The 106078-nt window shown below is 46.0% G+C and overlaps 2 protein-coding genes across 4 annotated transcripts; both read left to right on the plus strand.

The window, feature by feature from the left end:
• The first annotated feature begins 10713 nt into the window (after nt 1-10713).
• On the plus strand, nt 10714-84151 carry gbe1b (glucan (1,4-alpha-), branching enzyme 1b). Its single transcript, XM_023826143.2, has 16 exons — nt 10714-10934; nt 22210-22379; nt 32365-32480; nt 36082-36207; nt 36383-36518; nt 38673-38763; nt 39490-39699; nt 50697-50812; nt 51241-51368; nt 51928-52026; nt 59179-59289; nt 59871-60042; nt 68071-68255; nt 69898-70028; nt 76914-77031; nt 83336-84151. The coding sequence occupies exons 1-16, from the start codon at nt 10837-10839 to the stop codon at nt 83396-83398; spliced, it is 2070 nt and encodes a 689-aa protein (XP_023681911.1). The 5' UTR covers nt 10714-10836; the 3' UTR covers nt 83399-84151.
• Nucleotides 84152-89704: 5553 nt separating this feature from the next.
• On the plus strand, nt 89705-101106 carry LOC111851320 (high affinity cationic amino acid transporter 1-like). Of its 3 annotated transcripts, none has more exons than XM_023826124.2 (12): nt 89705-89809; nt 91812-92222; nt 93675-93833; nt 94622-94790; nt 95124-95257; nt 96158-96380; nt 96679-96818; nt 97068-97170; nt 97883-98088; nt 98242-98393; nt 98823-98931; nt 99260-101106. In XM_023826124.2, the coding sequence occupies exons 2-12, from the start codon at nt 91853-91855 to the stop codon at nt 99388-99390; spliced, it is 1896 nt and encodes a 631-aa protein (XP_023681892.1). In that variant the 5' UTR covers nt 89705-89809; nt 91812-91852; the 3' UTR covers nt 99391-101106. The 3 variants fall into 3 exon arrangements, with proteins under 3 accessions (XP_023681892.1, XP_023681893.1, XP_023681894.1); XM_023826125.2 differs by having other exon boundaries at nt 89789-89890; XM_023826126.2 differs by lacking the exon at nt 89705-89809 and adding an exon at nt 90097-90196.
• The last annotated feature ends 4972 nt before the right edge of the window (nt 101107-106078 follow it).

Consider the following 106078-nt stretch of genomic DNA (forward strand, 5'->3'; position numbering starts at 1 on the left):
GAGGTAGTTACTCGGGATAGACCGTGCATACCTTTCACACCTATGGATAACCAGGCAACAGTAATCCACCTTTTTATGGACCATGAATGGAAATGGAAAGGAAACCTCATGGAGATACGAGGGGAACATGCAAGTTTCATGCACATAGAGCCAGGATGGAGACTCAAACCTTAGACAACAGTGATAACCACCATGACACCTGCCTTCCCTGGAGAATCATTTACATTTTATTTGTTTAACGAACACTTTTATCCAAAATGTCACGTTTTTTTGTGAAAGCATGGTCAGAGTCCTTAGAGCAATTAAGGTGGAGGACCTAGGTGAGACCACTCTGCAGACCCTAGGATTTCAGGCATCCTTCTGATCTGAGGCGCAGCTTAACCCAGTGTGCCCCACACTGACATGAATTACAATCAGTCTTAAATAAAAATGCATGCCATGTCATCCAACAGGACACGAGGCAGGGGACAGTCACACTCTCATAGGACACAGTAATGAAATGCAGATGGACACACACACAATGAACCACTCAGAAACATCAGTCCACCTACTGTAAGTGTGGGATTTGAACCTCCAACCCTGGAAGTGTAAGGCAACAGTGCTACTCATGAAAGACATACTATATTAATTAAAAATGTGACCTTTTATGGAATGCATTACAAATACACTTACAAATATATTGTCCCATGCACTGACATTAACTACAAGTGCTCCAATTTCATAAATAATTGCTAACACATATAGATAAAAGGTTGTCTTAACTGTAATTTACAAAATAGTACATTGACATTTTCGGTATCTGGGCAGATTACTTTACAACAATGGTCCATGTTTAAAATTAATGATATTTTAGGCTAACAAGCTATAGAGGTGGAGTATTATCCAGGCTACATTGTTGTTTTGGCACTAGGCCACACATTCATTGACCCAACCATGACCAAAAATCAATTTCCAGAACTCAAGTTGCTGCTAATTAGCATGTTGACATCTGCTTCAGAAACTGAGAGAGAAAGTGCGGGAAAGGGATGTCATTCCTAAATATATTCACACTGTTTATTATTCTGCCTTATTATAGGACAAACTGCAAGCTCACAGCAAGTTCTCAACAGACAGGCTTTACTGAGTTTATACAGACAGGAGAGAGACTTTCTACAAACAGTCTCATATCATGCTAGGGGCTAAGATGGCTGCACAGGCTTACAGTTTTAGGACCGAATACAAGTCCCGATTCTCAGACATTATGAAGTTGTGAGCCACATTCCTTGAGCTCGGAGTTCACAGTTTGATGAACATAGCAGATAAGAATTAATTTTCAGCACCTAGAGAAAGGGTGGGCAAACTTATCCAGAAAGGACCATTGGGAATGCAGGTTTATTCCTCAACTGCCTAATTAGGTTACTGATTAGAGGACTGATTGGCTGAAGAGTCCTCACACCTGGGTTTGAACCACTGACCTAAAGGTTGTCCCAAAATCCTGCATATACAAGGGCCCTTTGAGGATAAGACTGCCCACCCCTGACCTACAACATATGCAGAAAAAAGCTGTTACTATTTGTTCAACTTTTTAACAGCATTATTGCATTAATTTTGTGGCATTTTCCTGACAATTAGAATGCAATATGTTAAAATAAACCACAGGTGGAGCGTGGACCATCGGGTGGGGTAAATCCACAGCCCTAGGTATTCATTCACTGCACCTTCGTCTTATTAGCAAGCTTAGAAAAAAGATCAATTATATCTCAGTCCCAGTAGGCCAGAACAAGGCTTACAGTAAACAACATCTAATACATGTAGCAAAAGGGGGAAAAAAACTGATACTAAGAGAAAGCAGGTAGGTTTACATAAAGGCATGTTGCTAGGATAAGGCTCTTGTTTCATTAACCTTGATGGCAAATGTTGGCTGATAAGGTCATTCCCAGCTTTGCTTCAATATTTCTCTTCTAACATTTCCATTGGCAAAAAGATCAAGATTCTTCCTGGCTTTTTATTAGGAGCTATTTTGGAAACTTTACATTTATGGGAGATTTTTTTTCTTTACCAGACCAATCCGCACGGCTAAGCTTGATGCGGTGAGGAATCTGTTTTCTTTTTGCTAAATAAGTAGTGATTATTACCTGTACTGATGGCTGAAACTTTTTTGCAACTTGTAATATGTAAATGAGCAGGTCTAGGTATAGACTCAGGTATAGGTTTGACTCACGAAAAAGTAATATTTGACACCAGCGCTATAAGCCTCCAAACTCCTTACTGACCTACTTGCTTATGTCACACCAAGAATTCCTATTTCACTCCGGGATTTTGGAACCGTGGATGGAAAGTCTGAGTCTTAGAGCCCGTAATCGAGCATTTTATAATGCATCAAGAGCACTAAAATGACAGCAGGGGGCGCTATATTTTAATGATTTAATCCTGTCAGCAGTATTTAAATATTCATTATTTACTTATATGACACACCTGCCAAATTTGACAAGTTTCACTTTATAATAAAATGCAAATAATGCAGCTTCTGATGAATACATTTATGACAATAATTGGAAAAAAGGGAATTTTATCCAGCATTCCCCGTAGAGAGTATTTGTCAGCTGAGAGAATCCGATTTGGAACAATGCAGGAGATAACAGTAAAAATGCGACATGCTTCCCCGGGCAGTCATGCAGGCTGGATGCAGGGAAAGGAAAAAATTGGGTCATGAATGAAGAACAAAAACTTGACGCCTTCGTCAATCATCCAGGCGGCTCGTGTGTGCTGGTGCAGACATTCCCCGCGTGACTCTCTCATCAAAGGTGAAGGCTGTCCATCAACTCTGTGCTCGACTTGGGACGAGACCCCAAGAATAAAATCAGGCATGATTGTTGATTTATCCACCCTTTGCCACATACCTCTACCTCATCTATGTCTCTATAATTCTCTGATGCTCTGTCATCAATCAGTCAGGACTTAAAAACTAAAGAGATATTTAAATAGAATAACATCCACATAGGGGCAGATTCATGCAAAAGCTTGAATCTTAGGGCCTCAGCAAACATCAGCTTCCCACCCCGCCTCAGGGAAAAAAAGAGTGGTGAGTTAAATCAGCAGCACCTGAGTGTCCATGCTAATGTCAGCCTAGGGCTTCCAGATAAGTTAATCCACCTCTGGGCCTACAAGGTCACCTCCTTCATGTGTCTTTGGGGGGCATTTATTCTCCTTATGGTGGCCAAATATTCTACATGATGACCATATACTGCTCATAATGACTCTTATTGGTGACCACATACTCTTCATGATGACCACATACTCCCGATGGTGACCACATACTATTTATGATGACCACATACTGTTTATAATGACCACATACTCCTCATGATGACCAGATACTCTTCATGATGACCACAAACTCCCCATGATAACCACATACTCCTCATATTGATGCATGACCATTACACTGAACGCGAATCGTGGAAATCTCACAGCTGACATTGTGCGCCAAAACCAATCACAACTGTCGTCGTATTGATATTTATGGCACGTAGCTGTAAAGGTACATATTCAGCAGGTCGCCGTTTCAAATAACGGCAGGGGGAGGGGGGTGCATGGTTGCCCCCTTAAGAAAGATTAATTCACGAAACCTTAATTGCATCACTTAATACCCAGGTGTACCAGGAGGATGTTGAAAGGTGTAACTTAAAACACAGAAGCATGCTGAGCATGTAAATGATATCATAATTGAATTATATGGTGTCACTTGGAGGGGGGCGGGAGCGTCCAGCCGGTATCGGTGAGACGTCCTCTGGGAGTGTCGTCTGAGCTCCACAGAATGTGAGCAAATATGATTCTCTTACGTCAACTGGGCTGCTTCAGCGCGATGACTCAGCCACTTCAGGGGAAGCGGCCTGCGTGCACTTTAAATATTCATATGCATCCCTTTATATTTTATACGGCATTTAGCAAACGGCGGCCTCTAATGGGGCTCACTCTGCTGCGTGAGTCCTGGTACGCTTTGTAAATTACCAGCACCGACGGGCCTGCGCGTCACGCTTACTGCTGCACTGTTAATGAGGCTGTGAGTTAATCCAGTTTTATAGGCACATTTACCTTTTTACCAAGAGACAGAGGCGTCAGAAAAGGCACGGATACCCTGGCAGACAGGGACCCTTGAATATGTAAAACTCTAAAATAATATGATGTAGGGGGCTGGGGGGGGGGGTCCTAAGGTGACATTTTGTCAGGAGGCTCAAAATGTCCAGTTACTCACCGCCAAGAGGCATGCAGAGCAAGGCAGGAGAAGAACAACACTGTACGAGTTCAGAGAAGAATGAAAATTCACTGTTTGATTGTAATTTCCTCTAGGTCTGCAGGGAGGGAGGTCTGTTCTTTCTAAGATGGCAATTGTGAAGCTCCAGTGCAAACTCCTACAGCAAATCATTTTAATTCCAGGCTAATAATAAATGAGAATGGATGGCAATATCAATGGTTAGGGTTAAAATCGTAGAACACAACTCCAGTGCTCCTGAGTCTTAATAGTATTGAAAGAGGCTTAATTCTGGGTTTGATGCAGATGGGCTGTCAGTCTGGGGACGAAGCGGCAGGAGCTCTAGTAAACATAATCAGCATCCAGTCAACAGCTTCTGAGCTTCTGCTAGAATCGACTGTCTCAGATCAAATCGATTAGCTCAGGTCAGGGTAAATCAGGAATTCAAAATTAAAAAGCATGTTTGGTGCAAGCAATTAATATGGAGTTAATATGATTGTAAATTAACTTTTAAAATCCCTCGGTTCTCGGATTGATGTCCAAATGGTGTACTGCATATATGTTTAATAGATGATTTTCACAGATCATTTTCTTGCCAAGTCTACGTGTGTTATGTTTTCATCTTGGCAGAAAGAAAGATCGGAAGCGAAGGCTGACCTCTGCGCTGCTGCAATATGGCTCAGCACTGAGGATGATTAATCTCCTTTGGAACAGAATATGAAAGCCTTGTTTTATGTGCCATATGGAACAAGAAAAAAGAAAGTACCTACAGAAAAGTAAGGGGGAAGTGATCATCTGTCCATCTGCTGGTTACATCTCTCTACAGGAACAGGAAGAACGGCAGACAGCAGGAAGTTGGGGGGGATTATCTGTTCCCCAGCAAGCTGAACATAATGGTCACTGGAGCTGCACTGTCAATAGCTGCCTGCTGTAACCCAATGGGTGTTAGAAAAGCTGAATCAGTTAAGCCAGTCAGAGATGGACAGATCATAGTAATCTCATGGGTTTCACATCATTAGCATTTACCCCACTGTATAAATTTAAGTATTATAGAAATATAACTGTCTGTAAATTTAACTAGTTAGGGGGAGTGAGTGGTTCAGTGGGCAAAGTCTCTGAGCCTATGATCAGAAGATTGCCACTTCGAGCCTCGACCTCAACAGAACAGTCACATGTCCATGGGCCCTGGGGTAAGGGCCTTTACCTCCAGCTCCAGGGACACCGCACTGTGACACCTCCCAACCCCCCCCCACCACCTAAGCTTTAGAGAGCAAGATGAGGTTGGCAAAGAGAAGCATTCCAATGCACTTCTGCAAATGGAAAATAAAGCATGTTTTTTGTCATTAAAAATAATGTCCAATTTGTTAGCTATAAAAGATGATTTGGATGACGGTACAAATGATAATGATGTGAGAATCACTGTGATTGGAAGGACACACATTTCCGTGTGACACCAGGAGGGGGCAGACCGGACATTCATTGGGGTGGGGGGTTTCTTTTCAGGGTTTATGGGGACTGGGCAGGGGCTGGGGGTCAAAGCCGTGACTTACACTCAGTGCCTCTAAGATGCACAGAGATTATCGAGAAAAAAAACAATATTTACATTTTTCATTTATTTGATGGATGCTTCTCAAAAGTGATCCTTCCCTGGTAACTTCAGTTACCCAGGACTTTATTTAACCAGCCGACGAACGATAAAACACAAATATAACCTTGGTCAAATATATTCATCCCACTGCAGAAATTACTGCAAGTCCTGATATTTCTGAGGTTTTGGAAACTTGGATAATGAATTCCCGATCTGAGTCACAGAATGTAAACACGTCACCGGGTGCGACCTTCTCGCCGTCTTTCCTGGGCATGAGCACATTGACGGGCACAGACATGCACCCTCACACCATGTCCTGGAGCATCGCTCACTTGCAGGAGATGCATAAATACTCATACAAATTCTCAGGCACCAGAAATGAATTCAAAATCAATTTTGATATCAGCAGATGCAGGGCATAATGGGTAATCAATCCATCCCCTCGGAACATGACCCTCTCCAACCGTGATCTGCACGCAAGGCAGAGAGTAACACATAAAGTTACAATCCTCACTACTAACATTAAAGGAAGGAAAGCTGGGAGGGAAGGAGAGTGTGAAGGATAAAAGTTAACACCTCAGACAATCCTGCTGGGGTGTGAAACTCTTTCACTGATGGCTATAATTAAAAAAAAAAATCTCCAGTATCAAAATGTAAATCAGATAAATAGGAATGGTTCTGATCAAATTTTGTGCAATTCCTGCTTTGCATGCAAGATTCTTCTTGGCGTTGTTACTGCAAACGACAAAATCGAAATGTCAGGAAAGTAGAAAACTTTTTATACATGACCATTCAAAAAAAGTGCCAGCTTGCAATCTCACCCCTATCTACTGTTGCTAAGCACCTTTTTAAAATGTCTGTCTTCCATAACTACCCATCGAGGGTGACTCTTACAATGGACTGGCATCCCATCCAGGGCATCCCCTGCCTTGTGCTCTTTACTCTCTGTGTGGGCTTCTTCTTAAAAATATAACTCAGAAATGTGTACATTTTCCTGTCCATATTAGTCTTACTATGATAGATACAGTATAGCATCAGATTTTTTTCATTGCACAGGTTTAGATTGCAACTAAACAGATAGAATTCATTTTATTTGTACAAGGATGGAAGAATGACCCAAATCTATAGCAAAAAAATACTCTATAAACTACAGAAGCATTGCTGTCAAAAGTCGTCTGCAGTCGAGACAGGTGACCTACATTGTTTTGTTGCTGTGCTGGCAGTGGTCCAACGTCATGTTTACCCAGATTGTAGATGCGTCTGGCAAATGCTGCCAGATCCTTTGCCGGCCAATTAGGCAATACTAGTGACAGGCAATCGCTTTAGTCTCCCAGGACCTGTACCTACAGCGCTATCCCCGGGGTGTTCTGGAAGGGAAGAGGCTGAGGCCGGATTGGTCACATGATCCGGGATCTCACAGTGGAGACGGAGGGTAACTGGCAATATGTTCCGGAACTGTGTGGAATTAGAGAATAACCCCTGTAGCTGACATCAGAGACTAGGGCCTTCTGGAGTAGATGCTTCATCAGGACATTGCTCCCAAGAGAGATACTGTCTGCTAACAAACATCATGCAAAGGCTCAGAAAAACAATAATTCCCTTAGAAATTTACTCTTAAGATACACAGACCAATAGATAGCACGGTTGTTCGCACTGTTGCCTCATGCATCTAGGACCAGGGTTCAAATCTCTGCCATAGCTGAGTGTGTGGAACTTGCATATTCTCCGTGTCATTGAGGTGTTTCCTCCAGATACTCTGGTTTCTCCACTTGGCACTGAAGCCCCTATGACACTGATTAGGACAAGCGGGTAAACAACATGGATGTTATATGGATCATACCTATTGACATGCTTTGGTGTGTAATCTTTTATCTTATTGGAATATAACACAGGTTAATCACAGTTGAGAAAGAGTGAAGAATGGGGGCTCCATAGGGTCAGTGGAGCTTCATTAGCAAAGCCACCTGATCTACCCAGTGAAAGATTCATCTCGTGAGATCAAAGCTGCTGTCAGCTTTTCCACATTGATAAAAACAACTTAAAGAAAATCCAAACGATTGCATCTGTCAGATGGATATGGATTTAAGCATGGAGTATGGTCATCAGTGGAGGAGCATGATGGAGGTGAGTATGGTCATCAGTGGAGGAGCATGATGGAGGTCCTGTCTTCTGCTATGCTGTGTTCCTTTTGTGGAGCCCGGATAATACTGTTTGTTTACTGCTCTCCTGGGAACAGAAGTCCCTTTTGCTCTCGGTTTATCGGCCGCATGTCTCAGGCAGGGCAGCGGGGCCACACCTGCTTCAACTCTCACATTTGCATCTCACAAGAGAATGTTGACCTGGATCAGTGTGAATGTGTGCGATGTCCTTCTGGAATGGTCTCGCGTTGTGGGTTTCCTCTCTTTGGGAGTGCCTAAAGGGCCATAATCGTTGTTCTCCATTGTTCACCTTCTCAATATCCATCACAGTTAAAATTTACATCGTGTAATTGCCGACACCGGCTCACTTCCCTGACTGTTGAGGTGATTCAGTGCTGCCCATCGAACAGGCCGTTATGAACAAATCAATAGGAGGCAGTGATCTGTTTTCACTCCCATTTTCCTGCATTTCCAGTCTCTCTCTCTTTCTCTCGCTCACTCTGACCACGGCCAACCCATCCAAATCCCAGGGAACCCTGGGTAACGGAAGCGTTTCACATCCCACCCTTAAAGGGACATGACAGCTTTGACAAGGTGTCAGCCTCCATACATACAGTAAGGAGTCCTCCAGGGGAGGCGGGATTAAAATGTGCGCTGATACTGCTGTCTCAGCAAAGCTCACACCTTCCCTGTAGTCGTGCCTTCGCACTCGGCAGTGACACACACCTGTGCACGGTACCTTTCTTGCTTAGCAAACCTGTTATCCATGTCCTTCAATTTCTATACTACTAAACCGGATATTGTCTGCTCTGTGATAACCCAGGGCAGCATCTTTTCAGTAGTCCATTTTCATGCAAACGCTACTCTTTATGTATGCATAAATTACTGTTTTTCTGTGCATTTTCATACTATATCTTACCACGTGTTGTATGCTGATAGAGTGGGGGAAAAAAAGCAGGGATAAAGCGGAAGACCAATTACATGGCCACATTAACAGCACATCTGGGGGCGGGACAGGTTCTTACAAAGCTGACGGACTCAAAAGCTCATGTTTCCCAATTCGTCAGAGCGCCACTGAGCTCTTCCCACCGACTCAGATCTGCTGTATAATCGCAGCTGTCCGCAAAGCCCATTGAAGTAAGTAAGAAATTCTAATCCTAAACACAGAGGGGGGAGATTTCCGAAACATTTTGCAGGGGCTTTAATACTCAAGTAAGTGCCACGAAGCACAAAAAATAGTCTGAGTATAACAAAGGGGCAAAACTGTATTTTTGCCTATTGGCTTAATTATTATCAAGGGCTTCGTTCATTATTCCTTGACCTAGAAAAATGTGTCACTTCCCATTAAATTACTGAGGATCTCAGCGTAAACACGGGACAATTACTACTCGGTGCCGGAACACAAATTCCACAGTGAATGGAGCCATGCCAGAGAGGCTCTGAATAATAGATGTGATACTTGGGTTTCTGTTGCAATAACAGATTTGCCTTAATAAACATGTTTCTTCCTAGGAAACCTGCTGCGAAACGTCACATGACATGACCTCTGTGTCAGGACACACAGCCTCCATGCTGCTAAAATGAGGCATTTTCTGCATAGAAAAGTATAGTTTTCGGAGCATTCGGTAAACTCTGTTTTAAACAGGTTGGCTGAAATTCACCCAGATCCCTTAAGCAAACAAATAAAAATAGATGAAATACGGCCTTGCTGATTGAGCTTACTATTAAAAAAAGAGGGAAGTGCCAAATGGTTCTGCCTGGTGATTCTACAGGACAGATGGAAAGATCTGGGGCAATTCACAACATTTAAAGAAACAATCTGCTGTCTACATTGTAGCATATTGACCTGTAGCTGACAGTAAGCAGAACTCAGAGGGATATTGTTAGGCCCTGCCCCAAAGAGCACCCCTAACGCAGAAGCTTCACAGCTCCGGTAGCGAATATATGTGGCACTCCCAGCAACTCCTCTATTTTCAGCAGCTCTTGTGAGCTATAAGAAGGGGTTACCATCAGAGACTCCAAACCAAAGACATTGACCAAGCGTCACATCACAAATGTTAATCCAAAACAAGACATCCACAGTTTAAAACTTCTTGCTACTGAAATTAACTTTGAGTCAGGCCAGCTAGAAAAGGAATATGTTGGATTTTCGGCAATGCCATTATTGTAATAATATGCTATTTTATCTGATATATCGGGAAACTAATTTAATTTGCAGAAATATTATAGTACTTTTATTATTAAAAATGTACGTACGGTCTAGGCAATAATGACCGAGTCTTTTAAGTACACAATGTATATATAAAAGGTTGTAGTTGTTTACATAAAATATGTACATGAGTACAGAACATCAATTCACGTGTAACGGAAAAAACATGATTACGTAAATATTTCCTGGCTTAAAAAATAATGGCAAAAACACCGTTAATTAATAATAAACACAGCAGAAGCGGTTAAAAACTGCTGTACAGCAAACTAGCGAGCTTAACCCCCATATAACTCCATCCGGATTTTTACATTTCATTCTGATGTTTTAGAAGGCAGCGGGAAAAATATTACATTCATATGCAGTGATATCAGAGGGCAATGATAATGCATCCGCCTTATTGCGCAAAGGTGACCCTCCCAGTCTGCAGCACATGATTTCTCTCATCTCGATTTCTTCCCCTTTCTTCTGTGCTTCCGCTTCCGTTGCTCGGAAGAACACGCGCCGCTCGTTTTGAAAACTCGGCTGATTTAAGCAGCCGAGCCTAGCCGATCGCAGCCGATCAGGGCGAGCCGCCGCTTGATTGGCTGACATACGCCAGGTATACCGGTGGTAAAGCTACGTCCCACTCAGTTTGGCCAACGGTGCTCGATTGCTTTGGGCTCCTCCGAACATGGCTGGCTCCTCGGATAATGTTACAATCCCCAAATTTAGCAAGCTCCTCCAAATGGACCCGTACCTTAAGCCGTACGAAAGCGATTTCCAGAGGAGGTAATGTTTAGTATTTAACAAAATAGACAATATGACATGCGCGGCTCGCGCCGTGAAAGTCAGAACCCCTGTGTTTTCTATGTATCCCTATGTTTGTGTGTGTGTGTATAGATTCAGTAATATTCAAATTCATACGGTGCTAGCGTTGATATTGCTGAAGGTGACAGCGGTACGGTCTGGCTGTTGTTCAGGGTCATTCTAACGTTCGCACAGGCTTGTCAAATGTGTGACATTATACACCTTTCATTGTTACGATTCTTTTATTATGAGCAAGGAAGCTGATATGATGCAAGTTGGCAGGATGCGAACATTCATTTCTGGTCTGCTGAATGAGCCAGCTAGTTATACTGTCTTAACCAGGGCTGATCATTCCTGCTCCTGGTGACCTACCGCCCTGCAGAGCTCAGCTGCAGCTATTGAAGGACCTGATTATCTGCATCAGGTGTGTTAAGCTTTGCAGGGTGGTGGATCTCCAGGAGCAGGAATGAGCAGCCCTGATCTCAACTTTCCTGTTACCCTCAAAAGAGCAGAAACATTGTTCAAAGTATAATTTACAAATCTAAGGACCCTAACACTGGATGTGTTTGTATATGTTTATCCTACTTTATACTATGCAATGCATGAGATTTTAAATATACCGATGTGAGCAGGGTTTAGTTGAGGATAAGTCTCAATGGATGCTTCAGTTATGAATCACATTGAGAACAGTACATTAGACTTGCAGGCTCTCTTCATTAGATTCAAATGCATAATATGTAACAAAATATGGGAAAATAAACGTGTTCCAGATAGTAAATATGCACCCACTTTGAGTTTTTTAATCACCAGTTTCAAATAGAAGCTAAAGTCGATGCGTCCTTTTATTTACCTAAATGCCATGTTTCATTTGCTCGGAAGCTAAGGAAAGTTTCCCGAAAATATAATAATTTATAAATGAATAAATGGTACCCAATTTTCATGCGGCTTTTTCGTGGGACAGTGCTAATGAACCCAGTCATGTTTACCGAAGGCTCCAGTCCGCAAATATATTTCATCATTTGTTGTTTTATTTTTATTAAAAAGCTCCAGCAGTATATTAAGTTGCAAAGGAAAGCATATCCGCCGCTTCCTTAATTACGGCGGCTCCTGTCTGCACGTGAAATATTTGCTGCTATTAACCAAATGCTGGGTTGCTAACTTTTATCGGCTGGCTGGCGTGAGATTTTCAATTCGAGACTAATCTGCGCACCTTGTAAATACTCCGTAGGGTTTGGAAACCACCATACCGCTTTTGATGTAGCTATAGTTTTGGCTTTATAATGGAACAATGTTATTTGCCCTAAGATTTCTTGCGAGAGTCTGAAAACGTGAGTGTCACGGTAGATGGATGAGAGTCGGTATCGAAAAATGAACGTTAAATGGATGTGGTGCACATCTGGATCAATCTGAAAACACACCTTGTTTTAGCAGTGGAGAAGGGGGTGTTTAACTGTTGTGCAAGACCCCTTCTTGTCTGCAGCATAAGACACGTTGCTGTCTTTTTTATTATTAAGAGGGTGCATTCGGGACATAGGAACCATAAAATGTTTTTTTTTCTCGTAAGAAGCGATTTACTTGACTGTAAATGGCTACCTTTGGTGTGAATAACTGGCTTCAGTTTCAGTAATGGCGCACATGCAGTAAGATCCTTAAGTCAGTCAGAATTATTCATTTTTATGAGTCATTCCTTTATCTTGTGCACAGAAACATTTTGCCAAGTGTTTTTCCAGAAAATTTAAAAACCTTCTGTTGTGTATTTTTCAGATTATAGGTAGTGAGTGGAATAAATGGACCCTCCGCTTACTCTGCCAAACTATTAAAAGGCAGTTATCGTCCACACCGGGAGCTGGTATCATACACTAGGGCGTGTATGTAGATTTGGTTTTTATATTGTCTAACAGTAAAAGCAGAAATGTGTGTTTGTTTCACATTTTTGTCTGGAATGGTTTATTGTTGGGTATTGCTTCTGTTCCACGATGTATATTGTCCCAGAAATAATTGTGATAAATTATATTATTGTCATTTTAAGAATTTTTATGCCACTCATATGATGATATTCGATTAGAGTAGACCCTCTCAAAGAGCAATGAGGTGTTAATTCTCAAGAATATTCAGACTGAAATTGGAATGTCAAAAATATCCTAAATAAAACTAGAGATGGGCGATCCACATTTTTTCAGTTCCGATTCCGATATACAACTGCCGATACCAATACAGATTCCGATACAAGAGCTTTTTTTACTTTGTTATACTTTATATATTATATATAAGCTAGTAAATACAGATGGAAAAATGTATGACAAAAAATATTTAATTAGGCTACTACAAACATACATAATTAACGTACTGTTCCACCTCGTTTGTTTTAAGCGTTTTTGAGGCATTTGCAGTTCAATATGAATATCTTCAAAGCAAGTATACACAAGTGGCTAATGTTTAAAATTTTAACACTTTTTCTCCCATTGTCGTCAGCGCAGTTAAACTTTTGTTGCGATGGCAGCCCCTCTTGTATCACAAGCTGCAGCGACTTCGCAAAACAGTCCAATTAAGTTAGCGACTCCCAAATAATCCATTGCTTTGTTTTGTCTCGCAGTTGCCTGCGCTTTGTTAAAGGGGATTGTCCATTAAACGCTATTCATACCTCAAAACTTTATTTTACATAGATTGCAAATCGCTGTGCTACTGGTTTCTGTTAAAAGCGTATAATACTCCCAGATCGTCACGTCTTATCGTCACGCTCCTCGTACTGCGAAGGGTATGCGCATGACGTCACAGCAGGCGGAAGTCACTGTACTCACACCCACTGAGTAGCAAAAAAAGACTGGGGGCAACGATAGCGTTCGATTTGAATGCTGCAAAAACACATGTAAAATGGTAAAGAGCTGTCGTGCGATTGATTGCCCAAAACTAAATAAGTAAGTATAGGATGTGGATCGGTCACGCATGGCCGATACCCGATCCGTCAAATAGGTCTGGATTGGCGCCAATACCGATCCGAATATTGGTATCGGTGCATCTCTAAATAAAACCACACAACCAGCCCAGTTTTGCGGAGGTTCGGCACAGAGACACTAACAAATCTGTCATTCATTGGCTATTGGCTGTTTCTATGGTTCAAGTTCATTAAGTCTAACATGATGCCGGTTGTTGACACTGGAAGTATGAACACTGTAGACCACGGACGGTACGGCACTGCGCGGCATGCACTGTGACCTGAAGCATGAATCAGCCCTTTGCCACAGTGTAACTGTTTGAAATGTTGGTGGCAAAATTATTGAGGTTACATCCATATTTCGTGTGATAAGTCGGTAGCGTAATTAGCGTGTCAGGTCTAAGCACCATTGCGCGCCCCCCGTTGCTTTATCGCTGTTTACGTGAATCGGTCCCTTCCTGGGGATAGGGATTCCAAGCCAGTGGAGGGAAGATGGAGGTGGGTTGTTCCTGCAATGCAGAAAGGTCAGCCATGCACCTCCTGCGCCCCCACCAACCACTGAGTCTGAACCCTTGGTCAGAGTCTTGTCTGCCTGATGGTAAAGGAGGCAGAATTATTCTCCTCCTGACAGAGTCGCTGTTACAGACGTGCCCCCCACCCCCCCTGCTTGCTCAAACGGGCCCCCGCTGCCTCTTGCAGGGTCATGGCTGTTTCTGAGGTGGGAGGTGACCCTACTGGCTGGAGGTCTGCCTAGACTCAAATGCTGAAGCCAGCACCGAGCCACATGGCTCAGATCACAAATCGGGCAAGGGGGGGGGGGGGGGTGGCAGTTACACCCACTGTTGGTTTAACTTCTTGCATAGAAATGCAAGTTCAGCACTGAGACGGTGTGACCGCTAACGCTAAATGGGGCCACTGGAGAGAGACATGAGTATTGCGATAGGCGGTGAGTGGCAGAGAGGTCAAAGACCCACACGTGACCAGAAGTCGCTGGAAATGACATTTTGCCCATTAATTGGCAGAATAGTAATTTGGGATTCTGTGCAAACTTGTGACTGGCAGTGTGTCGGCACAGGGACACAAAGACAAGGCTTCTGTTCTTCCTTCCCAGCAGCGAGGCCTGATCTTCGAAGCCTGTCAACTTGTTCCTTTAGCGATAAGTGGTCTATTAGCCCGTCTGGACTGCCGTCACCGGAGGCGATAACATGTACTGGGACGACTGTCGAGTGGCCGCTCGGGGCCTTACTGCCCGCCCCACCCCCCTAAAAGCCTGAGCCGTGCAGTGCTGATTTTCCTTTAGCTCTGGCTGTTTGCACTGGCCTTACGTGGGACCGTGGGTGGTGACCGCCGTCGTGAAAACGTGGCACTGGTATCGATCCCCCTCAGCGAGGGGACCTTTTAGACTTTGCAGTGCGATTGTAAGTTCAGATACCTATGATTTTGACTGAAAGGCCTTGAGCAGGTTTAAATGACTGGGGATGAACACAGAAGTCTGCCCTAGTGAGGTGGGGGGGGGGGGGGGGGGGGGTTATGGGAATGTAGGAGAACATAAAATACCTGCTCCATATGTTCTGTTTTTTTTTGCTGTGCCATCTAGGCTTAGATGAGTAATGTTCAATATATATATGTATATGTGTGTGTATGTAGTATATTTATGTGTGTGTGTGTGTGTGTGTGTGTGTGTGTGTGTGTGTGCACATATACATGTACAAATATATGATCATTTTAATAAATAAAGAGGGTCCTGTACTCTGTGTGTGCAGATATTGCACGTTCTGTCTGTGTTGCATGCCTTTTGCCTGGCCTCTCCAGGCAGGTAGGCAACTAGATGAATTGGTATCTCTAAATTGCCCATAGAATGTTTTGTGTGTGTGTGTGTGTCCTGTGATGGACTGGCATCCCGTCCAGGGTGTGTCCCTGTATGATGCACTCTAGGTTAGACTGCAGGCTTTGCTGCGCCCCTATCCAGGATAAATCGTTGGAAGATGGATGGATGGATGTAAAATATGCTGAAGGCTACCATTCACTGTCTTTTTGTGATATGACCTGATTGATCTTGTGGGCCTGAAAGTTGTCAGAAAGTGTACTTTTTTCAGAGTTTCCAAAATGTTGTGAGAAGGCAGTATGGGAAATCGATGTATATGGAAAAAAAAAACTGCTGGATGGATTGAAATTGTTTACTCGTATAATTACATTCCAATAGCTGTGGTTCTTCCGTTCTGGTGTAGAGTGGAATAACTGTCATTATGCAGGTATAGACAGTATATAATACATAAATGAATATAATTACCAGCCTGAAAGACAGGTTTGTACTTTGAGTAAATTCACATCGGTTTCTCATTGGCATCAAACTGTGTGTAATTATGTGCATTAAAAGCAATTAAAACGTGACTTTTGCCAGCATTATTGCTTTCTCTTTGCTTTAGACCAGGGTTGGGGAACCTGATCCTTGGAGGGCCAATTCGGGTTTTTGGGATGACCTCTCAATCAGCCAATAATAAAACATTGATTCTCCGGTCTCACTGTTATTGGCTGATTGAGAGGTCTTTCCAAAAACCCGCACCCACACCGGCTCTCCGTGGATCAGGTTCCCCACCCCTGCTTGAGACGTTGCCGTTAGCCCTCCTTTTCACAGGCTTGAGGGCCAGCTGCCGCATGCAAGACAGGGCATGTCGGCACTGCAGCTTGCAGTCCGGGATTCCCTTAAAGTAAAACATCATTTGTCCCGGATGGGGGGGATGAACCATGAATATGTTTAATAAGCATTTGCATAAGCTTGGCCGTTTATGTGCAGCACCAGGCCAGTAGGGGGTGTGAGAGTCCCGAGAGGGTGGCCCACTATTTTAGCCTTGAGCAAGGTACCTGACCTGAATTACTCCACCTGTATATCTGTATAATTCACCTATAAGCAGCTGGACACTAAACGCACTGAACTGCACGTAATGCTGGGTAATGGCTGTTTGCATACAGATCAAGGCCCCGTTGGGAGCATTCGCTTTGTCAGCATGAGCCGCAGGCTGGTTGTCCTGGCCTTATGGGTGATGAGAAAGACGCCCTTTCGCCTGAATTTTGCTGTGCAAACGGTCTCTCTGATGGCACGCGGCATAACGTGACGTCGTTTCCACGGAGGCCCGAGTGTAACGTGAGGTCGTCTGTGAAACGACACGGAGGGCGATGAAAGAGGTCTTTCCGGCCTGCCCTATGATGTGGGCGGTCGATGGAAACGGCCATCTGTTTTCCCTTTTCCCCTCTGGGCCCATCCCGGTATCGGAACTACGATAGTCGTAGCTGAGCAAAGATGAAGATGGATGGTCGGAGCCGTATGGACCAGACAGGATGACGCAAACGGAAGGAAACCGGCTGAAGGGACAAGCACATGACGATAAACGGAATCACAAGGAAGCAAAAATGGTTACCGCATCTAGCCCCGGATCTCCAGAGCTGCCCGGGAGCGATCCGAGGAGAATGGAGCCCCTGGGCCTTGAAGAAGCACCGAAAGACGAGTGGCACCTCAAGAGAAATTTCTCCGTCGTCTAATGCGTCCCCCCACAAGAACCGAGTCCGTTCTTGGGAAGCGGCCGGAGACGGGCGTGTTAAAAGCGGCGCTTGCCGGTTTTGAAGATGGCGACGCACACGCCGGTTCCCTCCTACGCTCGCCGGAGCGGAGACGCTCACCGGGCTTCAGGCGAAGCTGGCGGCGAACAAGCGGGGAGCCCAGAATCGCCGCAGGATGCTGAGCATCTCACATCGCCACGTGTGGCCCTCGGGGGGGGGGGCAGACGGAGCGGCCCGTGGGAGAGCCACGTCTTTCATTCATTTACACTAGATTCTGTTTTACATTGTTCAGCTCAATCTGGGATACTTTCACATAGTTCTGTTTCCAAAACTAGCTCTGGAATGTTGTGCTAGCATTTTAAAGATTTTATTTTGCATTATATTTATAAATTTGTTGGTTAAATCGATAGATAACAGCCATCCAAATAAAGCTTAAAACCTCATTTACTTGCCTGCACAGTTCTTTTGATAAAATTATTATTATTTTTTTTTTTTGAGACGTGGACTGATTCTGAGGAACAGCCAATCAGCGGTCTTGTTTCTCGGCATTGCCGCGTAACTGTTAAGGTGTGACATAGCGGGGTATTCATGTAGGAGAGCGTGCAGATGTGCCGTAACAGAAAAGTCGCCGGGGTTTGTTAGGCGACCGTGTGGTAGTGAATGGAACGCACTCGGCATTCTGTTAGTTCCATCTAGTGGCAGAAGGCTTATAAGACATTGGCACTCGAATATGCCTTATACCTGTATATTTATTTATTTATGCTTTGGATCGACACTGAAAGCCAGCCAAGGATCCTCGGACTAAGAGACTAATGGAATAAATGTTTAAAAATGCCCGCGACCAGTGACGCATCTTTGAAAAGCAGGTCCTTATAAATGCCAGAGGCACTTACTAGATGCGGACTGCTGACCGCTCTTGCAGTCTGTCTGTTTGCTCTGCTGTTTCTGAGGATGCATTTTGACCAGTTTAAGGCCAAATTCATTTAAGTCTTGGTCACGTAAACACTGGGAAAACGTACGAATGTCCAAATATGCTTTAGGGAATCTGTGCTAGCTGAATTATTTGAATTAAATATGTGCTGTATTATCAGCATATTTCTAATATGGTACGTTTTCACATGGTGGTAAATGTCTGGCCTAATAAATGATTTGAGCGTGGTTTTGTAAGTATAGATTGGTGTCCCAGCAGAGCACGACCAAAGAGAACGTGGCACGGTTGTCGTCTTCTTGCCATACAGGAAAGGTTGGTCTCTGGTCCGTTAGAGGATGCCGTTGTGTAGCAATAGCCCTGCTCATTGCCAAACTACCTCTGCAGTCGGCAGAGATGAGTTGAGCATTTTCCTGGCGTGCTGTCGGAGGCTTGAGCTGTCATCGTTTGTGTTTCCTTGCGAACGCCTCTTCGCTTGCGTGTCCTCTCCCTTAGCAGCGAGCAGGGAGCGTGAGAGCGGCAACGCCTGAAGTTCTGCTGGAGCGACTTATGGAAGCGGACCTACCTTGGCTGCGTGGCAGCTTGTGCTTCCCACTCGCTGTTAAACTCCATTTGTCTCATGCCAGAGCCTACATTCGCTTCACGGACATAATGCCACACATATTGTATTAAATTATCCATCCTTCCCTCTTCCAAGCACTTATCCTTATTCAGGGTTGTGGGCCACATTAGATTCAGAATAAACAGCAGCTTTGACTGTTGACCCTGGCTAAGATAAGCATATAGTAGATGGATGGCTGAACAAACAAGCATATGTTGCTGATGTGCACACAGTGCATGACCTGAACTGAAGCACTGCAAATTATCTCGATACTTAAAATGAAAAATTACGTCAAATGCACTTTTGGCCATTGCTGTGTTTGTTTGAATGACAAAACGAAAGAGAATCTATATTTTCATATTGTGATCAGATGTTATGCTTCAGATCCACTGAAGATTGAAATTGTTATTGCCATTTCTTTTCCAACCATTTCATATCTCTTGTAAAATAGTCTATTAAACATCTCTTTTTAGTTGATAAACCTCATTTGAGATTGCCTCAAGGATAAGAGGGGTTTTTTTAATTTTTTTTTTTTGTTGTCCCTGAGAAAATGTGGTGAGGTCAGGTGGGTGGCTGGATGGGTAGAGATTGGTGGCAAGGCTGAAGGAAATCATGGTTGCTACATCTGGCAAAAGAGCATACTTTTATTACCCTGTTCCTGAATTGCTTGAGTAAAATACCCAGTTATAGAAATTGTCTCACTGGATAAGTAGATAACTCTTAACCACGACCCCCCTGTATGTAGCTCTATGCTGGGAGAATGGCATAAAGGTATTAAAACTGACCCACCATGATTGTTTTTTTTTATGTTTAAGGTTAAGGTCTTTCAGTTAAACATTACTTTTGAAACCATGCAAAGACATCAAAGGCAAAGTACAGTTTGTTTGGACTTTAAATCGTGAACTGTAGCGCTTGTGAGACAGCCTAAAAGCTTGATCTTTACTTTGTTGAGATGAGTAATGTGCTGTTTTTTTTTGTTTTTTTTTTTAAAAACCTTCAGTAGTAGGCCATGTGTATACGTTGCTCGGGACAAAAATGTACGTCCCTTAGCAGAGCCCAGACACTGATTACTGTGCAGGAAAAGCTAAAAGCCTTTCAGCCTCGCTGCAGTAATGAGGGTAATGGCGTGTTATCAAACGGACAGGCATTTGCCACTCAATAGTTTGCGGACTGCAGCGCTGTTTTGCGCCGGGTGCTGCAGGTACCCATCGTTTTGATTGGAAAAACCATCTTTGCTTAAAGGTTGGATTTTGCTAATTAAGATGCATTGGGTGGTGGGGTGGGGGTGCTGATCTAGGTTTAGCGTGGGTGAGGCAACTGTTCCTGGGTGCCAAACCCAGTTTTTAGCTCTAACTCAATGCTTCGCTGGCGGCCAAACATTTTGCTGCAATGAACAAAACTTGTTATGACTGCAGTTATTTTCCTGCTGTCCCTGCTATACGGTCAGTAGTATCTACACCGCTGTAAGATTTTGTTTCTGTTGAGTGCTTTCAGCTTCACTGGTGCTGTGGTGTACTGCGGGAGTTTTCCAAAGCCGCCCCCCCACCCCAATCACTCACAGCATCCTTTTATCTTGTCACGCCTCGGCTCTCGCGCCTCCGCCGCGGTTTCTGATAGGTGCACTTCTGACTTTGTAATTCCCGCGTGCGGCTTGCCGCTGGAGCGCCTGGTGGAGTCTGCGGTGCAGTAATCCGCTGTCACTTGTAAGTGAAAATATGAATCGTTAGCAATAAAGGCAAAATAAAATGAACTTGCTTAATAATGTTAATCATTTATTCAGTGTGTTGTATTGGGTTGCACCCGGGTTAACTTGCCAAACTCGGGTAGACAATAAATGGGAGGGATTAGTTATGCACGTATTAATGCATCCCCTACAAAAGGAGACTTGGTTCTGGACCTGAGCCATGCGTGATATTGTTCTGAAGATGGCATATAATTTTATAGTTACAGTACCAATATTGCGATGTTCTGCAAAGCAACCAATGGCTGTTTGAGGCAAGGTGCTGCTCTTAAATGTCACTTATTTACTGAGGAAGGAAAATATGAGACTGGATATGGTATTAACTTAAGAGCAGAAGTGTGCCCACCTGTCATATTACTTTCCTAATATTATTCCTCTTCTTAATGGCCGTCTCCTAGCAACCTGTGTAAGGTCACGACCTGCGGAATGTTGCCAACCTCTTTAAGATGACGCTGACATCACCTGATCAGTTGCTCCTATTGGCCAGGCTTAACTGATTAAACGTTATTAAAAGTACTTATGTTTTGAGTGTATCTGGCCCTTCTGTGGGGTTCTGCTAATTTAGGGGAGTGCAGTTGTGCTTTCTGGCCCTATTTAGTTCTTGCAGTTGGCGTTTTCATTACCGCCTCTGACAGTGTTTCCCCCCATGTGCTGGAAATATAGAGATAAGTGCCCGGCGATGATTAGAAGGAACTGAGGCCCGGTTCTGTGAGGAGAATGGCTTTCAGCGGAGTATCTCGCAGGCCAGATGTAAACGTGTAACAGGTTCATTAGATATATGGGGGTCCAGGGGAAAACGTGTTATTGTTTGCCTTTGAACTAAACACGAATGCATTTGCATAAGTTCCAGCGAGATAGCGGCATTAGACGGGGTTCTGAAGCTTTTTCGAGAATCAGCCGGGAGTTCACAAAGGACGGGTGGGGGCTGGGGGCTGGGGGGTGGGGGCTGGGGGGTGCTACTCACCTCGTCTGTAGGGTCACTGGTACTAAAAGATTCGTCAGACGCCTTGATCTGGCTCTGGTCTGAGTTCGGTGAGTTGAATGATTTAACTAGGCACCTTGGGGGTGGGGGGGGTTCTCATTCTGATATGCTGTTTTACCCCCCCACCCAGCACTAGAGCAGGGGACAGAATTGTATACAGGGGGGTTTTCTGCTGAGCGGGTTGTGCAATGCACTTTGACATCGTCGGAGACACTGTCATCGAGGAGAAATCAGCAGAATGAAGCAGACTGGCCTGCAGGTGGCGCTCTGGCTAGGACTGGCGCCGAGCTATTGACCTAAAATATGCTGGTTTCTTCTATATATACTGTTAAATCAGTTAGTCATCATAACGAAAAAAATTCAACAAGTTGTTTTATGTTGTTCTATTAATTTCTCATATCATCCCAGTTTTTTCCTATATAAATAAATAACTCATTTTTAATGTGAGTATATAGTGCCAAACGCAGTATTTGTAATCGTCGATAGTGAAGCTGCTGTCCTGTGTGCTGTGTTTGAAGGTATGAGCTGTTCCAGAAGCAGCTCCACCTGCTGGAGGAGGCAGAGGGCGGCTTCGATCGCTTCACGCTCAGCTACCAGAGCATGGGTGTGACCCGGCAGCCCGACAACGGGCTCCTGTTCCGGGAATGGGCCCCAGGGACGGAGGCCCTCTTCCTGACCGGAGATTTTAGTAAGTAACCCCTCGACTGTCCCACGTGGCTGATCTCCAGCCCCTTTGTGTGTGTGTGTGTGTGTGTGTGTGTGTGTGTGTGTGTGTGTGTGTGTGTGTGTTTTACCAAGGAAACTGCCTGTAGCCTTTATAATTTATTCCTTACTTGACAGAATCAAATATATAATCGTTTATAGATTGTGCTCTCCAGTGGTTTGTGAATTTGTATGTCAGTCATTTCAGATGGAGATATTTCATCTTTAATAGAGCCCTGCAAAAAAAGTTTTGTCAAATCTTTTATTCTTCCAAGGTTCTGGTACTTGTACTTCCTTCAGTAGTTTGACGTTTATCTATTCATATCTATACATGGAACTGTTTTGAAGCATCAGTTTACTGTTTTGTACCCATGGAATAAGATGTTAACGGTGTGGCAAGGTTTTCTGCCGAATGTCTGTAGCTTATTTAAAAACGGGCACCCAGTGAACCTGGCAAGGCGCTAGGCAACATTCTGATACTTTAGATGCCCCCAGGAGCGTCATGAGAGCCGGGAAAGGACTTATGGACCATCAGATGGCTGGGGAGAGAGGAATATTGGCTACCTGTGTGTGTGTCAGTGTGCGTGTGTGTGTGTGTGTAGGTTTGTCTGTCTGGGTGTGTGTAGGTGTGTCTGTCTGGGTGTGTGTGTGTGTATGCCCGTTAACCTCTGTGTATTCAGGTGAGATGCAGCCTTTTTCACTGTTTATTCATCCTGTGGATTTTTGGAGAGGGTTGGTTAAAGAATGAAGATGAAAGCTGAGTTGTGGACATTTTAGTCCCCAAAAGTCACCCGTGCAAACCCACTGTCACGCACACACCTGTGGATGCATGCACACACGCGCACACATACACAGACCTGCTGCCCACCCTCAGATCATCACTGGCCCCCAGGAGCTTCCCATGACCCCCCCCCCTCACAGAATGCTGCTTGCTTTCTTTGGGATTTATTTATGATGCCGAGCTGCTTTAAAGCCGGCCGTGAGATCAGAGGCCCACGCTGGGTAGCGGCGGCTCGTTCCTGCAGTGACGCCTCGCCTGGGCGTCACTGGGCTCCCGAAAACGCCAGCCCTGCAATTACTGCCGGCTTTCCGTCTGAAATCCCCTTTGTATCCATCTCTCACGGCGAGAAGCGGCAGAGAGCCAGTGTCCTTCCTGCCCTCCCACCCTCTGCTTACTGCAGGATAAAATAATGAATAAACAGGGATTAATATGTGTGACCAGTTCGGGGACCAGAAGCACAACTATTTATAGTCATTTATTTAGTTATACTGTAACATAGGGTTTGGTCTGTGTATTTTTTGGTCTGCCAAGCAATAAGTCTGCAAATTATCAAAACTAATCAATTAAATACTTTTATTTATACTTAAACATACACTAATAGTATACTGTATATTACAAAGGTTTGCTGTTTTTGCAGCCCGAAAATGTCGCAATAAGTCATACTTTTTAAAAATATCCATGAAATAGTAAAGTAATATTAAAACATATACATTCTAAACCTTAAGCATCAAAAGAGGCCCCAGAGGGATGCCTGTACCCACCCCCGCCCTGAAATTAGCTTGGGGGTGGGGGTGGGGGCGTAGGGGATCAGCTATTGCAGCGTGCTGCAAAACAGAAGTAAAGTGTGAATGCAGTAAAATGCAGTATGGTGACAGAGATTTTATCAGCTTTTTATTCTGCGCGTAATCTCTTCAGCCAGGGGGTGGAGCGCTCATCAATACCTTCTGCCGTGATGCTCATTTGGGTCTGATTCATATTTCGTTTGATATGCTAAACAAACCTTAAATTGGGCTTATTTTCACTGGATTAATGCTATTCTGCGATCTGTAGTAATTCGGCCTCTCGGGCTGACTGGTGCTCTCCGCATTTTTGCTGCTTCTAAACCAACTTGTAAAAGTTTTAATAGCGGCTGGGTGGGTTTTTAAGAACCTCGTAAATCGCAGCCTCGCCGTGCAGCAGGAGCCGCCACAGAAAGCCGTACGATGGAGTACCAGGCGAGAGTCTGGCCTTTATAAACCCTTGAATCTGAAAAGACCTGATTTACACCACACGTTTTTACTGCTTTCTATATGGGAAGAGAGTAGTGCTAGATGTGACTGATACTATGTTTAGGCAAACCGGAATTTATGTCAAATATTTCATTTATTGGTCTTTTTCAAAGTATTTGTGTCACCTACTAGCTTTTTTTTTTTTTTCCCCACAAGTGAATTTTATTAGCTATGGTTCAGTTTAATTTCTTCAGTTGTTTCATTGCTCGCAGTTTTTTTTCCCTGCTTGACTGTCAATTTGTGTGGCATTTTAGAATAAGTATTTTGGGCCTCTTGGACCCTCTTCCATATGGCAAGTATATAGCATTATGCTAGCAGCCGTATTAATGTGCGGTAACAGCCCAGAAAAGCGAATGTAAGCTAGAGAATCGGTGTGCAGTGAGGCTGTAGAAGCAGGCTTACTAGCCAGTGCGAGAGAACAGCGGGCGAACTGCATATGCAGTGATGCATTGCTTTGGCAGTGTCAGCCAGGGTGTCCAAAATCCTGCTAATAAGATGCCAAATTAAATGTCAAGGAGGGTCTCGAGTCAATGTACAGCAGCGATTGCAGAATCTGGGTAGCAGATGTGGGATCTATGGTGTCTGCCTCAAGTCAACCCCCCCCCCCCCCCCCCACACACACACACACCCACCCCCGAGTGGGATAGGTATGGTTCAATTTTCAGCACATAGACAGTGATGAGGTTTAATTCCAGCTTTGTTTCTTAAATCAAATCCACCTTTCTTCCTTCCATTACACATTGATGTGTACATTTCAAAACTGAATTTGTATGTGTAGAAGGAGCTAAATGATGATGTATGTTTTGCATTTAGTCATAAAATGGGAATTTTCACCACTTTTCTCAGTGTTTATGGTGCATCTAAGAGTGCTTCTTCATTTAGTCTGACAAGCAGGTGTGCCATGTCACTGAGCAGACTAAAGCATGTTTATTAGGGACAGTGCTGTGTCTAGGTCTGCATTGGGTACCCTGGATGGGACACCCCCCCCTCTGTTTCCTTATATCCCTTTGTCAAACATAGACTGGCAGATATGGAGAAATCCTGTACAAACCCTTCTGAAGGCTGAGCAAATTATAAAGGTAGCTGAGAGACTGCCTGAGAACAACCAGCATTGGCTTGTAGAATGTACGCGTATGTCCATCTTCCAATCACCTACCAGCTGCAGGCTGAGAACAACCTGCTGCCTGTCCCAGTAAGCAGGGGACACCCGTGCCATGATGACGGCTGATCACAGGGCACACAGTCACACATTAAGGGCCTTTTAGAGATACTGGAACGGCCGGAGGAAACCTGTCTGCAGGTGGAGGAGAGGAACAGACAGAGGAAAGTCCAGACCCGTCATTCCCAGGTCCACAAATATAGAATCATTAATGTTAAGTATAGTGTCAGGCTTATTACCTAGTCGGAGGAGTCATGGACGTTCTTATCCATTTTGATGAGTGAGTGTAACACTAATTATTACTAATTAACTGGCTCTCATCAATATTTATTCACCCAGACCTGTGTCAGATTATAACTTTGACACTTTGCTGCTCCCAGAAGTAAATCGGAATAATACTACATCAAGAATGCAATGAAAGTGCTTTTTCAAAACCTCCTGATATCCTTTCTTGAAAAACTGTGGTTTAATCGTGTCTGGAGTGAGACTTCTGACATGGGATAGTGAGCTCCCAACAGCCTGTTTGCGGACCCAAGGGGGCGAGGTGGGACTTGCATTTTAAAGAGCCTGTTGATGGAGATGGGTGCCTTTTGGGCCTGGGCAGTATAAATGATATATACATTTATCGTCGCATGCAATGTAAGCAATAATAAAATGAGAAACTTTGAACTGTCAGCAACGAGCTCCGCTTGATGGAACACATCACAGAAGCGAATGCAATTCCAGCCAGTCATTTGGTGTTGATTGAGTTAGCGAAGCATGCCACATGCTACTGTTTTGGTAACACACCTGAGTCATTTAAGATATTACCATTTCCTCGGTGGAAACGTCAAGTGTCTGTGAAGAAGGCAACAGCTTAGCATCTGGAGCATCTTTTTAAATAGGAAATACTGTATATAAACAAGGCAGAAAGGTGGTGGAGGTATGGCGCTATGGCAATGTAAAGTTGGACGTGTGACGGACTGGTGCTGTGCATTTTAAACTTGCGCCAAACAAAACCGGAAATACTAAGGAAATTATTTCTCCACCAGTAGCATTGCCGTCCAGTAGAACATACAGAATGCAAACGCTGACAGTCAGAGACGCCAGCAATGTCGAACCCGTCCCCTGGAACGAGCAGCGGTGCTGTCAGAAAACGTTCTGTCAGCGATCTCTAGTGTTACATTCAATGACAAAGATGGTTATTTTTGATTTATTTATTGAAATTAGATTTCAGTTTGCAGTCCATTCAATTTGTGATCATTTGTCATGGAATGGAGCTGTTTAAAGGGAGTCCTAATGAAATTTTAAGCAAAAATGTTGCCCTGATTTCGGTAATAGAGTATACCATGGTATTTTCATCTGGCAAATTTTTATTGCACTGAACTGTTGATCCCAAGCATTTAAACTCCTCTACCTTCGCCAGCTCTATTCCCTGCATCCCTACCCCTCCACTGTCCTAGTCATCGCCTCTCTTCTTAATCTAGCTTTCACTGCTCTTTCCCATAACTTCATGCTGTGGCAGATCAACTTCGCCCCTCTGTAGTTACTACAGCGCTGCACATCACCCATATCCTTAAAAATCCATACCTGCACACTTCTTCTCCACTCCTCAGGCATTCTCTCACTTTCCAAGATTGCCAAGATCGTGTTAAACAGTCTAGGCAAGGTGGCAAACGCCTCCATGCTTCCACAGGTCTGGCCCAACAGCCTTTCCATTCTTCATCCTCATCATCGCCGTCCTTACTTCCTCCTTGCTAACCCTCTGCACTTCCTGATTCACCATCTCCACCTCATCCAACCTTCTCTCTCTCATTCTCTTTATTCATCAACCCCTCAAAGTTCTCCTTCCATCTGCTCAGCACACTCTCCTCACTTGTGAGTATGTTTCGGTCATTATCCTTTATCACCCTAACCTGCTGCACATCTTTCCCAGCTCAGTCCCTCTGCCAAGCCAGTTGGTACAGGTCCTTTTCTCCTTCGTTAGTGTCCAACCTCTCATACATCTATACCTTATCTTTAGCCTTCGGTACCTATCTCTTCACCCTACGCCTCATCTCCTTGTACTCCTGTCTACTTCATCTCTTTGACTATCTCTCTTCTTCTTCGCCAACCCCTTCTTCTGTGTACTTTCCTGCGCTTCCTCATTCCACCACCAGGTTTTCTTGTCCTCTTTCCTCCAGCCAGAAGTCACACCAAGCACCTTTCTAGCTGTCTCCCTCACCAGCTGTCTGGTAACTCTTCACCGCCCCCCAGGTCCCGTCTTAACCCCTCCCTGATCTCAGTCCTCCATCTTCAATCTCCACCATTTGACCCTTGGCTCGGCCCTCACTCTCCTCCTCTTCTTGATCTCCAAATTCATCCTACAGACCACCGGCCTGTGTCGCCTAGCTATGCCCTCTCCTGGAACTACTTTGCAGTCTCCGAATCTCCGTCAGACTAACCCTTCTGCACAGGATATAATCCACCTGTGTGTCTCATCCCCCACTCTTTTATGTCACCCTGTGCTCCTTCCTCTTCTTAAAGTATGTGTTCACAACAGCCACTTCCATCCTGCCATTTGACCTTCCTCTCCTTGACACCATACCTACCCTCCTCATCATCACTGTTCCATTCACCAGCATGCCCATTGAAGTCTGATCCAGTGAAAGAGTGAGGGAGAGTGATTAATTGTCAACACACCACAGCACACAGTGCACAACACTGAGATGTGTCTTCTGCATATGTGCCATAGCAGTTGGTAGCTATTATTTATCAGCCAGGGAGCACTGCATGGGGACAATACCTCACTTTGGGTACCTCAGTGGTACCTTCTGATGACAAGCACACTTCCCTAAGCACGAGGTCAATCACCATTCTCTCTCCCTGGGGTAGACTCTCAACCACTTCATCCAACTCACTCCAGAATCCTTCTTTCTCATCTATCTCACATCCAACTTGTGGGGCATGTGCATGAGCATCATTCATCATCATGCCTTCATTTTCCAGCTTTATACTCATCACTCTCTGACACACTTTTCCACCTCCAAAACACTCTCGACATACTCTTCCTTCAGGATAATCCCTCCCTCATGTCTCCTCCCATCCACACCATGATAAAAGACAATCTGAAACCACCTCCCATACACCTGGCCTTGCCTTACTCCCCTTCTTTCTGGTCTCATTCACACTTTCCTTCTCCCCATCATATCAGTCAGCTCTCTCCCTTTACCAGTCATACTGCCAACACCTCGCTTCCATCTCCTACCCTTCCTCCTCTCCTCACACCGGATGCCCATCCTGACACAGCCCTCCCCATATATTCAGCTCGGTACTGGCATGAAGAACTACGTTGGCTTGGCCATCCCCAGTGGCTGGGTTATTGTATTGTGATAATTATCAGTGTCGGCTGATATGAAAAAATGTATCACGATACAATATGTTGCCATGTGGCCCAGCCTTAGTGCCTAGGGAGCCAATTAAGAGAGAGGAGGGGTGTGACAGTGAGCATTTAGGCTGATTGGGTGCCGGATGTATCATCTTTAGCGCTGTGACAGCATAAGCTGGTAAACCTGCTAGCAGAGACATGAAGTAGTCAAGTCCTAAAATGACAAGTGTCTGGACAGGAAGCTAAGGTGCATACTGAAAAAAGGCCGGATTTTCCTGATGATATGTGGGAGAATCTACAGTATCAGGAGACTGCTGTTCTGTGGTCAGCAGATTAAGCAGTAGGGCTGTCACTATTGTCTTTGTTTTAGCAGTGATTGTGTGATTCCTGTATCTCAAAGTAAATTAAGTTAAATATTTTCAGCCCAACTGATGACAAAGACAGGCAAGGCTACCCAGAAGGCCAAAAAGCATTGCTTATAGCAGAGATGGGCAATACCGCTGATTTTATCGATCCGATTCAGTTCAATAGTAAGGTATTTGGTATTGGCCCAGCCCTGAAAGTAAAATCATTCCTCTTGCCCTCATCACTAGTGTCCTCCCTTTTCTCCCCCCTTATGGGCAGCCCTCCCTGCTAGTAGGTCATGTCCTGCTCCCTATAACGGCGTTTCCCAAGCCGGTCCTCAGGGACCCCCAGACAGTCTACCTCGCAGTATTAGGTGAGTCTGTGGATGCAGTCTTTTAAGATGTACTTGCATTGCAGTCATGCTGTTGTGATATTTAAATCTGACACTTTGTCATTCACTTTTAATGTGATTTGCTGGCACAAAGCTGAGGCTTTTCACTCTTTACTGGGACCCTTGTCCGCTATGCTCCGTCCTCCATCTGCCATATTGCAAGGTAATCAAGAAGAAATATTCAAATTAGTTCTAAAATTGAGTAATTGAGTAATCATGACAGCTGTAATAAGCAGAGTCGTGTTTTCTTGATTGCTGTGTATCAGAATGCTGTGTTCCTGGCTTTACAACGCCTACATTAATGCACACAGAGGCATCCCATTGATATGGACTTGCCTGCCCCTGTTGGAAGTTTGTCATTATTTATTAAAAGATCAAATACTGCATAAGAGACATCCACCAACCTGCCTTATCTGCTTGACCGGTACTGGATTACGGGAAGCCTGTCCCAGCAAGCACAGGCCTCAGGGCTGGGAACACTGGGATGGGATGGCAGCCTATCACAGGGCATGAGATATAAAGTATACAGATTGACCATTTAAAGATTTAATGCAAAGTTACAGTTCTTTGAAATCAAGACACTTCACATGAGACAAAACTGAAACCAATAGCTTTTTATGGGGTGTCTGGTGCATATGCCCCCTTTTCCAGTACATATTGTCAAAATGCTTTAAAAATACATAAATATGTCAAACACTGAGCTGTGTAAGTTTGGGTGCTGAGGTGGAAGCAAATGGGTCCTGCCAGCCATATAAATAATTACTGTTATTTCATTCTTTTCACCTGTAATGCAAGCAGTAATTGCATTCAAAATTATAGTCTTTTCAGACTTATGCCTGCTGTTCCTTACAGTTATTGTTACTGATTTTGTAATCTTTTCTGGCATAAGCTGCCACATAAAGTTAAAGCACTGATCTGAAATAAGGTCTCTGAAGTGAGATGCGTAAGGTTTTAGGGTCTTATGGGCTGTATTTCCCAGGGAGTCGGGCATTTTGCCGTGGCTGGGAGCATGTGACAGGTTTATCATTGAGGTCCCCCATTGTTTGGCTGTGCAGTACCCGTCGAGGAGGACGCGAGCCTCAGAGTGTTTTAATGAGCGTTGGCATGGATCATTGTGTCGGCGGGGCTGATCCGGTTGCCATCGCACACGGGGATAATGTGCCCAGCCCCCAGCCCCCAGCCGCCAGGCTTCACCGGCCCTCGGGGAGTGCAGCAGTGACCTCACTGTGATGGATTCCTCAGAACTTTGGTGAAAGGTGCTGGGCTGCTTTCATCTGGATGTTGGTCGAGACATGGAGTACGTGCAAGGAAGGGACAGAAAGGCAGCAACGCGGATGGATTGGGTGAATTGGTGTCAATAAATTGCCTTTTGGTTGTTTATGTTTATGTCCTACGAGAGACTGACACTCTGTGTTAGGTGTCTCCTGCCTTCTGCTCTGTGCTTCCTGGAATAGGCTCCAGATTCCTTGTGGGCCTGGGCAATACAAGGCATTTTGAGGATGGATGGATGGGTGAAATGACTGATAATCAGAGAGTACTTCATTGGAATTCTTGTTAATAATAAGGGGGTTTGGTCATTATATCAATGTATGTGCTGTGAAAATTGCAGTCAGCCTGCATGGTTATTCAGATCATGCTCTGGTCTGGATGCCTGATCTAGAGGCCCTGGTGCTGCCCTAAAAACAGTTACTGAATTACCCAGGCTAGTTATCAAGCTGTATGAGCATAAAGATGTGATTTACAACCCTGTTTCCAAAGAAGTTGGGATGCTGTGTAAAATGTAAATAAAAACATAATGCAATGATTTGCAAATCATATAACCCCTTATTTAATCGAAAATAGTAGAAAGACAACATACCAAGTGCTGAAACATTTAATTTTTTTATGACAAATATTCTCAATTTGAATTTGATGCCAGCAGCACCGCTGACAATAGTTGGGAGAGGGATGAGAAAAGATTGGATAAGTTGTGTAATGCTAAAACAAAACACCTGGGTTATTAGTTTAATTGACAACAGGTCAGTAAGATGATTGGGTATAAAAAGAGCCTCCCAGAGAGGCAGAGTCTCTGTGCAGTGAAGATGACGAGAGGTTCATCATTCTGTGAAAGACTGGGAAAGCGTGGCAAAATAGTGCAACAATTTTAAGAATAATGTTCCTCAATGTAATATTCTGGGGATTTCATCATCCATGGTACTTAATGTCATTAAAAGATTCAGAGAACCTGGAAAAAAGCATGAGGGACAAGGCTTAAAACCAATATCGGATAGCCGAGATCTTCTGGTCCTCAGGCGATTCCATAGTGGAAATCATTGCATTGGCTCCGGAACACTTCCACAATCCATTGTCTGTGAACAGATTTGTTGCTGCATCCACAAATCAGGATGAAACTCCTCTACCATGCAGCGAAGAAACCATATGGAAACATGATCGAGAAACGCCGCCGACTTATCTGGGCCTGAGCTCATTGACGATGGACTGAGGCAAAACGGAAAACTGTCCTGTGGTCTGACAAATAAAAATTTCAACATGTACAGAGGCATGTTGAGCGCTAACTTTATTAAAGATGAACTTGCATGCCGTTCTGTTATGAGTTGCTGTTGCATTAAACAGTAAGAAGGCCTATCTTTCTTGGTGAATTCTCCCAGTAAGCAAGCCTCTTGTGCCTCTTTCCCTGCCAGATGGCTGGGACAACTTCTCTCACCCCTACACCAAGAAGGAGTTTGGCAAATGGGAGTTGTATCTGCCCCCCAAGCAGGACAAGACCCCAGCAGTTCCTCACCTGTCTAAGCTGAAGGTCAGTCATCTTTTTTCCCTTAACTCCCGTGCGTAGAAGTTGGTGTGACTGTGGACAGTCAAGATACTAGCAGAGTTCTCCTGTTTATGCTGTCCAGCATCCTGTCAGCAGTTCATGGTTTTTCCCTCCTCAGTCCGCTCTCCGTAGCTCCTTGCCTCGGCTGACCCTAAGCACACCACAAGCCTTGCCGCCTCGGAGATCCTCTGACCCAGTCGGCTCACCCTAATGATTTGGCCCCTTATGCATTAAACATGTCGACTATGAGCACCGAGTGTCAGCTTACCGTTTTAATATATCCCAGACGTCGACACGCTCCATTTTCACAAGATAGTCAGCATTATTCACGTCACGCGGGGATAGTTATAGTGTCTTTTTGCTCGTTGGTGTATACGTAAATGGTTAAATTGATCCAGTCGTTCTTAATTGGCCAGAGGGGACTCACTGCCTCCCCACGAGTTGAAAGTTCAGCTGGATCAGGGGTCTTTAGCATAAACACGGACGCCCTGTTTACCGAGGACAGCAGTTTAACTGTAATCCCTGTACATCCTCACCGGGCCGACCAGGGCACTGACAAAGGCAAAGAGGCTGTCTGAGCTCCATTCCAGCAGCATGTTTATCGTTTGATGGGAATTGTGATGCTATATTTTGGGAAGCGCATGAGAAAGCGGCAGTGAGGATTTCACCTCTGTGACCCTCGCGTGCAGGAATCCAGAAATCGTGCAAATCATCCCGAAAATGATCATTAGAGAGCAGCCCTCATACCACTCATCTCTGCGGTCATCCTGACCCACCCCCCCCTAGGGGGGGCCATCCCTCTTTGCAAAATCCTAAATTAGAAGATAAAAGATTTAAAAGATACAGACTAACTTGGAAATGTATTGGAGAGCAAGGACCTGTTCTATACATTTCTCTGTCATTAATTAATCCTCTTATCGTTTCATTAACTGTTCTTCTTGATCTTTGGGAAGCCTCCATCCCCATGTTGGATCTATCGTTCATATATTGGCCCCGCCTCTTTAAAAAAGAATGTTTTCTGTGCTTTCATTGGGCTCCCTGCCTGCGTTTGTCCTTCCATTGTCCTGCCCCACTCTGTAGTCCCATAAAAGCATGTGATGGTCCCTGCCACGTTTTGCCAGTAGAGGGAGCCGTCGAGCGAAGGCTGAGGCAGGCGGCGGATGGCGTATTGTGGGCAGGTGCTGGCAGGCAGCCAACACCTCCGCTACGGCACAATGTGGCAAGCCATGCCCTGCTGCTCTCCGGCCTGTGGTGTTTCCCAGGCTGCCCTGACTATGTGCCACGTTGGGGAGGGGTGAGTGTGGCTGTTAAAAGCCCCCCCAGTCACTCGTCTGCCCGCAGGGTGTGACCCAGCTGGCCTCTTCCTCAGCTACCTGGCAGTATCTGCTGGTCTGTGAGCACAGGTGCCACTTTTTCTCCCATTAGGGCACCAGTCTAAGACGTATAACAGAAAACCTTTTAAACGTATTTGATGATAATTATCTTTCCACAAGCACTATAGACTTCCTTTGAGTTGGGTGCCGCACTCCGTTAACAGAGTGGCTGTCTGACAGTGGATATTGTCAGCATCCATCATCTAACTTTTATAGCCTCAAATAGCTTTAATGCACCCCCCCCCCCCTCCACAAAAAAAAGATCTAGGTCTTTTAAAATAATTTTTATTACTTGATAAACTTCAGTTTATTTTCTTTTTCTTTTTTTTTGAGGGGGGGGGGGTCTTAATAGGCGGTATCTGAGGGAGTGAAGTAGTGGTTAAAATAAGATGGAATGAAGACTGCATTTCAGAACCAATTGGGACTCAATTAACAATCGGCATAATCAGCGCAACCCGTCGTAGCACCATGCAGAACATCTAGGTACGCGGGCCGAGATTCGGACCAGCTGGAACGTCATTAGGCCTGAAATGACCTTTCCCATCTCTGAAAAACGCTCTCTGGGAGAGCAGAAGAACGAGCCGTGATGGAAGTAAAATCCAATTACGCTTTTGACGGCGAGCTGACATTGAAAAAGTCCCGCCTGAGCGCGGGCCGCGTGTTAAAAGCCCGCCGGTCCACCTCTGCGGCAAATTAGATTTGCAGGGATGTGTACGGCTGCTCCGTGAGCCCTTCAGGGGCACACTCTGCGCTCGCCACGTGGGGACGCCTCGCTAGGCTACAATCCGTTTTTAAGCCAAATGTGTCCCATGAACTCTCCTGACCCACCCTTGTTTAAGATGGATGCAAACCAGTTTGTGGGAGGAGACTGACAGATTACTGCATCATCTATAGGAAGGATAGATATTGCATCAGATTGAATAATTAAGTTGTCTTTCCCTTTGATTTGTGTATAATAAATTGTTGATCAATGTTGTGATGACCTCACAACTCCAGGGTTGTGGCTTAATTCCCGCTCCTGGCTCTGTGAGTGTGTGTGTGTGAGGGTTACGTCCATGTTTTATTGTGGGGACCAAATCTTCCCCACAATGTAATAAAAACATTTTATTTTGATGTTGTGTGGACCAGCTTTTCAGTCCCCTCAAGAGGATACTACATTTTATAAGAATCTGTGACTGGAAACAAAAAATTGATTTGTATTTTATTTGGTTACTTATAGGTAAGGTTAGGGCTGAGTGGGGTTAAGGTTGTTATAGTTAGGATTAGGGTTTTTCCCAAAGAAATGATTGGACGGTCCCCACAACGTTACAAATACAAAAGTGTGTGTCCCTGTGTGTGAGTGTGTGTCTTGCTTGTTCTTCCCTTGTTGGCACGGGCTTTCTGCTGGCCCCTCCTTCATCCTCCCACAGGCCAAAAAATGATCTGTGACAGTGAGTGACAGTGTGTGACAGTGTGTGACAGTGTGCTATGGGATGGACCAGTTTGCCATCCAGAGCATCCCCTGCCTCATGCCCTGAGCTTCCTGACATAATTTCCAAGCGCTTTGTGACCCTCTGCTGGGCCACCAGTTATGGGTGATGGATGATAGATGTGTAAAGTGTTAAGTGGTTAATATTAAACCCCCCAGGCTTAGTCATTGGGATTCCAAGAGAGGACAGGAAGATGATCGTGTTGCAGCTCTGGGTGCTTCCCGTTGCGTGATGGGATTCCTTCGATCTTTGACGGAAGTAGAGTGGTGATAATTAGGGTCTAACTTTGTGTCTAATGCTGCCCATCTGTTACTTGAGCGAGAGCCTCCTTGACAGCCTGGCCCCTTAACATGTCAGTGCTGTTACCACTCGCTGTCTGTATCTTTAATGCAGGGATAGCTGCCTGGGTGCTCCTGGATTTGAGTCCTGTGACTAGAAAGTGAAACGGCAATAATGGGCTCCTTTACATGATCCATCTCCGACCTCTAAACAAACGCATCCGCAAATTGATTTCCGCCACGGAGCGGAGCTGACATTTGTAGGTGCCGAAAGCCGCCCGACCCTTTTGATCCCTCTGCAGAGGGGATTAAGCTGGGCTCAGTCCGGAGGTTGGGTAATTCCTGCAGCAGCTCCTGCGTCCGTGCCTTCTGTATCTTCTGGGTGTGCACAGATGGACGCCCTGTCGCTGTAGTGCTTTTCTCAACGATACGGTGGAAAGTCCAGCTGCTTGTTTTGCTTGCCCAGGTGGTGGTGCACTCCAAAGACCACCAACGACTGTATCGCATTTCGCCCTGGGCCAAATATGTGACGCAGATGGACACAGCTGTCATCTACGACTGGGTGCACTGGGACCCCCCGCACCCTTATCAGGTGAGTACATGGAGATGTTTCTCTCTAAGGATACGCTTGAAAAAAGGCTAAAAGGAGCCTGCCTTTCTGAATTTCTGAAGACGAGGATTTATTTGTGTGCCCCGTCGGATGGCTCCGTCCTGCGATATTGCTGAGAATAATTCCGTTGTACGAATTCGTGGTCCCCTTCCCTCAGGCCACCCACCCTCGCCCCAAGAAGCCAAGGAGCTTGAGGATATACGAGTCCCACGTTGGGATCGCCTCCCCCGAGGGGAAAGTGGCGTCTTACACCAACTTCACAGCCAATGTGCTGCCTCGAATCAAAGATCTCGGTGAGTGATGAAATCAAACGAAACCGCCTTTAATCTTGGCGCCATGTGACGTAAAGGGTTATCTCAACTGAATCAAAATCAGGAATCTGAAACTTCTCTATAAATTCAAGCAACAATTAGCTTGCATCGCTGTCTCTTATTGCCGGATACAGATTCTGGACTCCTTGCATGTTTACTAAACAGTTACTCTAAAAATTCCAGAGTGGTATCCTCTCCTTGGCATCCCCCTACCTTTTGCTTCTTGGTATATTCTTCACTGCAATCTTGTACTCGATAATGGACGGATGATCGCTCCATAACTCCTGACCCAAGATAAGCTGATGGAAGGATGGATGGATGATAGATCCGTATTGTTCATTCCTGTGCTCTGAAAAACATAGTAAACCAATATGCTATCTGGTCACAGGGACAGAGAGCGAGTATCGTGGGATGCTTTATTGCCTGTCAGTTTTTAATCAGCGTTCCAGCTACCCTGGAGTCCTCAGCACCCAGGGCTGCGGAGTCGTGTAAATCAAGCAACTCACTTCGTCAGCACTTCCGTGACCCTTCTGGGACTCGTTTCCCAGCGTTGGGACACGCTTTGTTTGTAGAGCGGCGATGAAACCAGGCTAAGGACAAATCTGGGGAAATTGGGAGGGGTGGGGGGGGGTGGCGCTCAGAGAGTGGTGGTATTCATGCCAGTTTTATAACTCGAAGCACACTGTCGCTGTTACTGTGGGACCTCTTTCAGGCCAGCGTGGATATGTGGGGGTGATTGGCAGCTTAGTAGCTTAGCACACAGCCTGAAGAAGTTGCCGGGTGATTCTCCTGGTGAATTCCTGCAGAGCAAGATGACTCATCTGTTCAATAACCGCAGGTCCCAACCTAAAAACCCAGCAATCCCAGCTGGTCCTCATCCTCCCACCACGAATAGTGTTTTGCTGAATTGAGGCCGGTCGTAGTCCTAGATGTCACCAGCAAAGTCAACATAGCAGACTAAGATCCAACACTCTAAAGATCCACATCTAAGTAATTCCTTTTTGTGACGTGGATCGTTCGGTTTGGTTGCTCGACCCAGAAATCCTCTCTGGGAATAAACCTTTCCGTGCCGCGGCAGCGGTATTTCGAGATTTGAAACGGATAGATCCTCCAAGGACCTAAACTCTTGCCTTTTGACTGACCGCCTAAAACTCCTGGGAAGTAGAGTGCTAAAAAAGTGCAACTTCACTTATTCTTTGGGGCTTCCAGGCTTTCTTTTCCCCGTCGACAGTATGCACAGCCATGGACAGTTGTTTATCTCTCCATCCATCTTCTACACAATTATGCAGTACAGAATAACCGGGGGCAGAAGAGCGCCCTGCTTCATACACACTCTATGGCCAAAAGTATGTGGGCACCCCTATCCCTTGTAGGAATTGCTGACAACGGCGTGTAGTTAAGCACAGGGTGTCACATAATCTCCTGCAGCGATCAATAGCAGCAGGATTAGTGGCCGTACAGTTAGTGACTTTCCACTTGGCACCATCATAGGATGCCATCTTTCCGACAGGTCAGCTCTCCACAGCAGCCCTGGTCAACCACCAGTGAGCTGACTGTGAAGGTAAAAATGTGACAGAACGGGACCTGATCACCCAACATCCATACCTAACCCGAATAGCCGCTAGTCCCACCAGCAATGTTCTGACATCTAATGGAAAACCTTCCCAGAAGAGTAAAGGATATTACAGCAGCAAAGGGCCGACCAGCTGCATATTAATATCACTGCATTTGGAATGAGATGCAAGACAAGCTGGTGTCCACATACTTCTGGCCATATAGTGTGCACTCCTACACACAATCAGACACTGTGGGCTGTTTAGAGGAATTACAGCAGTTCCCCTGCATGTCTTTGGACTGTGGGAGGAATCCGGAGCCTCTGAAGGATCCCGCATGGAGGAGTCACAGCGGGAAACATGCTAACCCTCCATGCCCTACAGACCCCCCAGCCAGGAGCCGCGAGGTGCCGCCGTTACCCAAACCTCCTAGAGCGGCTGTCAGAAACAATCATCTCTAATTAAGCGAGATTCCTCCCACGCAGATCTGTAGGAACTATGAAGGGGGTGGGGCCCTTTCCAGGTTAGGCAGGGTGGTTAAGTGCAGGGTGCTGATTCATCTGTGCCCGCTGTTCCTCCCCAGGCTATAACTGCATACAGCTGATGGCCATCATGGAACATGCCTACTATGCCAGCTTCGGTTACCAGGTCACCAGCTTCTTCGCCGCGTCAAGGTAAACCGCTCACTGCTGGCCGGAGGACAAGAACCTTCCGGAAATGCGGCCGCCTCTCTTGGGATTTCTGTGACCCAGATAAAATATTTTTTTTTGGGGGGGGGGGGGCAGTCACAAAGGGTCGTTTGCTATTCTGTTTGGACCGCTCAGGCGAGAGATGCGAAGGAACTCTGCAAAGAAAAAAAAGAAAAACGAAAGTCTGAGGATGTTCTGGCACTTTAAGTTTGAGAGGGAAAAAGCTGTCATTTCAATTTACCAGTGAATGGCTGATTTGTTAGCTAGTGAATTATTCTTTTTTTCTGGCTCTCGGTGTATTTTACTTGGAAAGAAGCATTTGCCTAAAATATTTAGTATACAGGCAAATGTAGTAATGTGGAGTCAGTTTTAAATGAATAGATCATAAGATTGTGTGCTTATGTTATCTATAAAAAAAAGTGTAAAGTACAGCTTGAGTGTAAACTGTAAATTATATTTAATGTAAGCCATATTTCGCACCCTGCGTATGTGATTCTGGCAGTATATTCTCTGGACGAGGTACATATGAAAATTGATGTGTTGTTTGTAGAAAGGTTTCTCGGGATTATTTTTTCCCGTTGCCTGAATACTGAATTATAAAAACAATATTGAAGGCATTTTTGCAGGCAATCGCTTCTTGCTTTCTTAGAACCGGGCGGGAAAGTGATGTATCTTGTGGTCCCGGGGCTGTCGGGGGGTGTATCCGAACAGCCGCTATGGGACCCCGGATGAGTTGAAGGAGCTGATCGACGTGGCACACTCCCTGGGCATCATGGTCCTGCTGGACGTGGTCCACAGTCACGCCTCCAAGAACACGGAGGACGGCCTAAACCTGTTCGATGGCACCGACTCCTGCTTCTTCCACTCAGGACCACGTGGGGAGCACAGCCTATGGGGCAGCCGGCTCTTCAACTACTCCAGGTGAGGCAGTCCGGGCCTGTGTCTGCCTCTGCTCTACATCTGCCTCTACTTTGTGTCTCCTTCTCCTCTGTGTCTGTCTGTCTCTCCTCTTCTTCCCCTCTGTACCTGCCTCTGCGTCTACCTCTCCTCTCCTGTCCTCTGGATCTGCCTCTCCCTTCTACTGTCTTACTCTCCCCTACCTCTGTGTCTGCCTCTTCTCTCCTCTTCATCTTCCTCTCCTCTCCGCTCATCTGCCCCTGCCTCTGCTCTCCTCTGCATCTGCCTCTCTGTTCCCTGCAGAGTTCCCCGCTGTGTCAGAATAGCGTTCCTCTGTCCTCTGATCTCCAGCGCTGTGTTTTTGTGTGTCATCTCCTTACCCACCTCGCAGTGTCTCTGAAAATTTCCAGCTCTGAGTGGGATGCTTTATTTTTTGCCTATATTATGGAGATTCGGAGAAGGGAGAGGAGCTTGGGAGATAAAAGCACGGGAAGTGCCTGGCCGCCCGGAGGCGATGGGCTGCGAGAGCTCAGCCCTCCCGTATCGAGCTGTACGCGGGCAGGTGCTCGCAGGACCATCGCCGTGGTGACCGTGACCTCACATTTCCCAGCAGAGCTGTTTCTGCCCTCAATCCCCCCTCATTCTTCCGGCATTTCCGTGACGATTGTTAATGATCAGTCAGACGACCGCACCAAGAAGACCCTCCGTCACCTTGTCATTCCCCTTTGAATAAAATGTTCATTGTACTCAAATACCTAGATTTTTGACCTTTCACTTCTCCGCTTTCTTTGCACCAAGGTTCAGCCATTTTTGTGGGTTTTTGATTCGCATCTTTCCAGATTAATTTTAACACTGTGCAAAAAAAATACTTGTGCAAAAACTTGGGAGCTGTTCAACAATGAGATGGGGGAAAAAAAGAATAAAGGATTTCACACCATCTTTGTTAAAGGTACCTAATGACCATTAGCTCACTGTGGTCTGCACCTTTCATGAAAACGGCTCTGTCTAATATTATCTACTGCAGAAAGTTTGACCATTATGCTGAAATTTGCACTTAATTTTAAACTTTGTGTCCATATGAGCCAAACCTCAACAGAGCCAACAGAGGCGTGTTTTGTAAAGAACCTCAAAGACATGAAAGTTCAGATAGCTTCTGGATAAACATAGCAGGGTCAGTTCCTGGAACTTAATCTGGTGTCTTTAACCATGGCCCCACCTACTGGCTGATTGTAGTTATGACATTTCTCACTCTAATCTTTCTCCTCGTGGCGAGTCAAAGACATAGTCTGTGCTTTCTTCTCATCCAGGGGACCGTGAGACTCTTAAGAACAAGCGTAAGATAAACAGCAGCAGCCAGCAGTGTCGTGTTCTGTCATCCAAATGCAGCCTGATTTGAAAGACGACGGGGCCTACCCACTATATGCAGAGTTTGAATTTAATGAGCACCCAGTGTCATTAGATGTAAAACTAGACGGGAACTGTTATTTGTTTTTTTATTTATTTGTCTGTTATTTATTTTATTTGTCTGTTATTTGTTTGCTTATTTATTTATTTGTTTACTTTGTCACTGCTGTTGTTTTTTCCTTATGTTTGTCAGCAATTATTTCTGAAGCTCAAAGGCATTAGGCAGGACTCCACAGGGCACAGATTTCTGCTGTGGGGCTTCATCTGGAGTATGTTAAAATGTCTCTGTGTCTCTGCATGTATCTTTGTTGTAAATGAGCAGTGCCACATTTGTTTAGTAGGCGTTGTGTGTGCAGAATAACAAGGGCTTCAGCATTGCGGGATGTTTGGGGGGGGGGGGGGCAGGGGGTGGGCGTGTGCAGATCCAGCTCCGTGGTGATGTTCACGGTGGTTTTTGGTTCCGATAGCTGCTTCCCGGTGTCTTGTCACGCCTGGTTTAGTATTTGGCCTTTTGGGAAAGTGAACGTGCTTTGTGTGTGTTCCTGCTACTGTTAAAGGTACTGCAGCTTATTTGAATTTAGTGCTAAATCCTGTGAATCCGACTCGCCTGTAAAACCTAGAACCACAAAAGTGTTTGTGCCTTGTGTCAAATTTTAAAATCTTCAGTTCCCCAAAGAGCCCACATTGGAGCATACCTCCATCCATTTACAATAAATGCTTATCCAGGACATGATCGTGCTGAGCCTGGAGCTTATCCCAGAATGGACAGGGCACAAGGACAGCATGAATGGCATGACGGTCTATCACACGGCACAGGGACAACGTGGATGGGTTGCCAGTCCATCACAGGGTACAGGGACAGCGAGGATGGGTTGCCAGTCCATCACAGGGTACAGGGACAGCGTGGATGGGTTGCCAGTCCATCACAGGGCACAGGGACAGCGTGGATGGGTTGCCAGTCCATCACAGGGCACAGGGACAGCGAGGATGGGATGCCAGTCCATCACGGCATACGCTCAGTCAGACACTAATGACAGTTTAGAGCCCTGTATGCCTGACTGTGTTTCTGGACTGTGGACTGTACCCACACGGACCTGGAGAGAATACGCCAGAGCACCATTAACAACAAATGATTTAAATGCCTGTTCTGTGTTTGGTAACCATACCCAAACCATACTGACCTATTTAAAACCCAAAACATCCCTGCTAATACTTGTTTTTTAATGATGGTTTTTATTATCCATTATGTGCTTTTTTTTAATAATTATTTATATATTTTTCATTTTGTTTCATAATTTGCCAAAGTCATTAAGATGTGGTAAAACTTTTACTGTGTCTTGACAGAAAAATCCCTTGGTCCTTCCGAGTGAAGCAGAAATGTGTGTAAAATCTGCTGTCTGCTTCCTATTTTGCTGTCGTCTGTGGTTTGTTTGCAGACGAAGGCTTTAATGAAGGAGGATTAGGCGATGAGCCACTAACGAGGCGACTCAGGGTGCGAGAGGGAAGGCAAGCGTTTTGTTTACGAGCTCTGCTGTAAAACACAATGATAAAGGTTGTAGGAGTGATGGATGGATGGATGGAATCATTGTTGGGTGAATATACTTTGGTGGGGGTATTATGTACTTTGGTTCCCATGACCACATATCCAGTGCCTATGGAGGGGACCTCTATAGGAAGCATAGGGGACGCCCTTATTAGTGTAAACACTGTGGACAATTCGGAGAGTAATCGCCTGTAAGCCGCATGTTTCGGGGGCGTGGGAGGAAGTCCGCATAGGCCTTCAAAGAATGTGCAAGCTTTCGGCCTGACCCCTGACCCCAGACCCCAGAGGTGTGAGGCCGCCTTGCTGCTCGCTGATCTGCGGTGCTCCGCCTCACCCTTAATCACACGGCACAGGTGCATGACCACCTCTTGCTCCACGGGCATTCATGCGTGTACACGGGCACGCCTCGGCGCCGTAAAGGATCAAATCAGCACCGTTGCCACAGTGCTGCAGCGAGGCACAGGCTCTGAATCTCTCATTAAGCTGCGGAGACGTCCAGCCAACCGCGCTGTCCGCTAAATTGGCCGCACGCTGCTGGGGCCGGACGCAGTGTCGCCACGGCACCAGCGTGATGTGCGTTAATTGCAGCATCTTTAATGAGCTTCTGTAGGATTCTGTGGCGTATAGCCTGACGTTTCTCCTGCCACTCGTTTATCTACGTTAGTTTCCTCCCTTTCAAATGTATTAATTGAAGTCAGACGCTTCTTGTGGACCTGCAGTGTCTCCCTCCTCTTCCTCCTGTCATTCAGGGGTACCAGTCCAGTGCTGTGCTGTAAACTGTTGTGGGTGATTTTTATTATGATTGTATTTTATTATTGTTATTATTATTAGTTTATATGAGCTAGGCTGACATCTGTTATCAGGATGCTGTGCATGGAATTTTGCAAGGCTTATTCACAAAACCAAAGTTTTTTTCTCTAACACACACTTGTACTTTTTAATACGCTTGTGGACTATGGGAGAGCTGTGCCTGCGATGGATTCCTGCTTTACACAGAAGGCTTCTGACTCAATACGACCTGTCTTGGTGACCAATATAGGGCCTCTACACACAACACCTTTATAAAACAGGAAAAAATCCATTCTTTTCTTACAAAGTCTTATGAATAGTTTGCATTAGAGTAAGCTGTTTACTTGCCTTTAGCAGTAAATTATAGGACTTTACACCAGTAATCAGTGGTGCGGAGTCGGACTGAACAGGAACTCTGAGACCTGAAGCGTTGGCCCGGTTGTGGGGAACCGTCTGCTTCCAGAGCAGCTATGTTGGGTGCCGCGCTACGGTGAAGCGACGGGCCAGCCGTGGTACAGAAAGCCACTTTCCGATGGGTCTGGGCAGGAAGCAAATGGAGGGCTCTGCAGCAGAGCCGCGATGAGCGGGTGGCTCATGCAGGGCGCCCGACTCGTCGTTTAGAATCAAAGGATACGGATCTGCTGAGAGGACAGTAACCTCTCTGCCGTCATTCGCCTGTGGGGACAGGACTTCTGACACCTGTGGGGTGTGGAAGGTTGTGCTGAGGGAGAGAAACGGGGAGACAGAGAGAGAGAGGTACCCTGCTCTGGTGAATAGTACAGACAGTCAGGACTGGGACTTTTAGAAAGAATTGACGTGCAAACAGTAGGTTATTAGCCCTTTTTAAAGAAGTCTGGGTTTCCATTGGTCAGACGGGAACAGTTTAATAGGAAAGCCCCCCCCCACTTACTGTATTGTTGACATTTCCCTTGGGGTGAGAGCGCAGAACAGGCCTCAGATGTCAGAGCAGGATTCGGGAACATGTACGGACCCCCCCCCCCCCCCCCCGACATGCTTTTGTGCATGGCCCACCCCCCCCACCTGGCCAGAGATGGTGACGGGAGCAGTACATCTGTCAGCCGCTTTCATTCCGCTTCATTACGCCTTCATTGTACGCGTTTGTCTTTATTACACCGCAGTAAGGAGGCCAGAGCTTCCTACTGCCTCCTACTCCTCAAATGAGTAAAAGCTGATTGCTTTTCATTATGTGCTGGGGGGGGGGAGCTCAGCCTTACACCTTATGCTGTTTCCTCCTTAGAACAGATCCTACACATCTGTCAAGTGGAAGTTTCCATGAGACTTTACTTGAGGGGCACAAATAATTTAGTAACTCTGTTACTACTCAAGTTCAAATCCTAAACATACTGTATATTAACTGTATGAAATACATGAACTGTTATGTCTGATTAATAATGAACGAACATGGGAGCAGTACATAACTAACACTTTCTAACACCAGTTTCTGGCTAATTAATCCATTAAGTAAGAGTGCACTACTACATCGTGCCTCCTCAACTTTAAGTGTTACTGAACTTTCTAGAGCCTTTTGCAAACCGGCATGTCGAGGATGGCTGCTGTGCCAGTTTTCGCGGATGTTATTTCAGGTCCTGTTTGTTCAGATCCTTTAAATGCTAGGTAGGGTGACTTATCATCCAATTAATCTTTGCAAAGAGGGAGTGATTCTAAAGGAGGGATCAGGCACTAACGAGCCCCCCCACCCCCACCCCCGGCATGTCGGTCCCTGTTCATGGATGTGAAAGAATTTCCGGGGATGTGTAAATGGGATTTGGGTTTTGTGCTTGAAAATCTGGCGGCTAAGCCGTCACAATCCGGTGCGCCATCGAGGATCCGGGGGGGGGCACGGTGGGTTTGATTGCTACCACCTGCCCTGTGGGCCTGGTAGTGTTTCCATGTTGTATGTGTGTGTGTGCCTGTGCTGGACTGGCATCCCGTCCTGGGTGTCCCCTGCCCTGTGTCCTACGATGGACTGTCATCCCGTCCTGGGTGTCCCCTGCCCTGTGTCCTACGATGGACTGTCATCCCGTCCTGGGTGTCCCCTGTCCTGTGTCCTGCGATGGACTGTCATCCCGTCCTGGGTGTCCCCTGTCCTGTGTTGGACTGGGAGGGGCTCCAGCCTCATCGTGACCCTGCACCGGATAAGCATTTATAGGAGATGGATTGAATCAGCAAAGTGTGATTTAGTGGCATCTTATCACATCTGGGCATGAACGTGATGTCTGTTTAATGTTGGTGGTCACCACTTTTACAATAACTTAATGAGTAACGTTACTTCACAGACAAATGCTGCAGTCTGCTTTCAAGGCTTCTGCTGGTCGACACGTGGCACCGACCAGCGTGAAACAGGCATGGCAGCAAAACGCAGGGACTTTATTTGAGATTTGGCAGGAGGGGGGAGGTGAGACAGTTTGGCCATTGGGTCTGTGGATGGTGTGGGAAGATTGTAGTAAAGACACAAAATCTGGGCTTGCTTTTCTCTCACATGTTGGTAAATCAAACTTGCATATGCAGTGCCAGCCAACCACTGGTTTTTACATGCCTTTAGCAATCTTACGAATGTGACGTCCGTCACGTTCGCTTGATGACTGATTTGTCCCCAATGGAACTGGCCAATCACAGTGCCTCTTGTTATGACAGCTGTGATGCTCTGTGTTAGCGTCCACTTACTGATTACTGTCCTGCAATAATCTGTGTTGCCATACATATTGATGTTGTCCTTGAACCTAGAGTTATAGAATGGCTGCTTCCATGTCATATCTGATCAGTCCAATCAGCATCTAGGTCTACATCTTTCCTGCTATCATCCTCTGTGAATAACCCCCACCCCACCCATTCTCGATCCTCTTGTGAGGGAGAACGGTAGCGTGGAGCAGGGGTCCACAGGGCACCATCCTGGAAGTGCTGCAAAGGTCGGGGGGCAGGGGGTGGGGGGGGGGGGGGGTGGAGGGAGAACGTGGTGCTGCCGCTGGGCTGTCAGCGGCCATTGTGGCTCTGGTCTGTGTGTCTCAGGACATGGGGGGGGGGGGGATGTTGAGATACATGACTCTATTGTCTGCCCCCCCACCTTCAGGAGCAGCAGGGTACCTAGGAGGCTGGTTGTGGGGTGTAATCTCCCGGTGCCACCGTCCTCATCAGCCGGCGTTTAATACCGCAGATTAGAGGCCCGTCATGGCGCTTTCAATGGCTTCCCAGAACCAGAGCCGGAGCAGACAGATCGATCCACTCCCCCCCCCCCCCCCCCCATCCAGCCAATCCACAGCTCCCAGCATCCGGCCGTGATGCTCCCGTCGCCTTTCCCAGTGTGAGGGAGGATCGACTTTGGTGAATGAATAGGCCCGAAGGGGCGGGGGTCATGAGGTGGTGGGGGGGCGTTTATCGTGTTAATGCCGGGGGGGGGTCACGGCGCCAGTGGACGCGGTGCCAGGGCTAACGGACTAATCTCCGCAAAGCCTCTGGTTTGAATCTCAGGAGAGGCGTCACCGTCACCCCCCCGTTCCACCACCACCTGACCTGTAAGGACCCGCGGACGGATAAAGTTCGGCTCTCGCCCTCATTCGCCCTGTTTCTGTATAAGAACTACAGCTTTAATCAGATGCACTTTAAAAATAAATGTGCCTGCAGCTGCCTTATCGGACCGAGAAGTCCGTCCCCCGTAGACGTTACGGGAGTCCCGATAATCTCGCTCGCGTTTTGGCCAAGAATTTGGCTGATAACCGCTGTGCCTTGGGTTTCCTGGAGAAATGGGGGCCTTGAGGACTGCCGGTGTGGGGTTCCCTGCTAAATCCCGTCAGATGCGCTTGGCAGGCAAAGGGCGCTGTTGTTTTCCCGGCCCATACCATCGTACTCATCTTTCCACTGAACCAGAATTCAGAAAAAACAACTTTCCAGCCTGAGATATGACTGACTGGGCAGGGAGAGGGAGACAGCATGATTTCACAGGGGAGAAACTATCTAATCCCTGTTCTGTGTCAAGACCTGCAAACCTTAACTTTTTAATTCTCAAGCCATAATAATCTTATATATGCTCTGCCCCACGTGGATCAATAAAGTATGAATAATAATCTTAGATACTTAGGACTCTGAGGCAAAAGAAAAGAGAGTTTGAAAGAGAATGCATCTATCTGATGGTGTTAATGTGGATGCTGGATATGCTCAGCTGCCTCGTTAACTTTAAGAGGTAACAGCAGAAGGTTATCCAGGCCAAGTGGGGAGGTGGAAAGGCAGCATGTGAAAGACCCAGATCAGGGACTGTTGGCCTGATTCTCGAAACCCCTGCAAACACTTTGCCTGTAGACAGTTAACATGTCTGTAACTCTGCCTGGTCTGTGTCTCTGTCTGTATCTCTGTCTGTCTGTCTCTATCTGTGTCTGTCTGTGACTGTGTCTGTCTGCCTGGTCTGTGTCTCTGTCTGTATCTCTGTCTGTCTGTCTCTATCTGTGTCTGTCTGTGACTGTGTCTGTCTGCCTGGTCTGTGTCTCTGTCTGTATCTCTGTCTGTCTGTCTCTATCTGTGTCTGTCTGTGACTGTGTCTGTCTGCCTGGTCTGTGTCTCTGTCTGTATCTCTGTCTGTCTGTCTCTATCTGTGTCTGTCTGTGACTGTGTCTGTCTGCCTGGTCTGTGTCTCTGTCTGTATCTCTGCCTGTCTGTCTCTGTCTGTATCTCTGCCTGTCTGTCTCTGTCTGTATCTCTGCTTGTCTGTCTCTGTCTATCTTTTACTATTTGTGTCTGTCTGCCTGGTCTCTCTCTGCCTCTGTCTGTGTGTCTGTCTGTGTACCTGAGCCACACTGTGATCACAAAGAGGAAGACTCCATTTGCATCAGCAATTACTTCAGACTCATCAAACAAGCACTGTCCAGTAATTCCCCTGTCCTGAAACCCTGGATGCCCCAACCGCGGTGGCGCATGGCAGCCCTTTCAGGAGGAGGGATTTGCAGAACGGAAGGCTTAGCCCGCCCTCCCAGCGCCCTGACCACACGCCGCATCCATCATGCTGTCAGGAGGCCTGATCTGTGCGCTCCGCTTTGGCCAAATGACCCGTTACCCATTAAAATGTGTCCTTATGTGACTTTCCTGTAAAGGGACGCATCACCTTGTGTTCCTGATCTCCGGGGAGAAGTCCGGAGTCCCCTCAACTTTATATTTATCTGGTCCTTGTTCCAGAGTAGTTTTTTTGGTGTTATGGACGACCATGTCTGGTGCGTGACCCGGCGCATATATAAGCATGTCCTTTGGTGGAAGGGCATTCGGTCGCCTGGGCAGAAGTGTGGCTTCAGAATGTTTCATATCTGTACTCAAATGAGAAGAGGACAGCTGATCCATTCTCTGCAGCCTTGCATCCCTGAGGCTGTGGCTTCGATTCATGCCCTGCTTCTGCAAATTTACGTGTTCTTCCCATGACCATTCAGTCCGGGGAACATCTCTGAACTGACTGTAGTGTGGGTGTATGTGAGCCTGAGCCCTGTGATGGACTGGCGTGCCGTCTGGCGGGTCCCCTTCCTGTGCCCTGTGATGGACTGGTGGGTCCCCTTCCTGTGCACTGTGATGGACTGGCGGGTCCCCTTCCTGTGCCCTGTGATGGACTGGCGGGTCCCCTTCCTGTGCACTGTGATGGACTGGCGGGTCCCCTTCCTGAGCCCTGTGATGGACTGGCGGGTCCCCTTCCTGAGCCCTGTGATGGACTGGCGGGTCCCCTTCCTGAGCCCTGTGATGGACTGGCGGGTCCCCTTCCTGAGCCCTGTGATGGACTGGCGGGTCCCCTTCCTGTGCACTGTGATGGACTGGCGGGTCCCCTTCCTGAGCCCTGTGATGGACTGGCAGGTCCCCTTCCTGTGCCCTGTGATGGACTGGCGGGTCCCCTTCCTGTGCCCTGTGATGGACTGGTGCGTCCCCTTCCTGTGCCCTGTGATGGACTGGCGGGTCCCCTTCCTGTGCCCTGTGATGGACTGGCGGGTCCCCTTCCTGTGCCCTGTGATGGACTGGCGGGTCCCCTTCCTGTGCCCTGTGATGGACTGGCGGGTCCCCTTCCTGTGCCCTGTGATGGACTGGCGGGTCCCCTTTCTGTGCCCTGTGATGGATTGGCGGGTCCCCTTCCTGTGCCCTGTGATGGACTGGCGGGTCCCCTTCCTGTGCCCTGTGATGGACTGGCGGGTCCCCTTCCTGTGCCCTGTGATGGACTGGCGGGTCCCCTTTCTGTGCCCTGTGATGGATTGGCGGGTCCCCTTCCTGTGCCCTGTGATGGACTGGTGCGTCCCCTTCCTGTGCCCTGTGATGGACTGGCGGGTCCCCTTCCTGTGCCCTGTGATGGACTGGCGGGTCCCCTTCCTGTGCCCTGTGATGGACTGGCGGGTCCCCTTCCTGTGCCCTGTGATGGACTGGCGCGTCCCCTTCCTGTGCCCTGTGATGGACTGGAACACCCTACGTTTACTGTCCTTTAAACGGCAAACAGGATCCTGTCTTTTGCTTCCATGGCAAACCGCTAAACCACAGCATGTTGCTGTAGTCCCTCCCTCCAGTGCTTACGGCAGAGTGGTTTTTAATTACCCCCTTTTCAGAACCTGACCCAGGGTAAGCGTGCTGGAAATGATCCTGGTGGGAGCACGGCGTGCATATCGCCCCCCCAAACCGGCCGCTTTTCCGCTTTAATTATAACATCGTCGTAGCTGCAAGGACAGCCGGCCGGGAGGCTTAATGATTTCTTAAAAATGGGGCTTAATGAAGAGTCGTGTAATTAATATTTTTGCCCCTGCCCCACCCCCACCCCCACTTCTGATTATAGCTACATCAGGAAACGGCGTGTGATATTTATTTTGGTTTTTGGTTCGGCATCATGAATGGTGAAGTTCCGGGGGGGGGGGGGGCTTCAGAAATCCAATTAAGTGAAGTGATGTGGGAGAGGGGGGTGTGTCCTAATGGCATTTTTAATGCTGGCGATTTCTCTTAAGTGCGAACATCAGCCTAATAAATATTAATAATAATACTTGTATCCCTGTGATAATACTGTAGGTGGCATGAAATACGATGTGAATGGACAGTGATTATGGAGCCATCCATCCGTCTTCCTGAGCACTCCCACTCGCAGCGGGATTACGGCGCTCATGTGGAGTTTGATTGTTTGCTCATTTATTTGGGGCGGCAGGCCTTCCTGCGGAGCTCCTCCGTGAGCGAGTGGAACTTCAGAAACCCGTAGCACAGCGTGGCCTCCAGACAACCAAAGCAGTGAAGCTGTTCTCCTGACAACCCAGTGTGCCTCTGTTCTCTCCCCCCCCAGCTGGGAGGTGCAGCGTTTCCTGCTCTCCAATCTGCGCTGGTGGATGGAGGAGTACCGCTTCGACGGCTTCCGCTTCGACGGAGTGACCTCCATGCTCTACCATCACCACGGCATCGGTAGGTTGCCCCCTTCCGGTGATCCTTCCGTTCCGCAGCCCCAGGTAATCCCACCTGTGGCCCGTGTCATCATGGCTCGTTATTCCGGTAACCTCCTCGGGGAGTGACTTTCAGACTGGTCATCCACAGCTTACCTGTGTTTTCAGAGGAGGTCTTAATCAGCTTCTCCTTGAGAAGAATAAATTTGTTCGTCCCCATAGTTGGGTGTCAATCAGGGGTAGTAATTATGTTACAAATCGCCGATGCAGGGAGACAAATTTGCATAAATAACCCAGTAACGATCATTAAAGGCAGGAGACCTTGGTATACTAATTAACTCCTCACGGTTGATTGTTTTGCGTTTCCAACAGGTGAAACAATGGCTGATTTCACAAGCTAAACAACTGCCATAGTCTCTCTCTCTCTCTCTCTCTCTCTCTCGCTCTCAGGCACAGGCTTCTCTGGTGACTACAGTGAATATTTTGGCCTTCAAGTGGACGAGGACTCACTGGTTTACCTGATGGTGGCCAATCACATCCTACACAGCCTCTACCCAGAATGCATCACCATCGCCGAGGTGAGAGTGGTAACCTTGGAAACACTCCCCATGACTGATCAGCTAACTGTGAAGTCAAATCTTTGTATTATGATGTCATAGCCCCAAATGTTCCGGTTTTCATTCAGAAGAAGTGCATGATGGGGATTTCATGGATAAACAGGGCTTAGACAAACAAAACGGATTTAATACTCAAAATTAGGAGACAAAGTGGAGGCAACGCTTCCAGTAAGCATGGTGTTGAGAAGGGTGTGGGAGCTACGAGCAGGGGCCACACTGTCCTCCCCAGGAGAAATGGGGCCGTCCTGATGCATCGTTTCGTCTAACGAATCAAAAGGTTTGCTTGTATTGGAATATCTGACACCATAAGATTTTTGTTCATCTTTGCACTCTGAGCTATATTGTCAGTATTTGTGTCTGTGTGAATGTGATAAAATGGCAGAAATCTGGCTTTTATGATCCTGTAACTAAAGGGCTTCAGCTTAGTTCAGCTTTCACATGGAGAACAGCAGAGTCCTTCCTGAGGTTCTGACTGTAGGTAGAGGCCAGCAGCATCTCTAAATCACCATGCCCCCTGCAGGATGTGTCTGGAATGCCAGGGCTCTGCCGAGGGATCCAGGAGGGGGGGTGTGGCTTCGACTACCGCCTCGCCATGGCCGTCCCTGACAAATGGATCCAGGTAAGCCCCCCCCGTCCACTAGATGGGAGAGAGGGACAGCTGTGCTTGTCTTGGGGACACGGCTCGGCCCCCCTGCCCTCAGGGTAATCTGCCACGTTTGGTGTCACATGGCAGGCAGCAGTGACCTGGTTGACGCGTACGTTGGCTCGTAATTTCAGAGAATACTCTGCGTCTCGGGAAGGATCCTCTGCATAACAAAACGGGGCCTACGATTGCATGGCGATGCTGAGGAAAGCGGCTTTGATCCGAGTCCTCTCTCGCCCACCATTAAAATTTAAGACGGCATGAATTAATGGGTCCCGTCGGCACATGCTGTGTGCTGAAGTGAGCATCACTCAGTCAGGCCTCTGTCCTCTGGCTGCGTGTGGGGAAAGTGACGCTGCAGAGACTCACCTCCGCAGAGCTCTGAGTCACGCTCACCTCTTCCCGGTGCTCTCTGTCACCTGTCTGGCTCTCCCGTGCTGATGGCTGGCATCAGAACAGCTCCGACAAATGCACAGATGAGTCAGTAACACCCTGGCAGATAATGCATCTACTATTAATGATCTGAAAAATACTTATAAGGTCTTGTGTCTCATACCTGCATGTCACAGTGCTTAATTGGGGAATGGATCTAAACGGCCAATAGGAGTGTTTTATTTCATCACATGATATGTAGGCACTTTGCTTCATTTGGCTTGCTAGTCTATCGCAATTAAATCAGTTTAGTACTTTAGAAATACGTTGTTTATTGTTAAGGCATCATTGTTCCCACTCATTGTCTCTCTATCAATAGAGACTGCCAGAAAGTAACTGCTGTAGAGTATATTTCTGTAGTGTTCTTTAGAATAAGAAACATTCTGATAAAGGCTGTGTAGAACTTCACAATATGTCTGGTGGCCAAGTTGTATTGTTAGGGTACAAATGAAAAAGCAAACGAACGACAGGACTGTGCTTAGTGATCAGACGCAGCGAGGTGCCTCTTTGGCGATGGGTGTAAATCTGTATGAAGATGCAACCCTTCCCTACAAGCCAAAACCACAAGACTCCGACACGGGAGAGAAAATGAAGCTGGAGGCTTATAATGGGCAAACTTACTGTAATGTAATACAAGGCTGTGGTGAGCTAATGAGAGGGAGAATGTTTTTAATCATTGGCATCTGTGATCGCTTGCATTTTATGGGTTTCCTTAATATTTTTGTAGGAATATAGAAGTATAAAAGGAAAAAAAAAAATTCATCAAAAGTGATTACTTTTCAATCTGTTGCAGCGCTTAAGGATAACCCGTTTAAGCCCCCCCCCCCCCCCAAAAAAAAAAGTGTCAAATAAAACAAATGAAAAATGTCTGTACCATTTTCATGATGTTTTAAACACCTGGGTTCACACTTATACCTTCATATCTGGGCATGAAACGTTCAGTTTGCAGATCCATGCCACCCCAGATGCGCTGCTCTGTATGTCCGTGGGTAGGTCACTCCCTTCCGGGTGGCTGAGCCGGGCTTCTCCTGAGAGCGTTCTGTGAACACACTGCAGAGCTCTCTGCTGTGAGGGAGCCCTGGTGCTAAACCGTGCACGTAGTGCCAAAGTTAACAGGGGGCCTCCAGTGGATATGCCATACTGCAGGCCTGCCCTTAGTGGTGTGTGCATGCCTCTACCTCCAGCGGGCATCTTCCTCCAGCAGGCCTCCGTCTCCAGGAGGCCTGCGATGCACTTTAAAAGTGCACCTTCACAAGCCTGTTCTTTCTCCTCACTTTGCTCTATATGTCATGCCTGTGCGGGAAAATAGAAAATGCCGGCGTCTCATACACCGTTTTCAGGGATACTTCATGTCGCTGGCCGCATCTCCAGAGAAACAAAGGCACAAATTGAATAAAATTTCCGTAAAAAGTAAGAGGATAATTAGAGAAAGCAGATAGGCTTTCAAAGATACCTACAGAAAAACATGGTTTTAAGCTTTGTAAGTCGCTTTGGAAAGATCCTTATGCTAAAATAAATGATAAAACGTCTTCAGTTATTATTACTTTATTTAAATAAAAAGGTTACTCTTAAGCAAAAATCAGTCCTTGGCCTGTTGTGAAATAACGGCGCAGGATGAATGGAAATATGCAACACAATAATGATAATTGAAGGACCGGGAGTTATTTAATTAATGACTTGAGCACATTTGCCAGTCCTCTTAAGGTAGCTGCTTTTCTCGTTAAATGGGCCATTTTCTTGGGCCGGTAATTATGGCGCTCGTTAAATGATTTCCCTGAAAGGGCTGAGTGATGGCGGGGGGGTGGGTTTCGGCTGAAGGTCGTCACTGTCTGCCTTTCGCTGTCCCCTCCCCCTCACCACTGTCGCTGCTCCCCTCCCCGCTGTTTGTGTCCCTTGTCTGTTTCTCTCTGAGAGGCAGTTTGCTGACTTCTGCCTGCCCTCCGCGAGGCGGAGGGATCCCTTACGGGACGCTCTTTGTGCCCAGAACGGTCCACATTGTCTCAGAGGAGTCGTGGTATTGTGCAGGAATTATTCTGGACGTCATTATTAACCGATCCAGCTTATAAATACATAATCCGTAAAAAAAATTGAGTAACGTAGCATTTATCCATCCATCCATCCATCCATAGCGGTGGTGAGCAAGGAGCCCAGAAAGCAAGTGGCACAAGACAGAGGACATCCTGGGCAAGATGCCAGGGAATACAGTCACATGTTAGAGATGGAAGTTCATCTAAGAGCATGTTCTTGGGCTGTAGGAGAAAACCAGAGAGCCCTTATACTAGAGTGGCCAATCTTATCCAGAAAGGGCTGTTGGATATGTGGGTCTATGTCTCAACTGCCTAATTAGGTTACTGATTAGAGGACTGATTGGCTGAAGACTCCTCACACCTGGGTGTGAACCACTGACCTGAAGGTTATCCCAAAATCCTGCACACACACTGGCTGACCGTCTCTGGCTTATACGGCCTGACCTGCATCAGTCGCTGAATGCAGGGTCCTGTGCAAATGCACATCTGCAGCCTCTTATCCTGAACAGGGCCGAGGGGAGCCTGGGGCCCATCACAGGGCGGCGCAGGGCACAAAGCTGGGCGACGCCCCGAGTTCGATGCCATGATGCCCCACGGCACATACATACACAAACGAAGGGCAATTTATGCTGATTCTGAGTCCTTGGAGGATGCAAACTCCACACACACAGTGTGCAGGTGGGTTTCGAACCCCCAACCCTGAGTGAGAGGCAGAAGGTCTGATGTCAGCACCCAGCCAATGGCGCTTTATCCGAACCCAGTCTTTGCCGCTTCCTCTCATTGCCTTCGATCCTCTCTCTCCACAGCCCTTGCTGCTTAACCTCAAACTTCAGTCCTAGAGGGCAACAAGAGAAAAGATTTCACCTCATTTAAGCAATTAGAATTCACTTCTCGTTAATATGAATCAATACTACTCCCCCCGGCTAGCCAGGACTATACTTGAGCTGTATATTTAATTATTTATCAGGCATTTTGAAACGTCCCCACCGCTGTCATTTAGAATGTCAAAACATCGCCGTGGTGATTAGTCTCCTGGAATGTCTGCCTGAGCTTGTGTGCCCTCTACTGGCCAGTGATGGAACTTTAGTTGGGATTCGTCAAAGCCAGATTGTTGGACTTCCTGCCGGTGGCTTCACAAGTGTCCAGTGGGTCCTTGCACTCTCATAAACCTCATTAATCACTCGTTATTGACATCTGTCCCACCATCAAAGCCTCCATCCATTTTGGGAGATTAGCGACTGATAGTGGTGCCACAGTAGTACCCAGGTGGTGGGTAAGGCACCCCCCCCCCCCCCCCCCGCCATTGGTTCGTTCCTTTCACCTTGCCTCCATGGAGTTTACTTATTTGAATGCCATTGATTCCTTCCAATATTTTTGTCATTCGGTTGCTGGCATGGAGTTGAATTGCACTGTTTTATTTCAAACTGAGAAGCACCGTAATATGACAAAACCAACAATGCACCTTGAGTTACAAACTGCGTCTCCCCTTATGAAACACTCCCCTTCACCGCCTTTGGCCTGGGATGCACTCGGCTGCCGTCGTGACTCTGATTAAATCCGGCCTCCCGGTCAGCTGCCTGCCGAATTTCGGTAGGTAGCAGAGCAAGAACCTCTTGCCCCTCCCTTGCTTTTCCCAGATACATGTGTCGTTTAGAACGGGATTTTTCGCAAATAATTAAAGATGTGTTTGCGCAATGATTTTAGTCCTGAGCATTGCTAGGCTTCAGAAGATGGAGATTGCAAGGTTCAGATCCAAGGTGGGGTGGCGGTGTTGTGCCCTGGGGGGGTACACTTAATCCAAATTGCTTTGGTTAATATCCGGACGTATAAATGACTATTCCTGTAGAATTTTAATGCACACAGGTCTCTTTTGAGAAGAGTGTTTGCTAAGAGAATGAATAATGAGGAGGAAGGACCTGAGGCCAAAGGCAAGGGAGGAGATCTGCAGCCTTTGACAGCATGTCGGATTAAACCATTACGCCTTGATGCGGGGGGGGGCACCTGGGTTTTTTTGAGGTCAGACGTATTAGTCACTACCACTGAGACAGTCGAGGCTTGCCCTCTGCCCCATCTTGCCACCCCTCACCTGCCTGCCTAATTAATACATCCCATTTTATAGGATGCAAAGACTTCTTACAACCCTTAGGAAGAATTAAGAGGCTCCGGTAACGGGACCGTAAGTTTGGCCAATTGTGTCTGATTAATGATTTAAAAGCCTGTCAGTTGTAATTGGCAGAGTCAGCGAGGCACCTGCGCTTTGACGCGGGTCCTCGGATCACAGCCGTAGCGGATAGATGCGCCAGTGGGGGAGATATGAGATCGACGGCGTGGAAATGGGCTGAATGAGGTTTCTCTGTGGCGCTCCTGGCGTAAACGTGCTTTTTGCAGCTCCTGAATCGATCCGGCCTCCCGCTACACTCAAACAGGTATGAATACAGCAAGACGGACGTATAAATATTTTCTGGCTGCCTGCTGAACCTCCTGGGCTCCCCGTAACTGGACGGAGCGGACCTGCCAGGAATACGGCCCGCCACGGAGGAAAGCTGTGGTGGGCCGGGGTGGGGGGGCTCAGTGTGACGTCCTGACAAGTGGCATAGGAGTCGGCGGTGCCATCTGCTTGGTGTCGGCCTCCCGCGCCGCTGCTGGCTGCTGGATACAACAGCTGTTACCTAAGAACCAGCGCCTCCCCACAGGAGGGCCTCTGTTCACTCACACCCACCCGTATCTGGGCCCGTGTGGTTCCTCCCTCAGACTCGCGGGATTCCAGCAAAACCGCTCACTGCCGGGTTTAATGAGGACGAGCGGCTGGCTGGTGGGTGGAGTGTCTTTGGTTTGTCGCTTTGTGAGTTCTGGAATGGTGGCTGGGTGCTTTTGAACACTTTTTAAGGCAGTGTTTCTCAAACTGGTCTAAGGGGACCCCCAGACAGTCCATGTTTTTGTTCCCTTCAGCTCCGGACCAAAAGCGAGGTCTGGAATTCCCAGAGGACTGGGCTGCGAATGTTGTTAGAACCCTTCGCCGCATGTGTATGCGTGAGAGCAATGTCAGCAGGTGACTGCGGCCCAACAGGGCAGGCGGTGCGAAATCAGATGGTATTCGTAAAGCACATCGACCAGCTCCCGATCCATCCGGCCAGGGACCCGACCCCCCCCCCCCCCCCATTTTTTTTGGTATCCAAACAGCTGCCTGTTTCTGGATGGCTGCGGTTTGAATCCACTTTGGGTGTTGGCAGCACTGTCTGTGAATTCGGACCTGTGCCGGCATCATTTGTCATTGAATTTAACATGCCAGACATGCATACACACACATACACACATTAGTTTCTCGATTGCAGTCACAGATGTTTATTAAATTGAGTTTCTCCTTGTAGGGACCGAAAAGGTGGTCAAAGTAACAGGTTTTTATCACATTGTGGTGACATTTGCTCCTCAGAAGGTAATATATACATAACCCACACATACGATTGCACACAGTCTTTCCAGCAGTCTCTTAGCAGATTCTTCACTGAATCTGTGCCATCTGAGCACAGTCACATATCCAATGCCCAAAAGCCTACCAATTTCATATTTTTAAGATTTAAAGATCAATTGATGCCTCTTTGTGTTTGGTGACTACATGGTGATGATGTAATGCTGACCAAATTCAATAAAGGCAGTCAACATATCATCATGGATGAACTCCGCACACACCATCCATTTCAAAGCCAAAAGGCCTCACCAGCAACCAGCTATGGATGACAGTGTAAAAACGTTTGAGGTGCAGAGTATGGGGACACCATGGATGGGATACCAGTGCTATAATTTATATAATGCTTCGGGACATGGAAAAAGCAGGAGACTAGGTGGTCCGACCCATCTTTGGACCTGCCAGTTTGACACAGCCACATTGATTGTCACAATTTGATCTTTGCCACTATCGATCGCGCCCCTTTTTAAAGTCGATTGTGTAATGAAAGGATTCCCCTTCCTGTCAGTCACACATCTTCCCTAATCACCCCGAGCAGATTCCACTTGTCAAGGTGATGAAGCCATGGGTTCCACGCCAACTCAAGTGAGGGGGATGACGGACGGCCACTAAAGTGCAGGTCCCATTGGCCGAGGAGCACTTTCAGCGGAAATTACTTATCCATTTGATGGTAGAGGTAGCTGAAGCCCCTCTCCATCTATATGGACGATATGTCCTACCATCAGCACAGTGGTTTTAGAACTGCTTCTCTAAAACCTAAAGGCTCAATCTTACAGTGGAAAGCTTGCGCAAATTGGCCTCCTGTTTCACTGATGTTTGTCCTCACCATCGGTGCTTGGTATTAACTACAGGAGGCTTGTGGGTTAATGAATTCTGAAGTAAATACATCTGGCGTCATGGGTGAAGGAGAGGTGCAGTCTGGGACAGGTCTATTGTGTTGCCTGCTCACGTCTGGTCTTCTCACCTTCTACTAAAGGTTGAGGTGTTCACTGGAGTATTGCCTTAGTATTTGTGCTTTATTTTTCAGATTTAGTTTACTTTTCCCAAATTTTTTTATTTTATTTTTTTTAAACTTCTTCAGCGTTGATGTCATCTTCTGCCTAGTAATAACCAAAGGATCTTACTGGACTTACCTGCCATCGGAATAGTCCTTTTGTCAGGCTGTCGTCTGCTCACTTGCCCTTCTCCGTGCTGTGACGATGGCAGATTCTGAAGGAGTACAAGGACGAGGACTGGAACATAGGCAACATCGTGTTCACGCTGACCAACCGCCGATACGGTGAGAGCTGCATTGCCTACGCCGAGAGCCACGACCAGGTGAGTCGGCATCAGTCGCAAGTCATCGGTAGGGCCCTTGGTAGTGCCACGTTGGTAGGATCCATTGTGGTACCTTCACCTGGGTTGTAAAGCTGTTTTGCCAGATGTCCTCAAATTTGCTCATACCCAACCTCCGCAGATGTTTTGTTTTCTTTGCAAAGCTGTTGAAATCGATCTGAATGTGTCTGCTTTGTTTATGGTTTTTTGTACTTGGAGACCTTCTTGTACAGCTTTTATCCTGCTTTTATTATTTAGAGGGTCAAAGCGAAATCCCAGGTATAATAGCAGGTTTCAAGTGTTATATATGATGAGAAAAAGAAGGAATATTGTCTATTGTACCAGGAGTGCAAGTCATCTTCATTCATTCTCTTTGTATGGTGTGATGATTACTGTGTGTGTGTGTGTAGCTATTGTTTTGACCTACAATACTTGCTTTGTTCTTTTTTTTAATACTTCTTTCCATCCCCTTTAAACTTGATCCTTTTTTCCATCTGTATCCATTCCTCCCCCATCCCCGTGGGGTCTGTTCATGCTTCATCCATCCCTCTATCCCCTTGCTCTCGTCATCCATCCCCCTCCAGGCTCTTGTCGGAGACAAGACGCTGGCCTTCTGGCTCATGGACAAGGAGATGTACACCAACATGAGCACCATGATGCCGATGACGCCGGTCATCGATCGCGGCATCCAGCTGCACAAGATGATCCGACTGCTCACCCACGGCCTGGGCGGCGAGGGCTACCTCAACTTCATGGGTGAGCGGCTATGCGGGGGGGCGAGAACAGGAGGTGTCCAGGCAGTGGAACAGTTGCACAGCAGGCAGAGTGAAAGCGTTTCCACCGAGCCGTTGTGTCTGCCTGTCGTTTTACATTCTGCCCAGCAAAGACCAAGCAGACCATCCGAGGTCCAGTCTGAATTGAAGCTGAACTGATCGCTGTTTACAACCTAGGTGTCCACAGCAGGGCCGAGTGCGAACTGCAGAGCAAGCCAGCCGTCCGGCGAAAATGGGGGCGAAGTTATTGGTCTCAGGGGTTGTTGTCCAGCAGTAAATAAATAATTAATTTTACTGTTTTTCTGAAAAACACACATTAGTTTGCTGGGTTAGTTTCTCATTAGCCCCCGGCCACAATGTTTTTTATCATTTAAAATTCACATAATTCTCAGTGTGTGTTCTATTTATCGATGGCAACAGGCAGACTTCGCTCTTAACCTCTAAGCACAGACCGTTTATATTAATCTGAAATTCTCTGAAAGCTTTGATTTAAAATATTGGGTGAGCAGTCAAACAGTGATTGCTGAAGCTGTCTAATATAGTTCAGCTGGCGTCAGGATGGAGCGGACTCAGGCGTCAGAACACTGACTAGCAGATGCAGAAACTGCTGCTTCCCCCAAACTGTCTACTCTGCGCCACTGCAGGGTTACTGCGCTCTGCACTTTATGGAAATAGTGTGCTGCATTAAAGCTGTTGCTGCTAATAATGATAATAATAATAATAATATTGATTATTATTATTATTATTATTTATTGACTATGTGGTAGGCAGCACTGGGGCATGTTCTCCCTGTGGTTTTTGGGTTTTCTCCAGGTACTCCAGTTTGATGCAGTTCTGAGAATTGGTGGCTCTAAATTTTATACAGTGCTTGGTTCTGTGTGTGAATGTGTGCCCTGTGATAGACTGGCATCCCATCCAGGGTGCCCTCTGCCTTGTGCCGTGTGATGGACTGGCATCCCATCCAGGGTGTGTACCCTGTGCCTTGTACCCTGCGCTACCTAGAATAGGAATAGGTTTTCATGGGATTTACCGAATGTGTAGAACGTCTTTGTAAGAATGTAATTCAGTAAGGATGCATTTCAGGTTCTCTCTTTAACTAAGGAACCACCCAGTGGTGTCTGAAGCAGTTTGACATTGGGAGGGACTGAATTTGCCCTGGCAGGGAGTGCGATATATATCACCCCGTTGCAATGGGCACACATGCAATAATCACATCATGAAAGGTTGTGATATAAGAAATTAAAAAAAAATATTTCTACAATAATAAAGATTTCATCATTTTAAATAAGACTAACGCTGTTTAGGGTACGCGGGGTGGCACAGTGGTTTGCGCTGTTGCTTCATACCTCTGGGAACAGGTTTGAGTCTCTGCCGTGGTTCCATGTGTGTGGAGTTTGCATGTTCTCCTCGTGTCATTGTGGGATTTCCTCTGAGTACTCAGGATTTCCCTCCCACAGTCCAAAGACATGCTGAGGCTGATTGGAGTTACCAAATTGCCCGTAGGTGTGCCTGTGTGAGTGAATGGTGTGTGAGTGTGCCCAGCGATGGGTTGGCGCCCCATCCTCGGTAATTCCCTGCCTTCTGCCCATAGGCTCCCGACCCCCCTGCAATTTCACTGTAATCTAAACATAGCTAAAACAAGAATCTTGTTCATATGATAAAATGATTTTGCCTGATACGGGACTACAATCTTCGTTACAGTTATGTTTCATCCAAGCACTCTGCGTGTCTTCAGTAACATCCAGATTCATAATAAAAGATGACGAACACGCTCTTATTTATTGGGAGCTGTGGGTGACGGAAGCTGCAGTAGCCAGGGAATCGGTTACAAGCTACAAGGAGAAATAAGTGTGATTATACCAGAGCGACTCTTCTTCAGTCTAATGAGCAGAAGTTATGACGGTTTCTTCTCCTATGGTCTGTCGCTTGTTTCATGTTGCATGCCTGAGTTGTTTTCTCTTTTGTTTGTGCTGTTTTTAAACCTCAAACATCGTCATTGTATCAGTGGGTGTGGCTAACTTAGCTAGTAGCAAGATAACGTTTGTAAGCCTGGAAATGCAGCAGTATTGAGTAGTGGAAGTAATGCAGTGGTAATTTTAACTAAATAAAAGTGTTTCGTATGGATGTATTCTTGTATTTTTGGCCTGAACCATTAATATTTTAGGCAAAAGCATTGCAAGATTTTTTTATTTTTTTAATTCTTTGCTCTAGTGCTTATATCTTGTCTGCTTTGGCCTTTTGGGGCTGGACTGTCCCTAATCCAGCCAAACGGTAATGGAAAAGCACATAAAAGCTAATTATTGCAGCAGCTTGAAGATGATGATAAAGTTTTACTCACTAGTTTCGAAGGCTTAAAGGAACATTAGATCACGCCGGCACTGCCAGCATCTGTAGGTGAAATCGCAAAGCCCCCTTTATCAAGTTAATTGGATCGGCCGTGACCTTGTGGGGTGGGGGTGGGGGGGGGTTAGGGGGGCTTGCTTCGGCATGAGAAGTGCAGCCTTGCTCTGGTAAATTAAAGACAAACATCTTCATTCATTCTGCTGTGTGTACATCGGTGTGACGGATCCCCTCTCAATCCCAAGCTGTCCTGACCTGGAATGGGTCAGGGGTGCTTTTTATGAATAAGGCCAATGTGCTATTTAATCCTTGGTTATTAAGAATGAATCTGGGCACCTACAAGCCACATATACAAGCTTTCCTGGGAATTTATTACAGTTGACCTACAATAAGTGTGTCCTGTGATGCACTAGTGTTACGTCCTGGGTGTCCCCAGCCTTGTGCCTTGGGCCTGCAATAGACTCTGGGCTCACCAAGTCTGTACTGAATAAGCAGTTATGGAAGATGGATGTATGAACTAAAATAAGCTGTTTCAACACTGCATAATTTTGCATACAATAAAGTTTCCCTTGACAAATGACAGCACTTTCACTCCTGGGACTGAAGCAAGAAACATTTTTGTCACCAAGTCTTTCAATGCTGCCAAATTGGAAATATCAGCGGTGTTGTAGTAATTTCAGTTTTTACTATCATGGCCAGTCAGAGAGCCAATAGAAGGAGCGACACATAGCCATGACCTCACAGGATATTGTATTAGATTCATTTACATTTATTAATTTAGGCATTTTTGTCCAAAGTGATGTGTAAGTGATTTTCATGTGATTTTGCAGGGAGAACATTCCTTTGCCTGCCCTCAGAGTCATAAGCTTTGCTTTTTCATACTCTCCAAAGAGAAGGAAATGCTCAAATGAATGATACTGTTTGCTGAGAACACCTGCGTGCCTTTATAGTCAGGTCAGGTCAGGTCAGGTTTTGAAGCATGCACTGATGTAGCGCGTTCGTTACCACACCCACCACACAGAGAAACTCCTCGCGATTCCGGCCAGCGATCCCCCAGGCAGATACACGGTCCAGTCCCAACCTCGGAAATGCCAATCCATCTGCCGCAGCCAGGTGTTACGTGGATGTCCCCTTGGCCTGGTCCAGCCACTTGGGTCCTCAGCAATGAGGATCCTGCAAGCTGGATCACCCTCAGGGAAATAGCTGTAGTGCCGTAACTGACACTCCCTCACAATGTGCCTCATGTGGGACTCAAAGACAAACCAGCAGTACCCAAGGATTCTCTGAAGAGACACAGTACCGAAGGAGTCCAGTCTTCATCTCAGCTCACTGGATAGCATCCATGTCTCACAGCCATACAGCAAGGCAGGGAGCACCAGGACTCTAAAGACTTGGACCTTCGTCCTCTTGCAAAGATATCGGGAACGCCGCACACCCCTTTCCAGAGACCTCATGACCCCCCATGTTCTTCCAATCCGTCTGCTGACTTCATAGGAAGAGTCACCAAAGACATGAATGTCGCTGCCGAGGTAGATACATTAGGTCTGATGGCTGGTTACTGATGGCTTTGCCTAAGAAGTCAGTAAATGCCTGAACCCCACGACCCTGCCCAACATTCAAGCATTGAACAGAGTCGGAGCAAGAACACACCCCTGCCAAACCCCATAATCAACTCCGAGGAATGGAGAGGTTCTCCCTCTACTCTGCACAGCACTCGTAGTACCAGTGTACGGGGCGGCCATGACGTCCAGTAACTTCGGGGGGGATCCCGCAAAGTCTCAGGATGTCCCACAGGGCAACTCAGTCAACTGAGTCGAACACTTGACGGAAATCGCCAAAGGCTGCAAAGAACCTCTGCTGATATTCGCGTTTGCACTCGATGAGACTCCTCAGTGCAAGGATATAGTCAATGGTAGACTTCTTAGGCATAAAACCAGACTGCTCTGGTCGCTGACAGGCAAGCAAGTGATCATGGATCCTGTTAAGAATGACCCTAGCAAGGACCTTACCCGGCACTGAGAGCAGTGTTATCCCGCAATCCAGGCAATCACCCTTCTCTTTCCAAATAGAGACTACAAATCCCATTTTACAGTCAGTTGGGATGACTTCTGACTCCCAAATGGAAGCAGAGATTGCCTGCAATCACGGAAGGTCTCCCACATCACATTAGAGTCAGCAGTCACACCCACATCTGTAAGTTCCTCACACAACCTGCATGCAAACTCATCAGAAACAGCTTGATCTTTGAGTCTGGCTAAGTCCAGCCTCATTCTCCTAGTTAGTGGTAGCCTACTGGATCTAAGCTGAATCTTCAGAATAGCAACAACAAGTCTTTAGTCAGAATTAGTCAGCACCACACCAGCCCCGATCCCCAACAGGCCTTGACCCTATTAGCTCTCTGACGGTTTCGACTTGTCCAGGGATGGGGCTCCCGATGGCTTCCCCCATCCCCTTCGTGGTGCGTGCAGCCTTCCTGCGGGCGACTGCAGCAGAGCAACTCCCTCGGAGAGCTGTTGACTTGTTTTAATCGAGCAGTTGTGAGTATTTTTACAGTGGCTGGAGTGCCAATACCGCCACCGACCCCCAAACATTTCCAAAAAATTTACAGTTTCCTTGCAAGTTTGAGGACCGCTTTCAGGGCCGGGTGCAGTTTAATGTCATACCCAGGATAGTACAGATTTGGATTTTTCGTCAGATCAGTGGCCTCTGAGTGGACAGGAGGTCAGTAGATCGTCAGCCTGCAGGCTGCTTTCATAATGCCACTCATTCTTTTATGCCTTTCGTAATAGCCTCAGTTAACATTTTTGTTTCTGTGTCATTGCATACAAACTTGCAAACTCTTCCCTCTAGCAAAAAATCTCGCATTAAAGTATTTTAATTATTGCTGATAATGGTACATTGGGCATGTTCTTTAGTGTCCATGTCAATATACCCCCATGATTCCCTGTAATATGCAGGCCCAGCATGTGACCTTCATCTACCCAATGGTGTTGCTGGCTCTTATTTGTGAAGGTCGCGCTTACGTTTTTAATAGCTGTCTAATGTGTTTTATTACCATCCACCACACCTCCTCAGCCGGTCACCCCCTTTTCCCTCTGCTGCTGAATAAATAGCCCATGCTATTATGTAGCCTCCCCCCCCCAAAAAAAAATTCTCCAACTCCATCTCCCAACCTTTTGTTGTCACTCTGTGTGTCTCCCCCATAGAATTCAATCTTCTCGACTGTTATTTTATGATGTTGTCTCATCAGTCGACGACGGATTCATTATCTCATCACTCCACCCGACGGCAGCGGCAGGCCAGCCTGTCATCGGCTTAGGCGCCGACATCCGGCTCGCAAATGTATTCCTGTATCTCCTGTCCCGGCGTCCACGTCCGTCGCCTCTTTTACGTGGCCGTCCCTGAGCTTATGAATGTCATTACCCTGCCATGCTCGTGGACCAGGCGATTTGAGAGGAAATCATCAAACTTCCTCTCGTGTTTTTCTTTTTTTTGTCATTTTTTTTCCCCTCAGGCCGGAGATTTCGATGATGGATCTACTGCAGGGGATTGAGACAATGGCTGACATTCTGAAGCCGCAGCGCAATTAAGCTCCACAAAAAAAGAGCGACTGATTTGGCGCCTCCGTCGTCGGCCGTCCCTCTTCTTAGCAGCGACAGTTGAAAGTGGTGTCTTTGAAAAGCAGCTAAAGGGCTATGGGTAGTGTAACACTTACTGTTGTGGTAATTCACAAGTCTTGTCATGAGCATTATGGGCCGGCACAGTAAAATTGCTCAACTTGAGCCTCTTTTATCATGACAAAGTGTTTGGTGTTTGTTGACTCGTAATGGTCGCCTACGCGGCTCTTTTCTTTGCCTTGATTATGATTATTGCCGTGTTATCCACGGCATTTTCGTGTCCGCGGGCGCTCGCTCTCCGTCTTAAAGCTCAAATGCAGAACGGCCTGCCGAGACTTCTTAAATATTTAAAGCGGGAAAAGTCGAGTCCAGACGACGGCTGTGTGATAAACGGGGCCTGTCAGTGTTTTCTAGAAAACGTCACGGAGGAAAGTGCGGCTGAGTTTTGTTTGGCGTCTCTGAAGTCAGCCTGAGCCCCCTTGTGGCACAAACGTTTATGAAGAGATATGGTGCCTTTCGGCTCGGAATGCACACGGTGCTACTGCAGGGGACGGCTGTGGAATATATACTATACAACTAAAGGTCCTCTTAATCTCTGCCTGAGCTTGTTCCATTTCATAGGTTTGCCATCCAATTGAAAGCCACTGGAAAGAGTGAAGAAAATATTTCTTTCGTATTTTTTTCAGTTTAGCGCTGTTTGGAGTTTTGGGCAGTTGAGTGGGATTTGGGGCATACTGAATCTAAGATCAGTTAAACCTTGAACTATTGATATTTGATAATATTAAAGTTGAGTCCAAAGTTCTTCTCTTTCTCTCACTCTCGCCTCTGACAAGTCTCGCATTCCTCCAGTAAGCAAACTGAACTTAAAGTTTAACCCAGAAATGAAAAATCCAAATGGCACGACACCCGGCTTTATTGTGGAGGCATTTTTCATTTTTTATTTACAGTCATTAAAGGCCCATTCATTTGTCAAAGCCAGCTTATATCTCGACGCCCGAATGGACTAGTTGAAAAACAGTCTCCTGAGTGTCCATGTCCCTCTGCCACCTCCCCCCTCCAAAAAGGTCTGATGAGCTGCCATGACTTTTCTGTGCCTCTAATCTCAGGGCTGTCGTACCTACATCTTATTCCTAACCAGCACCATCTCCGCTTGGTCCATAGCCTGAGTAGTCCAGATCGGCGCCTGCCGGTCTCAGATTGTTCTCTTTTTTTTTTTTTTGGGCTTCCTGATAACTGGTCAAGCGTGCGGGCTGGAGGCCTTTGTCTCATGTGCTGGAGGACTTACTTTGATATGGTCCCGGTGACCAGCCATCTCCATCTCAAAGATATATGCTTCAAGAGAATGTCCAGAAGAAGCCCAATTGCTGCTCTCATGCCCAGGTGTTTGCGAGTGAAAAATGATGTCCCAGCTTGGTAGATCAAAGGTACCTCACTAGCTGTTTATAGATTGTATGAGCACGGCCTGTACCTCCATCGCAGGGAGGGAGGCCATGTTTGGGTTTGTGAGTCCCCGCTGAAAGACAAACAGAAGCCAGTTCCTTTCTCCTTAATAAGGATGAGGAGGTTGTGGTGTCACAGGGATAGCCTTTAATGATAATGACCAGAGGGAGGCGGGTCCACGGCCAGAGGGAGGCGGGTCCACGGCCAGAGGGAGGCGGGGCCACGGCCAGCAAACGCTTTGCCAAGTCACTCAGTTTACAGGGCCTCACCTGTCGGTGCTTTAAGTGACGTCTTACTGATGCCAGAAGTGAACTTGCTGCATTCTTACTGATGATGGATCCTTTGTGTATATTTTTGTTGAGTATTCTTTACCTAAATTAGCCACCATTTTTGATCATATGCCCTCAATAAACAGTGTAGTATAGCATGCTACAGTGAAACACTGTGCCACTAAGTGTGAAAGACCAATCAAAAGCACCTAATGATATTTTATTCATTTGACTTTATATTTTTGGATCACGCTTAAATGTGGGTGATTATTGACACTGATGCCTGTAATTTGACTGTTTGTGCGTGTTTGTGGAATAAAAGTCCTGCTTCCTGGTTGATTTCAGGTAATGAGTTTGGCCATCCCGAGTGGCTGGATTTCCCCAGGATTGGGAATAACGAGAGCTACCATTACGCCCGGCGCCAATACAACCTGCTCGACATGGAGCACCTCCGCTACTGCCAGCTGTACGCCTTCGACCGCGAAATGAACCACACCGAGGCCAAGTACGGCTGGCTGCCATCCGAACCGGTGAGGGCACACAAAGACACATCCAGTCACTCATTATGGGAAATTTAGTGTCATCAGGTACTACCTCTCAGGAATGTGGGAGGAAGCCAACACACCAGGCGCAAGGAACACGCCAACACGCCAGGCGCAAGGAGCACGCCAGGCGCAAGGAACACGCCAACCTCCAGGGGCATGGACTGGTGCAGCTATCAAATGCATCTGTGTATTCTTGTGTGCTGTATATGCTTAGGAATAATATAACAAATTCATAATATTTCGGATTCCAGTGTAAAAGTACTGGTGTAGGTACTTGGTCCATACATCTCCAGTCTAGTTCGATTTATTTATTTTTTTTCTTTCTTTTTTTTTTTTAAACACGTGTTGGTTTCAATATTAATTGACTGTCGAGTATCTTGATCCTGTTTTCTGTGGAGCGATTTGTCCCCCCCCCCCCCCCACCACACGTAGAAGAATTAATCAGATGTTAAACGGTGCCCTCTTGGGGGGAGGGCCTGTCTATGCTGGAGGAGTGTGCTGCTTTCACCGCCGGGCCCTGTTCCTCATTAATATACACGATGGAAGGCTTTCCATATCACCTGGCTTCACTAATTGGGACCTTCTTGTCTGTGAAATCGGACTTGACTTTGACCTGTTTTGAAGGTGGCAGACTAAAGCGGAACTTAACCTCTCACAGTCTGCTGTTCACGTCTTAAGGTGCTAGAGTTCACATCGCTTTTATGGCTGTGTTTTTTTTGCATAACTCATCCATCTGTTCGTCTTCGTAAGTGCTTGTCCTGTACAGGGGCGCGCTGCGTCTATGCCAGGAGAATGCGGATACAGGACACCCTGGATGGGTCGCACTGGGCGTGAACGAAACGCAGTTTAGAGAAGGTCATTTACATACAGTAGCTGCGTGATTTTAGCTTGTGGGTGGAAACCAGCATAAGCACAGTTAGAACCTGCAGACTTCACACATACAGAGCCAGGTGTGGGATTTGAACCCAGAATTCTGTAAGTGTGAAGCCACATGGCTATCCGCTAATTTCATACACACATGATGGTCTGGCATTAGGAAACTTATATCATAAATGGAGTTTACAGAGGAACTGAAGAAGCTCACCGGTCAGGTAATGAAAGGGTGAGCTCAGCACCGCCATCTTGGGACCCAGTATCGGGGGAGGGGCAGACTGGGATGTGGTGGGCTGGGAGCCTCTTATCTTTCTCCCAAGAGCAAATATGCTGGCACTGACAGGAGGAAGCAGACGGTAAATGCTGCTGACTGGGTGACAGCGATAATCTCTGCTAATGACACCTTATTAGCTGCTTCCTGGGGACACTGCGGCCACAGACGCAGCTATGGGCCACCACCTCCTGACAGGCCTTATGCTCCCTGTTAGCCCCCCCACCCAAAAAAAAGTTTCCCATTTGTTGGACAAGGCTGTAGTGCATAATTTACAGAAATTAGGTTTTCTATAGTCTGCTGGTGATGGATGGATGGATGGATGGGCAGGTGGATGGAAGGAAGGAAAACTCTTGCACCAGACTTTATTTAACCTTTCACGATTGCGTATTTTGTTCCCTTCACTCATGTCTGAAATCATCATGATTGCTAAAGCCGACACGCTGTGTCTGATTCTGTGTCTGCCCTCCGACCTTCCTGTAGGGTTTTATCACCGCGAAGCATGAGGGAGACAAGGTCATCGTCTTCGAGAGGGCCAGCCTGGTTTTCGTCTTTAACTTCCACCCTTCCCAAAGTTACAGCAACTACAGGGTAGCGACGGAAACTCCAGGGAAGTATCCTTTACGGTGTCATCACTGCATGCTTGTTCGTTCAGCGGGTTTCAGGACACGTGGTTCTGCAGGGGTTAAACGACCATTTGACTGGACAAAAACTTGCGTGCCTGGAGATTCGAATTGCAGTTTCACCCTTAATACTACCTACATACTGCATGTATATTGGGATACATTTAAACGATCATAATTCAGTTCAGGTATGTGTTTGGTGACATATCCCAGCATGCCTTTCTCCATGGTATGTCAGACTTTTGGCCGATGGAGGCTAAGGTCATTAGTGTAGAATGGCAGAGAGTTTGTTCAGACTTCTCGGCCGCTCTTCAGAGACGCGCTGTGTTCTCCAGTGCTTCGATGATTAGCCCTGTGTCTGGAGGCCCTCTTTTCGATCTGTTTTCTCTCATGTTTCTTTTGTCCAAGCTTATGAAGTTATATCTTCAGTTTCATAGTTCCTGTGAAGAATCTGAGGGCCATGACCGCTGAGGGTTTGAACTGGTCAGAAGCCGCGCCTCCGGTACCTGCCGTCGGCGGTGTCCATGGCAACGTCGGTGCATCTCAACTGAGGGAGAACCGCCGTGTCGGCTGTTTAAGACCTCAGTAAATCCAGTTCTTGTGAAGTTTCTTGTCTGGGTTTGACCTGAGGGTTTGGTTTCTCGAAACGCTGCCAGTCTGCAGCCTGCGTACGCTCAAGCCCGCCTCTAGCCCTGAGACCCCTCTCCATATTCTGGCCGGGGCCCAGAGCTCCTCGCAGCCTGTGTTACAACGTTCGCATGAGCGGAGTAAGAAGCAGGAGGCCATGAATGATTAACGGACAGCCGTGGATTAGCATTCCCAGGGAATTTCGATTCCAAGGGTTGATGGGTGGTAAATGTTCCTCCGTTTTCAACTCTACAGCTATGTATCCAATACAGTGAGGGCTGTCCTTAACACAAACTCGCATTAAATGCATGTTCTCTGAGTTTTTCTCACACTGTTCAGGAGGGTGGTGTACTTTGTTAGGAGATTTTCTACAAGTATGAAAGCTGGGAAGTTTCGCAAGCGTCCAGCAGCATTTAATGGTGCTGACCACCATGTAGCTGTCGTTGCCGCAAGCGTCCATACCTCTCCTGGTATTCCCAGTATTCCAAGGACTGATTCGACACGTCCACCTCCTGGCTCTGACTGGTTTTTAGACGCCCGGGGTGACACGGACATCATGAAACGGGTAGAGCGAAAACACAAACAAATGAAAAAGACAGGACACGTCATGGGTGGCTGTGAATTTGGGGTTGGGGGGCGGAGCACTGCAGAAACACTGCCGTTTGGGGGTGGGGGGCGGAGCACTGCAGAAACACTGCCGTTTGGGGGTGGAGCACTGTAGAATCACTGCCGTTTGGGGGGTGGGGGGACTTCTCTGTCTGCATGCATCGTCAGGCCCCCAGCAGGGTGGGAGCTGTGGAGCACTGCTGAGTTGCCCTCATCTGCCACCCCAAGCCCCGCCCACCGCCACAAACTCGCTGTGATCCGTCATCGTCACATACCCTCACACTTCCCACTGGTAGCTTCCCCAACTGCAACCAAAAATCAGTTCTGTGTTCATTATAGTTCTGTTTTGAAACAGCCCCTATTTTTGGTATCCTCATTAAAACAGGCTGCTAGCTTGATTATGATTCACTGATTGTGTTAAAAATAAAAGTGGAGTTGGGGGGGCTCATCTTATTTTCTTATATTCGTATTTTATTTTCCTGTTCTGGGAACTCCATGCGCATTTATGCTCTGTGGAGCTTATTCTTTATGAGCAGCTACTCAAAGGAAAGGAAGAAGACAATGGAAATGAAAGATCAGCTAATGAACTGGTAATAAGTATTCCTTTGGCGTTAGTCAGACTGAACGGATTTCGACTAGATTCCCCTGGTGCTTTGGACAAATTTGACAGCTTCTGTTCTAGACGGCTTCAAAGCCGTATCAGGAAAGGTGGCTGTTTTAAATGCTTTTTGATGGTTCTGTCCAGCGGTACTGTGAAACCTCAATGAACAGATTTCTCACCCATCCCAGGGTACAGTGAGGTCTCCTGGTTTGGTGACTGGGAAGCACAGAGGTGAGGGTTTGATTCCACGTTCCGCTGTTGGCACAGAAGCATTGGGAGATGTGAGGGAAGCGTGGCGAGGGATTCGCCAAAACAGTGACTGCTGGAGAGAGATGGGGGCTGTTCTCTCTGCTGGGCTGGGACTTCACCATTGTTTGGGTTCAGAATGAAAGGATTTGTATTTAACAGGATAGATGTAGCAGGCATGCATTTGAGCCACAAAGACACAACAGCTGCAAAGTCTTGAGTCTAAGAAAACAAACTTTGAAGATATACTGAGATGTTTCATGAGCTCCTTCTGGGAGGCCATTTGGAAGCAGGACTTACCCCTCCAAGCAGCTCATTCTTTCTTTCTTCGTTTTGTCAGGTTTCTCTTTTTTGTGCTTTCTCCGTCTCCCATTTTTCATCTTTTTATTTTTTTTAAACCAAGAAAGTAGTTGCTGGGGAAGCAACTTCCCTGCTGTTCTTAACACCAACTGTGAGTTCAGGTGGTATTCAAAACAACACCAAGAGCCCAGAAGGTACCATGCGAAATGGATGTTCTAGATGTTTTTGTGTGGAACATCTCCCGCGTTACTGACTTACTGTGAGTTACATCATGTGGTCTGTGGCCTGAGTCATTATTACAATTGTGCTGTTGGTCTGTAGAATCCTGACCCAAGTTACAGATACCACTGCAGCATGGGGTCTGTAGTATCCTGACCATAGTTACGGGTACCACTGCATTGTATGGTCTGTAGAATCCTGACCTGAGTTACTGTTACCATTGCGTCATGTGGTCTGTACAATCCTGACCTGAGTTACTGTTACCATTGCATCATGTGGTCTGTACAATCCTGATCTGTTACTGTTACCATAGCATCATGTGGTCTGTAGCATCTTGACCTGTGTTACTGTTACCATTGCATCGTGTGGTCTGTACAATCCTGACCTGAGTTACTGTTACCATTGCGTCATGTGGTCTGTACAATCCTGACCTGACTTACTGTTACCATTGCGTCGTGTGGTCTGTACAGTCCTGACCTGAGTTACTGTTACCATTGCGTTGTGTGGTCTGTACAATCCTGACCTGAGTTACTAATACCCAAGTGTCTTGTGGTCCTGATGCTCTGCTGTAGAATGAGGCCAGCACATAAGGGCTCCCCATTGTGGAGTGCATGAGCATGACCCACTGAGTCACATGACACGGCTCCTTCTTTTTGCCAGACTTTGAATCTGAGCAGGGCTCCTTGCCACAAAGAGGGGTAAAATCTAGGTCTTACTGCTCCGGAGAATAAAAAAATTGTTACCCATTGAAATTTAATCGTCTTGAGCTTTTTGACAGGCACTGAAACTTTTTTCTTTTCTTTATAGTCTTTCAATGGATGATCTTCAAGCCAGGATCTTCTTCTAGGAGCTTAGAGCATCTGAATCCTGATTGGGTAATTTCATGAAAGGCATACCTGTCTGAAGTGATGAGTCTTTTGATAAAGGTCTGAGTCTGAATGAGGTCACCATCCTCTCATTTGACAGGGACATTTTGCCTATGCGCTGTTACCAATCATAAAGGCATTACTTTGTTTCTTCAGCATATGTTTGGAATATAATACATATTCCTGTTTTTATTTTATTATGGGCGAACATAGGCTAAACTACCCAGAGCTCCAAGATGATTTGACAAACAAGCACAGAAGTGCCATGGAGGAGGTGATTTACATGCGTGGATTATTCTGCAGAATTTTAATGTTTTTTTTTTTTTTAAGTGGAATAATGAGGATTTTTTTTGCCGTTTGTTCCCTGGCCATAAAACACTGCCGTTTCTTTTATTGAACTCGCGTGTAATTGCGTTTGACTTGGTTAGAATTCTGATTCCCAACTCGTGTGGGAGCAGACCATGGCCCCTCGTTTAGGTGACCCACGGCACGGGGCGGGGTGACCCCCCATCCCCCCCCCCCCCCCCCCCCAGGACTGCGGGTTGCGCTCAGAGCAGCAGAGCCGTCAGCTTTTAGCCAGAAGTTAGCTGCTGTAAATGTCAGGAGAGGCTCTGTTTCTATGCCCCCAAGCAAGGTATTTTTAGCCAGAATCGCACTGATGGGGGAAAGTATTCGGCTGTAAGTGGTGAGCTGTCGATCCTCCTGCGATCAGCCGAGAATTAAAGGTTACGGCTCGAGCTCTGGCTGCAAGCTCCTTCAGCCGATGGCCACAACTCATCGGGTCAGAGTAGGTCACTCCCCATAGGTCACTGCAGCGCCACCTAGTGTTTTGGTTCACAAGTGTCTGTTAAACCCATAGCGGTCTGTCACCATAGCCCAGTTCCTCCACTGACGTTAGCATAACGACCCCTTTTCAGCACCTCTCCCTACACCTGCTGTTCCAGTCAGTCAGTAACTAATCTTTGTTTTGGGCACAAAGCTCTGAAATATTCCACAGCACAGCTTTGTCTGCTCATGGAAGACAGCTGTTTGGGATGGAGGGGGGGTCCACTCCTGTGCTGCCACATCCGGAAAACTTCAGGGGGGCAAGCTGGTTGGAGAGAAGCTGCTTCCAGAAATAGCTGTGAACATCAGCAGCGTGCGAGTCCAGAGTGCTCAGCCACACTCTCCATGACCTTAATCACTCTGTGCACTTTATTTAATAATCACCATCGTATATGCACAGGTGGGAACGCTGTCCCATCCTGTGAGAGTGAAGATTGGTATCAGACAATTTCCTCGGGGGGGGGGGGGGGGGTCACACATTTTTCCCACCCCCCAGGAGCAGTGGTATGCCAGCCATGGCATTCGAATGTTACTGTACATATAGTGTACATAAGGTGAACTGAAGGGCCAATCAGATATAGAAAGTACACAGGACATAAGTAAATGAAATTAGTGCTTTTGGGTCACTGCTACACCCCCTCCCCCTCACTGCATTGCCAGTCCCTGAACTGCATTGGCACTTCGCTCATGTTGCCCACAGCTCCCCCCCAGCATTAGCACTCCCTCCCCCCCCCCCCAAATTGGTGCTCCCCCCGTTTCAGGCTTGCGATAACCACCCCGAAAATGACTCTGCTCCTTCAGCAAAAGACTGCGGTGTCAAGGCGAGGGGAAGCGTAATGTGGCATTAGTCTGCAGGGACCGTGCACAAAGAAACTCTTCTTTTTAATCATCTGTATCAAAGCAGACAAGACGATGCAGAAGTGGAGCTTCCTGACTCCTGGGACGGACGAGCGCGTTTCAGTGCTCCTTCCGGGCTCCGACAGGCCCGCCGAGAGACGAGGTGATTTGTCATTCTGCTAATTAAGCGCCCACTCGCGAAGCCGCTCCCTCTGTGCGGGTTTACCCCATTCGGCCTCAAAACTGCAGCCGCCCCCCTTCCCAGTGCCTGAGCTAAGTGGAGGTCTGGGGCTGTTCTGGGGCTGTTTTGCTTACCCCTTTGGTTTTCCAAAGAGGGGCGAAAAATTGCAGTTTATCCTTGGTCCCTTATTGGCGCGGCTCAGCATGCATGTGGGTCCTGCCCGCCCTGGGGAAGGCAAGTCAGTGTGACCAAAGTGTCAAACAAAACAATTGGTAAACGGGGTTCGGTGAATCATAAACGGCACCACCAGGGAAGCACTCAGGCGGCGGGAAATAAACTGGCATTTTTTTTGTGTTTTTTGAGTAGGCCTTTTAGATGGTGCTAGTACTTAAATTACGAGAATATATTTTGGCTACCTGCTTATTTAGTGCATATGCTATCAAAATGCAGGGCTGGCCTGTCTTGAATTTTCTGGATGGGAGAGCTCCCTCTTGTGTTGTGAGGCTGCCATTACCACCGCATGCAACGGCGGCACCGGCTAGCAGCAGGCCAGTTGTTGTTGATTATGCCGATTAGCTTCTCGCTAACTAGGAGCGGCCTCGAAACAACATGGCAGCTTCCCAAACTCTGAGCTGGAGCCTGAGAGGGTGCCCACTGGCTAACTGCCGGCTTCTAAGCGAGACCCCTGGCTACGTCAGTGCTCCGTTTCCTGCACAGTAATTACCCACCGCGTTGCCAGTGAGCGCCGCACGGTTTCTCTGGGTCGTCTCTCCTCTATACCTCTGCCTGCTTCACTGTTCATCCCTTCTTCCGCAGCAGCACCTAAATATTGGCAAACTGTCTGGCTTCTTCCAAGAAAAACATCTGCCTCGATTTGTTCAATTAAAATTCATTTGCAACTGTACATTTCCAAGCGTCAGCAGATTGTCGTTTTCTGTTTGGCCCATTTGAAGCGTGTGTGAAACACCAGTAAAATCCCAATATTTGTAATGTAAGCTGTTTTTTTTTTCTTCATTTCTTTTTCCCCTGTTAGTTACCATATTCACATTCTGCACTGAAGCACCAGCAAAGGTCACCTCTGCCTGTTAGCTGGTTTCGTTTGGTTCCCCCGTGCTGCTGCTGTTGGCTTTGAGAGTTGTTTGGAAATGCGATAGAGAATCTACCCTGATTGGGAGGGAGACTCACAGCCGGGGTGGGGGGTGTTACCGCGGCCAGACACACACGCCATGATGATTGTTAAGCTGCCGACAAACGTTACTTATAAGCAGAGGGGTTTAACGGTTAAGGATATGTAAAAGGACTTTACATAACATAATCAAGAGAAATGCAGGTCCTTTGTGGCACATTCTTGATTTTGGGGCCGTATTAAACGGTATCAGGCCTGGGCGGCAGTTAAAAAAATCACATCGCAGCCCAAGAAGTGGAGCGCAGGCCGCGGTCTTTGGCATGCTGAGAAGAAGAAATCGGAGACGCGGGATGGTGAGAAGGGAAGGCGCGGGACCCTTTGCCAGGCTGTTCTTCATTACCTCCCTGCACAAAGGGCTTCCCTTAACAATCTCCCTGCACAGACACCGCATCGTGCTGGACTCCGATGAGGTTCGATACGGAGGTCACGGCCGCCTGGATCACAATACCGAGTTCTTCACGGAGCCCATCCCATTCAACGGACGCTCCCACTCCATGCTGGTGAGTCCGGAGGTGAAATGTCTTTCTGTGCTCTTGTTTAGCCTGCCAGCCTCACACAATGGCTTCAGCGTTGTCCCTTCATTGCCCTCAGATGGTATTCTGGCTCACTGGGGACTTCAGGTCATCACATGACCTGTCGGGAGCCAATGAGGTTATAGCTAGGCCTCCGATTATACATCGCCTTTATTTCAAACTCTTTTTATTCTGAACTTAATTTTAGCATTCACAGTACACTTCAGCTCTATTCCCCTATTCAGGCTCCAACAGCAATTTTAAATGGTTAAAAGAAAAATCAGTAAAGAACAAATCGGTGGAAGAACAAATAAGGTGTATAAGATTATTCTCTGCTCTGTTGGCTGCCAAAATGAGTGTTGGGTAGAGGCCCTGAGGAATGTCCTTATCTACAGCACAGCTCTGGGACACAGTCACGCAGTTCAGGCTTTTGAAAAATAATTTAGGGAAGCTTCACCAGTCAGATAAATAGTCACAGTTCAAGGCAGCTCATCAAGCCTATTTGACCCCTGTAACCTATGACATCTACAACCAATAAGTAGTTTCATTATTTTTCTTTTAGTGACTTTAGATTGTAGCCCTTATTCACAGACGAGTGGAACTGACCACATGAAAAGATAGCATGTCATTTTTCTAAAGTAACTGAGACACAAAATGACAGGCTTATCTGTCTATCTATCCATCCATCCATCTATCCATCCATCCATCTGTCTATCTACTCAAAGAACTATGGCAATTATTATATCAGATATCTGAGTTTTTTTTTCCTTTCTATTTTTATGTCTGTATTCAGCATTTTTGATTCCCACCCACACCCCCCCACACACACACACCCCCCCACCCACACCCCCCACACACACACCTATAGGGTCTTTGTGGGCCTTTTCTCCAGCCTTCCCTTTGCTCTTGTATCATTAATTCTCTCTGCAGCCCCTTCTCTAAGATGCCTGTCTCCCTTATTCCTCCTCTCCCTCCTCTTTTTCTTTGTTCTCATCCACTCAGGTGCAATTTATCTACCCCCTGTATTGTTGGCATAGCGCGGAGTTCCGTCTCCCGGTTGTGCGCTGGATGCGTTGTCACGTCGCTTTGAAGGCGGGTAGCATAGCTTGTTACTCTTGTCTCGGCGCAGGCGGAGAATCGGGGAGAGAATGTGGTAATAAGACGAGCAGGCAAACTGGGCTGAGCGGCACATTATTGATATTCCCAGTGTTTCTCAGCCTCGCGCGCGGCTTACATGATGAATTCAAATTCCAGAAGAATGGCATCTTATAAATGTCGTAGCACGACACAGTGAGCAACGGAACAGGAAGGCACACTACATGTGTAGCAATATTAAACGACGTAGCTGAGGTTTTAAAGCTAGCAGTGATGCTGGGTAATTTGACAGGGGATGAAAGGGAGATCTTTCAAACCAAAGCTGTGCTTCGTAGTTCAAAATCAGAAAAGACAACTCATCTGAACCGAGGGAGGGGGAAAATAACAGAGGATCTGAAAGTATTGGAGGGGGTCTGGGTGATTTGGGGGCAGCAGATGGTAGTTTTAGGCTTGTAAGGTTTTCCTGTCCATCAAAGCCAAGCACCGTTGAGTCAGTGGCTCAAGGTCACTCTGCCAGCCAGCCAGAAAATTTGTTTACACTTGTAACGCCCCCTACAGAGCAACCCACTGTTGATTCTGGTTATGAACTGCAGGTTAGGGCCAGTGTCAATGTGAGTATTTATTTGCTGGTTAGTGAGTATTTAGCAGCTATTGATTTCGCTAGTTCCTCTGGGTTCTCCAGTAGTCTCCACGCTATCCGTGTGGATCCACCCTTAGCGGCTCTGTGTGTCGAGAGAGAGAGATGTGGGCAGAGAAGCCGGGGAACGACCATTACTGTAGAGCAGCAGCAGCTGTGAATACTCATTAAGCAGAGAAGAGCTGTGCCCATAGCAGCTGCACCTGCATGATAACAGAGAACATTCAGTTCAGGAGTGCAAAACACCATGATACTCTATTATTCAGCAAATCCATATTTTAATGGCTGATCTTAGCCCTTCCTTTCGACAGCCAATTAAATCAGAAGGAGGGAGTGTCCCCCCGGCCTCATGCTCAGAACAGCCTCTTGGTTTGATGCCTTCCCTGGCCTCTGATGACCACTAATGACCAATATACAGGATGCTCTTTAGCAGAACTGAGCTACATTTTTAAATTTAAATTCTTCCAATGCCGTGAACTTCTTAGACTTCCAGAACTTTCTAAAGTAAAATAAATCTATCTGGCAGACCTGGGGAGTTCTATAGTGTCACGCCAAAGATGCAGCTTCCACGTGCTTAATAGGGGAAATTGCGTATTTTCCCTTCTTCTATCTGTCCCTTTCACGACTTCCCACCAATATTAAAGCATGGCAGATAAAATGAAAAAGTAATACAGAAACACTCATTCATGCCGCTACAGACCTCTCAATAGCGTCTGTGGAAATATAAATGTAGGTGTTTCTGTCTTTGTGGGGTTTCTTGTCTCCAGGATCCCGTTTATCTGTTGGAAACGTGTGGCTCTCTTCCATCTCCTCCATGTTTTTTTCTTCTTCTTAATTTCTTCATCCACGCGCTGTGTGTTCACCGTCAACCCTTTTATAAGGAATTGAAAGCAGTTTAACAAGTCCTCTGTTGATCTCCATGCGATTATGATTTTAAATAGGGATGTTTGGGGAGTGGGGGGTGGGTGCGGGGGGGGGTCATTTGAAGAAGCGGAGAGAGAAGGTTTGTCCTCGATTCCTGTCTGCTTGAAGCTTTCCATGCTTACCTCTCTGTGTGAAAAGCTGCTTCATAATTACTGGCCTTGAATATGGAAAAATTCTTTTTTTCCATGGCATTGCCAAGAAAGGCCGGAATATTCCTGCTCCATAATTTTTTCACGCAGTAATACATAGACCTTACCCAGCTCCTGCCAAGTCCACATATTTATCCTGTTCCACCTCCTGCATACCTGAATTAAGTAATCAATGGCCTGATAATGAATTAACCAATAGTATGTGATGTTTGGATGGAAGATTGGGTGCAGATGTGCTGTTAAAAGATTTCATACAGAGCCCCAGTGTAGCTTGTGGCTGGCGGCATCGCTGGATCGCAGCATGTTCAGACGGGTCGGTCCGATTTACACGTTTAAATCCTCGCCTTCTGAAGACGACCCATCAGAAGTTGGGTGCGCGATTTTCCTTTCCACTCATCAGCGGAACGCTGTGATGTTCCGCTCTCGTCATAGGCGACAGGAAATGTCAGCTGTCGCCAAGTTCCCACTGAAAGGACGAGTTTAGCAAATAAAAATGATTCGGTTTTCGTCACGCTTCCTCAGAAGTTTGACAAAAGGAGTCTTTGTTTTATATTAACTGTCAGGCTTTGTTTAAGTCTCCCAACAATGAGCTCCAACATCCTTCTGAAATGTAATTTTCTCTCATGGTACTTTCTTGGGTAATTATTAACAACTTTCCAACTGTTGTCTTCAGAGCCCGTTAAGTAAGCAACCTTCTCACCCACTGCAGAGGGAATTGGTGCTGCTATTGTGTTCGATAAAAGATGAAAGAAATTATTAGATAAAGCACTGAATAATTAGGATGTTGAGATCGTGATGTACCTAAAAATTGTATTGTATAAAAATAATATAATTTCCATGCACACTCATATGCATACTTTGCAAAGTGATTAAATACTGACGCAAAAACTATGTGCGTTTCAAATGTTATTATCCTCAGCATCGATTATATAGACTGACATTTAGTCTAAGACTAATTTGCCTAAATGTCATATACTGCAGTCACCACAACAGCCTGTGAGGCCGTAAGATGTTGGGTCTTCCAGCCATGGAAGGGTGATTCTAACCCAGACAAAAGTTTTAATCCCATGGAAATAAACCACTTTGCACCAAATGTGCTGTGTAGTTGAAGGACCTTCTGCTTTGGGTTGAAGGCAAAGAGAGAAACTGCATAGTCAATGGTGGGACTGGACAGGGAGGTTCCAGTGGACCATCTACTGGATGGTAGTGACCAAAAACAAAGGGCCATCTTTCATTTTCGATCCCATCCATCTTCCAACTGGGTATCCAACACAGCTAAAGCTAATCCCTGAAGACGCAGGAGAGGATTCTACCCCATTGCAGTGCGTTCACATGCTGTGGGCAATTCAGAGATGCCAATTAGCATGTTTAGAGTGATACACGGTGGAGCATCCAAACACCACATGCACAGAGCGGGGGCGGGCCTAATAAGCCCCAATCCCTCCCCATAGGAGCATTTTGAGCTGCTCTGCTCCTATGGGCGTCAAGAAGATTCAAAATAAAAGCCTGTTTGGCTGGAGGACTTGAAGAGCTCAGCGGGCGAACTTCTCACAAGTGACGTGCATATCTCAAACACGCTTATAACTGTGACAGGGAGATGGGCTCTCTTACAATAGTGGCTGCGGTGTCCCATATCCTGTAGCATTTGGCTGCTTTGTTAGAATAATTTGGGGGGAAAAATGGGAAAATCCAGAAATGATATGATGTGTCCTACTGGCTTTCTTATTGAAGCTTGATTTGCTTTGATCTGCCTTTACGACCTGTGACAAAGCAGAGAAAAGTCAGGGAAACTTTTTCTTTTTGTAGTTAGTGGCCCTACTGTTGAAGGGAAAAGCTGATAAACAGCTGGTTAGAGCTTCAGTCTAACAAAGGAGCCTAGAAGGATTAAGACCTTCCTTATTAGCATGGGTCCTGTTTGCAATCACTCTCCGCATCTTACTAGAGTATTTAAGTGAGGGTGAACTAAAGAATCAGATTAATCAGGGGTTAATTTCAAGATTGCTATTCTCATGAAACTTGCTTCTCATAGTATTACGGGTCATGTGACCTTTTGAGAATAGTGTCATTGGTCACAATTTCATCAAAGTTATTAAGCATTAATGTAACATTGTGTTCCTGACATCATTAAGATGCTGTTAATTACTTCCATTATCCAGTTAGGGAGAGAGTGATTCTGGGAGAGAGGTTGGGATTTTTCTTCCACGTTTGAATATGCTTATGGAAAATATTTCATTTAGCAGACACTTTCATCCAAAGCAATGTAATATTGATATGGCAGAGTTAGACAGCCCCTGAAATAGAGGGTTAAGAGTCTTGCTCAAAGACACAAGAGCGAAATCATTTTGCCAACCCTTCCAGTCATAGGCACAGCATCCTTACCCACTGAACCACACACGGTCCCCAAAAGCTTACAGTTGGTATTGCTTGGCAGAGCTCATGGGAGTTTTACTTACACAAAAATGTTCTGAGGCAGAATGAAAGATGATTGGTTGAGAGAGACAACCAATCAGATTGTAGATGAGGTGGGTCCTGGCAACTAGAGGAGATGTCTGGGTCACATCTCCTTTAGTTGTTTGGGCCCACCTCCTCTACCATCTGATTGGTCATCTCTCTGAACCAGCCATTTGTGTTTCTTCCCTCAAAACATTTTTCTGTAAGTAAAACTCCCATGAGTCCAGGCAGATTCCCAACCCAGTACCAACCAGGCCCAACTCCGTTTAGCTTTGGAGATCAGTTGACAGTGGGCACATATTTCATACGTCATACTTCCCTAAAAATCCAGCTAACCGATTCTACTGCTAGGTTTTTTTGCGTATAATTAAGATTCATGCACATCTTTGTCAGTACTTCTGCTTGTTCTCAAAGCCATGTTCTAAAATGTGTTTACTCTCTTCATTTATTTAGAGAAATGCCGTTTTCAACTGGCTGTTTCTTTGGTAATGGCTTTGTTGCCTGAAGACAGTCTTTCCCTGTGGTCAGATGGCATAGAGCTTTTACTTTATGTCATATTGTGCTTGTTTCTAATATGTTAATTTAAAACAACAAAACTAACCAGATTCCTCTGACAGCACCCAGGGGCAGCATCGGATATAACAGCAGCAATTGCAGACACTCCTGCAGACCTCATTCATTATGCTTCTGCAAGAGAATTAAATATGTACTTGTTTTTCAAATTATTCTTGCAGGAAGAAAAAGAGAGGAAAACAGAAAGTATGATTTCTCTCCATTGGGCACTTTCTTTGAAATGTTAAATGCAATGTTGGTGTGTTCAGTTAAATAACGTGTTTGCCACAGTCCAGCACAGTGCTGCGTCTTACTTCGGCACAGTTAAGCAACTCAAGTGTCTTTAAAATTCTCTCCTGTATGAGGAAAACGGATAGCGATAGCGACGCTGGCTAAGAATGCTGGTAAGACAGTCTTTGAGAATATCTTTTTTTTTTGCCCCCTCCCATCTCCACCCAACCTTCCCTTGCCCCCCCCCCCCCAGATTTATATTCCCTGCAGAACATCGATGGTACTGGCCAACGAGGAGATTGATCACAGCTGCTGATGGTCAGCGGCTCGTCAGTGCGGCAGCAGTATCACAGTATTAGCATCTGAGATCATGTGACATGCGCCTGCCCCATTGGGGGCTGTGGACATACAGGCTTCACTGCTGCGCAGCATCGTCGGTGATCTGCAGTCTGACCTGCCTGACAGAATGGCTCAATCAGGAGACTTTCCCCTCTGCGACTGTCTGCGGCTGTTTTTCAAGGCAAAACTTCAACCCTTCGACCAACACCGGCCCAGTCCACTGCTGATGTTGAAACAATAACACAATAGTTACATCGATGTAAATGTGATCCTATTCAGAGCATTTGCATCAGTTTATGTACTAGTTTCAAAAAGCACTTAATGCTTCACTACCCTGAATAGGACACGCAGAAGTTCCGTATTTGTAATAATCACCCCATCATTCAGTGTGGCAATTTTTTTGTAATATTAAACACTCTTTGGAAATGTATTTTTAAGTAAGCATTATACTATAATGCAGAATTTTGTTTGATTTATATTTCACAATAGAAAGTATAATTAAATATAATCGCACTAGAAAATGCAGCACAGATCACTTCAGGAAGTGTTGGGATCTAATGTGATGCACGATTGAAGAGTTTTTCATGGATGTTAAGATTACTGGACTGACTACCATAAACTGTGTTTAAAACATGATGGGTGCATTACTGAATATGAGTGATTGTGAGTTTCTGAACCAAAGATTAACGGTAATTGTTGTGAGTGATAATAAATGGCAGTGTTTGTGTAAGTCGGAAGCCTCTTTGCCCGTCACTCCTGGTCATTCTCTCTTCCCGCTGCATCACGCCGCCGTCAGACACTGACTGGCCTTAACAGAAATGCAGCGAATAAACCAAGGATCTCGTCTCCATTAGGCCTCTGGTGGAGCTGAATTTCTCTCTCCGTCGTACATCAGGCAGGTTCACCTTGTCCCTCGATTTTCCTTGCAGGGCTGCAATCTGCATCCGCAGATTATATCAAAATAAACCTGGAGACCTTCTGTTCAACTGCGCCGAATTACTCCAAGGCCTTTACCCCCCCCCCCCCCATTTTACAATGTTACACAATTCACTTACTGATTTGGGGGGGGGGGGTTTGACCAATAATTATTAAGGAAAAATCCCTCCATTAATGTAAACATGAGGAAATTGATTCTTCAAACACTGTAAGCAAATGGTAGACATTATGACTAATCATGCCACACTCTGCTAACGTACAATGTGTCCATTTGAGTTATCTCTGTAATTCCCTTAACTATCATTTCCAGTAAAGCCTCCATTATGGAGTTTAATGGCATTAATAATGCTACTGCACTGTAAAATGTATATGGGGGGGGTGAGTGAGTTGCTTGCTCTATCCAGGGCTTGTTACTGCTGAAATACAGCTACTGCTGTTAAAAAAAAAAAAAAATCTTAAAAAAAGCCTTTGAATTTGCATTATTTCCTTTGTCATTTCAGTGGATCTCAGTGACACACTGACTTCCTCATACGCACTTATCCGACAGAAAATGCCTTTTCCCTTTAAGCACAACATCGGCAGGGTTTAATGGTCTGACTAATCCTTAGTGTGTCGCTCCTTTAGCTCTCTTTTTGTGTTCCTCTTCTCATTAAGACATTTTTTTTTTCATGGGGGGATGTAGAGTTATGGCTTTAATTTAATTCAGGATAAGGTAGCAGGACCTGTGACTCCCCCTCCTACTGGCCAGGGAGGTACTGGCACTCCTGTAATCATTCAGGGCTTATCCAGCTGATTCTATAATTGATCTTGTGCACATTGATGATCGAGTATTTGTTTGCTTGCCATCATCCAGGAGTCAAATGCTGAATAGCTGACCTAAAGAGGAGGTTTAGGGTTATAAAACATTCCTCATGCACGTGGTGATCATAATGTTACTGCAATGTATAGGTGTGTGTGTTTGTTTGTCGTATATATTACATTGTGGGGATCAAATGTCCCCACAATGTGATAAAAACCTGTTATTTTAACCTTGTGGGGAGACTTTTGGTCCCCACAGGGGGGAAATGGATTTACAAAAATCTAACTGAAATCAAAAAATGAAAAATGCCAGAAGTCTTGTATTTTGTTTGGTTACTTCAGGTTCAGGTTGTCATTGTTGGGTTTTGCCAATAAAAATGAATGGTCCCCACAAAGATATGAATACAAACATTGTTTATATATGATAAAAAAGAGAGAGGGTGATATAGAGCCGTTTGCTCTATTCAGAGTCACATGGTGATCAGGGTCTGAAATCAACGCGGGTGGTGCTGGTGTCGGGGGGGGAGGACAGTGTCAAAGGTGAAGGAAACCTTGATGTTTTGACGGTTCATGGTTTCCACTGTGAGGCAAGCCGGGAAACGAGGGGAGCTGCCTCACAGCCAGATGGAGCCACATTCAGCTGTCAGGCCGAATCGCTCGTCTTTACTCTGCCTTATAATAAGCACAGAGCCGGCGAGCTGTGGAGAGGCAGAGAGGGAAACAATGGATAATCATCTTGTTATAGCAAGGAACTTCTTTCTGGCAAAAACCTGGATGCCGTAGAAGTAAAGATCAAAAGTCCTCCAGCTCCGGCAGCAGCGCCCGTTAGAAGAGAGGAGCCTTTTCAGCATTTCGGAGCAGAACTTCAGACATGGCCGGGAAGGCCAGCTTTCACCGGAAGAAACGGAGGCGAGTCCGGAATGTTCCTCAGTGTCCGCCTGAATGGACGCTCACTCAAAAAGCGTTTTCTTCTGCCGCTTATTAACAAAAAAAAAAATTCTATTTTTAACAAACGGTACATTTATGTGAAATGTGTAAATACTGCATCTGGCCAAGGTTGTCAAAAATATTTAGTGGTAGATTATGTTACAAATTGGTCCTGTGAACAAATAAAATATTTAACAAAACATGTCTGTTGAAGTGTTATTATATAATCACCGATATGCCTTTAATGCTTTTGCTGAAAAGTGGATTATGTGAATTCCCTGACACAGGTGATGCTTATCATTTAGTTATTTTCAGTTTGGAATATTTATCAGGCTGTGAATAAGGGGTACCTTCATTCTGTTGACTATCCTAAGCTCTATTTCTTAATCCTAGTCATGGTGTTCGTCCTGTATGCCATTTTTGTACCAGCTAAGCATTGAATTTAGGACACACGATTAAGGTCTTGATTGAATCCTGGCTGTGATTTGACATGCTTCAACGTTTCTGCCAATCCCTTTGAGGATTTTCTGAGGTGAGCCTGAACTAACAATGAGATGAAGGTGACGACGTTGTTTTTCATGTCTAGGAGACCTTCAGAAACAAGCCTCATTAGAAATTGCTAGTCATTTAAATCCATCCATGCATCCATCTACCATACATCTTATCTAGTGCAGGCTTGCAGTGATGCTGTCCCAGGCAGTTATGGCAGACTGGAGACTCCCTGGGAGGGATGCCTGTATACCTGAGGGCACACACTAACGCACAGTCACACTGCCGGAAATTTGGAGTCACCATTTAATAGCATGTCTCAGGAATGTAAGAGGAAGGACACACCAAAGCAGAGAATGGATTTGCATATTCTTGTATATTATACATCCTTGCAAATCAAATAAGAACTTGGCTGGGTTTCAGATTTTCATAACTACATGTCTTTGGACATGTTGTGGCCCCAGAGTTGACCATTTAAATATTTAATCTGAAATCCTCAAAAGGTTGGAGAAGAAGTCATTTAAACGCTTTTACTGCCTTAGGACCAGGATTAAAAGAGGATTTATGGTCATAAGGGGAAGAAATTCAGGGTCAGCCACCAGACAGGTTGAAATAACCGTATTACAATTTTACATGCCTCTGTTGTACATTTCTCACACAGTATTTCCAGTGGAATATCGAAGTACACAGTGAGATATCTGTAATAACTTTTATTGATCTGCTCTGCTGCAGACAGCAGATGTATGTTCTTACTTTGCAGCCAAGGTAAACGGACAACTGCGTTAGTAAAGAGAGCCATCCAGTGGTGGCTAATGCACATTGCAACAAGCAATTTGAGTAAAATTGGTTGGAATTTTTGAAGTACAGTGGTACCTCAGTTCTCAAACTCATTAGAATTCGAATTTCTTAAAAGTCGAACCAACCAGTTAAAAAAAATACCTAGAGCGCGATCTGAATCTCAGAAGTCAAACCGTGAACGCCGACCTAAGATAATTTGTACGCGTGGGGAAATGAGTCACGCGGCACGTCTCTAAGCGGAAACAAACGGTAACACTTCAGTCTCAACCTCCCGTTCGCTGTGATAGCACCGTGTATGTTTACACTACCTGAATACATATATTTAGACAGTAAAAATACATTTAGACAATGATAGACAGTAATTATTATTATATAATAAAATACATTTTAAAATAAAGATTTCTTATTCATTATTTTAATATTAATAATAAACCATTAGGCGAATACGTTTAATTATAATAATATTGTTGTGCCAAGCTGGACGGAACGGAGACAAAGACGCAGACGTCTGGGTATTGGGGAATACGGGGCAATACATCGACCGGACTGGGGAAACAAACTGAAACGCAGACGAAATACAGAGGACTAGTGACAACAACCAGAAATAGCTGATCACACGTGGATTTCACACGGGGTTAACGAGGGGGCGTGGCACACGGATGGAGCGGACCATCGGGGCAGGACACATTGTTTGGATACATTTATTTTCTTACTTCACAAATTACTGTTTTGATAAATGTGCTTAGATGTGTTTAGTACAGTATATGTTCTTCATATTTTATCCGGTTCATTTTGTGTTTAAATGCTATAGAAAAAACATATTTAGGTGTAATTTTTTGGGGCTGGGAACCAATTAATTAGTTTTCCATTATTTCTTACAGGGAAAATTCGATCACAACTCGAATTTTTTAGGATTTGATCCGGAGTTCTGAATGGATTAAATTCGAGTTCTGAGGTACCACTGTACTTGACAAAAATATATATAGTAGATATTGCGGCGCGGTTTCCTCACACTTCTGGGACCCAGGTTTGAGTCTCCACATGGCTCCGTGTGTGAAATTTGCATATTCTCCCCGTGGGGGTTCCTCTAAAAAACATGGTGAGGTTAATTTGAGTTACCAAATTGCCCGTAAGTGTGCCTGTGTGAGTGAATAGTGTGTGAGTGTGCCCGGCGATGGGTTGGCGCCCAATCCTGGGTAATTCCCTACCTTGTGCCCGTAGATGTGGGTAGGAAAAAGAGCAAGGAAAAAGGGCGAGTGACCTGTGTTTTTCTGAGGCACCACACTATCCTGTAAGTGGCGCTGTACGGAAACCTCAACAGAAGAACTGTTTAGATTTGATACCTGGAAAGACCGCAGAACTATTGCGTCATCCACATGAATATTCAGTATTTAAAATCAGTTATTCGTCAGGATATTGTACTGGAGAGCAGCAGTGAGTATTACTCAGTGAGTATTCAGTGAGTATTACTCGGTGGGAATTCCCTGGGCCAGGAGAATACTTGTTCTTGTGTGAGTGCAGGTTTTCACCAGTGTATAGTGTGTGTGCTGTGCCCTGCGATGGACTGGGTAACCCATGCCTCATATGCTGTGCCTATATGCCCCTGTACTGCGTGATCAGATATGGAACACGGAATGAGACTGAAGCAACTATTGCTGAAATAAACTAGCCTACGTCAAAATGGATTCTACAGCTCCATCCGTGTACAAAATAAGCATCTCCTTAACTCAGTTACTAACATCATGCAAAGTTGTTTTTATGAGTTGTTAATATTTTCTTTTAATCATTATGATGTCTAACAAATGGTCGGATTGGCAATGAATATAGGGGAATATATTCAAATGACAGTTTTGAACAAGCTGTACAGAAATGGATTGACCTCGCGTGTTTCCTGGGTTCGTGGGGGGAGGTGCCCACGATCCAGACTGCAGGTGTACACACTGTCCCGTCCAAAGACGATGATGAAATAACGGAGTGAGTGTCGTCAGGCATTTCATGAAAGGAAGCAGCTATATTCCGGTATTTTATTTTTTACGTTGAGATTTATTTTTCTCACATTTTATGGTAATAAATAAATACGCACAAGCATATGGGTATACATATATCATATCTTTCCCAAAAAGTGCATGCGCAATAACCTTGTAATTATTGTCACTTTTTAGCCAAACAAGACGAAAGTACTAGTATAATCATGTAATGTTAATTAATTACATTATTATTATTATTATTATTATTATTATACCAAAGTTGAAGGATTAATCAGATGTGACTAGTTAATGATAAAATTGCGTTGTCCCCCTCCCACGCTATCTCTTCCTGCCCAATAGCTAAGCTCGTAGGGCGGGGTCCGGAAAAGGTTGTAGAAACATTGTTGTAGAAACTCCCGCGATTAGTGACGAGTGAAGCTGCTGAGACCATCCGTCAGGACGGTAGTCATCTGGTGGGTAACCTTGCGTAACTTACGGAGTCTGTAGTCGCTTATGTTCTGTCCCCAAATAAGGTTTATCCAGTACAGTTCAAGGTAAATCGCTTCTCTGTGTATTTGTTACAATTATTATATTTAACCCACTTATATATGTGTATATTTGGTTAATTTTTTTTATGTGCAAAGTGTATTTGCTGTTGTCCAAGTTAAGCCTATGCATAAGCAGAGTTTTTATGTATATGATGCTTTTTTCGTCTGGGGATTCACATGGTCTCCTTACGCAGGCAAGCATCCATTTTGAGCTGATGCAACACAGCTAGCTGGTTAGCCAGTGAGCTAGCAGCGGGACGAGGTTGTAACATTTGTCCTCCTGTAGAGATACTTGGAAAGCAGAGCGGAAAGGTGGTGGCCTTTTAGTAACCTTTTAAAATAATAATTATTATTCGTTTTTCGGCGCATGTAGGCACCGCGTGGTGCTGGAATTGCGCAGCGGAGTTTTATGAATGAACGTGGCGGCGTAAGTGTTTGGTGTCGCGGCTTCCTCTCTCTAGCTCCTGCTGCCGTCGCGTTTTGCTGTTTAAATCTTCGACTTTGTGATCCTAATGACTCGGAGATGCCCGATCGACGGTTGCTAATCAGTCCTTGTCTACGACGCCGTCACTAAGCATGACGTGTAACACTACGAGCCAATATTTTTTGATATAAGACCGTGTGGGGACACAATCCAAGGGATCCCCTTGTTGGTACGATGGGACAACTTTTCTGCACTCTTTCGACTCCGTGGAAATAGCATTGGAGCGTTTCAGGTGAAATGCTTCGGAGATTTTTACGGATGCGTTAGACAGTATTTTTAGATCTTGATAACCATGAACAGAAAGGGGCGGTATCGGATCGCCTAGGTGGTACTGGGCGTCACGTTCACCCGTCGACCCGTCGTTCCAGTTCTGGACACGCGTTTGCGTGGTTGGTGTATCGTGTGCCTTGCAACATTGCATCCAAGCATATTATGATCGCGTGGCCTCCCCGGTGCTCGGCTTTTATTTTGTACCGCCACGTGTTGAGCTGGATTGGGCCCCCCCGAAGCGAGACCCTGAATAGCAGCACACGCCCCTGCGGTTTACCGCCCGCTGCATCTCCTTTTACGGCAACGCCGCTGTTTCCATAGTAGCTGCGGGGAAGCCAGCCACGCGCCTTCACTTAATCATCATGCTGATACTAACCGTAATACAGTGCGGTTTCTTTAAAGTGCAATTGATGCTGTATAATAATATAGATTAACGAATCGTAGAGTAGTGTGATAAAGTGACGTTGCCGGGCTTATATGGCCTGGTCTCTATCCTTGTTGTGGCCATGCGGACACAGAGACCCCAGCAGCCCCCTTTTATCCAAGGTTTGGAGTCACAGTTGGGGTTTACCTACCGGGGCTCGCTGGTACTTCTTTGGTATTGGACAGAGCCCCCCTACTGGTGCATCTGTGTACGACAGTTCTTGTATACTTAATATCATTGTTATGTGAACAACATTTTAAATGAAGGTTCAGGAGGGATATCTCTACTCAACCCCTCCACTATGTTACTGTCAGGAGTTTAGGGGTCACTGATGTGGCAGAGGGATGCAGGATTCATTCATTCATTTCTGGGCATAATTTGTCATCTCTGAAATACTCAAACCAGGTGGCATGCTGGCTTACGGGTGTTTTATGAGTTTCCTTCAGGGGAATTGGTGCCTGTTGTGTGTTTCTGGCCTGTGATGGGCTGACATCCCATGCCAGGTTTACCCTACCTAACACCCTGTCTTTCTTTGGATTGGCAAACATTTCTGCCCCCAGAGATAAGTGCCCAGAAGATTGAAGAGTGGATGGTTATTACATGTCCCTAATACACATTGTGTCAATCAGTATGTTCTATATTACTTCACTGTTCTATATTTCTTTCAAAATGGTAGAACAATAGTTGTAGGTTCTTCCGAAGACATTCATTTTTGGTGCTAAGTGCCTCTTCCTTGGTTTTCTTTCCAGTGTCCCAACCTGTGACCTCCGACCCCTCCAGTCATTCAGCCATGGCCTTGCACATGCTGGCCGCTGTCGGGAAACAGATGCTGCGGGTGAAGGTGGTGGATGGCGGAGAGGACTCCTCCCGCCTGTCCCGCTGCCTGGGCACCATGGACTTGATTGCGTTGGGCGTGGGCAGCACCCTGGGGGCGGGCGTCTACGTCCTGGCGGGGGCGGTGGCGCGTGAGAACGCGGGGCCTGCCATCGTGCTCAGTTTCCTCATAGCGGCCGCTGCCTCAGTGCTGGCTGGCCTGTGTTATGCAGAGTTCGGGGCGCGAGTCCCCAAGACTGGCTCCGCCTACCTCTACAGCTATGTGACAGTGGGTGAGCTCTGGGCCTTCATCACCGGCTGGAACCTCATCCTCTCCTACGTCATTGGTAAATATATATGGCTGTGTGTCTGTATGCTACATTTGACAGCTTACAGCTCCTGATGGATGATTCCTTTCTTAAAGGGGCAGTTCACCGTAAAACAAAAAAAGATACGAGTTAGAGGGGTTTGGTGCCATCTATCCATCTAGGTCAGGGGTCTCAAACTGCAGTCCTGGAGGGCCAGAGCCCTGTGTAGCTTAGTTCTTTCCCCCTTCCACCACAAATGATTCAGCCAAAAACTGTGTAGGGCTCTGGCCCCCCAGGACTGGAGTTTGAGACCCCTGATCTAGGTTGTTTTTCTGGAAGTTGCCTAGTTTTGGTAATATCTGCCATAGACATGTCAGCCTTCTCTGGTTGTAAGTTCACCTTAAAACCAAAAAACAGATGTTTTAGAGGGGGTTGGTGCTATCTGTCCATCTAGGTTGTTCTGCTGGGAGTTTTCGAGATATCTGCCATAGAAATGACGGGCTTCAGTCCAGTTTAATGGGAGTGAACGGCACCTTTCTGTAGTGATTAAAGCGACAGAAATACATTTGAAAAATTCAGCAGCAACATCTCTTACCAGAAATCATGACCCGGTTTTTGAAGATAATCTGCAGACTTTGTAGTGAGCAGTTTAATGTATAAACTATGTTCTCCTACCCAACTCCACACAGCAGTCGTATCACTGCGCAGACGATAACGCCGGGGTGCTCGTATCTTCTGCCCAGTGATGCGAGTGTGAGGAGTTTGAGAGAAGAATGACATTTCTACAGGCGATATCTCCAAGGCTAACCAGCTCCCAGCAGAACAGCCCTGATGGATAGATAGCACTAAAACCCCCTTGAAACACATATTTTTTCTGTTATGGGGTGAACTGGCCCTTTAATTGATGCCCTCTGGTAGCTTCATATTTAAGGAATGCAAGTCACAGGAAATGCTGTGGCACCGGTTGCTTATTGGTCATGCTCTTATGATGGGGGGGCTCTTTCAGGCTGCGCTCTTGTAACCCAAAAGCTGTATATTTAAAGTCGAATGAAAAGATCAGAGTTGATTCTGTAGGGACATAGCATCTGTCCCTTGGACGGGATGCTAGTCCGTCGTCAAGCCTGCACACCTATGCACTAATTCCTCCTGGGATCTTATCTTAAGCTGGAGTTTCTCAATTGCTCTTATCTAAGTGCATGTTTTTTTTTTTGGAATATGGGAGGAAACTGGGGAGCGTTCTAGGGAGAATATGTAAGCTTCATACGCCCTGAGTGAGAACTGGATCCGAAGTGTCTCCCCAGGACATAGCAACGTATAAATGGAGAAAAATGTTAGCTGCTTTGGAGAAAGTGCTGGTAAACAGAAGGTGTTACAGTGCCCCATAATAGGCTGTACTGGCCCTCTCATCTCTGAAGAGCCATGTGACACGGTTCACAGTCCTCAGTGTTGAGTAGAGTTGACCTCGAACCCTGTTTCCTTACCCTCCGCCAGGAACGTCCAGTGTTGCTCGGGCCTGGAGCGCCACGTTCGACGGGATGATCGGGAAGCACATCGAGGGCTTCTGCCGCCTTCACCTGAGCATGAAGGTCCCCGGCGTGCTGGCCGAGTACCCGGACATGTTCGCCGTCATCATCATCCTCCTCTTGACAGGTACCTGCGCCTAACCTGCTTGAAGTCGTGGCCGATCGTGTGAACATGCAGTCATATCGTTGTCCCTGGTGCCTTAAGGAAGCCACATGCTCGGATAACACAAGGAAGATGGGAGAACAGATTGAATAAGGGGAACAATAAAGGATTTAAAGAAATTGGATTGTTTCAGCAATGGAGTTTGGTCATAATTATTGGCTGTCACCTATTGTTTAATTTCCCCAGTAATGTCTTGATTAAGCATTACTTGGTTACCATCAATGTGTAAAAGCAATTCCCGTCTAAAACACCACCTTCGTTGTCCTGCATGGTGGCCCATGTAATGTTTCACAGGGTACCCGCGGTCATGGAAAACCTGGAAAAGTTTTGGAATTTTGAAATAATTTTCCCAGACCCTGGATAAGTTTTGGAATTCTTGGAAAGAGGGGAAAAGTTTTGGAAACTAGCCTCGTTCATTTTTGTTTCAAGCTTCGTTCCGCAACACGCTAACGGAAATGTACAAGCAGAAGTCAATAGTTAACAAGTACTGTTCTATCTACTTTAGTTTTACAAACTTGTGGGTTTTGGAAAATTTTGTTATGGTACTGGAAAAGTTTTGGAAAAGTCATGGAAATTTATTCTGCCACAATTGGGGGAACCCTGGATTTAGTAAATTTGATTTATAGAAAGGATCAAAAATGTTAATTTCACCATAATTTTTTCACCATAGAGCAGCCTGGTATCTGTGGTCTGTATCTGCCAGACTTCTTAAGAAGAGCTCACCTCTGCTCTCATCCCCAACCAATCCTCAGGTCTCCTGGCGTTCGGGGTCAAGGAATCTGCCCTGGTCAACAAGGTGTTCACCTGCATCAACGTTCTGGTGTTGTTCTTCGTGGTGGTCTCAGGCTTTGTCAAGGGGTCCAAAAGCAACTGGATCCTGAATCCCGATGAGGTCCGCAACAGCACCAACTCACTCTTCAAGTAGGTGGAAGGTTTTTTTTATTGGGAACTCTGCTGATGTTATGACGAGCGTAGACCTTAATTGGGGCAGGGTAGACCTTGGATGGGGTGCTGGCCTGCCACGGAGCACGTTTGCAGGTAATGTGGGACAAAGTGAACTCCCCAGACACAAAGTTAGGGCAAAAGTTGAACCCCCAGAGCTGGTGGTGCTGAGTCGTGATGGATTGTCTCTTGTTCATATGCGTATGATATTGAAGGACTTGTTCCATGCTTTGTTCAATGTTAGTGCATATTTGGCTTTTTTTTTTAAAAAATTTATTTAATAAACCGTCTCTTCACCGCTGTCCCTGCCAGTGTATCTGTTTCTCCACTGTCGGACAAGAACCTCGGAGAGGGGGGGTTCATGCCATTTGGCTTCACGGGGGTCCTGTCTGGAGCGGCTACCTGCTTTTACGCCTTCGTGGGCTTCGACTGCATCGCCACCACTGGTGAGTGACAGGACGTCGTCTGCTCAGATGCCCTCAGCGATCATCTTCGACTGTGACTGGGAGGCAATTCCCTGTTTGCTGATGATACCCCACATTACCAATTGGGTCAGTCTTTTTTTCACTTGGTTAATTTAACCAAAACCCCCCATTTTTTTTTGATGACAATGATGTTCAACACATTGGTCTGCTAGCCCCTTATCCTGGGCAGGGTTGCGAGAACAGTGATGTTTTCGTTATTTAAAAAACTGTTAGCTTCAAGGAATTGATTCTTTTTTTTATGTGCTTCTTAATTAATTTTTTTTTTTTAAATAGTGCCGTGCCCTCAGTTGACACCCAGAATCAGTAGTCGATGTTGTAGGGCGGGGGGGTCTGTTGAATGTTTCCGGTATATCTATCTATATGGACAATATATTTTAATAGGAGAATAGGATGACACAATACCCTTTATATCAATGTACTTTTAGCGTGCATCAAAATGAATAATAATAATAATTTACCTAATTTAAAGTTAGATTTATATAGCACCTTTCACAAACCCAAGGTGGCTTTACAAGGAGGAGAAAAAAAATAGGGCTCCCTTAAATATTTTGAATAGAAACCATTAGTATTCCTTCCTGGTTGTAAGTAATACGAGGGCTTCGGTTGTGACGCTGCACAGAATCCCAGAATTCACAGCTAACTTCAAAGCACTCGCTTAGTGTCTCATGGGGAATCTGATATTGGGGAAAGGCGAGGAACCAAAATCATCCTGCATATGGTTTTGATCTAAAAATGACCATTTAGCCCACTTCATAGAAAATATTGTGTATGGCTAATCTGCCTAAAAGCACCACGCCCAGCCCTACGGTGTAGCCTGAGGTCTTCAGTGCTCAATGTGGGCTCCTGCTCTGGGTTCCTCAGGCGAGGAGGTGAGGAACCCCCAGAGGGCCATCCCCATCGGCATCGTGGCCTCCCTCCTCATCTGCTTCGTGGCCTACTTCGGCGTGTCCGCCGCCCTTACTATGATGATGCCATACTACATGCTGGACAAGTACAGCCCGCTGCCCGTGGCCTTCAAGCACGTGGGCTGGGAGGGGGCCACCTACGCAGTGGCGGTGGGGTCCCTCTGCGCCCTGTCCACCAGGTAGGCTGCCGCCCTGCCCCATGACCTGGCTTATACTCTGTGTGTGGATCTGCTCGCCTGTAGTAAAATCATATTGAGATGCAGTGCATTGTGGGATACGACACGTCATTTTGGCAAGTAAAACTTGAGCCAGAAAGCTTGATAAATATGTGGCCTTTTTAGTTTGTGTTGGTTAGTACTCGGTTAAGGAAGGATTGTTCCGCATTGCATGAATTTTCTGTGTAGTTCCAGTTATCTTGATTCCTTTGCATTCACGGTCCGACCTCCTCCCCCCTCCTCCCCCCTGACCTGCCGGCAGCCTGCTCGGCGCGATGTTCCCCATGCCCCGGATCATCTGGGCCATGGCAGACGACGGCCTGCTCTTCCAGTGTTTGGCCAAAACCAATCCGAAAACCAAAACTCCTCTGGTCGCCACCGTGATCTCGGGGGCCGTGGCAGGTGAGGCCCCACACACTGACACACAGCACTGCAGTTGGGCCGTTTTCATGATCAGACATCCAGGAACTTACTCATTACCTCGACCACTGGATGCTTGGGTTTGGTTTTCAGTTCCAGTAAGAACTGGTTAGATTTAAATCATTTGAACAGAGCTTCCTGTTGAAATAACGTGTTATTTTGTGTTAAAACTGGCGTTCACCTGGGCCAGAACTTGACGTGATGGCGATGTTGCCTTTGGTTCCCCTACAGCTGTCATGGCCTTCCTGTTTGAGCTCAAGGACCTGGTTGACCTCATGTCCATTGGAACCTTGCTGGCTTACACTTTGGTGGCTGCGTGTGTCCTGGTCTTAAGGTGTGTTCTGCTGTCACCGTTTTCAGCAGAGGGGGAGAGGAATGCGAGAGGGGGCTCTGCACTCGTCTGTACTGTGGCAGCATAGCTAACGCTCCGCGCTCGTCTGTACTGTGGCAGCATAGCTAACGCTCCGCGCTCGTCTGTACTGTGGCAGCATAGCTAACGCTCCGCGCTCGTCTGTACTGTGGCAGCATAGCTAACGCTCTGCGCTTGTCTGTACTGTGGCAGCATAGCTAACGCTCTGCACTCACTGTACTGTGGCAGCATAGCTGACGCTCTGCGCTCGTCTGTACCGTGGCAGCGCTAGCAAATATGAGACATTTACTCCCAGTTTTTTACGACTTTTGGTAAGATGTGTAACACACTACAATGCATGACTGTGACGCCTTTCTCAGACCAGAAATAGTTTACTTTACATTAATTTAACGTAATTTAATGCACATATTCCAAAAATCTGTGTTAGTTTCAAAAGTTTCAATTCCCTCTTTTGCTAAGAAGGAGAACCAACTGCTCCGATCTGCAGCCCCTAGTTTACCATACTGTTAATAATTATTTGGCTTGGCGCCATCTGAAATGAGCGAAGTAGCCAATTGGAATTCAGTTTAACCAGTGATTGATGGCATACAGTCCCGCCTCCCCAGGTTTTTAATATCGCTGGTGAGAATCGCTGCTGCTATGAGTTCACACAGCCCATCTGCCTGCTGCCGCCCAGGTACCAGCGGGAGCAGCCCAGCCTGGTGTACCACATGGCGAACACGCAGGACGAGGGTGATCTGAGCGAGGCGTCTAGCCGGGCCAGCTCTGGATTCCCATCCAGTGCAGAGGAGAGCCTCAGCGTACGAGTCCTGGTGTTCCCCAAGAACCAGGAGCCCTCACACACCTCGGGCCTCGTGGTGAACATCTGTGCCGGTTTGCTCGGTGAGATGCTGGTCACAGCCCCGCCACCTCAACGGCCGTGCCTCCTGGGGTGACAGTCACATGCATAACACCCGTAGCAGTGATTAACACTCTTTGGCCACTTGGTGGTGCTATCGTGTGGGTTATGTGAACGCCGCCATTCCCGCATTTCAGGGGTCCTGATCTGCGCCATGTGCATCGTGGCGGTTCATGGGGGCCTGGCGCTGTGGAGTTGGGTGCTTCTGCTTATCCTGGGCCTGATTTGTTTGGTCCTCACCCTGATCATCTGGAGGCAGCCTGAGAGCAAGACCAAACTCTCCTTTAAGGTCAGTGTAAGCTATGCTAAAAGCTAATAGCCACATCAATATACCAGCAGGAGCAACCGTTATAAAAGCTCATTATTTTCACCTAGATGTGGTGAGTGAATACCATTCACTTGTGTATGATAATTGCAGTGCCTTTGTTTATAAAAATCTCCAAGTGACATTTTTGTGAAATTTGGTGTTTGTGGGCAAATGAAGCTTCATGATGATGATGATGATGATGATGTATTTGCTGTATTTTTTGACCCCACTAGATGGTGCTCTTGGTTTGCTCTGGGTCAGAAAATAGAGCAAATGGTTCAGGAAGCTTCATATGGCCATAACTAGTGTTTAGTATCAAGACAGGATGAGGAGCGGGTTGGGACAGTGCTGTAGTAAGAGGAGGCTGGCTGGGCCCCGCCGTGATGAATCTCTGTTCCCTGCCCCCCCCAGGTCCCTCTTCTGCCCTTCCTCCCTGTGCTGAGCATGTTCATAAACGTCTACCTGATGATGCAGCTCGGCAGGGGAACCTGGCTCCGCTTCGCCATCTGGATGGTCATAGGTGCGTCCACTGGATCTTTACGTCGGTCACACACATTTGTATGTAATATGAGTGGAATGGAGGACTGATGCAGTTATATGCAGTTAGATACTGATTTAACTGCTTTGTCCAACTACTCTGGGAGGGTCAGCCACCATCCAACACCACTGGAGCAGTTACGGGTTAAGGGTCTTGCTGAAGGACATGAAACTTATCTGATTACAGCCACAGGATTTGAATCCACTGCCTTCTTCATATAGTTATTGATCCCTGCACATCACCCTACTTGTTAGTGCATGAATGTTCTGCATGTTTATAAACATGTCTCCCATGTTCCTTCTCATCCCAGGCTTCCTCATCTATTTTTGCTTCGGCCTTCACCACAGCAAAGAGGCTGCCCTGTCCGCATACGGCACAGAGCTCAAGATCGACGAGAACCCAAAGGACTCCACGCCAGACAAAGAGAGCTTGGAAATATAGGCCTTTCTCTGCGACGACATCGACAAAGCGGTCGACGTTTAAAATATCCGGGTTTCGTTTTTGGGGGATAAAGCCGGTCACCAGACTGTGTGCGGAGTAGAGACCCTTCAAGCCAAATTTAATTCTGCTTTCTGAGCATGATGTCACCCTGATTAAGAGGAAGGAACTGATAGGAACTGGAAGTCTCTGTACTGCTTGGGTATGGAAGTATCTTCAAATTATCTGCTGCTGGTCCTTCTTTCCCTTCTTCTGGCTGTTATTGACAACTGTTTGTCCCATTTCTTTATTTTTCACTGCATTTCACTGCAGGTGTTTTAGGATCACCTTTATCCATCTCGGGTGATGTATTTGTCATCTGTGTCTCAGCTGGTCTTGTCGGTCTGGTCTATGGGTGCTTGTGCTGAGCAGGCAAAGACGTTCTGGAAGCTGAAGAGATGTAGGCCAGCTTGGGAGTGATGCTCAACTGCATACGGCGTCTTCCCTTTCAGCTATTCATGGACCGACGTAACTATGTGTGTGTCAGCTGAGAGCAAAGCCAAAAGTGTCAATTGAAGGCAGGCGAAGGTTTCGTACATTCTGCAACACCCTTACTTAAATGGTGCCTAAGTTTTGATAGATTTGATATTTGGTTATTTCCTGTTTGTTTTTCTATTGAAGGATGTTAAAGTTACATGTTGTTGTCCCAACAGCCACTGGTAAAACATGAATGAAATGAGGTGTGTGTTGTCCAACCAACCATCCTGTTATCCCACTTACACAAATGCGGGTAATAACTGAGAATTTATTTTTATTTCATTTAATGCATTTTTATTTTACCAATGAAATTGAGTAGGTAGATTTTTTTTAGAGCATTCCTGTTCCTTTAAAAGAAACCTGACAAGCTAATGGGTATTTAATAATTGTCAAACCCTACTGGTCCGAATGCTTGCCGATGTTTGTTTCTTCAGTCATTTTCTGTCCAGCTGTGGATTTAATAGGAAAGCAACTGTTAGCCTTAATTGATTTATTGGTTCTATGCAAGTGTCATTCAATCTAAACACTGAAAATGGTCAGTTTTACAGAAATGCCTTTTTGAGATTTCTTGAATACATATGTATTTATTTTTGCTTACTGTTTGCCAACGTGAATTTTTTAAATTTAGTATTTGATGCCATTTGAGTTCAAATCCCTTGACAAATGGTGATGCGCAGATTTTATGCACGTTTTAATGCAGAAAAGGCTTGTGTGTTTTTTTTAAATCTTTTGAAACAGTTAAGTTATTGCCTATTGTAAATTAATTTTTAAAAGGGTTTTATGTCTACCTAAGATTGTCTGTCTGACCTGCATCCTGTTTGCCGGGACAGAAATGAACAATTCCTTTATGGTGTCATACCATTGCCATTCTCTGCCTGTGTTTGCGCTGATGGATTTTTTAAAAACTTATTTAAGTACTGTTGCCATAGCCATAATGACTATTTATTGAAGTGAATTAATAGCGATGTAATTAAAATGGACACACAATGAATACTCAAAATGTGAAATTGTTCATGCTTTAAGGGAAACTCATGAAATGTGTGTACATAATGTTTATTTCTTCATGGAAATAGTTTATTTGGAGACAACCCTGTAAAGCTGTATTATTTTGTCTGTGTTTTACATAGCAAGTACAGTGGCACAATGGAAATGTTTATGAAGGTTGCATTAAAATAGAGCGAAAAGTGCAATGTGTAAAATTTACACCGTGTGTAAATTTTCCTTTTTTAACATGTGCCTTGAATACACATCCTTAGTCACAGTCGCTGTGGGAAGGCAGTGAGCAATTACTTTTTGCTCATGCTGGCATTTTTCTGCCATTGCTAACCTTCTCTCTAAGCTTGCCATCCTTAGTGAAAGCAAAGGCCATTTTGCGATATTTAACTGCTGCCCGCACAATGCTGGCTATATGCTTTAATCTTTCCCGTCGCAAGGTGGCGCGATATTCTAAACTGAAGCGAGAAGGAATAGGGAAAACTCATCCTTTATTGTTGTGTATTTGACGTTCGTTTTGCAGTTACTTCGGTATTGTTTATTAATCTTAAGTTTTTTTTCCTCATCCCAATGGTCGGTACTCCATATATTACAACAATATTGAATAATTATTCGTGTGCTTAACGGGTTTTAACTGGACCACAAATGTATAAAGGTGGATTAAAAATAGTCCGAGCAGAAGACTTTTTACACTTGAAATTTCTATTTCACTCGTGTTTCCACTATGTAAACGTGATGTGGAGATGATGTGGCCGCATCTTCATAGCGCTTATTTTCTGGTCTGTTGCTAACTTTTTATTTGCATATTCGACCGTTTACTCCGAACTGGCATTTGAAGTACTACTTATGTTTAACGACCTCATGTTACCAGCATTTAAACCGGACCGTTTATAAATGTATGTAAATAAAGTCCGCTTTTCACATATACGATTTTCATCATTTTGCATTATATTGTTAGAAGTATTTTTGCTACTTGTAACATCCCGTAATAAAGAATTATTTTCATGCTAAAATAAATCAGGAAACCGATTGTATTGATCAAACCGAAATTGTATATTTTCCGAATTCATCGATTTTTTTCAGTTAGCCACAGATATATAAACGTCGGATCATAAACTGCTCCCGAGGTTATTTGCACAGCGCCGCCCGCCCGCCTGCCGCACAGGTAACGCCAATTCCGGTGGAGGTCACTAGGTGGCGCTCACGAGCCGCGAAGGCCTGGCGAAATGGCGAAAACCTGACGGGGGAGCGACGGTGTTCCCGTTCGGTTGTTGCTCTCCTCCCCCTTTCTGCCTCCCTTTCCTCTCGGTGCGTATCGGTGTTTTTTCCCTCCGCGTTCCCCATGAGATACAGATGTGCGGCGTCCTCCTCTGCACATGCGGCTAGATCGTCATCGAGACCTGCTGTAAAGGTAAGTCCGGTTTATTATATAAGAGGAGGCGTCGGATGGAGTTAAATGATGCAGCGTAAGGTCTCCTGCCTGGCTGTGCCGAGGTGTGCGCTCCTCCATCCAGCCATGCACACTGCAGCTCGGTGCGAAATGCACAGATTACTGCGTTTTGACGGATGACAGCGTTAAAGTCAATCTCCTTATAGTGCCAGGCGATTGTTCTCCAGTGACCTACTAAAACCTCCTTACACGTTGAATCTGGTCACCTTGTAAAGCGTACCCAGCATTCCGATTAATTTGCTTTGAAAATATTTCGCAGGCATTTGCGGTTTGCTGTAGCTCGGTCTGCTGTCACTGCATTACAGTGAACGAAAAACCGGTCAATAAATCATGCTTCAGTTGTTTTAAACACATTCCTTTGTATTCATTCGACCCTGCTGGCACAGACACGTTATTTTTTGTCGGAATTAATAATGTGATGTTTTGCGGCCATACCTTCGGCGACACAAATCCCATTTTAATGGATCCTTGGTGATCTGCTTAATAACCCTGCATAACTGACAGCGTGTATTTGATGTGTGAGGAGGAGACCGGGGGGACGCGGTGGACCCATTGGTACGATTAGACGCAACCGTGTGTTGAGTTCGGTCCTCCGTCCGATCGCGGTTATGCGACGCTGGTTTTAAAAGGCTGGATAATGTCACCCTTGCTGGCAGCCCCCAGCATGACAATTGCTGGTCCCAGTTTGCGGGACGCGCGGTTTTCTGACCCTCTTACGCTATGCAAGTGGACAGATCGCGAGTTGTGGCGCTTTATCAAGGTGCTGGATTGGGTCAGATTGTCAAAATGCTGGATTGTGCGCTTAATCAAAGTACTGGATTTATTACCAAATTTTATTAAATGACTAGATTGGGGCAATTTATAAAAATACTGGACTGGATCGATTTGTCAGAGAACTGGTTTGGTGCAGTTTATTAATGTCCTATATTTTGACGCAGCGCAAAGCGGCTCACGTCTGAGCTGTTGCCTTTGGGTTCCTGGAAGTTACCAACTAAAAATGTCACTAACAAAAGCAAAACCTTCTAAATTAATTGCTTAAATTCCTTCGAGTTAGCCTACTGTTGCTCTGGCGCGCAATTAACCTACATAACATTTCCTTCATTTAGCTTTCAGTGATATGTTGATGTTAATGTGCGAACACAGACATTTATGAGCATTGATCTTTGATGCTGTTTATTTTCCTGCAGTGCCCTGACTTCCTCTCCTTGTTTGCCTGACCTGCAAACCCGAGGGATGCAGTTCCTAACACGTGTATTATGTGTTACATCAGACTAGCACGAATCTCATTGTAATGTTAATATTTTTTTAGTTCAACCGAAAATGACAAGTCCATTTAACTACAGGGTGTGAATCTTGCCTCATTTACTTTTAGGGGATTTCTATTTTAATGCCATGGTGCGAAATGCTGCCTGTCCCATAACAAAATGAATTCATTTAAATGTTGGTCTTGTTTTGTCATAATGTATGGGGATGTTAGATGCTCGTAACTCCAGAAATTATGGATTTAGATTTATTTTCTAAAAATACATATTCAATGCAATAGACCTGTTTTGTTAGCATTTGATTTTTCTTTAGTGACATAATATGTGTTTTTTTTTCCTCTGGAGATTCGTTGTATTTCTGTTTATGCCTAAATCCTTGCTGGGTAGAGAGCTTAATCATTTAGGAGTGATGCTGAATTTTAAGATAAACACCCACTACTCCATCAGGCCTGTTACTGGTTTGGTAACTGGTTTATTCCTTCTTACACACTTCTGTCACATGGTTTGCAGCCCCAGTGCAGGGATCCAGCTGGCCCTTATCAGCTGAGGACAGGCTCTGAGATGATCAGTATGAGCACAGCTGTAGTGTCCATCCATCCATCCATCCATCCATTCTCCATACAGGGTTGTGGTGACAGAACTTGTTTCATATGCTGACCTTAACCCACACAAGTCTTGAAGTTAAACCAGGTTAAAAATATGGTTTGCATCGCGAGATCACAGAAAATGTTTTTACCTCACAGAGAAACTCTTTAAAAGTCTCAAACTCCTTGGTATCTGCACTATGTTGCACCTTAAGTATTTGCATTTAATCATTTTGTAAGAATAAGGAGAATGAACTAATGCAATAACTACTTTTCTACAACTTTATTCCTTCTATCTCATATGCAAAATGTAATTTTTTATGAGCAGAATTTTTCACCAAAAGACCAAGAGAGGAACCTCTTTTTTTGAGAAATATACTTAACCCAAATCTGTTTAGAATGTCCAAAAATATTCATATCTTTAATGCATTAGGCAATTTCAAGCATACAAACAGAGGGGAAAAATGTTTAACAAACTTTGTTACATCCTTTATGTTGCAGGTGCGCTCTGGGATTATGTACATTTACATAACAATAGCAGTGCTTTTAAAGCACAGACACCTTAAGGCATTTTTGCTTTTAAGAAATGCTTTAGAAGGAATTTCCCGGAAGGGATTACTTTTTTATAGTATGCAGGCAGCTGCCCCTAGTGGAGGCTCTTTGCTCTCCTTGTCTCACTACACCTCTCATCTGCATTGATTCCTCTCTTTTTTATGCTCCTCTTCCACTTCAGAAGCCCTTTTTTCTAGCATGACTTATTCATGACTCATTTTTGACATAATGGCAGCACTTGCATTTTCCGGTGCGGTACCGCAGCACTCCACTGGGGGCGCAGTTTGCATTCAGCTGCACTATGCATCACCTCTATTGTCGGTGTGGAATAAAATGTTAGCAGGTGGGACGATGTTTACCTCTCATTCTGTAGCCGTCAAGGATCTGCATTTTAGGTGCGAGCAGGTGGGAGTCTGGCCCTCCACATTGCAGCACAAATCATTTTAATCCAGAAATGGAGAAGGCTATGCACATTGTTTTTCTTAGGAAATAAAAATTTACTTGAAACACACAGAGGGGCTGCTTTCTGAATGAGACATTTACTGTGTAGAGAGGCAGAAGATCATGAATTCAGAGCTGACTCATTTGACATGTGTGAACAAGGGCCTCTTGATTATTTTGGGAGTGTGAACTTGGATGGTCTTTCTGTGATTTATGCTTACAGTGATTGGAAACGGTCCCTCATTTGTGGTTGAACTACCAGAGTGTTAATACAGTAAAACCATGCAGCAAAACAGTGATATTATCATTAACACGAGAATGAAACCTAATGGTGAAAACATATCATTCTTAAATGAAATACAAATGAAAATGACAGTTTGTAAAGGGGGGAACTAAGTTGAAGCTGTAATGTTTAGTACAGCAGGAATAAAATAGAATCGTAGGGAAGAAAATCACGGCCTTCAGAAAGTGGATATAATGACACAGACTCTGCAGGCTAGCCTTCCCAGGCTATGCTAACTGAGCTAATACTGCAAATGGAGAAACGAATGGAAAGGAAAGAACTCGTTTTGGATTGCTTTGGGTATGACCCTGTTAGTGCAGAAAGTGTGCGTGTCGTCCCAGGCAGTGACGGAAATGTAAACATTCACACAAACAAGCTGATAGGACTGAGTGAGCTTAGCTAGGTGGCTTATAAATGACTCCTGCTTTCCTCCCTTATACCAGAATTTCCCTGGGCCTTTAAAAAGCATGAAAAAACGTTACGTCAGATTAGCAACAAGTAAGGCCTTAAATGGCATTAAAAAGTCTGAAATGCACGTCCCACATGACTTAAATTTTTTCCTTATCATTTTAGCAGCTGGACCGCGATTTGGCCGTGGAGTTGTGGGCAG

The sequence above is a fragment of the Paramormyrops kingsleyae genome, chromosome 17 (genome assembly GCF_048594095.1).
Source record: "Paramormyrops kingsleyae isolate MSU_618 chromosome 17, PKINGS_0.4, whole genome shotgun sequence".
In the NCBI taxonomy this organism is placed as follows: domain Eukaryota; kingdom Metazoa; phylum Chordata; class Actinopteri; order Osteoglossiformes; family Mormyridae; genus Paramormyrops; species Paramormyrops kingsleyae.

Coding starts and splice junctions, on each gene's coding strand:
- gbe1b (XM_023826143.2), top strand. CDS start 10,837: ATGGCTGGCTCCTCGGATAATGTTACAATCCCCAAATTTAGCAAGCTC. Junction 38,764..39,489: donor AGCTTCTTCGCCGCGTCAAG/GTAAACCGCTCA, acceptor GTATCCGAACAG/CCGCTATGGGACCCCGGATG. Junction 59,290..59,870: donor ACGCCGAGAGCCACGACCAG/GTGAGTCGGCAT, acceptor ATCCCCCTCCAG/GCTCTTGTCGGAGACAAGAC.
- LOC111851320 (XM_023826124.2), top strand. CDS start 91,853: ATGGCCTTGCACATGCTGGCCGCTGTCGGGAAACAGATGCTGCGGGTG. Junction 93,834..94,621: donor CATCATCCTCCTCTTGACAG/GTACCTGCGCCT, acceptor ACCAATCCTCAG/GTCTCCTGGCGTTCGGGGTC. Junction 98,932..99,259: donor CGCCATCTGGATGGTCATAG/GTGCGTCCACTG, acceptor TTCTCATCCCAG/GCTTCCTCATCTATTTTTGC.